Consider the following 144,179-nt stretch of genomic DNA (forward strand, 5'->3'; position numbering starts at 1 on the left):
GAAATTTAGTGGTTTCAGCAAAGTGTAAAGGTGCTGTGAAATGTTATCCAGAAGACAGAGAAGAGGAGGAGAAGGAGGAGGAGGAGGAGAGAAGTCATTGGGTTCATCCTGGCAGAATGCCCGCGATGCAGGAATGAGCTTGTCCGTCTGAGAGGGAACACACAAGCGAATACTGATTAGAAACATTTATCTATGACACATTAAGATCTGTTTAACAGCATGTCTTTGTCCTTTCGGAGCCACGCATTTAAGGACAAGTGGAGAATCGGAACACATTCAATGGCGTGGAGGTTTCCTGGTGTGACTCAGCACCACTGGTCACGTCAAAGACAGGCTCACAGCAGATCGATACATAGTTCTGAGCCATCACCTTTACTCTTCGAGGAAAACATTTGATGGGAGGGTGCCAGAAGCTATCATTCAAAATCAACTCTGTGTCCATGTTTGGCTGTGGTATTGTTAGGTGTTAAGTTTCAGAACTTTGAGCTTAAATGAGAAACGCTGGCTTTGTCATTCTTATCCTTTAATACGACGTGTATGAATAATCGCTGGTGCAGCCCTTTGGCTTTACTGGAGTTGTAGAATAAATAATCTTATCCATTATCTAGCCTCTGCACATCAGCAGAGTGTTTGTGTGTATGAAGCAACATTGTAAAATGCCAGCGAGCTAAGAAGCCATTATATCAAACACAGTTTATAAAGAAGGAACACTGAGTTCTACTCTGTAAAAATGTGACCAAGAGGCAGAAATCAGGCAAACTCTTCGTGTACTGATCAGCCAAAACTTTAAAACCACCTGCCCACTATTGTTTTGCCCCTCGAGCCACGATAGAGGGTGTGTGTGTGTGTGTGTGTGTGTGGAATCCACAACACCTCTGAATGTCCCAGGTCTCTGCAGCAGATCCAGTTATTCTGAGATCTTTATGTGGCACTGCACCAGACAAGCTAGCCTTCACGCCAACTTTAGAATCGGTCCTTGTCTAGACACACGTACGACCCGGCTCACCAGTTGTCCTCTGGACCACCTTTATTAACCACTGCTCACCAGGAAGAAACTAGGGTACTTGCTGTTTTGGTTCTGACTCAGTCACCAAAGCCTCAGAATTTGTCAAAAACAACTAAAATTCTTACATTTTTCTCTCCAAACCATCAACTTCGAGGATGATTAACATGCTTCCTCAGACATCCGTATCATAAGTAACAGACACATCCAGAACAAACAGTGCAGTGCTGCAGACATGAACCGCTGAGAATCCTGGTGTTGTTATGCCACCTACTGGCTGCTAAGGGAATTACTGATGAAATACTGAAATGACAGATCCTGAACATTTCTTTAATATGTTAAAACATTGTTTCCACCAGCTTTTTGAATGTAATCTTTGTCACTAAGGGCATTTATTTTTTTTAAATCATCTGAAAAAAAAAAAAGTCATCTTGTTTTTAAAATGATTTCATGAGCCTCACGGGCTCACCAGGCTGGTACGCAACACATATGAATGAGCACCAACCAAAGTGTTTCAGAGCACAATTATATAGAGAGATAAAAATAACAAATAAACCTTGTGATAAAAACACAGAAGCATAAATGTGATGCAAAAGGCTTCAGGATTTTTGGTGCAGACAATGTTCAGACAGATTCAGCAGCTCAGTCGTGCTTCAGGCCGTTCTGATCAACGCCAGTTTTTGCAGCCGTCTGCCTCTTGAAGCGTCTGAAGAAGCTCGGGAGCCTTGCTATCTTGTGCGGGTTCTTCTTGTACATCACTGCTTTGTCGGTTTCTGCTCTGGAGACGTCTACGTACTCTGCAGCGCTCATTACGTTCTTCTCTATGCTGTTGATCAACTCTCCCTGGTGGAAGAAAAAGTAAATGACACAATGGCGGGGATATAATCATTGCCTGACTGAGGCGGCGTCCTACCTGAATCTCCAGCAGCATGGCGGTGTCAGCGAATATTTCGTGCAGTTCTTTGATGCTCGACTCCAGGCAGATGATGTCCTGGTGACGGGACTCTATTTCACTCAGGGCCTGACTTGAAATCTGAGCGTCAGGGTTGATCTGTCAAAGTGGGACATTTGGTTCTAACCCTCCTCCAGATGGCGCCACTTCACATATGTGAGTGACTCTTTTCTTTCTAGTTAAGATCAGGTTTTAGATGATAAATCCTCTCTTGCTCTGGTGCAGAATATCAAGACGCTAATTGTTTCCAACGCGGGGGGCTCAGTAAAAGAGGATAAATCCCAGACACCACAGATGACACGTCAACAGGCACAGAGTCGCTGGCATGTTGCTAGCTGGCATGTTGCTAACTGGCATGGCAAATTCAACCGGTTCCATCACGGGAGCAGCTCGGTTTGTTTGGCCCATCCCTCTCCACAAACCGAGCTGCTCCCGTGGCGTTGCATTATCAGGCGTCGCACAAACACTTCCTTCATGGATGAATCCTTCTTTTCACTTCTATCCCGCAGCATCACGTCATGATGCTGGTATTCCAATACTTTTGATTAAAAATCTGTATTTTGATTTCATGTCCTTGCATTATGTAAGTCAAACATGTATGAATCTTAAATGTGGCATTCATGTTTGTTCAGCGTGTATTTCTTGAGAACAGAGGTAATAAAAGTCAACCCACATCACATATGAAGATGGCCAGCTTCTCGCACTTCAGCAGCTCCTCCAGCTCTTCATCCGTAATCACTTTATTCACTGCACCAGAAACACACCAGATTATTCAAAACAAAACAGCAGAAATGTCTCCTGAGCACCGAATTACAACTACACACACAACAAATCACGCCTTTGTATTATGCGTCTTTGTGAACGTTTCTAATGAAGAAGGATTTTCCTTTTCAGTGCAGCATCTGTTTGGTTAGGATTTGCATTCAGAAGTTAGAGACTTCAATCAAGAAGCAGCTGATCAGAGAACAGCTGGTCCCCCTAGTCATGAGTTAGCGGCGACTCCTTCCTCGATAAAGAGATTCAGATGAGTTTATTAGGTCGTCTGCACAGAGCGGAAAAGGGTTTTAATTCGTTACGGGCGACTCACCGATCTCCAGCTGTCTCTGGATTTGTGCTTTGCATTTCTCTCTGAAGGAGATCTGAGTCTTATGGTAATCCCTCATGACTTCGGCAAACCAGCGAGTCAGGTGAGAGTGCTGGAGGAAGGTAGCTGACACATCAGATTACTGGGTCAGGAGGGATTATTTGTGCATCAAACGGAATGAAAAGTGCCTCCAGACCTGGTTTTTCTGGATACGCTGGATGACGGAGGACCCTTTGCTCCTGTCTTCTGGAGGTAAATCATCCTGAATGGCTGAAAAAACATACAGGACACATTTAAAGTGGAACGCACAGACAATGTACTGGTAGCTTCCTGGTACTCCGCATGTACTTACTGAGGACCACTTCATATCATTTACAAGGCAAATATCGTGCCATAAACTATACAACCCCGGACATGAGGAAGTATGAGGTACTTTATCTCACCCTCTTGAACAATGACAAATCAAACTTTTCACATTAGAAGCAGATGGGTCACAAACGTCAGGTTAGCAAACACTGGCACATGATGTCAGGACAGTCAGGGCTCTAAACCCGACCTGAGGACCTCGTCTTCTCTCACCTTTTAACTTGGCTCGGACTGAGTTGGCGTCCCTCTTGGTCTCGTTATTCAGCAGCTCCGCCTCCTCTCTATGTCCTGAGAAGAGCATCTCCAGGTCACAAGTTCATATGCGTGTACATGATCAGAGATGCGTGCGACACGGTTCAACACATAGCTGCAGGTTTGCAGGTTGTTTCCGTCGCAGCATGGTGTCGTATTTACATATACTGTGTGTATATCTATCTATCTATCTATCTATCTATCTATCTATCTATATCTATCTCCATTTGTGCAGTCAGAAATGTTCAAATGTCAGTTCAAAACTGCATGAATTATCTGACTTTAATCCACATGGCGTGAACTCATCTCTCTGACTCTCAGAACAAACACAGGTGTGTTTGTCAAAGGCTTTTTTGGTTTTGTTGCCTTGTTTTTCTTGTCAACACTGCAAACCCTGAAGAACCACCAGGCTCTGTCTTTAGTAAAAACCTGTCAATAAAACTCTGATAGTTACTGCTGTTCTGGTTTGGAGAAGAGAGGATGGAAGCGTGTCTTTGCTCCACTTCCTTTGCTTGATGGGAGATTTTTTCAATGAGGCTTCTCACCTCCCCCACCTGAACACACACACATACACACACACACACACATTATAGTGCAGGAAAACCAAACCACAACAAACACAAGCTGTAGCAGAAACTAACCGTTTGGAAAAACTCCTCCATGTTGTCTTTGCTCTTCAGCGCATCTGTCATGTCATCCGTCACTTCCTGTTAACGACCAGAACACTCTTCAAATATCACCTGTTGTGCCATATTAACACCCCCCTGGAGCACCTGCAGCATCTGTAAATAGAGTATCCGTTTACAAGCGCTGCTGCCTCCCTACGGAACCTCACAGACGCTGAATCTCATTCTTGACTCTTCACACTCGCTGTGGTTTTAAAGTCCACCTAAAACTGTTTCCCAGCTTCCCAAACGATGAGAACAGCGAAGGAAATGAGGACACATCCTTTACATCGCTCTTACCGTCGTTATTCGCTGAGAAGCTTCGACTCCTACCTGTCCTGTGGGCTGGGTTCACCCCACCTGTGTACAAGAAAGAGCGCGGGCACGCAGGCGCGCCACCGCCGCCGTTATTGGTCAAACAAAGGACAACGTAAAACACTCGGTTCCCCCTGTGATACTTCCTCTGCTGTTAGAAATGAGCTGCAGCTCCTGGAATGAAGTGACGGTGAGGTCAGTCGACCTGCAATCTCGCTGTAAAGGTGCAGGATCTAGATGGTGTAAAAGTTAAATTTCCCTGTCCACTGAAAGCGAAAACCTACGGAAACCCGTGATGGCCAGAAATACATAGATGTTCGTTTGTTGGCTCGTAACTGCATTTTCCCGGGGTGGGGGGTGGGGGTGAAGAAAAGAGTTGATGGAAATTAAAAGGAAATAAATTCAATTACATGAATCGAAACATGCAGAAATAGCCTTTTCCTTGTTCAAATAGTTTTAGTTTTCTGCAATAATCTTGTGTGTGGATTGTGGGGTGGAGCCTATCCCAGCAGCCTTCAGGTGAGAGGCGGGGTTCACCCTGGACGGGTCACCAGTCCATCACAGGACCAACACATAGAGACAGACAACCATTCACACTCACAGTCACACCTACAGTCAATTTAGAGTATCAATCAGCCTCGTCCTCTCTTGATGTCTTTGGACTGTGGGAGGAAGCTGGAGTACCAGAGAGAACCCACACAGGAACAGGGAGAACATGGAGACTCACACAGAAAGATCCTGTGATGGAGCCCGGAACCTTCTTGCTGTGAGGCCACAGTGCTAACCACTGCACCACCGTGCTGCCTGCTGTCATCACAAAGGGCAAAAAATAGAAATATTTTGAATGAGGGAAGCCTTCAGCCTTCTCAACAATTACTGCTTCGTATCAGCTGGCATAAAAACCACTCACCCTCTGATTAAAAACTGAAACAACTGATTTGTTTTGCAGCACAGAGAAGTCTCACCCCTCTCTGGAGCGGCTAATTTGTATTGCATTGCTGATGTGTCACACATCAGCTGACAAAACAGCTTAAGCTAATTACTGTGATTTAACAAAGGAAACGCTTTTTTAATACAATTAATACAATCACTGGAATCTTTAAAAAATAACAAATGGCTAACCTCAGGGAGTTACTGTGAAAGCATAAACCTGGATTCTGTGTGACGGACAGCAAGTGTGAGAATAACGAAGGTGCAAAGAAAGCTGGATCGTGTTAATGTGTGTGTGTCATTAGTGAGAGGATCCATGTGTGGCACTGACATGTACAGTTGCCCCCTTTTCTCACGACTCTTATCAAGCTGGTGTGATATTCTTCTGCAAGGCTCATCGTGGCAGGGAGGGAATGTTTTGTCACGGACATGAATTTAGAACATTCAGAGAGAATTTAGAGCATTGGGAGATCCATGGATGTTTAAAGATGAATGTGCACAGACAAAAGTCCAAAGCCAACTACAGAACAGAGCTGAAGAGCCGGACATTTCTGTGATTACCATCACCGAGTGTCATAAACATGAAAAAAGCTCGGGATGGAAAAAAAATATTAACAGTGTAATGTCACGCTACTTTTTTTCCTGTAGAACTGCCACACCGTGCCCCAAGTACCATGATAGAATACACCTATAAACTGCTAAATGTCCATCCATCCATTTTCCATACTGCTTATCTGTTAAGGGTTGAGGGGGGAAGGGGGGGGGGGGGTTCTGGACAGAGGCAGGTTCACCCTGGACGGGTCACCAGTCCATCGCAGGGCCACCAGGAGCAATTAGGGGTTCAGTTTCTTAACATGGTCACCAAGAGAAGTGAGAATCGAACCAGCGACCCTTTGGTTGCTACACGGCCACTCTACCTCTGAGCCATGTTGCCCCACAGCTAAATATACGTGTGTGTATATATAAATATATGTATAGATGTGTGTGTATATATGTATATTTATATATCTGTGCGTGCATGTGTATATACAGTATTTGTATGTGTATATATTTTAAAACATAATATTTTCCATGTTAAACAACAGGAGAGGAACCTTCCAGAACTTGTGCAGCTCTTCCAGACACAAAGGAGATGCAGGGTGATGTACCTGCCTGACTGATGTTCTTATAAATCCAGGAGTGAAGGACGAGGCTGGCGGACCCTCCTTAGTCAGCTTAAGTGTTGCATCATTTGCCTGAATGAATCACAGCTGATGCGCCTCCATTTATTATATGCATCATTTATTGAGCTGCAGCTGGTGAGCCAGTGCATCAGTAATGTCTCTCTAGTCAAATGGCTTTCTGTTCTGCCGAAGAGACTGCTGCTGAGAACCTGGTTCTGGAGAACACATTCTGGGTGTGTTGAGAGAACTGGAGGGGACTCGCACGACTGATCTGGGTGGAATCTCAGATGTAAAAAATGAATTTCTGGAGAATTTTAAATATGGCGATATTCTGACTATACAGGAAGTCCAACAGATGTCACGGAGGAAAGTTTCAAAATAAAATCAAATACAGGTGTATTATTGCGTCACACAAATGCTGCTTTGCTTAGTTGTTTTGTGCAGATGAAGCGTTATGTTGCTGTGGACGCGAGTATCGTTGAGTGGCACTAAATTAATACATTATCAATCAATTTGACATCAGTTAGCGTCCATCGGCTCAGCCACGGTCTTTTATTTGAATCCATGGATTTTTGGCGTTTTATGAAATACTCCTGTCTTTCAGAGAGCTTCAGCTTGAGAATCTTCACCAGAGCTGCTCCCGTAGGACAGAACTCATGAGCTTGTAGGTGGTAGGTCATTTCTTGAAATAATTTATTCCATTGTTTAGCACCCCCCAAAGAAAAACAAAAATAAAACTCTGACAGTGGAGACAGAGACCCATTTAATGCTATGTAGCTTAGCATAATGAATGGTAGTTGGTGGGAAGTGTTAGCATCCCTCCATGACTCTCAGCTTCCCAATGCAGCACAGGGAGACGGTATCTATCTGTGTTTGGCTCTGGGGAGGGCAGACAACATTGTATTTCCCCCCAAAATTGGTGTGTTTCTTTAAAGCTTACAAAATTGCATGTCCTTCATTTAGTGGATGGAGTTCTTGGGGCGAATAAACGTCTCTGAAGCAAACTGGCTCTAAGTATCAGTGAGAGCTGCTAGTTTTCTTAATGATGAGCTATGGGAAAACATCAACTGATATGTTTCAAAGTGATCTCAAATGCAGTTAAGAAATAAATTGCTGTAGGAGTCAGATATTTTCAAGGCCCAGTTAAAAGTTACTACAGTGCGCTAAATGATCACTTGCTTGAAAAATTCCCATTGTCCAATGTTGAAATGACAGCTAGCAGCTTTGCCTTCTGCGTTAAATATTGTCTGGAACCCCCCCACACGTGTGTCACACTGACAGGAGGTCTGCCCTTTTTTTGTAAGTCAAATTAAGAGAACACAGAATATATCGTTACAACTGGGTCTTCTATTTTTTACTTACTGTTAAAGCAATGGAGATTCTGTATCCTGCCTCTCTATGCTTTTATTATAATTTATTATTTAGAGACCTGGAATCTCATTTATTTTCAGAGGAAGTGTAACCACTCGGGTAACTGCAAATTGTCTCTCTGCTATTTCCCTTGATGCAGTTCTCAGTTTCTACCACTAGATGTCACTTCAACATTAGAAACAAGACAGAAGAGCTGTGCCATCCATCTCTGGCCTCCAAATATGACCATCAATACCTGAATCAGCACTTCAGAACAAAATCAATCAACTTTGGTTTTGTGGGAGGTCGTTGTTTAATTACACACCTAATTTAACTGACACCAAAAATATTTAGGGGATTTCCACAGATGGGCAGAAGTACATTGCACAGTCTCTGTTGGCAGCAACCCAGCTGTCTTCATGTCTGAGTCAGCAAAAGGAGGCTATACAGTGTTAACACAAGTATGAAATTGATTTGATCAAGAATAACGCTGCATATTCAACAAGAGGAAGCCTGGAATTAAACTGCATGATGAAAAGTGGGTTTTAAACAGTTGGCCACAGTAAACACATCCTCCTGCAATCCCTTGACAGGCACCTGCAGTGCCTTACATGGCTAATTCAGCAGTTTTTGGCTTGCGTCCTGTCCAGGCAACAATGAGCTGCTAATTACTAATTAGTAGTCTATCCAGTCCATACTGAAGCTAAAACAGATGTAGCAGCCAGCTCGTTCTGCCAGCATTCCTGTGCCAGCCTGCCTCTACAACCAAAAACAATACAATTCTGGCGGGCTAACACCAATGGTGTGTAAGATGTGGGAACATCATGTGAGCTATTGTGATCCAGAGGTCGGTCCGTATGTGGTGACAGTCTCTAGTGGTGTCACTGTGACTTGGCTCAGCCAGCAGTGAGATTGTCCGATTTAAATTTGCTGAGAGAGACAATGAAGTTCTCAACAAGAAGAATGAAACCACCATCAAAGGCTTATTTTGTTCTCAAGCATTATAATGATCTTCCAAACATTCCCGCAAAGTATTTGACTATAATGACCGACAATTGCATCAAATATTGCACGAGTAACCACTATCAAACACTAATTGAAACATAAAACTCATGGCATTCACTTGTGAATAGGAGAATACTCTTTCCGTGTTTACTTTTAAAGCACTCAGAGCGCAAACCCTCAGCGCCTGGCAGCTTCATGCTCCCTACATAGTTTGAACATGCCAACTACTCTCCCCTCTGTGAGCATTACTGAGCTCCAGACCCTCATCAGACTGCTAATTAGCTTAGTGAACGCTAGCAGTGAAAGGAAGTAGTTCCGTGTATTTATCTGACAAAATAACAACATCTCATCAATCTGTCCATTTTCTATACCACTTATCCATTATTGGTTGTGTGTGTGTATGTGTGCGCGTGTGTGTGTGTGTGTGTGTGGGGGGGGGGGTGGTGGCGGCTGGAGCCAATCCCAGCAGTCTTCGGGCGTGAGGCGGGGTTCCTCCTGGATGGGTCACCAGTCCATCGCAGCATCTCATAACTATCAAGTTTTTTTTTAAGCAAATGACCACCCTAGTTCTGTCTTAGCAGTCAAACACTACTTTGGAGAACTGTGTAGTTGACTTTTCAGACAGTTTGCTCTTGTGCCCCACTGTTAGCATTCACCGCAGCTAAGCTAACTAGGAGGGCCCTGTGGGGGTCTGGAGCTTTGTTATCAATCCATCTAGGGGTAACTATCAATTTTTCTGTCCCCAAAAATGATGGACAATAAGCATATTTTTTTGTAGTACCACCAAGTAAACAGTTTATTTTGGAGACTATCATTTGTGATGCTGTTGACCTGTGCTGCTAATATTTGAGCGAAGCTAATTCATGTAAAGGGGCTGGACAAAATTTAGGGGAAACCTCTGTGTGTTTTTCCACTGAGAATTTAACCCTTAACCCTGACAGTTGTGATGCCACGATGTACCAGTGGGGCTGTGCAGGCCCACACGTGTCCTTGTTACCAGTTTTCAATGTAAATCAATAATGCATGCTTGCTGGCAGGCTCAGCAGTGCTTAGCAGAGATTCCTCGCCTGGTTCACTCGGGAGCAGGCAGTCAGCCAGCTGGGAAGCAATTCTGTTACATCGCTGATGATGAGTTTCTGTTGAAGCAGCAGCAGGACACCAGCGGGGTAGAGTCAGGATGTTTAATCTATTGATTCAAGTGCACAGACACAAATTGGCTATTTTTTTGTGATAAAGCAACTTTCAAAGTAATGCATTTGAAACTGGAACTTTTTTCCATGCTTGCAACACATCCCTGCATCCATCACGTCACGCGATGAGCAGAGGTGTTCGAACATGAGAATGTCCTCATTAGGGGCCAAGTTGGGGTGATGGGAGAAAAAAAAAAAAAGATCAGCAAGCATCATAAAACTTTATGTTCCAATTCATTTTAAAATTTCAAATAGCTGCTTAAAAATGCTACGATTAAAATACTAATCATCTCCCACAACCCTACATTTCACGCGTCCCTCGTTTGGCGTCGTTTCTGCAGTGCTGTCATGTCAAGAAACAACAAAACAGAAAACACCACCACGGAAAAAATGGGAACTTAGCGAAATTTGACAGTCCAGCAGTAAAATATCAGTGAGTCCATTTTTACCTTAAACCAATGAATTGAATAAGAACCAGTGAATAATGGTGGATTCATTTTGTGTCTGCCACAAAAGGACACTAATTCAGTACTGTTTCCCAGGTCCATCCGCTACACTACGTGTGTATGTGTATACGTGTGTACATGTGTATATGTGTGTACGTGTGTGTATGTGTATACGTGTGTGTATGTGTATACGTGTGTATACTTGTGTACACGTGTGTATGTGTGTACGTGTGTGTATGTGTATACGTGTGTATGTGTGTGTATATGAGTATACGTGTGTATGTGTATACGTGTGTATACTTGTGTACATGTGTATACGTGTATGTGTGTATACGTGTGTGTATGTGTGCATACGTGTGTATACGTGTGTATGTGTGTGTACATGTGTGTACGTGTGTAAAGGCAGTTGTAAAAGTCACTGATCTCTGTAATCAACTGGAGCAGCTCAGCCTCTTCGTTGCATGAACTATGAAGTTGAATTTTCACCAAACTTGGCTGCAACTGTCACACCAGCTACTATTTTTTTCAGCGCAGGTCGATTTTATTCATCCTCATTGTGTGATGACGTGTTCATCCAGGCATTCAAAATGACCACGTACCACGTGACATAGTGCTTTAAGAGGTCGGCCATTTTCATGGGCACTTCACTCACTCACCTCACACCTATTATCCCTCCAACCATCACCCTGACCTGAACCTAAAGACAATTGCATAGCTTAACCCAGTGACAGTGCAAGTAAGACCGTGTGAAACTACAAAGATGATTGTGCAAACACACCTACATCCACACCTCCACTCCTGCAGCTCTCCTATTATTTTTTAAGTGGGACGTTTTATTAAAGTGCCATCAGAGGATATACTGTAAGCAGTGCTTTTGTCCGTGGCAGGAGTTCATTGCACACTGATCATAAGCCATTTAATTAAACAGGGAGTCAACTACATAGGGTTTTACTTTCATGATTAACAGCTGGATAGAATCATAATCTGATATAATCATGTAAGGCTGCTCAGTGGGGAGAGTCCAGCACTAACACTGCCACACTGATTCACAGCCTCCACCGAGCTGCTCGCCATCCACACTTGTCTTCTAGAGGTAAATATAATAAATCAGGGATGTCCAAAGTATTCCAGTGTTGTTTGTGCAAAAAAGAAAAAGAAAAGCTTTTGTCATTTAGGTTTATATTTTATCCATTTTATCTCTTGTCTACTTTTACTTCAGTTATTCCATATTTCCTATAATGACATCCAGCGTCTCTCAGACAAGTCACACATTGACAGCTCAGATACGCATGTCATACCTGTAAACCCTTTACAGCTACACGCATTATGGATGCAGAAATGTTTACATACATACGCACACACATATAAATAAATAAATATATATACATATATATTTATAATCTGTATCCGTGATCTGCTTTCTTTACGAATAAATGATTTCAACGCCAGTAATCATGAAACAAAGCTTGTCTTTTTATTCTCTGCACAGAAAAAAAATCCATCATTTTTCTTGCCAATTTTGCCTAATGATTAATAACTAGCCAATAAGAGAATGCTAAGAAACATTTATTTCTACTCAGTTCACTTCAGTCCAATTAAAATCGTAACTTGAAAACCTTGCGATCTGCCCCATGCTTCTCTCTCTACGATTCCCTTCACGTCCAGTGTCACTAAGATGGCACACACACCAACCCAAACTCTGTGATTACTCTTAACAGGTCCACTCGGGGGGGGGTCCATCAGGGGAGCACAACACTGTTCATTAACTTCTCTGTGCCTCCTCTAATCTAAGGGTGTTTTGTGGACTCAGATGCATTCAAGGCTGGGCACAAAATCACTGACGCCCAAGAAATTAAGCTTGAATAGACACAGGCAGATGTGTACATTCCAAAATGTGATGTCCTTGTTGTAGAGGGATTAAATTTTTTTTTACATTTTAACAGCGACTGCAGTTTAACTCCTAAACCCCTGTGACTCCTTGAGGCTCATCGAGTGGCCTTCTATAGATGAGAGCAACCCACAGGACTCCCTCCCTGGGTCTTCTGATTCCCCCCGTACCTCAAGAGATGAGGTCTGAATATGAAGCGCTGATCTGAATTTAGATCCACCTTGCAGGAAAATAAACCTGTGAGAGCATTTGAGGTTCCTAGCACCAAGTCCTGAAGGCAGTAGTGGACACAATCTGCACTGGGATCAGCCCCTGCAAGCTCCTCTGCCCAGCCAAGAAGACCATGGTTTTCATCAGGGCCTGGGAGAAGCTAACATCAGCTCCACGCCCTCTGGCCTGCTAGCAACGCCATGGTCTTCATTTCCTGCCAAGACCAAGAAAGTGTACTGTGCCTGTGCTGGCAGGTGGGGGTTGAGTAAAAGATTCTAAAATTACAATGTGGCAGAGTTTTAAATTTTTATGAATTAAATATACATGCCCGGTTACAGTATATTAATGTTTAATTGATATCCCAAACAGTTGCCGTGTTCCTTTGACTTACTGTATCTGATTATTGTTAAAATGAAGAATTACAATGTCTAGAATCTGATGCTTTTCCTTTTGTTGTCAGACAAACTAGCTCAAATTATGCCGGAATGAAGATTCGGAAGAGAATTCCTGCATTCATTTATCTCAACAGACAGGCCATTGTGTTGATAGAAATACCTGGAGCCAGACAATGCTCAGGAGGAAGACTTTTCCTTTAAGAGAAATATTTTTCCAGTGTGCACGCTGTCTTGACATCATCTCTCTGCTCTCTCAGAGTTGAGTTAGTGATTTACACCAGTAAGTGTACACATCACTTAAGAAAAGCAATTTGGTTCACTTGAGCTGTGTTTCTGAAAGCAGCTTTTTTCCTGCTTTTTTTCTTTTCCAAAGCCACAAGGCTTCAACTATGGCTTTCAGACCTTTTAGAACCAGCTGCCAGCACTATCCATCCATCCATTTTCTATAACTATACCTTCTATAGGCTTATCCATTAACGGTTGTGCGGGGGTGGGGGGTGGAGTCTATCGCAGCTGACATTTGGGGAGAGGCGGGGTTCACCCTGGACGGGTCACCAGTCCATCACAGGGCCATCAGGAGCAATTAGGGGTTCAGTATCTTGCTCAAGGACACTTGGACATGGTCACCGGAGGAAGTGAGGATCGAACCAGCGACCCTTCAGTTGCTAGACAGCCACTGTACCTCTGAGCCATGCTGCCCCACTGCCATCACTATTTAAAAAAAAAAAAAAAAATCCAGAAGTTCTGAGGGTACATTTTAGTCTCAAAGGGATGAGGAGGCTTCCTCCATCTGATTTCACTGTGAACAGATCTAGTTTTTGATTGAAGGCTTCAAATGACCTGGAGGAATTCTTTAAACCTCACTTTGCTTCCTTCATGCTGATGCTGCTGCTTTGTTTAGCTCACCACAAAGACGCGATAACACAGCAAATGACTGTCAAGAGCCTGATTAACTATTTTGTCACAAAGATGATGTCTGTGTATGTTATTAGTATTTTAGACAGCCTCTAGTTTCATGCCAACAGCTTTGTGAGCTCTAACTCAGGAGTGTGATGGACATTTCGGCGTGATAAATCCCTAGTTGTGCCAGGAGGCTAGAAAAATAAAAATAAAAACAGGAGCAATTAAAAAGATGAGGTGATATCTGCTCACTCTGAGCAACAACACAAGGTTTACATCCATAAATACTCAAACCTACATCCTGTAAACGTATCAAATAAAAGATAATTGTCACTGCATGTGGTAAAACATATACTATGTCTTATTACATTCTTTTGTTGAGAATTGTGCTTCATTTAGTGACTTTTTTTTCTACAATTACAGGTTCATAAAGATGACTTTTATTTAAAATTTGCAGTTGAAGTAAAATCTAATATTTTGTATCATAAATTTCATATTTCAAGCCATTTATAAGCACGCTGTTGATTACATAGTTATCAAATAATCTAGAAAACAACAACTTTTGAATTTTAAGAATCATTTTTATTTCAGTTTTCAATTTTATTCCCCCCAAAATTTAGGCGTAGAGTTTAGATGCTACCCACATTTTTCACCAAGGAGAAAATCCGTGTGAGTCTGAAAGTGTCCATTTATTGAGTGCAGATTCTCCTGATAGAGCAGCTGATGGCGAGGCTGTTTTCAGGTGAGGAGGATGAAAAGATGGTAAGATTTGTCACTTAATTTTCCACACAGGTCTGTATTCAATGTCCTGCCTTCACCTTTTACAGAAACATTAAAAAACAAAACAAACTGATACGATGCACAGTGTGATTGATGATGAATCTCAAATATTCATGACAGTCATTCGAGATACTCATAAAAGAGCAATTATCGATCAACGGGACCGTCATAGATCATCCATGTTAGGGTTCAATAGTTGGACCTGGGTGTAGAAGGCGTTTGCAGAGGTGGAGACCAAATCAGTACCAATCCAGGCTACATGAGGACCTGAAACGATGAGACATGCAGCCCCTGGAAGTCCCTCTGTCGCCTGTTTAAAGAGGGCGCTTTATCAAATATAAAAGCTTTAGAAAAAAGAACAAGGGCCCTTATTATGCAAGGGGTATTTGGTATATTCCCAGGTGGACTGGTACTCAAAAGTTGCATTAGAGCAGAGGTTTTCGAAATGGGAGGCGGGTCTCCCATGGGACAGAGCTCCAGGGGAGGTTGAGTGTATAGAGGGGAAATAATTCCTCATCCACTAAAGTGTGTTTTGGAAAGTTTTGCCCTTGTAAATGCTGCCATTGCCCACTGTCCCTGTCTGCACTCCAACTCAAGACCCTTTACACACAGTTTGAACATGGTCCATTACTATTGAACTTTTTTTGGTCATTAACTGACTGTGGTAGCCACATTGGATCAGAGACTTTTAATAAACCTGAGTAGAGTAATGCAAAGAAGCAGGCTGACTCTTCTGTTTGTGAGTAAATGAGTTTCTTTGCTGTTTTTTTTCTCTCTGGTGTGTCACCTTCAATGGCCCGCGCACGCACATGCACACACATGCACACACACTAGAAAACGGGGTAAACAAACAATCAGTCGTAGAAAGCAGCATGCAGGGCAGTGACTGTTTTTCTGTGGTTACTATCTCATATCTCTGAGTCACCACCAGTGCCGACACCTGCAGGATGATTTCAGCCGATGACGATGGTAATTTTAACACATCCTCCAACCCTCTAGATTTAAAGCAGCATTTTTTAGATTTTGTTCTATTATCATTAGGAGTCATCTGACGCACAATCTCTTGACCTGTAATCGTCTATGTAGTTAAAAACATCCTCTTGAAAATGCAATCAGCAAAAACAAAAACAAAAAAACGAAAGATAGGCATTTAATATCCAGGAATTCTCACTGGAGACACGCTGACCTGTGAAAGAGTGGAAACATTTTCAAACACTCACTAGCACAGATTTCACCTGCTCTTGTTGCCTATGACCACCAGTTACTAATTCATCCATCATTCAAGCTATGCAGTAAGTTTAGATTTTTTAAATGACTGGTTTCATTGAGGGAAATATCAAAGTTTGGGTAAATATAAGGTTAAGAAAATATTTTTAATGTAAAAATTAATACTTAGATTTACTTCATTTTGGCAGCAGCCAACAACTGATTCTTCTCTTTTTCTTTCAAGCTCAGGCTTATTATTCATTTCACCTGCGGCAAAATGAGACAGGCAAAAGAGGACAGAAACACAAAGGGAATTCATTTATGGGAGAAGGGGGATAGAGAGGAGGCTGTTTTCACTGAATCTGCTAAACAACACAGCTGAAAAGACCAATCTCACCTAAATGTATCGCCATGTTCCTCACTGCTCAATGCAGCACGCACACTTTTTGGTGTGCAAATGTGGGGTTTTCTTTTCTTCACCACACGGCCTCTTGATAAATGATACAGACAGGATAGTTTAAGTGAAAATAAATCAAAATAATGCTCATATGTATTCTTTTCATCCATGCCACTGAGAATACATTAAAAAGCCTTACTTTTGTAGAATTTAAAAGGCTGGACCGGTTTGCACACAATTTTGGGCAAGTTTAAGGAGAATTTTTGCTTCCAAAACCTTAGCCTTTAAGGTATTTGGAACAAGTCAATATGTAAACAAGAGAATACTACCATTAATGACTGCTGGTATGTTTAATTGATGAGTAATTCCACTTGTTTAAAAGTACAGGCCATAGCATTGTTCGCTGTAGCTTGTAAACACATTGATTCATATTGGGCCCTTTCACCTGGACTCAATGGCACCAGAAGTGTACGCCCACTTGCCCCTGACAACGTGAGCAGCCCCACTTAATCCCACTATCACCTGCCATTGGCTAACACGACAACAAGCTAAACACCAGCTACCATGAACTGAATGCAGGCTAAGAGAAGCTAAATAAAAGCTAGGACTAGTTTGCCAAAGTTAAACACCATGGAAAACATGCCAAACACCAGCTAGGACAAGCTAAACATTAGCTAGAATAAGCTAACCACTAGTTCGCACAAGCCAAATGCCAACTTGGTAAAGCTAAACATCAGTTGGGACAAACTACCCACAGACTAGAACAAGCTAAACACTGGCTAGGATGAGCTAAATGTCAGCTAGCACACGCTAAACACCGGGTGGGACGAGCTAAATGCCGGCTAGAAAAAGCTAAATGCCGGCTAGCATAAACTAAACCCGAGCTAGGACGAGCTAAACACTGCCTAACCCAATCAAACTCCAGGTGTTCGTCACTTACCTGTCCAGTAGAGAGCAGGCCAACTTGCTCTTCATCCCCAAACCTCTTTTGTCATGCTCAAAATCAGGTGAAACCCAAACAGAGATAGACTCTTGTTCTGGAATCAACTTTCTTGAGTTCTCTCATGTGTGGCTGTGTTTTACTCACTCCCAACCTCACCTCAGCACTGGCACTAATGGGGGTGGAGTGCACACCCATTGACCACCCTGGACCATCCTGGCAAAACCAAGTTCTGTTGAAGTACAGGCTGAAAGCTGTGGCTCTGTAGACAAAGTCGCCACCACACTTGTCTTGAGGCCTTTAAGTGATGACTGAGACAGATTAAATTTGTCTAAGTCTATATTTTGTTTTTGTTTTAAGGAAAATGTTATAGACCCTACCTTTAAATAATCCTTAATTGAGGACAAATATAATTAATCTCACTTCATAGAAAGAGAAATACGACTGCCCTAGACTAATGCCTACTAGGGGCAGAAGAAAATGGATAAAAGATTTTAAATAAATGATGTACCTTTTCCTAAAATAAAATGGCAACTTCTCGCTTGCGGCTTATCACTTTCCAACCCCCTGAAAATACCATCATCCTATTAACCTCGGCTTTACATTCATTTGTGTTTTACAGCAGATTTTCATGCTGATTTCGCTCTTACTCTCAGTGATTTATGTATATAAAAAGTGTCTAAGGGCAAAACATAACTGGAACAAGGGAAATCAAACTATAAAGTAGGCTTTCACTAACTTTTTGAAGCACCCCCCCCCCCCCCCCCAAAAAAAAAGGTGCCAGAGATTTGGAAACCCCCGCTATTTTTTTGAATATTTAAGTTTTTTTTTGTTTAATGGTTTTGTATCTTTTTTTTGTTTGTTTGTTTGTTTCCCTATTCACCATCAGCTATCCTACCGAGAGGACTCCAATGACCTGAAATCAACCTGCGTTTGCAGATTGTCTCCAAACTTGGATGGAGATTTAAAAAGGAAAAAAAAAAAAACAACCTCTGTGAGAGACACAAATTGCTGCAGAGCGTCTGAAAAGGATTTCACCTTTGGAACAACTTCAGGTGAATACAAAATGTGACTGAAGATCAGATTTACTTCACACACTGAACTTTTTCCCCTCTTCAGATATTCTCTCGGCGGTGTGTCACCAGACGCCACATCAACACGTGTTAACCCAGCCATTTGCATCCAAATCCACATCCTTTTTTCTCTGCTGAATTGCTCTCAAAGTTTTCCTTGCAGCAAAGCAGATCACATATCAAACAAAATGGCATGACGTGACCTTTCCAACAATGCTTCTTTCTTGTCTGTGCAATGAAGGGAGAAAAATAATTTTAAATTAGCATTAAATTTCATCAGTGCACAGGGGTTTCTTCTTGTTTTGTTTTTTTGGTCTTTTTTTTTGTTTGTTTAAGTCACTTAGTTCATATTGCATCACAAGCATTATTATCAAAAGAAATAATGAAAATTATCTTTCCTAACCAACTTGTATTATCAGTCACACCATCGTGGTTCAGATATTACCAGATTACAGAAAAACTCAATGAATGTAAAATGTCCACATTTCATAATGAGATATTTGTAATAAGGCCCGTGTACAACAATTCTGCCGATATATGACATAAGTGAACTTTTTAGTTGAATAATATAAGATTTGAAGGAATAAACCTTAACAGAGAAGTGTTTATAGCAGACAAGACAAACAGAACATCAAATATGTGATAAAAAATAAGAATACTAATGAATAAGGAAATGTAAGAATAAACAATGTCAACAAGTAAAGGTAGTGGAATTACCCTCAAACTGGCCCTAGGCACAGGTTTAGCCTAGCTTGTAGCTAATTATGGAGTCTTGTGAGCATATTTTTTTTGGTTATATTGTTATTGACACATAGGCAAAATGTTTTGTCGGTAAAAATTTTAAAATGGTACCCAAAATAGTCCACAAATATCTGCTACATCAGTTTTGTTTTGTTTTTTTGGTTTGTTTTTTAGAATGAAACCAGATGAATATATTAAATTTGAAAAATATTGTTTCATATCAGAATAAACTGATTTCATCCTGTTGGTATTTCATCCCAAAACATGATGCTGACAACCTCTGTACAAGCACAGTAATGAGGCGATAAGGAAAAAGTCTGTTTTTTTTTCTCCTTTATAGTTGTTTTGAATGAGTGCTCACAGGGAATCACTCTGGGAAGATTTAAAACAAAATGATTATAGGATAGAATTTAATAGAATTAAAACTAGTGACACTCGGTTCAGTTGACTTTGGAACAATGTTTAGAGTTTAGTCTGGCTGCTGTTTTGTTCTCTGAGCTCAAATGATTCAGTCAAAGGCATAACCGGGGAAAGGTAGCGTGAATGTGCTTCACAGGAAATTAACCTTGTGGCACAAGAACACACAGATATATAACACTTAAGTGAGGCTTCAAACCTTGATTAACCCTCCATTAACCTGAGTAGTGTTGGAAAGTGTCAGTTTTATGATGCTATATATACTGTCTTGGATAGGAAGAGAGGAGGAGAGAAGGCTGTTCTACATATACAGCAAATACGTTTTAGAGATATTCCTCCAGGGCTGCACGGTGGTGCAGTGGTCAACACTGTCTCCTCACAGCAAGAAGGTTCCAGGTTCAAGTCCTGGCTCCAGCACAGGATCTTTCTGTGTGAGTCTCCATGTTCTCCCTGTTCCTGTGTGGGTTCTCTCTGGTACTCCAGCTTCCTCCCACAGTCCAAAGACATCAAGAGGGACGAGGCTGATTGATACTCTAAATTGACTGTAGGTGTGACTGTGAGTGTGAATGGTTGTCTGTCTCTATGTGTTGGTCCTGTGATGGACTGGTGACCTGTCCAGGGTGAACCCCGCCTCTCACCTGAAGGCTGCTGGGATAGGCTCCACCCCCCCTCAACCCTCAACAGGATAAGTGGTAGAAAATGGATGGATGAATCCTCTAAAATCTAACGTAATGTCACAAATGTGTTTTCTAGATGCAGGAAGATTAAGATGGACTCTTGTTTACTCACTGCCCAAATATGCTTGCAGATGAGGGGTCACACAAGGATGGAGGCCATTATTGAAGCACTGAGGTGAAGGGGGGTCAGTCACTATACTGCAACCACTTAGAATTATACAGTATGTCTGAGCGCGCACGCGCACACACACACACACACACACACACACACACACACACACACACACACACACACACACACACATACACGCCAACCGTATCAGTCAATATGATAGGTCCTGACAAGCATGCCTGTAGCCTCTTAACTCTCCAGCAATCTGCTAATAAGTGGAAATGAGGACTTGATTAGAAAATAGCTCCTCTAAATGTGTGTGACATGCTTGAGATTTTAACAGGGAGAAATCTGGATCCCCATGATGGAAGCAGACAGGTGCACATAGAGCAGCCGGTCCGTGGACCCGGCGCCCTGGCCCATCGAGGAGCAGAGGGCCTCCTCCATCACAGCCTGCTGTCAAAGTCCAGATTATGAAGCTTTTGCTGCTTTCAGCTTTTCTAATATTGGAAATGGCTTTTTTCTCCAGGTTGTGTGATCAATGGCAGGTGTTTGTTTGTGAACAGACGATCACAGAAAAAATAACTGACAGGTTTTGATGAAATTTAGTGGAAAAAAAATCGAATGATACAGTGAGGAAGTGTACGTAAGGAAATATTCTTCATCTACAGTATATATCATTCTATAGCTTTCTTTTTAGCATATTTCTATTGCACTATTTATCTGTATTCTATATTTGTTGTACCTGAATGGGAGCACCTGCAACATGAGAATATAAGTATTTCTCATTCTGACTAAACTGTAAATCCTGAATCCTCGTCTGGGCAATAGATATTACTGGACATGGAGAACTATGAAGTTGCACTATACAATATACTGCATGATGAAATGTACAGTTCTAGTTCAATTTAAACTGGGCTCAGTGGATTCTGTAATCATGCACTTCATGTCTTTTGCCCAAATAGTGTAAGGTAATCAGTGTCATTTTTAAAATTGACATGTGTCGCTACGGTTTATTCCAGAGTAAAACAAATAACAGTAAAGATTAGAAACACAAAGGATTCAGGCTTGTGCAAGTCATTTTCATAAAGAATTTCCAAACCCACTTCAAATATTCATGTACAATATGAAGCAGTAAAATGAAATTAGAACTGGAGTGTCGTAGTCTTCCTGTCTGGTAAAAATCCAATCTAATCTAATCCAGTCCAATCCAATCCGAAGTAGAGGGAGCGTGCTGTGAATGCGTTGAGCTGCACCCAGTTAGCCTGTCCAACCATGAGCATGAATCACTCTTAGCATCGTGACACTTCAAAGGTGGCATCCCTCTCCAGTGTTGTGTTTATGTTCAACTGCTTAATTCAACTGCTCCCCTTTGGAAAGAAGTGGGATTTAAAGGAGAGACCTGAACGCAGCCCCGCACGGACCGCTCGGCCATCCTGAGGATAAGGGCTGAAATATGTGGATCTCGAGGAAGGATAACAGGTCAAGAAGAAACTTATAATGAATTAATCATTCATAAAGGACTACCTCCCTCTCACACAATTCTCTCATTCTGTCTACTCTCTTATTTTTTGTATTATTTCTCTCCATCGGGAATAAAAGAAGAACCTGGACAGTTACGGTCACAGTTCAGTCGAAAAAAGATAAAAAGAAAGAAAAGAAAACAAATTCTGAGAAAATGTGAACACCATCAAGCAGAAATCTACGGTTTAGTTTGATATGGAGGAGGCTCAGCTCGCGCTCTGACTGTCTATTTTCTTAAAAGATAGCTGGGGGCTTCTCAGAATCCAACTTTTAAATAATTGGAGTAAACACACTAAAAAGGTTTACATGTTGTTGTTTTTTTTTCTTGCACTGGCCTGACGTTGAACTCTCTCTTTACCTCACATGGTGCCTGTGTTGGCCAGAGAGCCGATGAGAAATCAATGAGAGGACACACACCTCCCTCCTAATGAACTGAGATGGCTGGTGGAGCGGTAACTAGTGCTCCACGTGTCACGTTATCGTATCATTGTTCTATTCTCATTATATAATACTTCCTGCAGCTTATTAAAATTACAGTCAGCGGGGTGTTCACCATGAACCAAAACCAACAACCTTATGCTGAACAGAAGGTGCAGACTGACTGGGATCACATTGAGTCACACACAGACCTGGAGAGATAAAATACTGATAAAAGAGAAGGTTGGAGTATGATATGCCAAAAAAAAAGAGGGAATAAAAGGAAAAAAAAAGTGGTTTTGGTTCTGACAGAGATAATGTGCCAGAGGCAGAACAGAAACATTCACAATAAAGACAGACCCATTAAGAAACAGGGAGAGATGCTACATAAAAACTGTGCACGCGTGTTCTTCTGTCCTCTTCTGTTCAACCCTGCTCATTAAATGATGAAAGTGGAGTTGAGCCTCCATTAGCAGCAGGAAGGTTTACTGATCTCGGGTTTGGTAATAGAGTTTGGCAGAGGGTATTACAGTGGAAATCAAAAGCATATGTATTTTTTTTTAAATTTAGATAATGATGTTATATTCATCTTTCACAAAAAAGAAAATGTGTACCACTTCAAAAAAATCTCATTTTTTTTCTTTAAAGGAACACATCAACTTTTTGGGGAATGTGCCTATTGTCGGAGGGAGCTGTGACCTCCTGAGGCCAGCTGACCGCCAATTAGCTTAGCACAATGAATGGTAGTGGATGTAAAGTGTTAGCACACTGAACGTCGTCATCAAATACTCGTGTTGTGGGTAATGTTCAAGATGAAATAACTATTCAAAGTGTGAAGATATTGTAATATCAGAATCACACACACAGCTGGAACTACTTTCCTGACCGGGACAAGTGGTTTGATGAAGGACATCAAAAACTGTCAATTCAGCCAATTGAAGAAAATGTTTGCTGACAACTCGAAAAGTGAATGCTGCTATTGATCATGGCTGACGTTTTAAGAGAGAATGAGGAGGACTGCTTGAACCTTATCTATTTGATGATCGAGCTAACACTTCCCATCCACTACCATTCAGTGTGCTAAGCTATCTAGCGGTCAGCTGGCATTTTTGGGTCTTTAGTGCACATGTCGTGGAGAGATGGGTATCCATGTCCTTATGTCTGGCTTTGGTAAGGGTTGGGGGGGGGGGGCTCCAGGTTTTATTCAGTAAAATTGTTAAATGTGTTGTAAACAGTTGGTCCGACTTTACATTACAGCTTGGTAATACAATGGTAATATCTACATTATTATCGTTAATCATGAGTTACTTTCCACCAGTTACCTTTTAACTATGCAATTACGAGGTAATAACATGCTATTATCTTCATTATTTCTAGAAAAATACCTGATTATTACCATTAGTTATGTTAGTTACTTATGTAACTACCTATGTAGTATCAGGATAATCTACTCCACTCCTATACAGTAAGGCACAGCAGAGGTTGGTTTATAGGTCATCCATTAATTATCCCGGGAATCTTAACTTAATTGTTTGGCAACTCAAATACGCGTACACACACACACAGACACACTTACACACACACACCTGCCTGTGGCTTTGAGGGGCACATGTACTGAAGCAGAAAATTGTCAGGAATGCAAGAGGTTTGTTGTGATATAATCTCTGAGATGAAGCAGCGGAGCTTGTCAATCCATATAATCAAACATGACAGCACACACACACACACACACACACACACACACACACACACACACACACACACACACACACACACACACACACACACACATTCAAGCATGCACTTGAACGCATGCTTTCTATCCAGAATAATGCACATGACTTCTTACTGAGTTGAAACAAAGTGAAATAATTTCTTAGTTGTTAGACTTTGGTCTAATCTCTATTCAAAGGCCACTGACTCACGAGAAGTAAAAAGCATGCCATTGTTCTGTTCTCAGCTCAACTGTGAAATTTACCTTAATTAGTTAATTATTGCAGAATTAACTCAAAGTCTCTACACGTGCCTACGGATATACGTAATTATGCAAATGTGTAATTTCCATTTCCCACTGGGCATCTGGAATTTTCCTCTTTTGTATGCTAAAAGGAAATAAACTGGGGGGGGCCAGGTGAGGAGGGGGCAGGTGGTGGGTGGTGGTATATGGAGCATGAAACCAGCGTGACAATATCTTCAACACGACACACACCGAGAACAATAGAGGGTCTCTAAAGGATTAAAACCCGCGGAGATGTCAGAGACCCTGTGTTTACGGATTCCCACTCGGATTGAGGGTGCACAGAGGAGGTGAGGACGGGTGAGCTAGAGGACCCAGGTGAGGAAGATTAGAATGGCACAGATGATGGAGGGAAGAGAACCACGGTTAAAGTAGGCTTGGCACATAAACACACGTACAATAACAGCTGAGGCTTGATGTGTAGCAGAGTGGGGAGAGTGGGGATGCTCAGATACGGGGGCTGGAGACAAGGAGGAACACATTTTATATTTCAGCCCAACAATTACATGGAGGCGACAAAGTAATAACATGAGCACTCACTTCTTTCTTTATTGTCACCAGGAGTTGGGGGATGCTTCATTTTTATTTTCGACTATTTCATTTTTTTTTCAACTATTATTTTTTTTAACAATTATCATTTTACAAACTGTGGTTAAAAGCACGGTCAGCTTCTTTAAGGCCAAACCTCAGGGGTATCAGCTGGACATGGAACCCTGGCCACACCTCTCCGCTAGCCAGGTGTTAGGAGCATACCTGATAATCATGTTGATCCATTTGGATTAAATTTGGTAATATTACAAAACTGAAGTTTAGGAGCAATCGATTTTGGAACTGATATGAATTTGATGAGGTCATATTTCCATGTTGATGGTATGTGCTCCCAGGGTGTTCATGTGAGTTGTTAAATTTCTAAAGTCAGATCTGTATTTAATAATATTAATAATAATAACAATTATAATAAAGAGGAATTTCCCTTAAAGGTACACTAAGCCTTGTTGCATGGTTTCAGCGTGATTTCATTTTGTCACAAATCGTAGGCGTCTCCCCTTGATCTGCTTGCTGCCTGCCCCCTGAATACGCCGTGAAAAAGGCCGGTGTCTGGAGACGACACAGGGCTCACAAACGGCAAACAAACACTGAGTGCACAGGATGTGCACATAAACTTAACGCACCACATTCCAATCACCCAAAAGATGGTTGGGGATGGGGGGAGGTTAGTGTGCGTGCACACATCGGGGAATAAGCAGAGTTGATAGAGTCGTGTCTTAGCTATGACCCGTAAGCCATTTTTCAATGTAATAGTTTGTTATTCCTAGCTTACTCTGTGGGTCCTAGCTAGCACTAGCATCAATTCCAGGAGGAACAAATTGTGTTTGTGTTTGTGTTTGAAAGTGTCTCTTTCACATAAGCTCATGAAATTATTTTCAATATTTCAGCTGTAACTCATAACCTAATATCGTAAAGATATTGTACAAACACTTCGAATATAAATTGACTCACTGAACAGTTGGAGTTTGCTCCCTCATCTTAGCGAAGTTAGCACAGCACAGATCTACTTTCCATGTCAATGCGCGTTCATGACACTTACAGAAACACAGGAGGGGAGGCGAGCTTGCTCTGTTTTTATTTGGTATTTACATGAACCTCAACAGAAGGGAGGTCAGGCAACAACACTTAGTGCACCTTTGACCTGACTAGTCAAGGCAGAAAGCTGCTGACACAGAGCCGCTTGTTAAAGGCAGTTTTTCATCACTACAGTTGCTACACTACACTCTCTCTTAACTAAATTAATTTTAAGAGTGTGTTTTAAGATAACTTTGGCACTATATGAATAAAATTGACTGGATGTGTTTTGAATGTATTTAATCTCTACAAGTGCACTGAGCTGCATTTGATGAAATGAACCACATAACTAAAAGTGGGTTGATTGATAGCTTGTTCATGTGATCTAGGAAATGTTGGACTATATGAGATGAATGTGGTCTTACGTTGTTCAGCCTGCCATCACTTTGAACGAATGAATGAATGAATGAATGAAAGGAGGACTGAAAGGATGAATGAATGGAGTGACTCATCCTGCTTCTGTCTCTCTTTTCAGGCCAAACTGCTCGCACAACTGCTAGTTAGACCATTCATGAAAGCCCTAATCACAAAATGTAAGCTTCAATTCCATTTTAGTCTATTCTGCCAAACTGTCTGCCAAAAAATACTTCTTATATTACCTATTTTGAACTTACGCAATATCTCTTATGATGCCATACATGTGTGAAATTTAAAAAAAAACCTGCATACTATTGGATAAGCCACTAAAATAGCACTAGTATCTGCATGAGAAAGACAAAAGTATAGAGCTGATTTACTCCCAGCCTGAAACCCTGGAAACAGAATAAACTAGGTATTGTGTGTGTGTGTGTGTGTGTGTGTGTGTGTGTGTGTGTGTGTGTGTGTCCTCTCAATATTCTCGAGTGTCACTCCCAAATTTAGCCCTCCCTTCTCCTCAACACTGGTTTGGTCAAGACGCTATCAAACATATCCATTTACATCCACTGTACTTACAGGGAGAGGAGCTGGTGCCTGCGCGACCACTGAGGTGTCATCTTCACAGCCCAGTAATCAATAAGTCAACTGTGCATACCATTACACTTTTAGGAGGCCCCCACCCAGCCTATTGCTCTCTGCAGTGTGTGTCTCCGTGTGTGTCGAGTGTTTGTCCACACACATTTTCCCCTACTCTCTCGTGAGTGCTGAGCTGGGAAGAAAATGGGGTTCTGTTTGCAAATAGTCATTGATTTTTCTTTGTTTTGTTTTGTTTTGTTTTAAAAAGGAAGAAGAAGAAAAGTAGTCAAAGAGGCGGCAACTCCTTCTCATTTCTATTTTTTCTAATAGTGACGCTCAGTTAACTGCTGTTGGCTTCAAACTATGATGCTGAAGAAACTCCTCAAGCGTCGGATGGGGATGATCAGGGATAACTGCAAAATACGCAACCTGATGATGTCTGTAACACAATTGACCAACAAATACAGTATATATTAAATAAAAGTAGCGACTGTAACGTCACCCACTGATTTGGAGTGTCCAGTTTATTCAGTTTATTATTCCTTGATGTCATCTTTGCAGTTTGCCAATGTCATAATAAATAAATTCCAAAGTTTTTTGAGCTTCATTTTATAGAAACACTCAGCTGCTGCAAAAGTCCCATTCTGAAGAAGCAAACATCAGTAATTATGCACAAGTCCAGCAGGTGCCCCGAGGTGATGTCAGAGTTCTAGAATTACTCATTTGAATGTGGATGTCACTGCAATTGATCTGCGCAAACTTTTCCATCTGGAGGCTGAAGGCTGAAGGCTGAAGGCTGAAGGAGGTTTTTGGGTAAACAACCATTGGACTTAATTCCAACTAGAAGTTGGATCCACTTGTCTTGTAAATTGGCTTCATGTGATCTCTGTGCGCTGTCATTATTTTGCTTCTCTATTAGACAGGAGCGCAGCATCTCTGCAGCCAAATGTCTCATTCACACCTTAAATGTTAACAAACTCTCAGTGTTAGCATTTATTTAAACAGCCCCCCCCCCCCCATGAGGTGCCTGCTCTGTCTCACGCAGCAACCTTCAGACCAGACAGCTGTTAGCATGTTCCAGAGGTGCTGCTGCAGATGGCTGCTGTCAGAAAAAGCAAGATTTCAGCACTACTCAGACCTGACAACTCAGAAAACATCTCCTGTTTAACCAATGCAGACTAAAGGATGTAGATACCTGGGTGTGAGGGACCAGACCTTGTCAGATAATCCCAGTATGACAGCAAGTTAGCATGTGTAACTAACATGCTACGTGGAGTAGCCTAGCCTCCACTGTCGGATGTGGTGCTCTGGGCCAGAGGAGAGCTGAGGCGGTGATGTGACATATTAAACACACACCTGTCACACACACAGCGAAGTGTATGCTGGCAACTAGTCAGTGCTTGGTGAAATGATGGGGAAAGTGAAGGAAGCGAAGGTGAGAGAGGTTGTAAACACAAGACTTCTGGGAAATGGAAAACACAGAGGCGCTCCAACAATTGGACCGGTGACTTCGAAGGAGAGAATTAACATTAGACATAAAACTCCTGACACACACAAACACACACACACACACACACACACACACACACACACACACACGCAGGCGCACTCCCAACTTCTGCAAGGTCACCTGCTCAAAATATATTGAGCTGCTTTGCTTTTGCAGGATTCTTTATTGTCCCTTTCGAAATCTCAATCAATACAGTTTGTTTAAATGTCATTCATGGATGGCTGTATGTGCTGGCATTTTCAATGACACACACTGTTTGTACAGTGTGTGACACACACTGTTTGTACAGTGTGCGTGTGTGTGTGTGTATGTGTATGTGTTTGTATTTGTCCTACAGTGGACATGCAGGCGCCCCAGTAATTAACATAATCCCAAATGATGAGTAGATGGGAAGGAGATGGTGACACGTCGTTCAACCCTGGAACAGCATGTCTCATTATCGACTCATTTTGTCAGGAGGGATGCTGTTGGGGCGTTTTAAAAAAGGATGCGCAGAGGAAGAAAAGGAAGTAAACACAGAGATGTCACGTTACGGAGAAAAGACTGCAGACACATGACAACAAAATGTAAGGTGTGGGGAAAATACTGAAACTGAATATCAATATTTCTTTGCCTTGTCTCCTAAAAATAATAGTTCATGAATACAGGAAGCAGGAATAATAGATAAAAACATACTCTTCCAATTGTGGGGAGAAATCACACATTTGTGAACTCTATTCTGTAGGTTCCCCTGCTTTCTTTTTTTTCTTCCTATCAATAACTGTCAGTCTTGTTTTTCCATGCATATCAGAGGAAGTAAAACTGCAGCACGGAATGACAAAAAGGGAGGGTGCTGGGAAAGTTTGCGGTGACCTGCACAGACTGTGAAACACGCTGGAGAATGATCTTGAAGGGAAACAAGAAGAATGTCTCATTACCTCCTCCAAGGCAGCGTGATCTCACAAGATTGTGTAAAAACAACACGCCAATTTTAAGGACAGTTTGTTTCCACCATGAAGAGATGCTGCATGTCCAACAGGGTGAATCATTGCAGAGAACCTCTCGTAAAATGCCAGACATTCCCCTTATTCTCAGTGGAAAATGATACTTAAAATCATACTTAAACCAAACAACTGTATTTTTCCTTTCAACTACTCAAAAGTCAGAGCTCTCAACATTTTTTCCCCTTCCGCATCACTTCTTTATGACTCCTGAATGCAGAAAGAGCCAGTCACATACATTTAGCGTAAAGCTGAACGTGATGCTAACAACAGTTACTGCAACACAACAAAACAAAACTACACAAAACAACCCAAAAAATACAGCTGGATAAAAATGAGGTGGATTATACTGGATGCTGCACTGAGAATTGGTAAACAGACAGTTCTGATTATTTCATTTTCATTATTTCAGTAGTCGTCAGTCACCGTTAGCTTCTAGCTAAATTTATGTGGCTGGCTCTTTCTGCACCTGAGTCACAAAAAAATAAACAGGAGGGGAAAAATGTCTTTGTGAGCTCAATACCTAGTTTTGAGTCTTTTTTGGGTGATATTTTGCTTTAAGGTACAAAAAAAAGATAATCTTTGGGTTAAAATAGAATTAATAACAGCAGAAAATACGCCGATGTTTTGACCAAAAAAAAAAAAAAATCAAAACACTTTTTGTTGCCAGAAATAGGCAGAAAAAAAATAGACATCAAGGTTCTTTATTTGGGGAGATTTCATATAAAATGACCCACCACGTCTATGGAGACTCAGCAATATAAAACATGCGACAGGTGAAAAGCAAATAAAAGTACAGTATCAAGCAAAACCATGTGTGTTACTCATTCACGTTTTTTGTGAGTGATCGGCTGGTCAAGGCTGTGTTTTCTGATCAGTTCATTTAACTGCTGACAGGATTACTTAAAAACTATGAGCCAAGGACAGTTGGAGGTAGATCTATTAAATATAAACAGAAATTACATATTTTCACATTTGGTTTGGCTGATGTCACCTCGAGGGTCCTGTAGTTTGAGACAGGTTGATAGTGGCAGTCTTGTCTGACCCCTTTCCCTGAGTGTCGTCATGAATCAGGGGCCACAATCACAACCTTTTATAGAGTTATTCAAAAAATGAATTCATGTTGAACAACTGCAAACAGAAAACAAGCAGCAAGGTGGATCAGGAGACAAAACTGGATCTGAATCTATAATTGCTCTTGTTGAGACGTTGCTTTATTCACAGACGGGTTCCTCCTCCTGACTGTGTGAGAACGATGGGAGGAGCGGAGCAGGCGGACTGATCCCGGGCAGACTGCACCACCCCCTCACACAGATGGCTGACTTATTTCAACACGCTGATGGAATACAATTTTTTTATTTAGTATCCTGTCATCGTTTTGTTTGCCTGCTCTCTTGCTAACATGAACAGATTGACTGAATGTTAACAGACAGGTTGGAGTTACAACCGAGCTCCTGTGCTCCCATGAGCAGTCAGGAAAGAATAAGAACTGCGACTTCTGAACATTCCCCTCCATGTCACATTCACATGAGGTTTACTAAAGTTTGCAACAGTGGCGCACATGATTTTCCCCCCTTTGGGTGAGGGTTGTAAGGGAGACCATAGGGGAGATTTGACTGGGAGACAGACAGACAGACCTGCAGGGACAGCAACCAGAGGCTGGTGGACTTGAGGAACCGGTGCAGAAATTTCTCTGGTGGTGCCCCCATCGTCCTTGGCCAGTAGCAATAAGTGCCGTTGGTCAAAATGATGATTTGGCCAATATGGAGGTGTTGTTGTCTTGTTGTTTGCCAATGGGCTGAAGGCTGCTTGTATTCCAGGTCCATGTCTTCTCCCATTTGTCCGACTCTTTCTAGTAGACCTGATGTGGAACTTGAGGATGAACTGAGTAGAGGTGTTCAAAGGTCAAGGTCACCGCCATACATTTCCGAACAGCTTGAGAGAATTTCTTTAAGTTTGGCACAAACATCCGCTGGGATTCAAGGATGAATCAAGATTTTGGTGGTCAAAGGTCAAAGTCACCTTCACCTCACACGTATGTGATATTGGTCTCGTTCTCATTAACATGACATCTCTGAATGTCGCAAGCAAATGTTGGCAGTTTGCCAAAAACATCCACCGAGGCTCGAGGATGAATGGAGGAGATTTTGGAGGTCAAAGGTCACTGTCACCTCACATTATCGCAATAAGTCAAGAGACCATATGGGAAATTGCCACTGGGACACAAGGATGAATTCACAGCGACGTCTGACGGGTCAAAGGTCAAGTTCACTGTGACGGTACATTTTGTTGGTGAATACAACCAAAGTTGCATTTGTAGTTTTTTTGTACAGTGGCTTTTGTCAGTCATTAGCATCCCAGGGTTTTGTTTCAGGGGAACTGAAAGTCATCTTAAAAAAACCCATTACATCAATATCTGGTGTTCGTCAGCATGGCGTCATCTGACACTGATTCACGGCTCATATATCAATGGAGCCATAGTTTTGACAGATGAGGGGAAAAAAACCTTCGCTTGTGCTGCATACAAAACAATTCGTCTTTCTCACTTATAACCGGTAAATTAAAGCAGAAAAGAAGAATCACTAACTATTAGACTCTGAATGGAAATCAATGAAGGACCTGAGAGTTACTGGCAGATCCTTTCTGACATTTCCATGAACTCTGATGATACAATAAACAATTCTACAAGTACTTTGACTCAACAATCCCAGCATGTGTTCTACCACGCAGCTACAGCAAGAGAATTATGGGAGTTTGCAGAGCGTAGAACACCCACGCAAATACAGAGCATGTACCTAGAGACCAAACATTATTCCAGCCTTCACGCATCACTGGGTTGCCTTGATGAGTTGGTGTGTGTGTGTGTCACAAATACAGCAAAGTTAACACAATTTGTTGCAGGAATACATATCGCAGTTATGAAAACATCTTTTCTGTTTTTCATCATCAAAAGGATTTCAAATTACCTCTCTCTCTCTCTCACACACACACACACACACACACACACACACACACACAAAAGAAACAAGAATAAAAGAAAAAAATCCCTCTTCTGTCACCACCATGTCCGTCTATGCAGAGGAAGTCCAAGTCACCAACATGAACTCGTGATATACTGTATGTTGCGGATTATGACCTGTACAGGAGTCTTCTGTTCGATCTTGTGCATGCAAACAAGGATGTCAACAATACTGGATTCCGACTTTTAAAAATGGTGTCTGAAAATGTTCTGCAGGGAAAAAGGCTTACCTGAAAAATAGCATCACAAGCTCCCCGCAAGGCCAGGGAGACGTTTACGTTGAATTTTTTTTTTTTTTTGTGCAATAAATAAGCTGCGTAATTGTGTTGGCGCTTCTGTTTTCTGTTGTGATGTTTATCATTTCCCGTTTAGCCACTTGTTTGAAATTCACAAGGCCGGTATTTACTGACTACCGATCACAAGCTAGTGTGAACCACTGAGCTTATTTCAGCCATTTATGTGGAAACCAAATCAAGCCTGAGGCGAAGAACAGAAGTTAAACGATGCCAACTTAGTTCTACGTTTTAGGACTCGTTCCTGCACGTACACGGCTGGCTCCTTGCATTCTGGAGTCATGAAGAAGAAATTCAAGAGAAAAACAAACAAACAAAACAAACCCTCCTCATGACCTCAGGACGGGTACGTGTGAGCATTCCAGAGGAAAAACACACTTTATTGGTGAAGTTTGGATTTAGGAAAAAAAAAGTCAGCATTGCTCGATAAATGGTGCAGTGGTTCGCGCTGTCACCTCACAGCAAGAAGGTTCCGGGTTCCAGTCCCGGCTCCATCACAGGATCTTTCTGTGTGAGTCTCCATGTTCTCCCTGTTCCTGTGTGGGTTCTCTCTGGTACTCCAGCTTCCTCCCACAGTCCAAAGACATCAAGAGGGGACGAGGCTGATTGATACTCTAAATTGACCGTAGGTGTGGCTGTGAGTGTGAATGGTTGTCTGTCTCTATGTGTTGGCCCTGTGATGGACTGGTGACCTGTCCAGGGTGAACCCCGCCTCTCACCTGAAGGCTGCTGGGATAGGCTCCACCCCCCGCAACCCTCAACAGGATAAGTGGAAGAAAATGGATGGATAAAAATTGTAGTGTTCTGAAGCGTATTGGGCAGAATGTGTTGCCAGGGTGATCAAGCAGGAAAAACAATGACACATTTAACTCCAAAGATTAAAAAATAAATCAATTCTACACGTCTCAGGATCCGTCTGTGGCTGACTGGTTGATCACTATCCAGTGGTTGGACACGGTTGATGAAAAACCCTCCTGATGAACAGTAGTAGACTATTTACATCCAGTCATGCATTCCTGATCCAGCCCAGTCTCTCATTCTCCCTGGCAACGCATGACACATTTGTCATATATTAGTAGTTAGGCAGTGTGTGTGACATGAATTATTTTAGTCATTGCAGGTAGCAGGAAATAATGATGTCCTGTGGGAAACTGTATATCACCCCCTTCAATTCATAGTAATAACCAGCCTGCAGGAAAACACATGACCAAACTCCACTGTGAACATGCAGGAGACATTTTTATAGCTGAGCCATGAATCGATCAGGCATGATCAGTCAATCTTCACTCGAGTGAAGGACAACTTCCCTTATGAGTGGAGTTTGAAGCTAGTTTATGTGAGTAACTTTGGAGTATTTTAGAAGTACATTTTCTAGTTATTTCACAGTAAACGCTGCTGTTAGTCACTCCCTTGCTGATATTTATGTTTAGTTTTGGTCGAATGTGTTTGATAAAAGTGTTTGCGGTCATTTTGCTGACTGAGATTCGTGGTGCAGTAGTGGATCCTGCTGAGAGGTGCAGGGAAGCTTTATGACTTTAACGCGCTGCTGGCAGACGCTGCTACGCAATGTGCCAACACATAAAAACACTGAAGGAAGAAGATTTTCCTACCAAAATATCTTACAACACAACATCCTCTCTAAACACGATCGACAAAATGTTACAAATAAGAAGCAAGAAGAGAGAATCGTCTTGAGGCCAACGTCCTCATCCAGGTTGTTTGCAGTTAAATTCTCTTTCAGTTCTTCGGTCTCGCTGGAGATGACATTTCACTCCATCTATCTCTACGTCTGTCCATTTAATGGTGGGTTTGTTCTTTCACTCTGCCTGTTTGACTTCAACTAACACACATCCATGCAAACACCTGCCTGTTGAAGGTCTTTATGGATCCATACAAACTCGAGTTTCCAAGACCCTTATGAGTTCTGTACCACGTGTTGTCATGTCAACTGAGTCCAGGAGGGTTCAAGCTCTGTTGGTGCCGTTGTAATAACTGAGTGTACCTGAGAAAAAGAGCAAATGTTAAAGAGCTCACGGATCAAAGATACCACCCACCACAGCAAAGATGGATCCTTTCATGGCAGAGTGGAAAAATGAGGTTGAGGAAAATGAATATAAAGAAGTGCACCCTTTTATGGACATCAGTCGCCGTGGATATCATATTATATATATATATATATATATATATATATATATATATATACACCTGCTATGCCATTCATGTTTATTTTCCACTTAATACTGTTAATTTGGCTTGTTGATGTTCCTCTTTGATTTTTAAACCATAAACTCCATCACCAAATGTTTCTAAAGATATAAAGAGAACAGGAGAGGCTTTTATTTACAGTATATATGGATATACATATGCAGATATCCATCTACATAGATATCTGTATGTATGGATAGCTACATAGATATCTATATCCATCCGTCCATCCATCTATTAAACCTTGCAGCACCTTTTCTGTCTGGACCTCCTTCACCCAAACCCAAAGAGGACCATAATGTTATTCCGAGTGTTTTGTTGTTAAAATGAGTCACTCTTCATTCTGGAATCGGCGATACAAACGGAGCTGTGCTGAAATGAGCAGAACCAAGCAGTTGATTTATTCAGCAAAAAAAGGGGCTTTGTTTTGATTGTGGACCGGCTTGGTAAGGAATCTGATGATGGATTGTATGAGTCACTTTTGTTAAGTTAAAATGTTCGTAGTTACAAACTTTGAAATCGGTGCCACTCAGGCGGGTCTGTCAGGAATGACCAGGTTTCGGGCCGCCATAAATGTTTGGTTCGGTTCGGTTTAGTACATCTTTAGGTGTGGGAATGGGTGTTTGCAGCCATGGAGACGACTGGTGTGTATAACGTTAGTGACGAGTGTAACGTGCTGTAGCAAAGGTTGACTGTGTGTCTGTGTGTGTATCTCTTGACGGGCATGACACGCTTTTAACTTTGGTCTCTTTAGCTGCTCACAGCTGATTAATATTTGTGGATTAATGTGACGTTCCCTAAGAAACATGGGCAAACTAAGATCCTCTGCCAGCATATCTCCTCAGAAAGCAACTGTGTGTGAGACAGAGAGAGACTGAGGTGATGTACTTTGCATTCATAATGAACATCAGTGGTCATTACAAGAGAACAGACTCTTAAGAACATCAGAGAAGATGAGCGGCTCCCAGTTGGCTCGTAAGCTCCAGACGAGTCTAGAACTCCAAATAATCTCTCCAGACAAATTCACCACACTTAGAATTGTACAGATTTTTCTTTTTTTTAATTTTCTACAAAAATATTTTACATAAGAAAACCCAGCTGAAAATATACACCGTCAACTTGATTTGGCATAACCGAAGAACCCTTCAACTCAAATATATCCATCTAATAGGTAGATATCTCTTTACAGCAAGAATAAATCCAGGAGGCGAGCTGTGACCTTCAGTAGGAGGATGTGCTGATGGCCCAGCTGGTCCAACAGGGTGGCTCTGAGAACTCTGATTATGCCTGAATTTGATACAAAATGACAGTTAAACCAAGAGCAGAGAATGTTTCAGAAGCACAGGTGATCGTGATTGAACCTTGGATCACTCTAACGGCCACTTTTAATTTGCACATAATTGGAAACCGCTTATGTGTAGTGGTGGTGGGGATTTGTGGGATGTGCTGAACAAACCAGTCCCATCCATTGAGACCCCAACTCTCACCTGAAGGATCTGCTGCTGTCTCAGCGCAGACACCTTAGGACACCTCGACGGGATCTTGTGGACTTCATGCCTCGATGCATCAGGGCTGTTCTGGTTCCCAAAGGGGGACCGGCACATGAGTAGGCTGGTGGTTCTAATGTTTTGGTTGATTAATGTTTTTTCATCAATTTTTTTCATCTGGATTGAAATCCGACAGCTCGGGTTTCTTCCCTCATATCAGGTCAGACTTTGGATGGACATTCGCCTCACACACACTTAATATCTCACTGGCAGCACTGCATCATGCCGATAGATTTGTTATCTATTCAATACCAGGAATGAAAAAGGAGTTTGCTGTGCTTGGATAATCTGCACGACTTGTGAACCATTTTCTTTGGAGACAAAAACCTGGAGGTTCATTCAGAATATCCAAATCTCCTTCACCTTCCCTGATCCCAGAGACACAACATTTAAAATGACATTATAAAGATAGACGCGACAATAAGATGCTGTTTGTAAATTTACTGAATGGACAGTAATAAAGCATCCAATCTGATGTCAAAATAACGGGAGTGTGTGCTTGCTGTTGACCTGCGTGCATCCCAGAATGCCCCCCCCTCCCCCTACCTCTCTCACACCCTGCTGCTGTAAGATGCCGCATATGAAGGGAAAGAATCGCTGCTGGTGCTCTGGACGTGCAGCTCTGTCCACGTATCCTGTTCCTGTCAGAAATGAGGCAGTTTGATCAGTCTACAAATGTTATAAAGCACTGTAAAGGGCTATGAGGATGAGCACTTCAGGTGGGAAAAACCCACCAAAGGCCTTGTGAAATAAATAAAAAGGATGCCAAATTTAATATTAAGAAAATCATTTTCAAGTTGATTGTTTAACTGAGTGTCCTTCAGCCCTCCGATCAGCTTGAGAACCTTGTCCAATGTTGTGGCATCATAGCAGTTCAGAGCGGAGGGCCAGCGAGAGCGTCCAGAGGGGTGGCAGCAGCCACACGGGGGACGGGGAGGGGCGGGCGCCCAAAGGCGAGGCAGAGTCAGAGGTGCAGGAACACACCTCGTATCCGTTCTCCGCGTGGTCCGGGTGATGGTGCCCGTTGACTCGTGTCTCAGTGCTTTTGGACTCTGTGTCCGGAGAGTCCGACTGCATCTCCGTGCACAGCAGCCAGTCCTTGGCGATGAGGCGGGGGTATCCTGCCTCCGCCTCCATATCACTACCCGGCACTCGCCAGTACTCCTTCCCCTTGAAGAAATAGGACGAGCCTTCACAGGGAGAGGGAAGAGAGAGGGTTGGTATGAGTATGAGTGTGTGTGTCTGTTGCGTCCCTCTCTCACATAACCACAGCTCCTATGTTAGTGCCCCTATCAGTGTCAGATCATGTCTCTAAGCACATTTTATATGAAAGGTTGACAACTAGTCAAAGGTGAGATTGACAGTTTAGCTCCAAGTACTCACTCGGATCTATTTAACTCAGGGGAAGGTTCTGCCTTAAAAAAAAAACCAAAAACATGCCTGGAGATGAAGACAAACATTCAGCCTGACCTCGTCCTGACGCCAACGCTGTCTATATACAGACAGCATCTGATTTCCTACACGTCGGCCATTTTGGGTCGTTCTATTAACAATCTGTCTGGAGGGCAGTCTCAAAATAATACAGGAGCGCACATTTTATTGCTCACAGTGGCCCTGATTCCTCTTTAGTCTCATTTGGAGAACAGCTACAACATCAAGGGCCTTTAATTTCATGAATCAGTGAACCAGGGTTGAAAATGTTTATGTTTAGTGCTTTCACACGCAGCAGAACACCTTATGAAACAAATAATTGGATTAATATGAAATATGATCAGAAATGTATGTACAGGTTTACATTAGTCATAGGAACTAATTTAATCTGGCTCAGTAGCGGTGTATTTCCCAGTGTGGCGTGCACCTTCTGATTTGAGTCCGCATCAGCTCTTTCTTTGTATTAATGATAAGTTTATCATACCCCAAACCATCTGTGCTCCTTCAGAACTGATTTCAGCTCTAACATACGAGCATGCTGAGCATCTGGTTTATAACACAATGTTCACTCTAATGGATATCAGAGGCAGAGCAGGTTTCGGTGACTTGTTTTTTTAAAGGAATTAGGGAGCTGACACCCACAGAGACCGCCAGTTAGCTTAGCTTAATGAATCAAATTGGAAGGGCTGTGTAGCATAGACCTTTTTCCAAAATGGTCTTTGCCCGTGTGACTAGAGCTTGGAAGATTTGACATGTTCCCTTCATATTCCGGTGTTACGTCTGGCACTCCTTATTGTGACTCAAGTCCTGTCAAAACATGGAAGTGAGAGAAAAGGACTTCAGGAAAAACACATTTGCAGGTGAAACATCCACCCTGACGAGTTTTAAGCAGAAAGTTCTTGGTTTGTGTCTGACACATGAATGGACTTTCAGAGTACCTCTGTAATAGTTTGTGTACTTGCTATTTAGTCGGTTGACTGCGCTCACTTCATGGAAAAAAAAAACACTATCTGGTGAACATCAGTCCTCCTGCTCACCATTGTGTTGTCACTATCAGCTTTTATTTATAGGCATGCTCGCGGCATGACTCTACGGATGTTATTGTCTGTCAGCTGGCTGGAACAAATCCTGCAGACGCTGATGATCTGTGTGGCACCATCATCACATCAAAGTTTAGTTCAGAGAGACGTACAAGGTTGCTTTCTGCAGTGCTCTAGCCAGACTGAAGGGAGTCATTTCTTACACTGGATATTCATCATGTGCAAAAACTATTTAACACATTTTAATCATGCACACTATTCTGAGCTAACAAAAGAGCAACTTGTTCTATTTATAACAGCTTTTTGCCATTAGTTTCTATTTCTATGCACTGGATTTCTAAGTACTAACATATGTAAGCGAGGTGAGGTTTAATAGTCCGATGTTATGAGGAGGAACAGAGGGGAGAACTCAGGGTCCGTACAACAGAGATGGATGGAGAAGCTGCACTTTCTACTATTAAGAGCAATGTGAGATTGCTGGATGAGCTGAGGAATCGATGGGACATCTCCCACTGATGGCTGGCGGTGTTTGAGGGAAGAGGTGGCCAGCCGGCTGCTTTAACTACAACAGGTGGCACCACCACGATCCCGTGAAGGAACATTTCTCCGGCTCCAATGTTAACTAAGATTAGCTGATGTTAGCTGAGGCGCTACGTGCATACTTCCTCCTAAACCTGCAACCCAGCACCTCACATCATGATCTCATTTCCTCTTCCCCTACGGTGTTTACAGCAATTGCAGGCTGACAAAGTCATTTCCCTGTGACGTCAGTAAAGGTTTGAATTAGTAGTTGTTGCTGCTGGCTAAATATTTTCTGTTGTGAAGTTTAAGAACCCACAATTTGTGAAAGGAAGGCTCGTACATGATCCCGAAGGCCACAGTATGTTCCCACTCACACTTAGGAGGGGTGTGGTGAAGGGGAGCAACCTGCAACGTCATCACTAGAACCTACACCCTGGTTCTTTAAAAGGAACCTTGCTGCTTAAATTGGATAAGAGAAACAATTAAAATGCTAAAAACGTAGAGAGAGGGGTCAAATCCAAGTGCTGGCGGTCAGGTCTCTTATTCTCAGAGCCCCACGTTTAGTGCTGTTAAGTGTGTGGAGACCTATTGTACCCCTGAGAACCATCATTGGCACAGTGCTACCTTTATTTTAAAACTAAGTCACAACCTTCCAACAAAACTCTGAAGTATTTTGAAGAAGTGAGGAGTGATCATAACTTCCACAATTTCCCCAAAATTCTGCCCTTTCGAAAAAGGTCCTCACTCCCCACAGATAGAAGTAGAAGAGTCAGAGAAGTCTCCTTATCATCCATCACTATTACTGGAGAGCCAAGCCCATGGGTCAGGATGACACTCTGTCTTTTTTTTCCCATTTATTCTTTCTTTACCTCAGAGACTTTAAAGTTCTACAGCCATCAAAGTTGCTGAACAAATTTCAAGCCCCTTGCCACTGCTGGCAAATAACTTATGAGACAGATCTGACATGGTCTCTGACAACATCTTCATTAAACACATTCAAATGTGAATGACAGACTGTGATTCAGCTCATATTTCAGGTACATGTAAGATTGGATTTGGCTCTTTTTCCCACAATATTGCTTCTCGAAGCAGTTTATTATTTCATCTGAAGTTTGTATTCATGGAGTCAAAGTTTCATTTTTTCAAGAGCCAAACACGAAGCACCTTAATCTGGTTGAACTATTGATTCAAATTGGAAGCAGGTCAATCAAAGCATCGACATGATATTTAAAATGATATACAAGTCAGAAATCCAATATGGCTGCCACAGGCAGACGTTAACCAGTGAGCAGCAGCAGGCGCAGGGGAATACACGAGTCTTTCCTACATTCCTTCATGGTCTCAGTTCAGTCCACACAATTAGAGCAGAGACCCTTAGAATTTAAAACTCTGGACACAAACTTAAATTAAAGTAGGCTATCTTTGTTCACCAGGGATTTAATTTTCCTCTTTTTAATTGACTGTTCCTGGATGTCATACTGATGTACGTTAATATAATCTCTGTCCCCCTTTTTTCCTCTACAACGTTCATTCGCTTTACTTTTACTTCATTTGTGTCTATGATTTCTCCGTCTGAGCCCTTAATCTGATCATCTGCTGTCTTTACATCTCTCATAACGAGGGGTCTCCATATGTCGGGCTCTCAGTTTCTGACCCTTCTCTGTTCTCTATTCTCTATTTTGAGAAACAAACCGAACAGGCGTAGACGCGTCCCCTGTTCCTATCTGTGTATTTATACATGTCACATTATATTCAAGCCTCTGTGGTAATGGTGGCTGGAGGTGAATAGCACATACATTAGTAAACACATCAAAGCACTGAGGACGGACCTCTCAGGACAGAACAAAGACTAACATCTGTCAGGAAGACAGCTTCCTTGGATTCACTTGCTGCTGCTTGGGGGGTTAGGGACATCCCTGCTCTTGTTGAGTAGTTTTTAGAGGTATTTTCAAAATATAAACAGTCCTGGCATCATCTGGGAACAAATACACATATACAGATTAACAGGAAATAATCTGCGTGCTACATTTCTTGAAAACCGGTGTTCCGTCTCTCATCAACGTGCATATTTGATCAAATATTTGAAGCTATGCTTCGAGGTATCAGGCATTGCAGCTGTGACCTTCAGATGCTCCCTATGATTATACTGGATGAGCTCCAAGCTTTGATTGTGTTAAACTGTGTGAATGTTGAGCAGATTGTTGCCAGTAAAATAACAGATAAAAGGTTCAAAAATACTTTGGACACATGAAAAAGCAATTAAATGCAGCTATGGCTCTGCTCTGTAAACTTCATCTATGCCAGATACACTCAGCCTTTATAGGTGAATGAGGTCATGAAGAAAATTATTCAGATGGTTGGTATTGAGTCCATAATTAAGAAAAGAACTACTTATTTCTCCTGCCACTCACCATCAGACCACCTCATGGCATCGTCCAGACCCGGTGGCAGCCCCTTCCAGAGCGTGCTGTCTTTGGGATAGCCCAGGTCCATCTGTCTCAGGTGGTCATCGTAGCGCCAGTAGTGGTTGTCCTTGAAGAAGTAGGTCTTTTCGTTGTGAAGCCAAACGAAGGCTGCGTCAACGCCCTCCAGGGGTAGGCCGAAGTCACTGATTGGACGGGGGTAACCTTCCTCCATGATATTGTCTTTGAAAACCCAGTACTTTAGACCTGAAAAGTGTGAGGAGAGAGGTGAGATCAGATCTACAGACACTACATGTAGGGGATGACATACAAGGAAGGACTAGAGATCTGACAAAAAAAAGGAAACGACAGAACTAAAATAAATATAAGCAGATATGTGCCACGGAAGATTCTCTTTTGGGAAATCTGTTCATTATTTTAATAACCCTCCTGTGCTTGCACATCTTTTCCTTGACACATCTGAGGTCCTTACCAACCGCACACTGAGCAAAAACCACACTGGTATCACCAGTTCCTTTTTCTTTTTTTTCTTATGAAGGATTTATGTGTTCAGAAGAGGAATATAAAAAGTAGGCTGCACCCATTTCAACTTATAACTGCATAATACAGGGATACCAACACCCAATTTCAGGCTCGGTCGCACATTCTTACTGACCATTGGCAAACAAAACTCATGCCAAATAAGAAGAGGGCACGTATATATTTTTGAAAACAAAAAGTGTACAGGCGAAGCAGCTCCTCCCTGTAAAGTCTGACGTGAGACTATTTCCTAATCTAATAAATAAAGTCAAATTTCAAAAGATCATCTGATCGCCATGACGACATCAAACCTGCCGTGTGCTTTGCGGGTGCCTCAAGGAAGTGCAGTGTCGAGTTTGGACTGGGGTCTGAGGTGCTGTATATTTCTCTGGGTGTGCTGAGACATGCACACTTTGATGATGTATTAACGAATGTACTTGTGTATACTGTTCAAGCACGCGACTGGCTAAATGCCCGGGGATACTTAAAACAATCAGGGCATAATTGAAAACTCATCTTGCTGTACATTGAAGGTCCGTTAACGATAATGTGCCTCATGCAGCTGACTGATTAAGAGGACCAGCAAGCAAGTACAGAGTGACATTTAAACTCTGAAAACTGAAAACTTCTGCTTTCGTTACATCAGAGAAGCTTAATAATCACTGAACTGTTATAATTCTCCTTTTTCCATCTTCTCCATCGTGTGCAGCGTGGGTCGTACACCCGGTCAAAACAGGCAATGCGTTCGGTTCAGAAGAACACAACTTCACCTCAATGAAGACACTGATTCATAAGAAATGCAATCTAAAATGTTGAATATTTTAGTTTTTGGTTGACAGCTGTCTGTCTTTGGAAGTCTTTTCTCTAGATTTAATAAAACCTGCAGCATCGTACAGCAGCAGGATTATGCGAGTATCTCCAAAGTGAGAGCATGGCCCATATTTTCACATCCAGCCCAAACGCAGCGGCCTCATTAATGATGTATAATTAGAAATTATACCTGACAGGGAGGACAGGATCGAAGAGCAGACAACATTGTGTACTTTTCCACCACCTCAGACAGGTCAGCCGTCATACAGAGTCAAGGCCTATAAGCTAGAGTTTAATTATTGATTACACAGCGGCCATCCTCAAGTTGAGCTCCGTCATCGCTGTCAGAATATTGTGAATTGAGCGCTCACAGTAAAAGCTGGATCTATTCACTTTTTTCAGCAAGATTTTTCCCATTCAGAGTCTGACAGCTGGCTAGTAGACAGTAGTGACTATTCGCTGAGTGACATTATTTACTCTAGAAATACATCAATTCTAGGGTCAATATTTTTGTATTGATCTTCATCGCTAAACCCAGCCACATAGCAAGAAAGACATTAAGTTTCCGTGAAGATAGTGAGACTCATTTCAGGACAGTACCTTTAAAAAAGACTATTTTATGGTCTCCAGGCCTCTCATAGACGGCGTCCACACTGTCCAGATTGGTTGGAAGGCCCCTCCAAAAGCGATGGATCTGAGCCGGACGCAGAGACACCAAGTGCTTCTCTCGTGTTAGTCGCCAAAAGTACTTTCCTACAAGGACAGAGAAGGATCAGCAACATTCAAGGTTGATGTGTTACAAATCCAAGAATGTCTGTGTTTTTTTGCAATATTTCTACTAAAAAAGAAAAAAAAATTGAAGCAGTTTGTTGACATGTTTGAATTTTACCTGAAGGTAAAAAACCCATGTAGATTCCTGGACTAAGGTTTGAAATAAGAGAGCAACTGGAGAACGCCATGCAAGGTGATTACACTGGTAATAGATGAAGAGCACGAGATGTCCACTAATTGACAGGTGCTAAAAAGTTATAGAGGGAGAAAAGGCTGCTGATGCCATTTGGTTTTTACTGAAAAAGAGAAATATTTGGGTGTCATCTGCGTAATGAAATACATCCAAATCAACTCACTGCCTGGCCTAAGGAAAGCATGAAGCGTCAAGTACATTATTTTTCGAAAAGAAACGCATTTGGAGTGTTTCCTCAGTGTTTCTTTGTCATCATCTTTGCCTTCAGCAGACTGACTCATTCCTTCAAAAAGTGCAACCATCTGGGTGTGAGGACTAGAACTGAAACATCAGGGGACGAGTCAAGTCTTGATGTGTAATTCCTGGTTTACCAAGTTAAATGTTTGCTATCCAGTATGTAATAGGTTGACAAGCACTAGAAGCGATCTCCATCTGAATCAATTCAAATGACTTGAAAAAGCTTAAAATATAAACAGTTACAATAATTGGTAATTAAAATGCTATATTGTGTATCTTATACAATTAGTTTAAAAAAGATCAAACAGGTTAAATGAAGGTTTGTAAAATGTCAGTTCAAGTTCAGCAGACTTCTGCTGCTGAAGGTATGCGAGTGTTTTTCTTGTTTTGTTGTTAGCAGGAGGCTCCAGGGGTCATTCCTCCAGATGAGAGCATAAAAGCCTGATGCAATTTTGGACTGCACTCTCTCAGCAGGGCTCAACCGGCTCAGTCGGGCGTCTGCAACAACCCCTCTCTCCTCATCTGCTCTCACTCCTTCTTTAATTTGCTCTCCCTTCCGACATTTCAGCTCATTTAGCTAATTTCTTTCCATTTTCCCCCCACACAACTCTGTAGCTTTGCTTCTGTCATTCTCCCTTTGTGGTGCTATACCTTTGAAAAAGAAGGCCTCCCCTCGTATCTGGGCCACTGCATCAAAGTAACTGGTGCATCTGTCTGGGGTATCTCTTGCCAGCCTGTGAGAGAAATGAGGAAAAAAAGAAGAGAGAAGATGGTAAAAATAGTCTTATGTAAAACTGGACATTTATTAGCACTTCAAATGAGATCACCGACAATGTGTCTGTATTCTGACGAGGTGATCTATTATACACACTGTTTACAAAAGTGAAGAAAAGTTCATCTGCTACAAAACCCTGATTGAGATGAGATTAGCATTAATACGTTTCAGGATGGGCCTAATTTAAATCCACATTTTTCTTGTCACCCACTGTGACTGGGTGTTGGTGCATGAATGAGTGAAAGCTGGCTAAACAAAAGAGCAGATGCTATCAGGCTGACACGATGAGGTCCCTCAGTGCATTCATCATCAAGGGTTAAGTGATTTAAATCACTGACGTGGCCGGCCTGCCAACGCTGAGGCTGTAAGCATCATAGGGCTGAGTGTGTTAGACCGCCAGGCCGTATTTTATTCAGAGCTCTATTGAGACTACACCCTGCATAGTGGTCAGTGCTGCTGCCTTATCAAGACTAATCCAGCTTCCTCATGTATCGTGACTGCATGGAGTGAGACATGATTAATGGAGCCAGTCAACTGAAGCAAAAGACATGTGTGTGTGTGTGTGTGTGTGTGTGTGTGTATTTAGTGGAACCTGTTTGACCAGTGGACATTCAGAAACATTTTTATCTTTTGTGTTCTTTTTTGGGCAGACCTCTCGGGGGCTACACTAAGGTGAAGGCTAGGTAATTATCCTTGATAATCAGAAAAAATACCGGCTGATAGCTGCTCAACTTGCTTCAGGGAATTCTTTAATTAGACGGGCTGGCTCCCAAGCTCACGATCAGGCTAATACGCCACAGCGGCACCTGGTATTAAGCTCCAAATACCAATTGCGTTACAGTTCATGTGAAGTACTCCTGCATGAATTCACTGCATCACAGCATATGTCAGGCAAAGGGAAGGATATGCTTTTGTAAACCAAAATAATATAAGTTAAATTCTGATGAGTAGACAGCCATTAAAAAGCTGACATCTTTATCCACAGCACAAGTGCAGTTACCCAGAAGTAAATACTATACCAAGTGTGCTGCTCTTGTGGGTCTGTCCAAGTTTCATGGTTCTGTAAACATGCCTAGTAAAAGACTTTATATCAACTTAAAACATGAAAGCCTAGTGTACAATAAAAAAAGGCTTATATGCACGATCACATTTACCAGCTGAAGTCATGAGAGCAGCATTTGTCATAATAAGATGTGCCCTGAGTCGGCTGTAGAGCAAGCATCACCGTTGGACCCAAAAATCGCACTGTGCATTTTTATTGAAACTCCTCTCTGCAAGGTAGGGTCATAGTAAAGGGGATTACAGAGTGAGTGAAGGCTGAAAAACATCCACTTTCATCTGACAAAATTGCCATTTTGGTGATGTAAGGTCACTGCATTTGATCATGGTGAAAAAGTAAGAGAGCTGGAATTTCATCATTTTAAAGCCGCTTTGCCTTTAGTGGGACATTTTGAAGGGCACATGGAAGGAAATCACAGCCATCAAGTTTATAATACACGCTTTTTAGATCAAAGATTATTTTACTGAATGGAGAGATGCATTATTTCCTTTTTAATGCAACAGATACATCAGGTGAAACGACAGCTCTTATCTTGTGTAGGTCCCCTTTAACCATCTCTAGGCCATCCAGGATTGGACTCCACAAGACCTCTGAGGGTCTCCTGTTGTATCAGGCAACCAGATGCTTCTTCAGATTAGAATCAGACAGCAGATCATAGGTGTTGGATGGAGATCCCCCCCCATGGGGTTTGAAAGCAGGTCTTCTCCAGTCCACCCAGACCTGACTCGAGACTTGTTCATTTTTTTGTGCCGTTTGTTATTATGGGTAATTGGGTCGGTTTCTGTCTGGGTCTCCGTCTTCATATCCTCATTATAAACGATCTGGTTCGGGTCTGGTTACTATATTTCAAGGTGTCATGGGGTTCAAGAACTAGTTTTTGAAGAGCCAATACTTTGACTTGATTCCTGAACAATGTTTACATTGAGGGAGGGTGCATCATTCTACCCCACTGTTATCAGGTATCACTGTTGCCATGAAGGGGCGTAGGCTGGTCCTGTGACAATTTTTAGGTGGTGTTGAAATAACATTCCACATATCATTACACTGCTTGTGGTGGCTTGCCTTTTTTTAGAAATGTGCCATTCCCCAGTTGCCTCCACACTCCAGTGAGATGTGCTGTATAACAGATGCACACCTCAAAACTCTGTGGTGGGCAGATGGTGTCAAATAAACCCTCTGAGTTTCTGGCTGGAAATTAAAAAAAAAAAGAAAAAAAAAGTGGCCCATCTTAAAGTTCTATGGGAAGAGAGAGCCCTGCACGAATCAAAATTGAGAAATAAAATCAAGTCTGTCAGTGGGCCTGTGTGTTTGACAGAAACCCAAAGCACAATAAATAGGTACATCAGATTACTCTGGCACTTACAGTAGCGTGGATCTGTTATCAGGAATGTCCAGCAGCACGGGAGGTTCCGACGTCTGAGAGGGGTGGCCCGGTTGATTTGTGTGGGAGACGGATTCTCGGACACCTGGGATGAGGTGACACGGCGACTCAAATTGATATACAAACGTCAAAACATCTTGATCCTTAATCGTTAATTATACCCTCCCCCTCCATGCCCTCCATGCCCTCCTTTCCTTGTGTTATTTGTTATTCTACACTGTGTGTCATTCTGTCTGCAATTTTAATTCAGTTCCTCTAAATTCATATTCCTCCATTCCTCTCACTCCCCTCCATTTGTCATCCCCTTCATGTCCGTCATTCCCTTCTCTCAGATTTCAATTTGCTATATCAGGAAATGGTGAGATGAGGTCACATGCCATAACAACTTCCAATTAATTCCATCCATGTTTTCATTGAATAAATAACCTTGCTCTACAGAGCCCATTTGCTGCTTCCTGTATGATAAGGCTGGGCATCATCAGTCTGACACATCAGTCTTTCTACCACTGTGCTAGCATCATGTTTGTAATGCGCTGGCACAGGTTTTCATTAGTGATAACAGAACACATATACTGTACAAGGATGGACGTGTATGCCCAAGGTTATATGATGCAGACTTAATGCATCCCAGTGTAGAAATAGTGGCTTTAGAAAAGGTGGGTAAAATAATTTCCAGCAATGATCTTCCATAAATGTCATGCAAGCTGTCACTTCAATTTATAAGGTGCACTTCATACTTATGTGACCACTTTGTTTCATTTTTTGACAGCATATCCTCCAGTGCTAATCTTCTGCTGAAATGCCATTTTCGTGCGCTGTGTGTGTGCGTTTTGTGCGTGTGCGTGTGCGTGTGTGTGTACATGTGCTGTGTTTGCGCACGCGCGCACGTGTTCGCGTCTTGTCATGGCCTTTTTTGATGGAAATGCACTCTTAACTTGTTCATACCGTAGAGCTGCCAGACGCGGACCTTGTCTTCATAGGGTAAGTCATATTTCAGAGGGTCTCCAACAGGACCCTGGTAGTATGGTCTCATGATGGACTCCATGGCAGAAGTGTGGACCAGACCGATGGCGTGACCAAACTCGTGCACTGCAACTGCAAACAGGTCCATCCCGTGGGAGTCTGGAAGAGAGATAGTTACATAAATGAAGAGTAGGAGGCCTCAGACCTGAGGTGTAATGTCCATACTGCCTTGCATTTGTGATACTGTGTGAGCCTAGCATGAGCTAGTGTAGTTAGCATTTAGCTCTGAGCTTTATTTTTGACTGCTCTGCCGTTTGGTTGTTTAATTGTATGCAATTTAATATTACTTATCACTACAACCACAAAATTAACTGACATTTCAAAAGTAAACTGGATCCACAAAACAAAAACAAGAAACATTCAAGGCAGGTGCTGAACCAGGTCATGACAGAACAGCTCAAAAACCAGAAGTCTGCACAATGTAGCTTCTTTTCTGGATGCACCTGTAACATTGCATAGAAACGGTATGCAGACTGTAGCTCTTGTTTTTAGTACGATAACCATCTTCAGCACACAGAATCCCCCAAATTCCCGTGTATTTTCACGCTTGCGGCTGCTGTGAGCACCATGGTCCAATCGGCGGAACATATTCTTCAATATGTAGCCAGTCTGAACAAGGCATGGATGATTTTTAGACGATGGCTTTGAGCTTTCTGCATGCTCTGTGTCCTAAATTGACCTGTTCAAGCCGCTGTTCAGGTATTTGATCCTTTTTCCAACTTACCTGCTTACATTGCAAATTAAGATGCATGACGGACAGATCAGGAGGTTTTCAGGGCTGTTAGGAGTGTGGTGTAGTGAGATAGCTATGGGTAATCCTGCCTGAATCCCTGGGTTGCCAATCAAAAGCAGAGTGCGGAAAGACACCTAAAGAGGCTGCAGGCTATTAAAGCACCTTTCCCTCGATGTTCAGCTAAAAAAAGAAATGGAAAAGCCCCCCCAAAAGTCCTTGTCTGGCACTGCAAAGCAAGACAAAACCCAGGGCTTGGAGATTTAGATTTGCACAAATATGGAAAGCTAGCAAGTCGAGCCAAGCTAGCTTAGTGTTCCTTGGTGGCTAGGCTCAAGTCTGCATTTGGTTAACCGTAGCTTGGCCTCAGCTTGGGACACACACACTTGTGTTTACCGTACCTAGCTGGGGTATACAGAAAACAAATGTTGACTCTAATCTGCAGGAGCACATGGCACTGAGAGGAAAGGTGGACAAAAGAAAGAGAGAGAAGAGGGACTGAGAGTAGAGTATGCACCAGGTCATCATGTCTACGGTCCATGTGAGGCTGACAGATTAGAACTAATGCCAGCGGACAATGTGGAAGTGTAGAGAATTGGATGGATGAAGGGAGGGCCAGATAGAGAGAAAGAAGCTTTGTGTAGCTCTACAGACTATCAAATTCTTTTATATTTGGGGGTTGAATCTTTGTTCCCCTGGATTCACCAGTGAGCCATTAAGAAGCTTTTTATCAAGCCAAATGCTCAATACTGAGGGTGGGAATTAAGGCTTCATTCAAGACCCTGAAACGCTTCTTGCTTGCAATTCCTCCAGTCCCGACTCAGAAGAAGCTTTGACCTTCATCAACAATGCTTGTGACTTTAAAAATATATTAGACACTGGACAGCATACAGTTTGACATTGGGTCCAGTCTGTTTATGATCAATGCAGCCAACATATGCAGCTTTCATAACGCAGGACCTTGAGGGGTGACTGATGGAATTTTTTTTTGGCTGACAGAACTTGGGCTGAGGAACAACGGGCTTGATTTTGGAATTGATCAGAGTTATGATGACACCATATCACCTTAGCAGAGCTGAGCAGTCTCGGTATACACTTGTTTTCATCTGAAATAGTTTCATGGGGTTGCAGCAAATGTTTTCTAAAAAATACACAAGAATATGAATGCTGAACTGAAAAGTAAAGTCTGCCAGTATAGACTTGAAACAATATGATGAAACCTCCTACATCCACAGTGACCCATTCATGCTCCTAATACACATCCTAGCTGCGCTTGTTTTTATTCTAACAAGATAAAAGTTTGAGGGGGAAAAAAGTAGTTTGTTTTTCTAACCTCTATGTGTTCAGATAATAAGAATGATAATAGTGAACTTGAACTTCCTGTTTATCGTCGTTTCTTTTCTTTTACATGTACACATCCTCACCGAGATGTAAACAGAGGGGCACACAAAACTGAATGCCATGAAAAATTCACCTGCTTAATGATGCTTTTGTTTGAGTCGGAGTAATTAGTTGTCAGAGGCAGATTGTTGGTGGAGTGATAATTAATAGAAGCAATCTGCTTCCTGTCGAAGCAAAAACACCACTCCCAGACCTCCACTTACTTGATCCCATAGAGATTTCTGCCTCTTACAACTCCTAATGGACGCCAGGAACATCAGGCAAACAGCAGGGATCGACTGGTCCAGTTAACGTGGTGCTTAATATTTCACTATTCAGCATCATCACACACATTAGGAGATGGCCTTAGTGGACCAAGATTTAATGTCCCGCTGAGAACAATGCACTAGGAGATGGCGAGGGGGGGGGAATTAGCGAAGGCAATTACTCAGCAACGGATTTGTCTGATAAGGTTCATTTTCCTGAAAAAAAAATGATTACAAAGCTCTAGAATTCGCTGAAGCACCAATGTTTTACCTTCAGGGCTGACCTGACAAGTTTACATGTTTTCAAGGGATTACCGTGCCGTCACAAAATTTGCCAAGAACAACAATTCATGCATCGGATACCTTTGTGGGAGCCAGGCCGGGACTAACCATCTGCTGTCTTACAAGTGGAACCAAGACGTAGAAACAGTGATTAACAATGCCGTAGAGACGAGCTGATGAGGCAGGGAGAAGGCTGTTGTGAGATAGCAGCGAGGTGAAGCTGGCAGTGACTTAAAGATATTAAGAGTTGTTTAATTAACTGCCGTTGTTCTCCCTCAATGTGTCGGCGGAGCTGTCCATGTGTGGTACCGCCGACTGCACACTCCACAGCCAAACAAAGCTGCATTTTAAAAACAGCAGGTTAGAGGAGAACCACCTGCTCTGGAACACCTTCAGGGAACAGATTAGTAGCAGCGACATTCTAGTTTTTTTCTCCAAAAGATACACAAATATAAGTTTGCTTTTTAGATGATGAAGTCTGCTCCACTGGATGAGAATTTCACCCTTGAGGGGATTCATCACAGCGGAGGGAAGACGTACCCTTGACAACAGGAAATGTCAAAATAAGATATATGATGAGTCAAATAATTCACCCCTATTTTCTCCTGAGCTGAAGGCCACTTTTCTGAAACAGCTACATCCCTCTGAATTATTTATGTCCGGCTTAAAATTAGAGCTTTAAACATCATACAGACAGAGTGTCATCATTTGTGCTTTTATTTCACTATGCCATATTTCTTATGAGCCGCTTTTCATTGACCTCCAGATATAAATTATATTTTGTTTTCACCTGCAAATAAATTCTCAATTTAAGAGTTAGGCTGAGATTTTCTTTGGTGTGTTTTGCTTCATTCTTCATTGTAATTGTCTTTGTTAGAGGGAGCCAATCAACTGTCTGATGGGAACAAACTGTTATGGCAAATAATGAATACAATCATAAAAGACGCCTCTGACCCCTTTATCCTTCACTTCATTACTCCCATTTATGCAGCTGTTGCCCCCCCCCACTCACTCACTCTCTCACACACACACACACACACACACACACACACACACACACACACACACACACACACACACACACACAGGCTGGTTGTTGCTGCTGCCTGATGGGAGGTCTAACTGGAGCAGATTGAGTTGTTGTCCCGTGACATATGGTTCACAGCCTTGATGGCACAAAACAAAAATCTTCTCAACAATCTTTCCAAATGATGTGAGACAATTTCATCTTGGACTTTCAAGAGAAAACAAAGCTTATAAACTCAGTCAGGTTTCTGAGAACACATCCAGAAAATTAAGAATTTTGATTGCTAATTATTTGGAACCTCTGATAAGAATTGACGACGTGTAGTGAACCCCCCCCCCCCCCCCATGGTGTCATGTGTGAAATTACAATTTTCTTAACAGCACCTTATATATCCAGCTGATAAGCCAAGTGTGAGACAGCAACAGGAGAGGTTATCTTCACTCAAATGTCTTCAATCGTGAAAAACATGAAACGGTTCTCATCATCTGTGTTTGAGTTAATAGGGACAGCAGGAGAGCCGGGGTGGACCAGACGATCAGTGTGGTGGATGAGAGTCAAGGCTGGTGTTGGTTGGAGGTGATGAGCTCGCTTGTATCTCAAATTTCAGAGAAACTAAAGGGTAAAAATTTGATATTACTCATGGTGGGAGAGTTTTGATTTCTCCCACATGGATTCTTTTAGCAATCCAGAGTCAGGCAATAGATGATGTGAACATAAATAAACATTCAAAGATTATTCAAGGTTAAAAATATGCCTTAAATGACTCATGCTCACATTCATGGGTTGCGTTAAATGGGACCAAACAGGACAAATATTTACATATTTTATCTGGGCTTGGGTCCGGTCACATCAGCTCTCAGAAGAGAGAGTAAAAACAACCAACCCTTGTTCCTTCCAGAACGACACACCGATGCAACACATCGAACAGTCTTTTTCTGCAGTTGTCTGTTTTACTAGTTTCTCCTTTAATTTTCTGAGTGGGAGAGGTAGAGAGGATTTTCTTGCTTTAAAAAAAAAAAAAAATCACGTAATCTAGCTAAACTTTCCTGATGAAAAATTTTGTCTGACATCCGGAAAGTTTAAAATCCTAAAAACCACGTATGAACATTCATGACATGGAGTGCATTTTGATCTCGTCTTGCTGTGGATCGAACTCCATTCAAGTCAGATTCACCTCAAGCACGATGAAGGGGATCTGTTGGGTGGTGGTGAGAGCGTCATCACACCAACAGCGCTTTAAATCTTTAAAAGACAAAAGTCTCTCTCATCCATAGAACAGACACTCCGGCAGGTCAATTACATCCAGTTGCTGGCATGCATTTTCCTTTTCTATGTGACTGTGTGTGTGTGTGTGTGTGCGCGCGCGTGTGCATTTTAAAGCATCTCCTGACAACCTATATAAAACAATGCCTTTAGATGGTCATGGCACCGCCACAACGAGGTGAACAGACAAGCCGGGTGACAACCAGACTCAGTCAGCCAGGAGTGCACTCATGATGGGAAAAGCATAATTTACTACAAGAGCTGGTTAATCTCATCACACCTTTTAACCCTCTGAGAAGAAATAATTGGACTTATCAAAAACGAATTGTGTCAGTAACAGGCTACCATTTCCTTGAAGCAGGAATACATCAGGACGTGGTTCAATCATTGGATGAGCTACCAGTTTCACTAATATACATAGCAGGGAGGGAATACATCAGCCCTGAAATGCAACATTAATCCTTTTAAAAGATCAATATTACGCTACCAAATAAGAATATGTAAAAAAAAAAAAAAAAAATAATAAATAAATAAAATAAAATAAAAGCCAAACTTTGACCCTCAAAACTTCTGACTGGTGCCCCAGGCTATCAAACATAAAAAGAAAATTGACAAAATAGTTTGTCCTTAGCAGCAGTAGAGAGAGAACCGCGTAGATGAGGGGAAAAACAAAAACAAAAAAAACAACAACTGCAGCTTTCAAGGTAAAAACAGAATATTGGCTGTGGATGAAATGTTATAGTACTTGAGCTGCTGCACTGGTCAAGTTCTTGATGTGCTCACAAAGTTTTCATCATTTAACTTTCGTAAAGTCTCACAAGTCTAAATCTCAGAGGAAAAGCTTCATTTTTTCAACAAAGACAGAGCATATGTATGTTAGCTAGTCGTCTCTTCAACCCCAATTACTCAAACTACTGTAAAAACTTCAATTAAAAGTGCAGCAGCACACATTTCAACGATTACAAGACCAGTTAGACGTGGTTTTCCCAATATAAGACAGCCATCACAATTGATGATGACTGTTGCAGTGGCACAGAGGAAGAAGTACGACCTGAAATTGAAGCTGTCACTGGAGCCACAGTATGTGGGTACAAGATCTCACAGTCTCCAGATCAAAATGAAGACTAAAGAAGACTCCACCACACTGAGTGATGGATTCAGGTCTCTCTCCCTCTCCTTCAGTGGATGAGTGCTGTCCTAGATGTCTCTGCGTGAGAGCACATTAATGATTTGTAATGGTATCTGTTTTTAAACCATTACAAGTATTACTTGAATCAAATTTATCCATCAATAACTTCGGCTGTATTTCCAATCTTTTTGGGGAAATTGTTTTGTGCAAAATGAGCTAAAACCTCACATGAGGAATGTCCAACTCAATGTCTGAGGAAGTCCCTCAGAGGAACACCTCTCAGTTTCACCAATGTCCTTCAAGGGGGTTATCCAGGACGAACAGCACCAGGCTTCTATCTACAGGAAATGGGACAGAGCCATTACCCTCAATGGTCCAAGGACATAAAACTGCACAGAATCACCAGTCAAACTTGATTAAATGGCTGAAACAGTTTGATGGCTTTGCCTTAAAACAAGCTTTTACAGTCCAATATAAACAGTGGTGCCATGAGCTCGTACCACCAGCAAAGTAGTCTGGATTTTGTTTTTTGTGTTCTTGATTTTAGCAAGCCGTGTTTGTACAGCTAAAGCGCATCACATTTTCATAGAAATGAATGTTTCTGACATTGAAGGTCTCTCTAACTGAGCACACACAATGCTCATTAAGGTCATGCCCTCCAGGTAAATCTCTGCATCTCACAGTACAGGGAGTTTGTGTCGGGAGAAATCGAGACGGCTACTTCCGGTTAGCTCTCTCTTAACCTGCACGTGGCTACATAACTTAATTGTCCTGCTTTTCTAAACTTTTAAATCTGATCAGACTAAATGAATCAAAGTGAATGAGTCATTTTCTGGGGGTTGTGTGATGCTCAAAAACAATTTAAACTTTTTTGTTCACAGCCACAACAGAAAGAGTGGAGATGGTGACGGTGGAGCATATGATGACAAATATTCTGCTCTGTGGCTTTAATCTAAGTCCATCTGCACTTCCTGATATCATCTGTATCAACCGGTAGATGGGCGAGGACGGGGCGTGTGTTCTACCTTTTTGAAATGTACATTTCTCTACTCACAACTACTGGAACTTCCTAGAGGGTCTCAGGTATTTCTAGTACAACAGTACAGTTCAACAGCACCAACAATTACAACTTCCAAAATGAAGAAAACACATATTTCACACAAAAATCATCTTGGAGAACATGAGAGCATCCGTTTTGTGAGCTCCTTGCTCACAAATCCCTCTCAACTGTGATCGTGTCAGGTTTTTATCACAAATCAATCTTTTACCCTGGAATGACTCTATTTGGTATGTTTGAGGGGAGAAAGCGGCACTGTTACAAATGGGTATTGACTACAAGTTGTTTTATTGGGTTTCTCCAGGAGGGAAAAGGCTTCAGAGGAGTAGTAATGTCATCCCACGTATGATAAACTTTTGGCAATCCTTCATCTCTCGGCTCCAGTGACTTCAGCAGATGGTAGAGCACACAGCAGCGATCACTCTTGCACTGCTTAGGTATTTTGCAGTTCAATCGGAACAAAGGCAAGAACTTGCCACAAGCAGCACAAAAAAAAATATCAAATGCTCTTTTCCTTAGCAACATGCGACTGCAGTAATGGATGGGAGACTTCAATACCGTCAACACTACAATGATCGCCATCAGTGATAGCAGGGATTGACTCATTTTAAACTATCTGATGCTCTTAACCATTTTTTTGTTGAGAAACACATTCTCTCCTCGAAAAGTCATTTCATCTTTCTCTAAAAAGGTGTGGCCGGTAAAATTCACCTCAACCGACTGAAGATGGAAGATTTCTTTCTTTTATTTGTTTACTTCGCTACAAGAACTTACAATTACAATACACCCTGGCAGGACTTCCTAAAAACAACCAGCTCTAAGGTCTTGGTTTACTTCAGCCTAAGTGCTTGTCAGATGGTCTAACAGCACCCTGAGTCCCGCCGCCTCAACCCGTTTTCCAGCACTGGAATTACAGGGGCAGCGACCGACAAGTTATGTAGCATCCTGAAAAAGACCATTTGCTTCACACAGCAATTGGAAAGATAGAAAATGAATGGATGGATGGAGCAATTGGACAGAACTGGGCAAGTGAGAAAGGAGGGAAGATCTGATGTCCTCTTTTCCAAGCTCTCTTATCTATTGTTGTGAAACAGAATGAAACCCTTTGAGGAATACGCGCGTGCATCATCTCCCTCACTTTTATGAACGCTTGTGTCAAGAACACAGTGACATGCAGGAGACTGATCAGGAAGCTGTGTGATGAAGCCAAGAGGAGGTTAAGATGGCTTGGAAAGGATTTTTTTGTTGTTGTTAGTTTCAAGCAGGTGTAGTCTTTGTTCCCTGTTGGCAAGTCCACAATAAACAAGACTTGGCATCCAGTTCAGACTCTCCAAGTGTATCTTGGCTTGCTGGCCTGCTCTGCACCAGGTATTTTTGCTTTTCCAGGGTTGTTTTCTTTTTATGCCAGCACAACCCTTGTTGGAACTCAAAGGTCTGTGGTGCTTTGCTGTGCCATGTTTGTCAGGTGACATGTTCTTACTTGTTTAGCTTATCCGCCTCTGTCAGTTCAAAATGGCCGATCAAAGGCCTAATCTTGTGAAGACATTTTGAGGTTTTGTTTATCGCCTTAAAATACATCGGTTAAAACTGCAGTTTTAATATTGCAATTTTGAAGATTTTTTTTGTATCTCATATGAGACCATACAGGTCATCTTGGACCATTAATGGCATAACAAAATAAGTGCAAAGCAAGCTGTGGTGATGCAGAAGTCATGTGCCAACAGTGTAGCTCAGCCATAGTGTGACACTGGCTTTTTACTTCCAACGACTGCATTAACAATCCCATCAGTTCTCTGCAGCAATCTACCATGCATGTTCAATGATACAAAGCAGAAAAATAAATTACTGGGCTGCACGTTTTGGACTTAATACCCAATTGTGATTATTTCCATCCATCCATTTCCTACTGCTTATGCTGTTAAGGGTCGTGGGGGGGGGGGGGGGCAGGTCACCAGTCCATCACAGGACCAACACATAGAGACAGACAACCATTCACACTCACAGTCACACCTACAGTCAATTTAGGGTATCAATCAGCCTTGTCCCCTCTTGATGTCTTTGGACTGTGGGAGGAAGCTGGAGTACCAGAGAGAACCCACACAGGAACAGGGAGAACATGGAGACTCACACAGAAAGATCCTGTGATGGAGCCAGGACTTGAACGCAGAACCTTCTTGGTGTGAGGAGACAGTGCTGACCACTGCACCACCGTGCCTCCCCTGCGATCATTTTGATTGTTAATTTTCAATATTGAAGAAATGTTAATTATTCTAATGTTTATTGAAAGCTTTTTAAAATGAATGTGCAACTTTTGTGGGGAGCTGTTTGAACCGAAGATGTCTTCAGTCTGTGGAATGCGATGTGAGGGCAGGACGTCTCTGCAGCACCACAAATATTCAATTCACAGTGGTGCTTTGACACGCAATTTACCTCAAAAAAATACGGCACTCTCCTGCCATTTGCAGTCGAGCATATTGCAATTTAGATTAAATGTTGATTAATTGCACAGCCCTAGTTTCTGCGCTAAAGCGACATACTCTGTTTCATGTGTGGAGTGCAGTGGTCTGGTGATAGAATTTGACTGTGCTGAGGGCACATTTTGATGCTCCCTCCAGGATTTGTAACTTTGCTTCAGCAGTGAACCAGTAGTGAGAAGCAATGTCTCCCTCCTTTCTTGTAAAAAACAAACTTAACTCATGTGGTTTATGAACATCTGGTAGCAGAACACAAGTTTCTTCACATCTGTCAATAGCTTTGAGGAAATGAGAAGGCATGGCAGGAGAAGTGCTAGCGTTGATGGAGCGAGGGCAGGCTACCACAGTGGTGCAGGGGAACAGACGACAAAACTGAAAAATGTGCATGTCATAATTAGAGTTTATCAGTTTGCCAAGGCTGCAAGGGTTATTGCACAATTTAGATTTATAGACAAAAGGATGTCATAAAAAATATACAGTGAAATCTGGCTCACGATGGTCAATCTCAGAGTGTCAACCAAACACTGAATAGCCTGAGCTCTTCAACTGCATCATGTCAGTTTGTTTTTGTATCCAAAAATTAATGGACCAATTCTGTGGGTCTCCATAAATTCCATCCTCAATCAGATATTTTCATCTATATAACAAAGTAACAGTGTGATTTTGTACCTGCTGTTGTGTTGAAAGTTCTAGTAACTTTGCCTAATTATTCTAAACCATCCATCTGTCCATCCTTTTTCTATGTCTCTTATCCTGTAAAGGGTCCGGTGTGGGGGGGGGGGGGGGGCTGGAGCCTATCCAGCAGCCTTCAGGTGAGAGGCAGGGTTCACCCTGGACAGGTCACCAGTCCATCACAGGGCCAACACATAGAGACAGACAACCATTCACACTCACAGTCACACCTACAGTCAATTTAGAGTATCAATCAGCCTCGTCCCCTCTTGATGTCTTTGGACTGTGGGAGGAAGCTGGAGTACCAGAGAGAACCCACACAGGAACAGGGAGAACATGCAGACTCCACACAGAACGATCCTGTGCTGGAATATGGAACCTTCTTGCTGTGAGGTGACAGTGCTAACCACTGCACCACTGTGCTGCCCCTTTATTATGGACCTTTCCAGGAAAAAAAAAGAAAAAAGAATTAAGCAAATACCCTTCAATCGTATTTCCAAGATCAAAAAAGTAACTTGTCTGCCTAGTTACCCCCACAACGGAGGCAACATTTCAGTGCTGTCAGTCCATCTGCCTGTTTTTATTCGATTATACAAAACTATACAGCAGATTATCACCAAATCCATCTCGACAAGAACGGTCTATAATTTGGTCAGTAGCACCTTCTGATGTGCTTCAGATATTCTCTCTGGGTGCACAGACTTCCTCCCACACACCAAAAACATGCCAATTAGGTTAACTAGAGACTTTCACTTGCCTGTAGGTGTGAATCTGAATGGTTGTCTGTCTATTTATGCTGACCATGTGATGGACAGGCTGCCAGTCCATCACATGGTCAGCCTGGACCCCGCCTCTCACCTAATGATCACTGGGATAGGCTCCAGCCCCCCCCCCCCCCCCCCCCCGCAACCCTGATCAGAGTAAGCAGCTGATAGATGGATGACTTCAGACCTTAGTGATGAGTCACTGCAAAGGTGAGTTTTTGATAATGGTGTCAAAATGACGTCAACTTTGATGGCTGATGAGAGTCCCGGCCTGAAGACACCTACAACCACATAAACATAGCGCCATCATGCGGCTACAGAAAGTAAGCTTTATGTAGCAAACGTCAATTGGTTTACATCAAATCGACCCGGTGTTGTCCTCATTCTGCTCCTTCATGACAAAATCAAGATTCCCTCCATTTCCACCAGCTTCTCGCTCTATCAGCAGGGGTGCGAGGGTCTGCTCATGGCTGCTCCAGTTAGAGCACAAAATTGCCAGGAGCCAAAAAGCTCACCTGATTCCAGTTTTATTTGGAATTTTGACTTACTTTGCAAGACACTTTAGCCAATATTTCTGCTGCCATCGGATGTGTCAATCCATCTTTCAAATAGCAGGGAAGGATGGAGGAAGGTCATTGCCATCCAGATGAATGGAAAAATCAAGAAAGCAAGTCAGAGAGACTGAAAATGAATGATTTATGCTGTCGTTCATGTGACCGCTCTCAGATATCCTGAGCCTGACGATGCATTCAGTGTGACGAGATCACTCCATCCGCTCATTTTATCTGGATGAGTGAGCTGATAATGCTCCCCGCCCTTTCCTGCTTGTCATCTCCCTCCCTCATTTTTGTTTTCCTGAAAAAGTACAGCTGGGAGAAAGCTTTATTATAACTGACAAGACATCCGATTTCCTGAAAGTAACCATTTTGTCAAATTTTGAAAAATGCTTCTGCATTGACACCACTAATTTTATTTCGGAGGGATAAATAACCCAGCACACAAAGTTCAGCAGATATAAAACGAGGAAGCTATTGAATGATGCTGTCTGCAGGCGTGAAAAATGTTTTATTGAGTGACTGAATGTATAAAAGACTAAAAGACTGAATCTGTGAATGTGTTGTGAAGCTTTCTGAGCCCCCAAAAAACATCCAAATACTGTGTTTCTTGTCCAGGAATGAAAAATATTTATAATCTAAAACTTTATTTGATTTGCAGAGCTGACAGACTTCCATTTACCGACGCTATCATCTTGTCCTCATTTCAAACTTGCATATCTCGCTCAGCTGGCAATCTCCGGAAAACAATTTGATGAAAGAAGTTTGGCCTGATTAATCAAGATAAAACTGCATAAACAAAAAAAAAATACATTATGTGGCAATGCAGATTTTGGATTCACTGAAAATAATGAGATCGTTTCACCTCGGACTATGAGAGATGATTCAATTTCACTTGCGATGAATAAAAGAAAATAGACCTGCACATTAAAATAGCTACACTTCAAGGAATGAATATTGATCAGTCTGACTTCTTCATGTCATCAGTTTACATCATGTTAAAGCGATAGCCATAACCTTTATCTCCATCTCCTAGCATTGAAAATGATCACAAATGATGGCAATGACTCCTATCGTCAAAGGCTCACCAAAATATATACAGGCATTAGTATTTGTCTATGAAAGAGTTACTCAACCCGACAAGATGAGTCTTGCCCCAACCATTTGGTTCTACATTTTGAATTATTTGTGTTAACAAGAAGTAGCTATCTAAGCTGTCCTCAACCCTGTGAAATGACTTGCTTCCCTACCATTTACCACCTGGATAACATTTGGAAGTCTGTAAAACTAGAATTGATTCTTCACATCCTATAGCTGTCTAGCTAGCTAAGTCTCCGCTGCTCCGTCCGTCACTGAGCTTGTGCAGGATGCATCCTTCAAACAGTTGAATGTTGCCACAAACAAAAATCCACGAATTGTAAAATGCAGAAAGTTTTCAGGTGGAGATGAGCTCAAGGGGTATTGAGAGAAAACAGTATGTCTGTCAAGGATTTGAACGTAAGAAATGTTCATTTATATTCAAATATAACGCATGAGAGCTGAAAATGAATGAGAAAAATGCCTATCATTCTGCCACAGCCTGCAATGACAAAATTGAGCCCGATATATTCAATTAAAATAGTTCAGTCGAAGAGGGACAACATTTCCTTTGCTGTTTATGGATTTTAAGCATTACTTTTATCTGTTTTTGCAAATGAACTCTTCTTTTCTCACCTGGTGATCTGAAGGTCCAGGCCTCATCATCATCAAAGTGTGTATCCCCCGCTGTGAACCTCTCACCGGGGAAGAAAGCATGCGCCACAGTTCCTCCAGGCCCGTCAAAGGGATATCCATCATTGTGGTCGGCCTTAGTGAAGTCGATCTGAATGTCCGCATCGCTTCCCGCCACCTCGTGGAAGTTAAGTGGTGCGATGTCACTCCAGACCTTCAAAGCGTAATACATCAGGGCTCGAACAGTGTCCCTGCCCAGTAAGGCCGAGTCCTTAGGGAAGGTCCTCACTCTGGAGGAAGAAAGCAGAGAGAGAGGCAATGGTTATGTACAAAGTATAAGAAGGAGGTGAGGGACACCAGCAAGTTTTTCGAGATTGGACGCAACAGGAGATGAGGGAGGCCATTGGCGATGAGAGCTCCCTAATGGAGCCCAGAGCCAGGTAAAAATAGAGGACGAGAGATTAGATGGATAAGAGACGAGGATAATAAAAGGAAACAATAAAGAGGAAAGGGTCAGAGAGGTAAAAACTGTGGGAGATGGGAGGAGACAAGAAAGAGCTGAACATTAAGATGGACATAAAAAGGTAAAAGCATGAGAAAGAAGGCGCTTAGCACTCAGGACGGAAAAATGTCAGAGCAAACCGGAGGGTTTGGTTCACAATAGAAGCCAGCAGCAGAGGAGCAGGCCGGAAAGATAGTTCTGACTTACACAGAAACAGAAAGGTCAGCTACACAATGTTTACCACTGGGACTGACCTGCACAAACATTCCACTGTATTTTATGTGACTCAAGAGTTGTTGTTGTTTTTTTTGGTTTTTTTTTTTTTTTATATTTCATGGTTCAATGCTGCCCAGACATGTTGATAATAAGATGAGAATCCACTGTGCAATGAACAGATTATGGCAGCAGCTCACAGAACCCACTCAGCAGATTTTCCTTGTATTTCCTCTTATTTTTAACCTTCCTCACATCTACACCTACTGAAGGAATATGAATAATAATAAAAAAAATGTTCACACATTGTGCCCCCTCCTCCAGATATTTCTCTGTGCGTTTGTCATCCTCCTGTTCACAATAGCCATTTTTATAAAGAGACTCTGAAAAACTGATGTAAAAAGGCCTTTTTTTTATAGCATTGCAAGTCTTACTTGTTGATGTTCATATATATCTTTATCTCTACTGATATCGATCTATATCTTTATCTATAGATAGCTATATATAGATCTATAAATCTAGATCTATGCGTGTGTGTATATATATATATATGATCATGGCGTGATGTATAAACACAGCAACAACGACGTCTTTTAGACAAAAATGGTGTCGTGACTATTTACACTGCCATTTTAGCTTCCCCCCTGGAAATCAAGCATCACTACAAAGGTCACTGCCCAGGCCACCGTTCGTCCTGGGTGAATGCCATGAGCACTGACTTCCACTTGGGTTTGAATCCTGTGTTTGGGTCTCATGTGAAATGCTGTTGTTTTTTTTTTTATTGGCATATATTCCGATTCAGTAAAGTTCAGCCAAAAAAAAACCCAACTTGAAAATAAAGGGAAAGTTAATTGTTTGGGGTAAAACAGAACCTCTCAACGTTAATCACATATTATAAATGTCTTCTGGTAGAAAGCCTTCAAGGCGAACTTCTCCCTTGAGCCTCAGTCTGAGCAGGTGTTTTTCTCCTACCACTCCATACCCTTTTATACAACCGCCATGGAATCACAGCAGCACAATATTCCAGACTTTACAACGACTTTATCTTATTCCCCGTCTTCTGTTTCCTCCTCTCCTCTGTTGATCCTCTTTTACTCCACAAGATCGCTTTGTAACAACAAGTACTCGGTCAATGCTGGACCCAGGATTAACACAATTGAGTGGCATCAAGAGTCCCATCGTGCCACGTCACAAAGCCAACAACCTGTTCGCATTCGGTTAGAATGCCCAAAATGGGCAACTGAATGAATACACTTTCCAAATATCCACAGCAAACAGAAAAGTGTTTCAATATTTGTTTCAATGATAAAGGCAACACATACAAGCAGTGGTGGGAACCTATGAGAAAATATACGAGCTATAACGTAATTAGCTAATAGCTCGATGGAGCGTCAGGTAGCTGATTTTAACACACCGAGACCAAAGAAGGCCGCTTTGAACAGTGTTTTTATAAATAACCTCTTCAGACCTGAGACTTTAAAAAAAACCTTCACACTTGTCATCATTGACCTTATTTAAATGTAACATAAAAAAACAACAACAAAAAAAAAAAACAGTTGCACCTAAAATGACGTGAATGTTGCATCAGGGTCACAATCACCATGGCAACATGACCCTTCCACTGACATCAATAGTGAGAGTCATGGATGGAGGTGAAAGGACCCAGTTTCACAGGTTAGGCACGGAGTGTTTGAGCTGGGAAACTCTCTGGGAAACCAGGAACCTTTAGGCTCCGAGGACATGGAAGTTCTGTAATTCAAACAAACAATCGTTACAAATTCCAATCATGGCCAAATTTCTATCAAACAAATCATTTGTTTGACATTAATTTCTATTAATACACAAAGGATTTGTTGCTGACGGTGACTCATCGCTCCGAATGAATCTTCTCCCTCCAGTATTTGCCCTCCTAGCAGCAGTTAGATCTGTGGTTGTGGTCGCGTAGCCACGCTTCATCAAAGATTCACGAATCCTTCAGAGTGATGATGAGCTCCCACCGCTTTGTACTGCTTTCAAGCCCTCTGAGGTTATCAAAATGATGTCTTTGGAACAGCATGTAAAAATATTGTACAATGTTGGCTAATGTCTTTTCCGTGATGTTTTTCTTTCCCCACGTTAGATGGCGAAGTTTGTCAATTACTGCCAACTGCCACATGGTTGAGACTGGTATTAAAACCTGGTTTAGGACATGAACGATCCAGTGGTATGGATTTTGTTATCACACTGTCACTGATGATTTAGGTGTTAATAGAAATCTAATGTGCACAATTTGTTCTACCTCAAGCCTAAATGTCACATTTGGAGGTATTCCACACATATTTCAACAAGTTAAAAAAAATAGGCCTTTCATGTTTCAATTACAATCAACAACTGCTGAACCCAGAAAAAGCCCTGTTATTATTACTGTCATTGTTACCGATTCATAATTTACAACACAGTATTTGCTGTCTTTTTGAATGGTTTTGATGTATTTGTAGTATTGTACCATTAAAAACTTGTACTGATGAAATGACAGGGTCAGTCAGAAGGACTGCAATATAATTATTTGTAGCTCTGCACCATGTGTTGTACATAATCATTGCACTGACTGTGGATGAAGCTGAATTCTCAGTTCATCGGTGGCCATTGTGATATTGAGTCATATTTGAACGACGGTACAACACAACCAGAGTCTGTGGTGCGGCTCAAGAGGACTGTTGGTTCTCTAATCTCTCAGTCCAGGGAAATTGTGTCGACCCACACAGTTTTATCAGAGGGGTTGAAAGTAAATGCTTAAACTGCACAAATGACTCCCAACGCTTTTACATTTCAATTTAGACTGAAGTGGGTATGTCAGTGTGGAAACTTTGTCATGCGAGAGACTGTATGTTGTAAGTACTTCCAAATGTGTGCAACCTTGGTTTGCGCTGAAGAACTTCAGGTTACAGTGTAAATCTTTTCATTAAATTTATTGGGTGACATCTGCTGTATTTTCCAGTAGAACATGTTGTGCAGATGGAATCTGCAGAGAGGAGAAAAAAAAAAAGGAAGATGAGAATTAAGAGGGGGTGGGTAAAAAGCAGATAATGATGTGAGAGAGACGGAGTTAGACAACATGCCGGAGTGAGCAAACGAAGCACAAAAAGCACACATACACACTCTCCTACTGCAGAAATATTTCTGACAGCTCCCCACGGTTTCATCTTTAACTTTAGTCAAGATCACTTAGTTTGTTCCCCGTTAGGATAGCAAGTTTCAGCGTTTCTCTAGGCTACTACACTCAGAGGGAGCGTCGATCACACAGACATGTCCATCTCCTATCTGATATCTCTTTTGCCTTATCCGCCTACATTCTTCTCATGACAAGTGCTTTATAATAGGTTGTGTTGAGACTTGTGATGGGAAAAGAGAGAGCAAGAGAGAGAGAGACTGCCCCCTTTTGGCCAGTGTGGGAAAAAAGGTCATTTAGAATATAGTGCGACACTGAAGTGCAATTCAAACTAAAATCAGTGTAATCTCAAACTGTTTTCCTTTTTAAAGACAGTCTTTCATGTTCTTGGTCTTTATCTCGACCATCACCACACACAAGTGCAGTTCTTTAAGTATTCTGCATGATGGGTAGATCTCCCATCCGTCCGTCTGTCAGGCTGGCCCTACTTTGCATTTTTTTCACACCAGGAAGAGCCATTTTACGGTGCTGCAGTGGTCAGCGCTGTCTCCTCACAGCAAGAAGGTTCCAGGTTTGAACCCCAGCTCCATCACAGGATCTTTCTGAGTGGAGTCTCCATGTTCTCCCTGTTCCTGTGTGGGTTCTCTCTGGTACTCCAGCTTCCTCCCACAGTCCAAAGACATCAAGAGGGGACGAGGCTGATTGATACTCTAAATTGACCGTAGGTGTGACTGTGAGTGTGAATGGTTGTCTGTCTCTATGTGTTGGTCCTGTGATGGACTGGTGACCCGTCCAGGGTGAACCACGCCTCTCGACAGATGAGGCTCCAGCCCCCCCGCAACCCTTAACAAGATAGGCGGAGATGGATGATAGATAGATAGATGGATACTTTATTAATCTCCAAGGAGAAATTCACATGGATGGATGGATGATGGATGGAAGGATGGATGAACCATTTTAAGAGCCATGATTTCCAACCTCCTTTTTGTTTACATTCATGTTGTCTGGCTTTCAGATGCAGTATAACCTGACTGGAAATAACCTAATTAAGTTTTTAACTTTAAAAGTGAGACAGCCCAGGCTGAGGTCATTTCATGTCTTCAATTGTACTGAATACAAACGGTTTAAATGTTCATTTTGCCTCAGTTGCTTTTTGTGGTGAGGCTTTTATTTTGAAAGCAACTTTATTCTTGGCGTAGTCTTCCTGTGTAGACGGCAGCATTGAAGGCGAAACAGTGCACAGAAAGCACCCTGAGAGAAACATGTTATGTTTGTAACACCTCCTGGAGAGGCATGATTGTTGTTGCTGCTGTGAAGCTGTAATACAAAAATGTGACATTATTATAACGCAGACTTGAATGTTTTGTTAAGCATCAATGCTCCACTCCTGACTGCTAAGAACCGGGACTTTTCTGACGACCTTCTGGAAAAAAAGCACACCGGAGCACCACTCCAAGTTCCTACTCAAAAACTCAAGAGGGATAACCCCCCCCCCCACACACACACACACACACACATTTTTGATGATAGATCAGCAAGATCAGCACCATCAATGAAACCCGGTTAGAAACCTTTTCAACAGAATGATGTTGAACCAGGATCATCATATCATGCTGGTCCACCAGAACTCTTAATGAAGCCATGCTGGTGAATCACTATCATGTGACGGAAGACCAGCAAGGCTATACTGGTCTAACCACCGACACCATCACCAAACCAGCCTAGACCAGTGTGGAAATCATCTGGTTATTTTTAGCAGGGTACAATCTGCTGACCCCACATTGAGCCCTTGTGGCTGTGAACTGAGTGCTGAGCGGTTCGTGTTTCTGAGTGCTCACGACCAATACAGGCTTTGGAGCCAGCAGCTAATCTCAACTTAATTCATTCACTTTAGGCTATTCGTGGAGAGGCCGAGCTGAAAGTCCTGGTGAGCTCAGATGTCTCCTCTAAACATCAGATACACTGCAATTCATTTACTGATGAACTGAAAGCTAAAAGAGACAGATCAGTTTTAGCTTGCCTCACTGCTACTGAGCCATCACATCCTTATGGGGGATTCTGCTTTGATTATGACCAACAAAGACAAACAAGTTCCCTTTTATGTCATCATAAACAAGGGTCCAAAGTAGAGAGCTGTAACCAGAGAACAGCTGTGTGGCTTGTGTTGAATTTATTCTCTTATTAGTGGCATCCTCATATTGAAAGGCCAAATCAAAGTCGACTTGAAACTCTAAGTCAGGTACAGCTCCATTAGCGACATCTTAGTGAGTTATTCAAAGTGGGATGAGCTTTGTGAGGTTTTGAAATGTGAGGGAGTGTTTCCAACATGAACCTCACACATTTGCATTAATACACTCAATTACACTCATTAAACACAAACCTGTATTCCTGGAAATGCTTCCTACATTGAACACACAACATAGCATGTGAGGTGTGTGCAGCAAGAAACGCCCATGCAGACCGTTGTACTTGCTGCACCAAAGATTAGAAAATGATTTAACATACTTTGACATTGGTTGAACAGACAGAGGACTGATTAAGCCTGACTTAATTTTCTCAGCCTCTTTAATTCCTTTGCACAGCTTCCACCTTCATTTGTCAAATGACGAAGAGAAAGCTTGTGTGCAGGTAAATCTGTGTGCGCCAATGCTACATTCGATGATATGGGCATGGCAGTGTTTTGCTCACACACGTTTAACCTGTTTAATTTCCAATTTCAAGACTCTTTTACTTGTGGACTCAGAGTGATGATTCAGATGAAGAGTGGATGAAAGAAAAGATGGAGAGATGAAGACAGACAGTGAGAGAAACAGATGAAAAAATCTCTAAGACTCTTTTGCTGTCCCTTGCTTTCAGCATCTCAGCACGCTCATACCTCCTGTGGCGCTGCTGCTCCACAGAGACATGAGCCGACATCAAAAGTGAAGTTAAAAAGTGCATGCGAGTGTACACACACACACACACACACACACACACACACACACACACACACACACACACACACCTTGCGCTCCTCTTTTCTCTGGAGACATAAGCTGATTAACCTGAAAATTGAAACGTAGTGATTCTCACACGTAGAAGCACATATGTAACAGCACCACTCACACTGGCAAACACACACATCATGTCATTCAGGCTGAGGATGAAAGGCACCAAATTAAAAAGGCTCTGCACAAATATTTCCTCACAAATCTCACGCTGCCTCTGTTCAAATTTATCTTCCTAGACCGACTATAACATTCACCAACTTTGACGGTGATGTGAAATCTGGAGAGGGTGTCATTCTCACGGCTCCACCTTGACGCTCTTGAAGAGCAGCAGGGACATGAATGCTGAAGGCTTCAATAGCCTGGAATTATGTAACATGATGGCAAAACTGCTCTGCGATACACATGCAATGATGGGGGCAGGCCACATCTAAAACACATGTGGGGAACTCAAAGTTCACACTTTCCCCTGAATTGAAGGATTTCAACAACTGATCTGTGACGCTGACGAAGGAGTTCAGCTGCGATGAGATTACACAGCTTGGTGTGTTATAACTTTTACTAATGTAAAACATCTCAACAAATAAGACAAAAATTCTAATTTCTTGCATTAACGTATGTGAACCATAGAATTCCACGAGTAATTGTTTATTAATTGGGAGTGGAAATCACAAAGTCAGCATGTTTACATGCACACATTATTCAAAAAGTGACAATATTCCAACTCTGAAAAAGGTCATGGTAACATCAGAACTGGATTATTGGAATCTGCTGACAATTGGATCAGCACTTTTGGGAATTGCTCATTTTCTGATTGAGACATTTGGGATATGCTGATAGTCGGTTCTAGGAGCGTTCTTGGGACGTGTGTTATGTAATTCCACAATATGCATCGGGAGTCTGTGTTTTTCAGCTCTGCATACCACGGTCTCTCTCTCTCTCTCTCTCTCTCTCTCTCTCTCTCTTGTTTACAGCCAGATGTGTAACTGTGACAACTTAACTTAACGGCTGTACCAAGCAGCTTGCTACCAAGAGACAACTTGTCTAACTTCCCAACATATTTTCTGAGCCTTATTAATCATTAAACATGCCATAAGCAAAGTAAGCAAATAGTAGAATAACACTTATCACATAGTTTTCTCTCAACATTTCTAAAGAGTTTACCCAGCTGAATATTTATTCTTCCAAAGCCATGCTAGCACCTTCGTCAGAGTACTGTCATTTCCAGAATAGGAACAATAACTGGAATAATAGATGAAAATATGATGGATTTTTTCCCCTGTTTTTGCTTACTTCTGTCAGGCCACAAATTAAATCTAGAAATACAAAATATGGTACAGAGGATGAAATGCAAAGCCTCTGCTCATTCACCGACTCAAGATCAAGTACACAGCAAACTCATGACCTTCCCAGTAACCCCTTACCCCAACCTCACCCTAACCCCAAGTCTACAACAGCCACGTAAGCTGATGAGGAGAAGCATTTTCATCCCGACACAGCATACCAGACCCCATTAGTGTGGTAAACAAGATCACACATGTGCACAGGCACTGCTAACCAGAAGCTGTCAATCATATTAACCTAGCGTGCTTACTAAAATGGTGATGATGGTAAATACTAAACATCAGTGTGTCAGCATTGTGACAGTAAGCACATGAGCATGCAAGCGTTTGGACTGATCTCTCAACAGTACGGGATGGCCTCATGGACTAGAACGCATGTAGAATACAGCTCGTTAGCTTCAAAATCTTCTTCCGCTTAAGACCAGTAACTTAGGCATAGATTGTGGGTGCTCCTAATTAGGCACTGAGCCCACGTCTAAGCTGAATACAAGGCGTGTCATTGTACACCTTCAGGGGTGCAGTAACCTCTCAAAGAGCCAAGCTGTTTCTTTGTGTGCAAATAATGATGAAGTTGGTCCACCTGATTAATATTTGACAACACCCACGCATGCAAATACTGCACAGGTTCTAAAGCAACACGAGAGGAAAGCAAGTTAAAAGGAGATTGGTCACCTCTCCTTCCCCAGTAAATGAGATAATTCTTCATTTTGACCCACAGCAGGTGGGTGTGGTGTAAGGTGAATGGCAGAAAATGGTGGAGGTGCCTCAGTAAGGTCAGTACTTGTTCACAAAGAAACTTACCATGAAACACATGTTAATATAAAGACAGCTTGCGTTGGGGTTTGTACTGCTGTCAGTTTTGGTGTGGAAATCTTAACCATCACTGCGACTGAATATGGACCCAAAGTATCAATTACTGGCCTCCTTGAATTACTTTTAATCAGTATAAGCCCTGAAAGTCTAAACCTCCTATACAGGGCACCTGTTCCCTTGGAAACATTAACTGTAGACTGCATGGTGATAATTAGTACTATGATGGACCCCTGCTGCTGAGTTATGACTGTAACTTCACATATTCCAATTACCGTCTGCCTTTAAGTCAAAATGGTGCTGTAATCTTTTCAAATAAACCTCACTGGGTTTGGAGTGCTTGATGATACAGGCAGGTTTCACTAAACAGAGGCTTGAAGCTTTATGGTTTGTTCACACAACAGCAACACACACTGTTAGCATCCAGCTCTGTCCACTCCACACATCTATGATGGATTTCTTTACAGTGCTACATTGCTCATGCCTGCCCACAGCTCATCCACTTCATTGGAAAGATGAGCGTCTAAAGAGATGAATGAGAGCATAAAGTCACTTATGCCAGCTCATGTACTGATTTAGACTATTTTACAACAGGTTCTGTCTTCCTCCTCGTGTCGTATAAATCTTTCTTTCACTTCCCCCCTCCCCGTCTCTCCTCTCTCACCACACCTAAACTATTAGGGAAGCTCACTGCACCTATCTGTTAGCATCGGGCTGCTAATGACTGCCGAGCTGTCTGCTGTGATAATGCGTTTACATTATGAGATAATGAGAGAACAGTTGGCTGTAACACAACTCCATTGTTAGCATCTGATACATGCATACAGCCTGGCGTATCGCAGTACGTGACAGGAAAACTGAAATCAAAAGGATGGAGGTGGTGCAGTTTGGCACTGACACAAAGACTCACATCCATCGATACAAAATCATTTACTTGTTGGGGTTTTTTTTTTGTCCATAAAAAAACCCAACATATTACTTGAATCTAAGTTGCTGCAATGAAAAAGATAGTCAGCCCAGTCACACATCTTTTAAAGCGGCTGCCACTCACCACCTACACTGCACATTTTCAGAGCATAATGACAAAATTGAAGTGTGAGAACAAGCAGACGACAGTGTGAAGCATTAGTCAGACGCACACCGTCTGCTGTGTTGAAGCAAAGTGAATTGGCAACAAGTGGCTGAGTCTTCACTGCAGCCAGCGATCTTTACCTGAAGATGCACACTTTATGCAAACCATGCTAGATCAGTGACTCCTTACCAAGTCACTTTCAGCAGGAGTGCACTCATTTATAATCAGTAACGTTATGAGCACAAATAGCAGGCTTGATTTCTCACTGGGAATGTTGTGCAGTTGCAATGGTACAGTAGAACAGCGACACAATGGTTGCCACAGTGATGACTTCACGCACCGTGAAGGACGCACTTGTGACTTCTCACACAGCTTCATGCACCATATCATTTAAAACATGATTTTACTGTAAACAACATTGTGGACAAACTTTCGAGCCTTAAACATGGACAGCAAGGGTTTCCTGACTCTGTTCGAGCTGCTAACTCCATGAAATGATCCTTTTGTTTTTTATTTGCTCTGCTCAACTAAAAAAAGAAATCACGACAATGTGAAGAAGTGCTGCATGAGTTCTGGAATCTCACTGTCAGACATTTCTATAACCGTGAGATTTTTTTGAGCAGGACTGCACACATTTTGTAAAAGATCATTTTTATTACCGTTTATTTAATTTATTAAACACATTTCAAAATGGTCTGTAATTTGTGTGCGAGCAGACTCATGATAACGTTTATTATATTGCAATCTTGTACACGGTCATCTCAATATAACTTTTCTGAAAACTGTGCGGCAGAATTGTTTTCTCGTTTTCCAAACAGACAATATGATTATTTTCTTGACAAAGCAGCATTTTAATGAATTTGAATAGCAGCTTTTGATCGACGGAAGAAACATCACTACATTCTTTCCACCATTGAAGAAAATTAAAAACGGCTCGTTTTATAAACATCTACCTTGGATTCTGTTATTAAGGCTTTCAAAAAGCATTTCAATGTTGGTAAATTTGTATACAACTATCTCTGTGATATACAAATATCTTTATAATTGGTGCGACAAGACCCCATGATGCTCAAAATGGAATGGAAATCCTAAAATGACCACAATGCACTGGGCTTGTTAGCTTTCAGCACAACTCCTGGGTTGTGTAACATTTAGGCTACATCCAGAGTAGTTTTGATACCAACAACTGCCGACCACATAAAAGTTTCCACACCATAACAAAATTGGATTTATGTCTGTGGTAACACACCTGGAAATGCATTTCTCATGAGCGCTTGAGTGTAAATAAGAAGCAGCTGTCTACTCTGTGCATCTTGCCCGGTGGTCAGTAGAAAATATAAAGTTGGAAAAGAAAAATGACCAGAGGTTTCTTTGCTTGGACTGACAATGAGGTGGAACTGTCACTCAGAGTGGCACGAGTGTAAAATGGCAAAGGGGGCAGGAGCAGACCCGAAGTTGTGTAAACAATCAAATCAACTAGACAGAACTGTGCCAGGAGCATTAGCAATAACTAGAGGAAGCCACGGTGATGGGACAGCAGTACCAACACACATGGATGGGAAGAAATGACAAAAGGCAAACATCATCACACAACATGGGTTTGGAAGACGGTGATAAGAACGACAAGCTTCACTTCAAGATCTGTACTCTGTTGGGATGCTTCTTCTTGAGAATTATGATGACCTGGAGGACTGAGAATATTCACAAACACATCTGTTGGGATGTAATCTGGATGCAGGAAGATGGTGACGGCTTCGCAGACACGCGGGATAATGAAGGAAACGACTTTGACAGGCCAAATGCATCAATGGGGTTTTTTTTGTCCAAGTTGTGTCAATGTGCGGACGCACAAGGTATGTTTTTTGAAATGTTATTAAAATGGATGTAGCCTTATTCATAAAACACAGCTGCTATTGCGCGAACCCTATGCTCAAAATTCACCCTGCCTGCACAAACAAATAATTAAAAGTGATATACTGATGTCGTAAACATGTGACTGTGACATAAACAGTTCATTTCTTTAATCTGACTGATTTGTTGGATCAGCATCACCAATATTTAATATGCCTGTCAGACTGCATCTGACTCATTAACTATTTTGCACATTATCGCCATTCTCTCAGCCGTTATTCATCCATACACTCTAATGAAGCAGAAATAACATGAAATATTGGACGATAAAAATAGTTTTCTGAACCGAGCAGTCAGGGAGTTGCAATGCAATCCACAACTCTTCCTGTCCACTATTCTTCAAATCCGAGTGCTGTGAATACAAATCATGTGGATGGAATCTGTCTGACTTCACAAGGGAGACGTTCTATTGGCTTTCCTGTTCTCTCGGTTCATGCACGGTATTGATGTTCTGCATAAGTACACACACACAAAAGGCTCACACACAGGCTTATGGATGCTCATTGTTGTTGTGAATCAGCACGGACCGACCATATGTTTCACCGCCTCCGTCTTGGCTGTGTCACGCTGCGACTAGGCTGCGGTCTCTCAGACAGTCATGGATGGCCAAATTATTTAATCATGGGAAAGCTACAAAACATCTTTCTCTCCCTCTGTTAAACTAGACATTTGAATTTCACATGAATGAATGACAAGAGTTGGTTAATTTTAAGCTACAGGAGGGTTTTGAGAAGTTTCTCCAGCTTTTACTACAGTTTTACAGAGCTTGTGTTTGTCTTTCCCTCTAGATTTAAAAAAATGTATTCAGGTTACACTAAAATAGGATGCGATGTTTTTTAAGTCATTGTCCTATAAATGCAACAGAACAGCATGGACAACTATCACAACACAATTGTAATCACACACAAGAGGAAGGATGTTGTTGATCACCACAAAGTGGAGCCAGCTTCTGACTAGTAAGAGCACAGCAGGGAGCTTCACACCAGGCTCGCGATCGTTTCAGAGTCTGGTCTAATTTTTCTACGAGCCCAGAGCAAACACATCAAGCATGGAACATCTGGTCAATAATCTAATTAAAATGACTTTCAAAATAAAAAACTGATTAATGGTGGGGCTGGCTGTCTAGATGGTTGTCACTGGTATCTAAACAGAAAGAGACAAGCAGGCAGGCAGGCGGGTGGCAAATACTCTTACACACACGCGTGCACGCACACAAACACGCACACACACGCACACACAATGGAGAAAGACAAATATAGACAGAGAGAGGTGGGTGCGTGTGGAGAGAATGTTGAAAGTGGACGGGTCTAGTGGGCTAACACTTTGCTTCAGCAGTCCACCTTGTGTGCATGTGTGCGTGTGTTCAGAGAAATGCTGAACTTATTCTATCATACACAAGCCTGGCAGAATCATGGAGTATACAATTTAAACATCTGAATTTTAAATTCTGTGACACAGACATTGTAGGGCAATTTCTGGAACACCAAACTAAGACGAGTGTCTGTGGATGTTCCCAATATCCTTCTATGGGCTAATATATACATTATTACCTGTTTGTTTCCATGACATGATGCTGGTGAAACTGCACACGGGATAGGTCCTGGAGCTGACATTATGGTTTGGTGGACATGAAGATGGTCTTTGTCAATATTGACGGGGAACATTCACCTACTCTGGTTCCACCAAGAAACCTTGAACTGTAAGCCATTATCAAGCAAGTAACTTGTCATGCTAAGCTAGGCAGAGTGGAATGCAAACGACACTTGAGAGCAATGACCCGCCTACTAGTTTCTAATCAGATATCAGGGAAAACCTCATTCCCTGTGCACTGCTCATATAGCAACATAGTCCCTATTGAACGGGTCGGCTAACTGGTGCTAAAGGAGCTTCACAGTTTGAACTGAAGGTCTATTGACTGCAACTGTCTTTGAGGAGCTGGGATGTACACAGGTGAGCAGCAACAGCGTTTAGTAGACGTCCCTACCTCCACGACAGGTGTCTCTTCTTCCATTTGTTTGGAGGAATCAGACTTCGTTTCCTGCGGCCAACTGGCATCTCAGCGTCAGACACATCTGGCAAAGAACACCTGGGTGTTTTCATTAGACCCAGCGTGGCTTGATCTGAAGAGCAGAGGAGAGGATTATGAAACAGAGTTTTTTTGTTTGTTTGTTTGTTTTTTAGATGGAGGGCAGTAGTTTCTTCTTTGTCTCTCACAAACAAACACGGCCACATACCCAAGACTCCAGTCTCCTTCAGGCCTCCAAACTTCTGCATGGCTTTGATGGCCTTGGTCAGGGCCTCCTTGGTCTGAAGCTGCCCAGTCACAGGGTCAGGGGGCGGGAGGTAGCCAAACTTGCTCAACCAGTCCTGGATTGGGGGGGGGGGGGGGGGGGGGGCACAGTAGATTCAAGAGTTCAAGAGTCATCCAAGGCATTTCAACCACTCCAAGAACACAAGAGAAGATCTGACACCTGTTCATGTTTGCAGTGTCTGCCTGCATCTATGAATTTCTGTGCATGTAATGCATGTGAGCCTCAACAAATAAACAAAAAATTGCCCCCCCCACACACACACACACACAATAAAGCTGCTTTATTGGCAGTGTAATGCATCTCTGAAGGTAACTTACAATGGTATTTTATGGACTGTGAATGTGCGTCGATAAAAAAGGAAGACAACAGGCAGTTTCTCTTTAATTAGAGAAAATTGCATTGATCGTCTTTCTCAACCACACAGTGGGAGGTTCGTCCAAACTAGTTGGGGCCCTGCTCAAACACAACAATGTAAAGCCGTGACAGATTTATATTTAAGCACAAATAAGGATGTTATTTGTGTGTGCTGCAACAACAGACTATTCTCGGGGCTGTTGCACTTAGAAGGAAATAAAATATTTTGGATTGTGTGCTTTTCTCCTCCAAAGTCAGTTTATCATATTCATGCCAGGTTTGATAAAAAAATGATGCCAAGATGCTGCTGGATTTAAAATGACAGCTTTTTAAAATATTTTTTGTTGTTCAATTTGTGAAATTACAGAAATTTCCATTTTTTGCCTCTCAGCAGTTATCAATTTGTAACTCAGCTCTGCAAGTCCAATCTGCCCAAACTTCATCTGTTTGATAAGCCTGAAGTCATCTATGTGCCAACCTCTAATTTCTTTTTACACCTCGTGATCTTTATGTCTTTCTCCTTTGCTATTAAAGCAGCTGACACACAGGGAATTAGACATTTGAGTCAATCTGGGCAGTTTGCTGACATAAATATTATTGCCATGCCTATGGTGATGCTAATATCGAACTTTAACATGCGGAAGACATCAGATCAAAGAATAACACGGCTGAGCAGGCACGCTAACGAAACAAAAGACTAGAGGCAGTGCATATATATTTCCATTTGTGACCAATGAAGTTGCGACCAATCACAGCACAGCTGAGCGCATTGACTGGTTTTAGAATGAATAAGATGTGATTGATTGATCCATCAGGCCTGCTGTATCTCGGGTGTTGCTCTTTTCCTTTTTCTCCTCTCTTGCCGTTTCTCCCCTGAGGTCTTTTTATTGTCTCGCTTCTCCTTTTCTCTTCCCTTCATCTGTTTCAGCTTCACTAAAGCCTCCTCCTCAGTCCTCATGATCTGACTGTCAATAAGAGATGGCAGATTTTAAATAGGTTTTTGATCAGCGCTCATCAGAGGAGGGGTGACAAAGATCAATAGCCAGGCATTTCATTGGTTCAGACAATGCCGGGAAAATCCGATTAAGTGAATGACTTAACTTTAGTGAGGCTCTCTGCTGGCAGATATCTGCCTCATGTCTTTGCAATCCCTGCAGGGAGTTGGAGGAAAGTTTACAGAGGAAATGAATGGACCCCTAAAACTATCAGAGAGCACACAACTACCACAACTACATCCTGGGAGAGTTTGAGTGCAACATCAGGGCTAAGTGGACGAGGCGTCTATGAATCAGCTGAGAACATGACAAAGTGCCTCTGCACTTTTGCTTACTGAAGGAGTAAATGGAGATGAGGTTTGTTACACTTGGAAATCTCCATCAGCCTGATTGTCATCGTCTTTGCCTAGCCCATGTATATGAATTAGGCTTGACCAAATATAAGGGAGATCTCTCAGCAGGAACCAACACAGTTCACAGCACCACAAATTACAGCCTTCACAATAGGACCAAATCAAGTATATTATACTCCATTCATTAAATTTAGCTGTCTTAACCAATTAGCGGGGGCATGTACCTTATATTTGTAAACGTTTTCTGACCAGAGAGGAAGTGATGTCAGGAGACATCAAGTACAGCTGTAACATAGATAACGACCCCCACATTGCAGGGCTATTGGAGGGCCACAGGTCCAGTTCTCCATGTCGCCTCTGAGTTCGTTGGGTTCTATGGGACACAACTGGCCATGTCAGTGGGTGGGAAGGGGGACGAGGGTCTGTTCTGGTCTGTCAGGGTGTCTGAGGGGAGCTGGGGGGGGGGGTGATCCTCCCTGCTACGTCCTCCTGGTGACTCTTGCTGTCAGCTGACAACTCCGTATGTGAAGGATGAAGCAAGAGGGAGTCTGCAGTTTAAACTCTGTGGCAGTTATCATACCTGAAAATAGAGCGGTTCTGACAAACGGTAGCAGCAGTTACGCCTGTAGCTTAGCTTGTTGGTAGAGTAAACAACTTAGACGAGGCAAAGATGTTAAAAATCTGTCGACATCTGCAGCAAACAAGCATCATAACCTGGTGTCCTCCCCACCACCCCTGAAAAGACCACACCATCAACAAAGCCGAGTCACTCGAGAGCTGAGTCTTAGGAACTGAATGTTCTTTTGTAGAATTATTTCCTTCAGAATAAGGTTTCAGTTTCTATGGCTGGGTATAATTTAAAATTGGTGCCAGACTTCAGTACTCTTGAACAATCCTTTTTTTCATATATTGAAGAATACATCTTAAAAAATTAGACTAGCATGGCCCGTTGTTACAAATGTTTGGTTTCAGTTTTCAGCTCCATGTCATTTTCACACACTGGAAACAGTTTCATAACCTAAAAATACAAACCAATTTAGCAAAGTGTGGTTAATCTTCATTTGCTTGTGTCAACTGTTATGTGTTGTGCACACTAACATTTTTTTTCTAAACATAAAAACAAAATTGAAACTCTGAGATTTCCTCTAATCTTTCGATATTCAACAGTAATGGAGCAATTCAGTGGGAGCAGCTGGGTATCAAGGACCAATATATCCCTGCGTATTTATTTTAAGTATATGTATTGTAAAAGAATGCAGCCTGCTTACAATTAATATCTAAAGTTAGAGGTAATATAAACAAAATCTGGATCCACTTTTCCACTGTTATTTGAAATCAAATAATTTTGTTGCTTCCACAACCACAAATCCTGGGATCTCATCAACGGTACACAGATGTGTGTGCACAGAAAAAGAAGAGGGTGTTGAGTTGGTAGTCTCAGTGATGGATTAGTCTTTGCTGTCTGTAAAACCAAACTCCACTCACTTCATCAAACTTTTTTGTGGAGCCAGCTACTAATTTAAACTCTGATGTTGTAGGGGGAAAAAGCTGAACTGAGCTAAATGATATACAGGGATGTCACTGCGAGGGCGTACTTTGAAGAGACTGTGCACAAGTCTTCGATTTTCAAATAGAGAAAGCCCCCCCCCCAAAAAAAAGAAAATCAAAGATTACAGGATAAGAGGAACAATCAACTCAGCCACATTTACTGTAAAGCTGCAACATCCACTCTCTCCCAGACAAAAGGAAAGACCGCAAGACAAATGAAGACTGTTAGAGAAAAGGAGGAAAAATAGAAAAGTTTAAATAATTCACATGCATTTCAGATTTAAAAAGGTACCCAAAATAATGGCTCTTTTCTCCTGGGATCTTCATCTTTGAAATAAAAGACAAAAGAAATACACAAAAAGAGCTGCAAAGCTGTATATAAAACTCTCCCTTCTCCACATCTCTGATTAAGTAGAACGTGAAACAGCGGATATAACTGACGGATTTTAAAATTACCCTACTTGTCAAATCTGTCTTAGCGGACAGACAGATGTACCACAACTCGTCTCACACTACTGAATTACCAAACTGCATTAAGAGATTTTCTTGGATTGTGTTTTGCATGGAAGAACAGTGTGTTATATTTGTGTGTCAGGGTTTTGGAACCAAAGAACATCAAGCAGAGTTCACATCAGAGAGGTCAGTCATCGCCTCAAAGGACAATAAGTATAAAGCTTTAGGTTTTTTTTTTCCGTTCTCTGAAGTCTATCCAGAAACTGATACTGGTGTGTGAGGGTAGAATATCTGCAGAGCCAGGCAGGGGGATAGAACTGCCTTCAAATGTAATGCCCTTTTTGGAATTATTCGTGTTTCAATGCAATTTCCAGTTTTTCAAGTTATGTAGTTTTGATGGAAATTGACGTCCAAGACTTGACAAAAAAGAACATGACCGTTCTGAAATGTCTGCATTCAATTCACACTGACGTGATTACAGAGCTAGGATCAGCAGAAACAACTGTAGTTCAGCTTTTTTCTAGGATCAGCATGCTACGTTAAAACAAAAGAAATCAAAGGGCAGTAATCCTGAAATAGAAATGACTTGGCACGATGAACTGGCACATTCAAGTAGCCTTCTCACGGAGCTGCAGAACAGAAGCAAGTTCCACAAACAAAACAAAACTGTTTTCCCTGTGATGAACGAGGACCAGGCTCAGCTGCAGTCCAGCATCTTCAATGACTTCGGCGAGGCAGATGCTGCCTCACGTGGGGGAGCTTGACCCCGTGTTCTAACACAACCCAGGGGTCTCTTACAACCTAGCCTATGGCAGCTCAGATAATCCTCCCAGTCCTGGTATTTGATCGCTTTAGTCTTGATTCACATGTTCAAGTCTTCCCAAATTAAAAACAACAACAATGCCACTTCAACAGCTTTTTTTCTGCGACCATTACTCCTTCGTGAAATGTCCATGGTGAGATTTGACCAGTCTGTTTTATAGCAACACAATAACCCTAATATCATGACTATATTTTGTTAAACACTTTTAGAAGATGTAAAACAATGTCTCAGGACAGTTGTTAACACAAGGGGCTGCAGTGACAGACACCGAAAACGCATTGACATCCGTCTTGTGCGCGTACCTGCTGTCTACATGAAGTGCAGGTCTGAGTTTCAAGTTTGGGGTCTGAGGGTGAAAGTGCTCATCAAGTACGTTCAACTGCCTAGTTTAGAGGAAATCAGTGCATTCAGGCAATCTAATGAAAAAAAGCCATCTCATGAAACTGGAGGAAAGTCAAATCTGCATATTGGGAAATTGGTTTTCTGACAATGAAATGACAGGATTGATAGCACTCTCACATCTGTGCTCTGAGCATCTACAACTGGCACCAATCTCACTTAGCTTAGCATAAATACTAGAAATAGCTCACCAGTGGTAGAGAAGCTGTTAAAAATCCAGCTCCAAACACAGTGGAGATCCATAATTGTGTCATATCTATTTGGTTCGAATCTTGCAATGTGTCAAAATGACTCTTAAATCCAATTGTTTTATTTCTTGATCGGTTTATCAGGCCTTAATGTATATCTCAAGTCCCCCAGTGCCTTCCTGTCAGCAGGATGAAACAAATACGTTCAAGTCAACTCTTGTATTTCATGTCGACTTGGTGGAGGAGTGCACTGCAGAGATAACCCATCCAGTTACAACAGGGTTCGAAGCAAACTCAATTAAAACATAATCATAAAGAAGTTGTGCAGCTTAGATTCCAAAGACGAACCATTTTCTCGCATGTTTGTATATTGTTTGAGTCAGATTTGTGAGCATCATCAGATAAACACAGGTGAGGAAGAGATTCTACTCTGACACGACTCTTATTCATTTTAACATGAGATTCGGATCAGAACAGCACTGTGACACATGAGGGATTACAATTTTACTCCTTTTGCAGCTCGACAAGACGCCTCTCATTAACAAGTGAGCGCACGCACACAAACTCATGTACTGACCGGAGCTCCTGCATACAGATAACAAACACATTGAAATATTTATTTACACCACACAAACCATAATTCAGCAGGGACACCACACACACTGCACAAAGATATTGTGCTTTTCATTTTCTCACACATGCAAACATAATTGAGGCGTGGAGTGGAGCATTAAAGGCTCCGACTTATTTCAAGTCTGTGCAACAGTATCTGGATGTGAAGGATAATTTATATCTGTAATCCTGAACCCAGGTCTTGGTAATCCTTTAATACAGAAAGGGTTAGCGTAGACAAGAAGCTTTAAATCCGTAAAAAATATTCAGAGTCAAAGAAAGACAGTGGCAGCAAGGCCTATAAATAGTTCAAGCAAAGCATTTAGAATTGAGATCATGTATGCCAACGTCTTTTGGCACCTCATTAGAGTTCATGGCATTTAGGCTATGCTATGGTATCTATAATATAATAACAGCATACACTATGGTATGTATTTATAGTATAATATGGCGTGTGTGATATTAAAGATGCATTGCTGTTAAACATAAATTACCCATGCCGATGCCTATTAAATCATCTCTTTCATTGCTTGTTTATGAATATGAATATGGAGCTGAAGCTCAGAGACTGTGATGATGTCCATGTGCAATGGAGCTGCTCGCTCAAGCCAGCGAAACAAAAAATAAGACCAAAAAAAACAAAAAAAACAGATTTGATTTCGAAAACCAAGCTTCATGCGTGTGAGACATTGATTAATGTAGGTGCCGATTTGAAGCGGTGCTGAATTGCAGATGCATCAGTTATCAGTGTAGCATTTGAAATGGTAGACGGAGAGGCAGCGTGTGTGTGGGTGAAGGGGTTTGAAGAAGAAAAGGACACTGAGCAATGGGATTTGGCAGCAAAAACATTTGTCTCTTTGATTAAACGTGTTTTGATCATTTTTACTAATATGTGATTTGTTGAAAAGGGTCTGCAAGCATACGAGCAGCTCTGTGTGGCAGCACCACTATCATGGTGCAGTAGCTATGTTTGGAGCTAAATGCTATGCCATAGGAAACGTTAAGCAGATAACAGGGCTTTAAAGTGAAAATGGCTGTTTTCACAGGCATTTGGGGAGAGAAATCAGTGCCTACTCCATCGTCAACCCCTTATCCGGCTTAGGGTTGCGTGGGGCTGGAGCCTTGCTACCGCCGTGATGAGCTGGAGGCGACCCAACCTGTCATCAGCTGTACCTAGGAAAGGTCCCCGGTCCATCGCAGGGCTCACATATAGAGACAAACTTAAAGAGCATGTTTTTGGCATGTGGAGGAACCCCGAGTACCCAGACAGCCCACGCAGACAACATGCAAACTTGTGATTTCATGATTCATGGATTTGAATCTTGAACCTCTGAGGGGACCGTGGGAGCCACTGTATCACTGTGCCACCCAGGAAGGGTTAGCAGAAGTCTTTATCACTAGGTGTTCTCGCTAAGGTGCAGAACACTTGATTTGTCTTGGTGCCTTTTTGGCAGTTTGTGGTGTACATGATTCATGAACTTGCTTGTGTATAATCAACATGTACCTGACTTAACTTTGCCGTCTTCTTGGCCAGGTCACTTTTGCAAGAGAGATTTTTTTTCAATCTCAACTGTCTTTTTTCCTTTTTAATTAAATACGCATCTCAATACCGACCACACAGTGGAAGAGCTAGGATTGGGATTTAAATTCAGTGCACACCAAAACAACAAAAACTACATATCAACATGGAGGGAGCAGAGATAAATGCTGTGTTGAGATGTGTGTCAAGTTTGGAAAATCTGACTAAGGCTCCTGGAAGTATTCGTCTGTGAACACCATGTGATTTTGTGACCCGTCCAATAACTATCCTTTGGTACCTTTGTTAGTCCTGAGCCTTTAATGAACCACTGACACGGACATACAGTTCACTGTTCACTGTATGTAGTTCTGTAACTGTGGGATCACCACAGCAACGCTTCTCCGAAGCTGAATGCGTTTTGCCCTCATGCATGTGACCTTTTCTGTCTCACAATATCTCCCTGTTTAGCCCTGATGCACAGCTGCTGAGTCCCTTCATGCTCACCCTCACTGACAGGAAATGACTCACTGAGCGACATTTAACCTTGCAACCCTGAGGGGTCAGGAAGTCACTCGGTCCATTATGGTGTTTACATTAATCCTTGCTACCTCTACGATGAGGTTGGATCTGTAGCTGACCTTCTGGACTTTTCAAAGGTTATGAAGCTGCACTAGAATAGACAAGAAGTTTGACAGGGCAGGGAAGTGAGAGCTGAAAGTTTCTAAATGCCATCATTTGTCTTCATTAAATCGCTGCCAATTAAAGTGAAGCGTTCCGTTGCCCACTTGGTGCTTTTTACCTGACAACAAAAACATGTATCTTTTGTTTTTGCTCATTGAAGCATTGTAACACACTATTTCCTGTAACCACTTCTCTGCATCATTAATTCCAAGGCTCAGTGAATCATTGTGCCAAAAAAAACAACACAGGAAGACAGACAGACAGAGACAGAGAGAGAGAGACACAGAGACAGAAGCCTTTGAAAACAATAAGAGATATCATCGCAACAACAACAACTTTGTTCTCTGATTATGTTTGCAAAGGTCAACATGCTGAAAAGTTAGGTCCCGTTAGGTAGGTTAGCTCCCAATCAACAGTGGGTTTCTGTCGGGACATAAGTGGTATAAATATCAGGGTTCATGCACATTTTTAGCTATACAATTCTTTCCATGGCTGTTCCACACCAGCGAAGAAGTTTTCTAGAACCTATGACAAGCTTGGATTCAGCATAAACATGTACTCTAGTCACTCAATAGATTTCCCACTGAACCACATTTATATATTCAGGTATTGGTGAAACAAATTTGTACGACTCTTGCAAAACGTTCAAACAGCTCAGTTATTTCTCAAGAACTTTTTAAAGGTCTCCACATTGCTACTTTCAAATTACACGATTTTTCTAGGTATACACACACACACACACACACGTACTAGAATATATGACTTTATATTCTTATAGTTTCACAATTTCCATAATGATAAATATTTAGAACTACATATCAGAAGGAATATTACACAAAAAATGATGTTTCTGCATAAAAAGCCATGGCAACTGCATCCTTTGTAGATATTTTTGAAAAAGGTAATGAAATAAACACAATAAATAGATCAGGTGCAAATGTCTCACGTAGCATCTGCAGTGTCTGCAAGGCTACTTTATCATTCACAGCTTCCTTTATGAGATACAGAGTGATGGCGTAAAGGATCACACAGGAGGGGGGGGGGGGTAATGTGGAAGAAGAAGAAGAAATGGAAGCTTCCTTGATGCTGCTTGACTGAGACGCTCCTGCGTCTCTCACCTATCTAGAGCATTAACGCAATTTACCCAACACATGAAGGATTCTGTCTCATTTCTGCCAAGATATCGGATCAAAGAGTGAGAGTGTGTGGGGGTGGGGGGTTGAGCAGTTTGAATGGCATGTTTAATCAAAAAGAAAATTGAACTTTGATTGTCATGATTTCAAAGAACAAGAGTCAATCGATGGCTTTAAAGTTATGTGCACCCCCCCCCCCCCCACACCACACACACACACACAAACCCACCTTTCCTTTGACTGCTTAAAACCGCACAAAACCCCTTTCACCTTCCCTGGATTCTTCTGTTCTCAGGATTGACACAATTCACAATCAATCTGATATCTGGATTCGTAATTGGACAGATAATTATCATATAAATCTTGATTTCATCTCAGATACTCTAAGAAATGTTACAATTTCAGAAATGCAGTAAAATGAAGTACTGAGAGTCTCGTATTAACGAGTCAATAAATGTCCCAGCAAAGAAGCACCACCACCATATTTTTTTTTTTATTTTTGTTTTAATGAACCTTAAATTTGCATTCAAGTCAACTGACAAACTCACAGGGATTAAAGATGTGAAGAGAAGATCAGAGACCAGTTTTGAAAAGACCGTTCTTAAAAATGAAAAACACTACAGCCATAAGATATTAAGCCATGACAGAGTTCTCAAGCATTGTCTTGAATTTCCAGAGCAAGAGAAGCAACATGTGCGTCTCAGCCTCTGGGCTTCATCTTCTTCACCTCAAAGTAGAAGCAATCACGGATCAAAGGAAATACACAATTAACAATTCAGAGGAGCACAATCTGAAAAGTAAATTGTTAAAAACATACTCCTGCCAAGTAATTCCAGCCCACAGTTGAGCCCTGAGTGGACTCGTTACAGGATAAAAGGATGCGCGTCAGCCTGGTGTCCCTTCTTCATCTGCTTCAATTCAACAAAACAAAGAGAACGTGAACATCCCCCAAAGAAATTGACTCTGCATTTTCGAGATGATGTTTACTCATCAATCTTGTTGAGTGTTTATTCATAAAGGTCTGAGTCGATATTCCGCATTTGATATATTCCTTCCTTGTTTTCATGTTATTCCACTGAGGGACGTCTCCAGAAGCAGCCCACATTAGTTCAACAGCCAGAGGACTTTGGCAGCAACAGACTCGCGCTTGTTGATGTTTAAAGATCAATCCCCTTTAACAGTTATTGTAATTCTTTCGCACCATGTTCAAGTACTTAACCCACACATGTAAATGCAAAATTAAGTTTAAGGTTAATGTTTTAATGAATACAGACTAGGAATGTCACACCAAACCAGAACCGGAACATGGGAACCACTATTTATTGGTTCCATGGGGAAACAAAAGTTGGATCAGGTAGGGATGCAAGATTGTGATTTTTTTCAGCTGACACCAATATCCAATAATGACCTGCTCCTCATGGCTGAAACCGATAATTCACATTTTTGGAATGTAAAAACACAGATAAATTGCACTTTATGCACACATTAAAGGATAAGAAAAGCTAACAAGTAGGAAGCAAAGTAGGGTGTGAATAATATTCTGTTGCTCTGATACAAACTGCACCGAGGCTTTCCTGCACCACGAATACAGAGTGATGATTTGTGCATCAATGACGATTTTAGTCAGTAAAATGCAACCCATCCATCCACCCATTTTCTATTGCGCTTATCCTGTTAAGGGGGTGGAGCCTATCCCAGCAGCTTTTGAGTGAGAGGTGGGATTCACCCTGAACAGGTCACCAGTCCACCACAGGACCAACACATAGAGACAGACAACCATTCACACTCACAGTCACACCTACAGTCAATTTAGAGTATCAATCAGCCTCGTCCCTCTTGATGTCTTTGGACTGTGGGAGGAAGCTGGAGTACCAGAGAGAACCCACACAGGCACAGGGAGAACATGGAGACTCCACACCTGTGCCAGATACCAATACCTGCACTGGAGCCAGCACTCGCACCCAGAACCTTCTTGTTGTGAGGCGACAGTGCTTGCCACTGCACCACCACACCACCCAAAATGCAAACCACATAAAAAAAAAAAAAGTATTTTTGTCAGAACTAAGTCTCCAAATGTTGATCCTCACTGTCGATCACATGATTAATGATGAATGCTCCTGATGAAGAAAATCCAACAAATCCAGATAGCTGCGCACGTCTTCAATAGCGCACTTGGGGAAAATCAGAAGAAACTCAAACAACGTTATGGCACCGCATGGACTGTCATCCACATGGCCTCAAATTATCCAGCCTCATTACTGAGCACTACGTGTGCATGTCATGTATTTTATAGTGACTTGATCAACAACGGTTACGGCACAAGGGAGCACCGCTGCTGACGCTGGAGAGATCTGGGACAAAGCAGTTGAACATGTAGGAGTCAGAGAGAAGATGATGCTATAACATTCGATAACAAGAGACCACTAGACAACAGCCCCAAATAGAACATGTCAACATTTTGAAATATTTCTGGTGACCTTTGAGTTCTAAACAGCTCAGCATCAGCTTTTAAACCGGGCTCTCTCTACATAAAAACATATTTCATCTAAAATATTCAACCCTCTCAGTCGCAGTCCATTTAACTTCTGTTTTGCCTGACAAAGACGACGTTAGGAGACCTTAAATTCAATCAAAGATAAATTACAATTCCTCCTCAGATTGTGCTCAATGAACTGGAAAGACTGACAAAGATGGAGAAAGTGAAAAAGCACATCAGTCCAATCCCAGCCCACTACTTTGGAAGCCATGGCTTCCAAAGTAGTGGGGTTTAGGACCCGGAGGGGTCATGAGAAACAAATAAAACCCAAACAAAACAAATTTAAAAACACAGAAAAATGATCAAAAAAGGCCTTCCTTATTTAAATTTGGCTGTGTTTCAATAGGCTTGTAAGTGTGTGCTTCAACCATCTCTAGGGGTGTGTTAATGTGTGTGTGTGTGTGTGTGTGTGTGCGTGTGCTTGTGGGGGGGGGGGGGTCTTGAGTCTCTGGCAAATTTATTTTGGCAGTCCTGAGCTGATTAGTTTCAGAGCTCCTGTAAATAGCACGCACACACACACACACACACACACACAACATACTCCACACTGCTGAAGCAGTCAATCACTCTGCTTCAGGAGGTGTTTGACTCTGATGCAGAGACGCCGTGTGTATAATGGGACGCGAGACTGACTTCCTGAAAGGACAACACATTCTGGCACCCTTCTCTGTTCAGTCTGAGGTGTGAATGTCATTTCTTGGACACTTGGGAAGAAAATCTATCCTAATATATGTATGTGAATGTATGTGAGAGTTTGAAAACAGGGATTAAAATGTGACTATGGGTGAACCGTTTAATCCCTGGTTTAGGAACAGCTGGTTGTGAAGCATTGAAGGGGGATTAGTGATGTTTTTCTTCTCTTTTCAAAGGAGCAGCGTGGCTCAAGAGTAGCCATTTAGTAAGTAACTGAACCACCACTTGCTTCTGATGAGCCCTCTGAAATCTTACGTGATGGCCTCTGCCATCGGTGTGTATGAACGTGTGAGAGCAAGGTAGCACTTTAAAGGGCTTTGAGCACCTGTGGAGGAACCACTTGGCCTAATTATAATTACTTGTGACGAACCATTAATTATTTGACATAATTGCAATAAATGATTAAAAAAAAATAAAATGCAGTCATTATCTACTCAAACTCACACTGTTGGAAGGTCGGCAGTGGGCAATGGAAGGTTCTTTTAGTCGACAAAAATATTCTGCAGTTTAACAAGAAACGCTGTTGCGAAGCTGATGAATCTTGACCAACTTTTAAAACTGCGCCGTGTGACGTCTGGGAGCTGCGGGCTACGGTGGAGTTGGATTTTTTTCCAAAATGACCCAGCATGTCAGAGCCTCTGGACACTTTGATTACAGTATCGAGGCAACTGATGTTTTGTTTTGTTTTTTTAAATATATTTTCTTAAAATCAGCCTCCAGTCACCAAAACTGTTTGGAAGTTTATTTCTTTTGCTGCAGCAGTGTTTGGTGGACTAAAATGTGACCTTCCATCAGCATGAGGGTGAGTAGCAACTGATAAAGGATCCCTCTCAGATCCTTTTCTGCCTCTGATACAATCTCACGTCTGATGTAAAAGTAGATCTAATAAAAGCAAACTCTAGTAATGCACTTTTAGGACTGAAGAATATACAAGAGTAGGAATATGAAAAACATATTGAACACAGAGAATTACGACTGTATTACTGTGTTTACGATAGAACTTTTCATATTGGAAAGAATATTAACTTCATTACTCTCATTTTTATTAAAAAAAAAGATTTTATGCTGTGTATGATGTGATTTTGTAGGTAGAGCTGCACCAAACAAAGTCAGTGGAGAATATGCAGTCACCATGTCTCTGCAGTACCATAATATTTCAAATTGATTTAATTTTAACGAATTATCAATTTAAAATGGGGTTCTCTCAAAATATGAAAATTGCACTAGGCAAAAAAAAAAAAAAAAAAGCAATAATTTGCTATTAAAATTGATTAATTTTGCAGCCCTCAGCAGTGTGGTTACGGGTAGAGAGGGCACTTATAAATTCAGTTCAAACATTCATTTTTCCATGAGTTAAGTCAATTAATTTTGACTAATTTCATATAGCAAACTACTTTAACTCCTGAAGTTTTTTTTTTTTAAACCTGTACTGTAATTCAACCCCCTCTGACCAGCCTGGCACACTCTCCCCATCATCCCAGCTGGTGTGAAGGCATGCCCAGGGACTGCATTGGTCAGGGAGCCACCATCACACACTTGACCTTTGTGTAGATTACGGACAAAAGGCCAGGCGGTGATCAGTGCTGACACAACCACGATATCCTAGAGAAATCTTTGGAAGCCTTGCCTGAGGGAGACTACCCTTGGCCATACAAAACCCATGTCTTCACTTCAGAACTATGCACCTGAAAGAGAATACACTCTCTCCCGCAAAGATGTTAAAACATAAATCGAAGAACACACAAAAAGGTGAGAGTAATAACATTGACTTTGCTTGCCGCAAGTTTAGATAGCTTTGACGCGTTATCGGGTTACATGGAAGTATGTGAGAGGAAAGAATGTTTTCTTTTGCATGTTAAGAATTTGGCACATTTTGTTTTCATATTATATATATATATATATATATATATATATATATATATATATATATATATATATATTCTGAGTAGTGGGGCAAGATGTCCAAAATACACATTTAGGTATTTATTTTGCCACAGACACCCTGCACAAGTCTGCCTCCGTGGATTGCCATGGCATTGAGGTTTAAACCATGGTCTACAATAATTAAAAAGATAAAAAGCAAAAATGACCTATGAATGCTATATAGGCTGATTTATAAGTGCGTTCTCTACCCCTTTAAAAATCGAAGTACTATTGAATTGTAATTCTTGTAGAACTGCAATCCAAATCAAACCGAACATTGCGATGGTGTCAAATCTGGATAGGCCATTCTAGCCCAAACCTGGTCCTCTGAATAGGGTGCAAATGTTACTGATTGCAGGGTAATCGTAAAATCATGTAGGGCTCATCTTCTTGCTTGATAATTGACAATTATTGGTCATTTGTTATGCCAGGGACTGCCTGTTGTTCATTTATTCATAGAAACATTTTTGCCAAACGAAATTCTGGTCCACCTCCACGACCACGTCTTCACATCCAAATATGTCTGCATTTCTTTACGGATGAGTGTGGAAGTGTGCAAAAAGTACAAGGCTATACAGTACGCATCCAAAAGAGAAAAGTATGCTGTGGTGGATCCAACAGACAGAAGCCATTGTGCACACACAAGAAAACCAACACTCCTTTAGCTCTGTAAAATCCACGAATACACAACTTCTCATTTGTAAAAATCAGAACTCTCTGGTCATTGGACGGATGTTGATGCGAGGAAGTTCAGAAGGGACATAATGGGAATCTGAAGATGATTACGGAGATGATGAGAATTTAGGATAAACAGACGAAGCCAAACAGAACACACCCGAGTTGATCTTATTCTACCACGCTGAAGTTAATTAAGGCAGTGGTGATGCGACATGATAGAGCCTCACTGATTAAATTAAACCTGGTCAGAGTCATTCGACAGTGAGTACAAAAAGGAAGGCGCGTCTCCTTAACTATCCGTCGCTTAGTGGAAGCACATGATCAAATTAGTTCTACTCTCCAGACACAAATTTTAGCCTCAGTAACTTCAGTAATCTTAGCTATCACATCAAACTCTTCTTTTGGGCAACTGTTGTAAAAAAAAAAAAGAAAAAAATATGAATTTAAAGATGTAGTCCATTTAAGTAATGATGTTTAAATAACTGATCGTGTTTTACACAGTGATGCATGGATTATTCAAGTGCGAATCACAAGACAGCTTCCAATCTCTTATGTTTCCCACCGCGACAGAGTAGACTCGTATAAAACACTGAAGGCACGTGTGTCCATAAATGAAAATACTTGTGTGTAGAGTGGAATCAATAAACTAAGAAGTTTAACCATTACCTTGTGCCCCACCACACTTCAGGCAATATTTAAAAAGTGTTTTTTTTTTCTTCTGGAAGTAAAATTAATAAGTGGGTTTGGGAGTTCTTTATCTCTCAATGATTAATCTCAAAGATGATGGCAAGGAAAGGTCATCTGCCTTTTCATTATTGACTTCCTGTCAAACCAAAATCAACATCACATGAAGATTTTTTTTAATCTCCGTTACCTTTAAGAATATAGAAAACACGGATCAATAACTAGACACCAAGGACTGCATACAACACATTATTTCTATTACTGGGTACACAATAACGATAACAAGAGATCCAATATTCCCAGATATTGGAGGTAATATCCATCTGTGAATCTGCTGGTTCATAAAGACAGCCATGAAAATCGCTTCCACGTGTGGTCACTTTGAGCCTCCCCATGCATGTAGACAGCGTTGCTCTGGCGTGAGCTGAGGAATCCTGGCAACTGTTCCAGGCTACACATGCAAAAATACACACATGAACAGGCGCACATGTAAACACAGTGCTCTGGAAGTGCTCTGGGTTATTTTTGAAATGGCAAAACCCAACACCAACTCTCTATTGTTGACATTAACTCTACTGCTGGGTTAAGCCTGTCGTCTAGACACACACAAAATGAATAAAAAGTTTGAATCTAGATTAAAAGGATTAATAAAGTTATTTGAATTGAAAATTATTTTATTAAACATCACACATACACGGAGGTATTTTTTACCTGGACAAACCCTATAAAACATTGATCCCATTCCCATTGACAGAAGACTGTGTTGCCTTTATGTTTGTATTCCATTTTTTGTTTTTCTCATGTGTATCACAGCGGACGTCATAAAAGCAGACAATGCACTGGAAAACAGAGTAAACAAACGAGAAGAAAGCAGCACGGAGCGCGGTGCTGCTGTTTCTGTTATTTCATAACTTCAGATTGTTTTCCAAACTCAGCGCTGACTGAACAATGTTATCAATGATGTTGAACTTGTGGCTGAGATGACAAAAGGTTACCAACGTTCCTGGTGGAAATGACAAACTTTAATTGCCTTTATGGTATTTATTCATTTTTAAATATACATATACTAGTGAAGCCCTGACCGCTACTTGTACATGGGTGATGGTAAATAACAGCACTGTACTTTGTGTTCACGTCAATGCTGATCTGAGTCTTTTGACTCGGGAGTTACACCTGTTCTCATTGCAGACCTGAGCCAGATGCAAGCAGGATCTTTGGCCTGTGGGAAAAGGACTTCAGAGGCTCATTAAACTTGCATGATAGGAAATAGACTCTGGACACAAGAGAGTGAACCTAATTGACAGTGAAGGCTGATGAAGATGTATAGTTTATCTCTCCCACCCACTTAATCTGTATTGGTCCTTTTCACTTGGACCTTCAGAGAAATGGGATTATGAACACATAACAGTTCTGAGGCTGACTCCACAGATGAGCAATCATCCTCATCCATTCCATTTTGTTTTTGTTCATCATCCACTCCACTGTGACTTGTTAAGAAATGACAGATACTAATGAGAGACAAACAATCAGATCAGTGCGATAGGCATCCCTCTCTGTCTGACACACACACACACACACACACACACACACACACACACACCCCCATGTAAACACACATACACCAGAAGAAAATGACTCGCTCACGCACAAACCACATTTATTCTAATTCTGCCAATTTCTGCAAGCAATTTGAGAGTAGCTCTGTTGTTGCTTTCAGTTTCCTTGATCGTGCTATTAAAGCAGTTTATTGGCAGTTCAGTTGGCAGAGCTATAGATTATTTTAGGCGTCAGCATGCACGCCAGCACACCACCAGAAACCACTGTAATTACAAGATCTGGTCGGTCCTTTGAACAGCTATAGCAACCAAAACTTTGATCTGGTCAAAGACAAGACGAAGGGGTGGGCCTCCTCGGGTTAAAACAGAACTGTCCACATGGAGTTGATTTGAGGTTTTCTATATGGGAGCTCTGGAGTGAGCCAGTGAGTAATGAAGTCAGCATAAGCCAATGGAAAAGCTATCGCACAGCGCTTTGTTGGGTAAAACTACTCATTCACTCACCTCACAATATTAAAGCCATCATGACCGTAAAATGGAAGAAAAATAACCAACTGCTCTCTTGTGAATGCAAAAATGCATTTCAGGATTCTCTTGAAATTAAAGTGAAGAAAGTCTGCAAAGCGGCGTTGTTCAAACAGCCAAGAAAGATTTATTCTTTTGTCTTCTAACTGGTAACACATAATCACATTTCCCTATAAACCACCAGGTCAGTACATCAGGAGCAGGAACCTGTAACCTGTGCAATGTAACCACTAAGCTTCAACTATATAAGCTTCACATTCACCTGCTGTTCCCATTGATCTGAAATGGCAAATGATGCAGCTGCCACGCGTTAGTTGGTCATGCGACAACAGCAGCCAATAAAGCGTCAGGTGCTTGCTGAACTGTCCTCTAAAGATTTTATAAACCCTGCAAACCTCCTGAGAAACCTGCAAGTGCCTCAGAGAAGCTGCAATGACTTGAGCGTAGTGACAGAGTGCGCTGGGCTTCAGCGGATCTGCCTCTTCCTGAGAAAGCTGCGACTTTCCATCCAGCATGCTCAACCGTCACTCATCAATGTCAGTCAATGCACTGTGATAAAAATCTATCTTACTGCGAGTTAAAAACGGCAGGTTTGTCCTCAATATCTGGCCTGAGACAAAGTATGAGGTGACGCAGCTCAATTGAAGTGGGACAGTGGAGCTTAAATTATCCTAAACTGCCCTGAATAATGTCACACTAATACAGAAACACAAATTAACAAGCGATTTATGGGCTTTTATTAGCTTTAGTCAGGCCACATCTGATGAGGGCACTATTGAAGAACACGTCTCAGAGGTAGAACGCCCAAAAAGTTCTGATTGAATTATGCTGAAACAGTCGATACGAACTGATCATTCATGTTTGCCCCTTTTTGGTGAAATGCACTTTATTTCTCAATTCCGTCTGGCTGACAACCTCTGCATCCAGTTTTCCCTTTGAGCCCCCTCTCTTCCTTGGTCTCTGGGTTTGATCAGAAGACCCACGACGCGCTGGCAGAAGAATCGTCCTATTAAGAGGAAGAAAACTGAAGGCGTGTGAGAGACTGGGGGGACAGAATCTGACACTAATGAAATATACACTCCTGAAAGGCAAAGAAAAGGCTAATGAGGGCCAGTAGTACTGCGTGGTGCCAGGGAGACTCATGTCACGAGATCTCAGTATTATGAGGTCTGGAGGGAATGTGAAGGGGCGAGTGGTGGAGTCACCAGTCCCAAGACCACCAGGCTTTTATTTTTGATTTCCCTTCAACTCAGTGGGCACAGAACCAGATGGTGCTCTCATAGAGGAAATTACAAAGCAGAATTGGAAGCAGACTGGCGGGGAACAGTTTTCCCATCTGACATGTGCCTCACCCTCATTTGGTTTTATTTCTTACAACACACAAAATGAATCAATTAAATTTTCCCCATTGTGATAGATTAAATACAACTCAGATATTCTTCTAGGTCTGTTTCTAGAAGATTAAAAAGGCAATTATGGTACATTTTCTCCACTGCTGATCCAATCACATCTATCCTCCAGCAGCCGCTAAGGCATGTACAGTAGCACTCTTGAAGGTAAATTGTTGCCCAAGGAACTCTGTTATTCTGTAGTACAAAAGCAGCAATCAAAAACATCAGGACTAAATTAATAGAATGAAACCCAAAATAAGAGGAGTGCAGATTACATTTTAGCTTCTCCTTAAAAGCTGGAATTACAAATTGGTGCTCTGCTGTGATATATTGGACTTGAAGCTTGAAAGTGGATGCCTCAGAGCTGTGCTTAAGTTTGTGGTTCAGTTAATTACAGCCAGAGTACAGTAGTTACAAAGAGAGACGGATAGATTCAGTGCACAAACTCCACTAAAAGCCGAGAGATGCAGCACAATGGCTCTGGAGTGTAATGGGACCGGGGAGCAGCAGAGCTGGAGGACACGCTTCTGTGGCTAGGTAGTTGTTTTGTGGACCAACTCCCAAATGGATAGCAGTTTTGAACACAACTGGGCTGCAATGGAGGAACCCACTTAAAAGCACAACAGAAAAAGATCCACCTGCTCTTAACAGCTGAGTGCAATTCTATCAAGGCGGTAGAAGGCTTATTTTAAAGTCAATCAGCCGGTCACAGGGGAGGACGGGGACTCATCTGTCCTCCACTGTCTGTCCAGCTCCCTTGGTTATCCTGTAAACCAACAATCCGAAGAAAAAAAAAATCTGTCAGCCTTTGTTGAACCAGTGAGCTGATGTCCAATCCCATTTACCGCAGGGATCAGACACAGCTGCTCCACATTTGGATAAAAACACACATTTACACACAAGGGAAAGACGTTTTACCTAATGTTTTTCCGTGCATCATCAGAGATAAATTATATATCCAACATTGCAGCGGACACGCTTTAAATATTAAGCCAAAATTGGAGGCCTATGACTTTCTGTGTTTGGCGATTAAAAGAAGTTTAGTCCATAGCCTGCACTGTTTTGTCAATCAGATTGTGTTTTATATGCCATTTGTCAGTATTACGCAAAAACTACCAAGCAAAAGTCGTGGTGGGGAAAAGGCCCTTATGTCTGGTACAGATGTGTATCAGTGGGCAGATACACGAACAGAAAGTCTTCAGGTGTTCTCAGAATGTTAAGTTTTGTTCAACTTGTCATTACGACCACTTTTTTTTTTGACACATTTGGCAAATTCATCTTCTTTCAGACCATGTAACTCTTAAGCGCAAAGACAAATTTAGCTCCATGAGCCTCACAGTGACAAGAGTAAACTCCAACTGTGACCCCCCCAGGTGTGATCAGAATCTTCAGGAGGAAAACTGTATTCTGAGCAAAACCAGATATGAAACACCGAGGCCAGAGCGGGTAAAGACTTTTGGTAAAAAAGCCAGAGCTGAAGAGGTGTGGCCCCCATTGATTCAAATCTGCTGATCAGACTCCTTCACTGATGTCTGTGGCGTTGACCGAACACTTGACATACCAGACAATTTAACTTCTATTTTAACTTCTGTTATTATTTACACATGTTGTTTCATCAAGTCTGTCTCTGAGGTAGAGTCGGGAGCTGGAGACTGATGTCTACTGCTAATGTATAACATTGTATGCTCAAACATACATACAGTATGTCGTTGGTCAGGATGTGTTGATGTTCCTAAAAATAAAACTGGCACTGGCCATTCTTCGCTTGTTTCTCCAGAAATATTACACTGACTTTTGCAGGGCATCAAATTCAGTTCATGACATGAGTGACAAAGCCAGATGGAGAGCAGCTCAGCAAACAAGGACTGGATTAAGTGGAGTAAAAAAAAAAAAAAAGCTACATTGTTGCTGAAGTGCTGGAAGAAATGACGACAGCGTGTGAAGATCATGAGGTTTGGTGAACAGACGAAGAGATGGGGAAGCCTTTTCAGAACCACAAACAACAGCAGGCCTTAGCCATTAATTATTATACATTGAGGGGCTTTTTTTAATCAGTTTAGTTTTACAAAACAGGAAAAAGAAGCCCTGCAAGAGGTTAACACTAGGTGTCAGGAGCAAGGCTTCTCAACCTTATCACTAGCACCTCAGAGCTGTTAATGATGTACATATACTCACAATTGTAGTACTCTCGTTCCAATAACGTGATGTTCCCCATCTGTAGCGACACAAATGTTACACTTCCTCCGGCCTAAAATGTATGGTGGGTGTTCAGATTTATGGTTCAGAAGTGATATGGACTTGCATGAGCATACATAGGTTTTTCAGTTAGTTGTCAGATAGATCACATGACCTTTCTGGAGAAAAAGGGGGCTGGTATCAGCTGGAAATGGCTGATGCCCTGAGTCTGAGTAACATAATTACCTGTCAGAATTTATACTAAATCTAAAAAAAAAAAAAAAAAAAAAGACAATGAATGAAATGATAAATCAAAGATTTCCCAGTAATGTGGAAAGTCTGCTAGTGCTGCTATTCTAGCAGAGAATGATGATTCAGCTCTCTGCAGCTTAAAGCTCATTGTTTTGGTTTGTATGTTCACAAAAACAGGATCTCATACAAAACACTTGTGATGGAGAACTGAAGTAGAACATTGGCTGATGAGGAGAACTGAGCATGTAACAAGCAACAGCCCCAGATAGCTGTGGAGGAGTAACACAGTAGGACAACCACTGAATGTGTGGTGAGAAATTGATGCCCACATTGCTCTGTTTCTGCTGGAGTGTGAGCTCACACTCCCAGAGCTTGATAAGCTGCTATCAAGGCAGCTTTACAGATTCTCTGATCAGATGCCAAATCATCCGCATCAATCCCGAACGCAACATGTTCAGCGTAAAAGCTAACCTTTTTAAGTGTAAGAAATAGTAACAACCCTACAAAAGGAGTATGTCACCCCTGAAATTTTTTCTTTTCATAAAAATTGGACTACCTATGCAGTAAAAAAGGTTGAAATGTTCTGTCTTACTACGCTTGGGTCAACTAGAGAGATTTAAACACACAGAGCTGATTGGTTCTCGAGTGAATTTTAAGCAAATTGTTTAAAGAAGCAAATGCGCGTTTAGTCTGGTTCCATCGACTGGTTCAGGGCAAATAAATTAGGGTGTATGATGTCATTCGCGGATGGCAGTACAGGCAAAGTTATTCATGGCTGCAATAGAGAAGAGCAAGTTCTAATCTACCTGAGAAGTCGGTAGGGTTTACCTTCATTGGACGAGTTGTAATTGTTCTCTTCTGGTGTCAACTAGTTGATAAAGTTCTAGAGAGATTCTATGAAGACGACAGTGATGGAAACAGTAGCCGACTCACGCGTTAATGACTCGCTACCACTGAGCTAATTAAAAAAAAAAAAACGCATTTCCTTCTCATATTTACTCGTTCAAAAAAGGCAAAAAAAAAAAACACGTTAAAAAAAAGCAAAAACATATATACGTACATGAAAAACAAAAATGAATTCTGCTTACTGTTCACCACGCCTTGCCATATTTGCGGCGATGTCAGGTACGTTGCATGTCAAGTTCTGCACTCTCTATTGCAGGAACAAACATACATTGTGTCCCCAATCACATACTTCCACACTACATACTTAAAATTTCGAGTATACCCAACTCAAAATGGAAAAAAAGTATAGCTAGTATGCTAAAATTAAGTCTGCAAAAGTACCTGGATGATGTACTCAAATCAGTCAAGATTTTGAATATGCGACTGTGGACCCTCGCCACACTCATTTTAAAATCGATAAAAATGGCGGCAGACAGCTGTGGCGAGAGTCGGTCGACACTGACTTGTACAGAGTCATCTTTACATTAAATAACGGACACAAGTTTAAAATTCTGTGTGGTCACAGGTTTGAAAAATAAAATGACTTGTCACCAAAATGTTTTGCTAAATAGATCACACAAATAGACTTTTGACCTGTGCATCTTCAGCCAACAGGAGGACATCGCGTTGTCAGTGCCGATTGTGGCGTCACAATGCGCGATGGGCGTTCATTTTGCTGTTTTACTGCTTCAAAAATCGACAAACAAGCGCAGGCAAAAGGTGGCAGTAATTAGCTGATGCTGATGCGGTGCTAGCCAGTCACACGTAGGCGTGGAAGAAGACGTTAGCGCGTTTTCATTTCCGGTGAGTGCACCGTGCGGCAGTATGCGATTTGGGACGGCACTGCACCCTCGAAACTGCGCGATTGGGTATATAGTATGCTTAGTATACTCAATTTGAATATTTTAGGTATGCAGTATGGAAGTATGCGATTTGGGACACACTCATAGCCTGAACTTTGAGAGTGGTGGAGTGGAGTTACAGTAACATATACTACAGAGTCTTTGTTTACAAAAATTAATGATCATGGAACCACCAGGTGCAAATTCATATCCAGCTAAATAAACCCACAGAGGAATACTGGGAGGATTACCATAGAAACCAGGCTGCTAAATTCAGCAGTAAAGCAGATACTGATGCCAGCGATGAGTATTTTTCTCGAACGGAGTCGAGGAAACTTGTAACAGATAATTAACACCTTTGCCGCTGGCAACAGCAGAAACCAGCAGGAGTTTTGCATCTCTGTTGGTCATGGCTGCATGTGGTAAGAGTGTGATCAATATTTCAGTTGACCATTTCTGTATATACACAATTATACACAAAGTCATAATAAACCTTTAGTCCTGTGTTACTGAAGATGAAAACCACTGGCTGCAGCCACTGGAGGTTCGATCGAGCCCTTTAAACCAACGCACTGTGGCTGTTTTATCGGTGAAACAGTGACAACTTTCCCACTCTTATGATAAAGCTGATCAAGACAATAATCTGAAATAATTGCTGCCATGTAAACAGGCATGTTGGCAGGAGTAAGCAATAATCAGATTAAAACCTGTAGGATTCGAGTCTCATGATTGAAGTGTATTTTCGACACATACACCTTAATCACACCTACCTCTACCTGAGAGTTTGAGCATTTTTGCAGCATGTACTTCAGTCAAACTGCAATATGGCACACGGTCTAGCTTCAAGTGAATGTTGCACACTTGGCTCCAAGCAGTTTTCTATGTTTTTGAAAAAAAAAAGTTCCATAACCATCATGATGGCATAAATGTCTCCAGTCAAATTCAGGAAATGAACACTGACCTAGAATGTAGAGATGTAATCAGGGCATGAATCTGCAGACAGGAGCTGGACTTACAGTAGATCTGTAGCATGCAAACAGATGTATGACTGGATGATGCCATCAGGAGGTCATGTAGGCACCTTCATCCAAATACTGTCAAAGTCAGGTTATTGCTTCCATGTCAAGGTAGCAACCAGTGCCATTTCACTCAGATGACTGTGACCAAGATCACGACTCGTGTTAGTTTTAGTCGCATTTGCTGTCTGGCAGACGGGCTGTTCTGGTTTGGAGCTCATCCGATGGGGTTGGATTTCAGAGGGTACAAAAGTACAAACTGCAGCTGGCAAAAGTTAAACACGATTCATCTGCTATTCAAATTTTGAAGATTTAAAGAGGGTTGAAAACTATGTTTCCCGTTAAATGATGTTCGGTCTTCATGATGGCGATCACTTACGTGACCAGTACGGATGGTCAAACTCAGGCTGCGTGTCCTGGTGTGTCCCCTCACCTTGTTGCCGTATTATCATACCTAAACCCCCATGAAATTTTGCTCAGTGCCTCTCTCTGTGTACTCTGGTCCTACACATTGCTATGTGAATATCCTCAAAAAAACATTTGAAATGAAGGACAAATCCTCTGTGCAGCTAAGCGCATCGAAGACTAAGGAGATGAATGGTTGTCTCCAGGCAGTGCACGCACGCGAACACACACACACACACACACACACACACACACACACTCTCAAGAGGAGGTGGTCCAGCAATAGAGATACCTGTAGCAAAAGAGCCAAAATGAGATTCATCATCCACAAGCTTGAAGAAAGATTGCAGCTGGGAAACTAAAAGACACAGATGTTGAATGAGCAGCAACATGATATAAACGCATCAGTGGTTTGAGGGAAGAATTTGTAGTTAGGAGACAAATGCAGCAGTGTTGAATTTGTAGATAATACAAATACAAACTGCAAAGAACGAGAAATGCAATTTTTCTATCTAAAAAGGTAATTAGGACATTGTCTAGTATCCCTCAGCACGTCGGAGGTGGGCTTCATAAGAAGCGCTGACATTTTTTTTTTTTTACCTTTGCTGGAAATCTATTGAAATAACTTGATACGAAGCTCAGAGACAGAGCAACACCAGTGGGCCTGATCCGAGGAGGTGAGAAACTTTTCGGTCGCAGACCTCGGCCATCCACCGAGGGTGACGGGGGGTTTGGAGAGAAATCAGACTGCTGACTGAATCAAGTAAACCAGGCTTTTCCAAGTCAAATCAATTTATTCAAAGAGCACCGAATCACAACAAAATGTATCTCATCACACTTTCAACAAGAGTACGTCTAAAACTTTCTCTACATCCATTTTGTTTAAAGAGACCTGACAATTCCCCATAAGTTAGCTCTTATGCAACTGCAGCAAACTACTGTCTGTGAATTGCATGCTGCCATCTGCCTCGACCACTTGGAGTGAAAGAGAGCCAGAAAGATACTGAGAGAGAAAAATAGAGAGAAAATGGTAAATGGACTCGTGGACTCAATTTTATATCGTGCTTTTCTACCTCAGCGGTACTCAAAGCGCTTTACAGTGTCATCTCATTCACACACACACACACACTCACACACTGATGGTGGAGGCTGCCATGCAAGGCGCCAACCTACTCATCAGGAGCAATTATGGTCACCGCGGTCGGGGATCGAACCAGCGACCCTTTGGTTGCTAGACGGCCACTCTACCCCTGAGCCATGCCGCCCACACAAAGAAAAGGCCATATACAAAGACAGAGACAGGCAGAGGATGAGTTGGAGACAAGGAAGAGAGAGACAGACGGAGGATGAGTAGATTACTACACAACCACCAACAGTGACAGTAGCTAATGTGGCTAACAATATTGATACCTACCGCACTTTAGCGTAAGGAGCCTGAACATATCAGTATCAATACAGTAAGAATACTGATACTAGTACAAGTACACAGACGGCATAACTTAAGTACATATAAACATGTCCCTTCTGGTTATTTTCTTTACTACATTATTTCCACTTTTTGGGAATTGTGAGCATGCAGTGCTGAGTGCTCCAAATGTAGCAATGATATAAAGTTTGCTCTAGTGCCACCTAGTCCACTCGGGAAGATATATTTTCACCACAATGTGCACATCTGTCTGCCCCTTCATGCAAAAGCCAAACATTGTCCAGTTCCACCACCCTCCCTCCCTCCCTCCCTACGGAACACCCAGGGTTGCAAGTACCTGTGCATCACTGCTTGTAGCTTTATAAAGGGCCCCAGTGAGACAGGACACTGGGGCCTGGAAGTTTGCCTGGTCGGAGGTTGGAGCTCCCTGGTTTCACCTGCTTCTTAAACACAAAATCTAAGGCTGAATGTGACTGGATCTGGATCTCCATCAGATATGAGGCTCAGATCAGCAATGACTCACTGAACCATGTTGACATGCAGGATGTTGCCTGCCAGACTTACTGAAAACCTAATAATTCGACCTGTTAATATAATGAACCCTGCAGGATCTGGTCCACCCTACTTGAAATCCATCCATTATTTTGACTGAGGACATCCTGACTCCAGGTCCTGTCGTGATACTCCAAAGGCATGGTGATAGAGAGAGGAAATAGCCGGGCTACAATGTCTTGGCTATGTCTTTTTAATTCATCCCAGGATATATATGAGCCTTCTATGTCAGCACGCTGAGGAAGGAGTCGATATCCCACCAAGACACACGCATTTACATTTATTTATTGCAGGCCATTGGGGGGCAATTTCCTCTCACATCGCACCCGAGCTGCTACGAGCGGTTGAAATTCAGTTTAAGTAGAGCAGCGTTTAACTCAGAAGTAGCCAAACTGCAACCCAAGGAGTCCGCTGGTGGTGTAAGTGAGGCAAACGACACTTGGACAAGAGTTAGGAGGACATGAAAACTGCACATGAAAACTTACCACCCCCATGTCCAGCTGCTCGGTGGTGGCAGACGGAGCCGCTCCAGTCAGAGGTAAAAGCCCCAATATCGGCATGAAGAGAAGCATCTCCGGAGATATAATCCTCGTCCACTTGTGAAGAACCGGAACAAACATCCTGCCCTATGACAGGCTGCTCCCGCTGGGCTCAGACACCGACCCCGGCAGCCGCATCCACGGGGTTAACACACGCCGGCTCTCCCGTAGAAGGAAAAAACGTGTCCGAAGAAAAGTCCACTACCTCACTGTTGAGCGCAAACACGTAAAACACATGAAAACCGGCGGTGGAGAAAACGTGTCTGGGTTTAGAAGTTTGTGCTCCTGGAAATGGCGTTCAGAGCAAACACCTGAGTGTGTTCTTCTGGGTGTCAAGTCCATCAGAGGTACAGATATATCCCTGCAGCTAGGCGCGCGAGCTCCCACCACCCCCCCTGTCTGTTTTAGTGCAGTCGGGAGCTCTGCTAATGAAAGCAGCTGCGCGCGGCTTTTGTCCCGAGCAGCAGGGACCGCGCGCGCGTTGACGCACGCACTTCAGAGAGAGAGCGAGAGAGAGAGAGAGAGAGAGAGAGAGAGAGAGAGGACGCGTCCGTGCGTGTGTGTGTGTGTGCGTGTGTGTGTTTTACGGTCTATTTGAGACTCTCGGGTTAAGACCGAGCGGAGCGCAATATTATGTCCGTGTTGCTCGGTTCTGGAGGATGAAAGAGAGATAATGTGAGTGTTAAGTGGGTATGACATGCCTCGCGGAGTGAATCGCGGTTGATCTCGCTGCCAACGTTTTATTTTAGCTTTATCACAACCAGGGGAGAAAGACATATTTTAGAAATATTCATGCAGTGTCAGAGTGGTATGAAGACTTGAAGGGCTGGTGGAAATAGGTTGTAAATTGTCTTTACATGCTGGTTTAATCTCAATTAGATATTAAAATTTCATCAGTCTGCAAATGTAAGTCCATAATTATAGGATATTTAAACTCAACAACTCTGGAGGTAAATTTCCCATTCAATTACTCCTTTGACATTTTAGAAAATAGTAATTTAAAGAGATTTACAGCAGAAACCCAGACAACCAGAAACCATAAAATATTTTTATTTGAGATAAAACATGAGAGGAAAATCCAGAATAAAGGAAAGGTTCAAGACCGTTTTCCTGATTAGAAACTAAACACCCAGTGAGACATTGCAGATAATATTTCCCACCCAATATCAGCTAACGAATATATCAACTTGATTTAGGCCAATTAAAGTTTTTAGGTTGGATTTTTTTAATCCATTACTGCCTCAAAGTTGGGAACAATTTTGCTGATCTATTGCAATAAAAGAAAAAAATACTCAAAAGCTATTTGACCACTAGACTAGTGCTGTAAGCAAAATACCTGTTGAAGTTCTTTCTTAAAAATATACCAACTTTTTACAAAATGAGTTTATTGGCCATCGCTGTCGGAGCCAGTCTGGCAGATTGAAGTCCTTCTCTCCTCTTATGTGCATTATGGAGCTCCAGACCCGTTGCAAATTATATTCCTGACCCAGCTTTGTTCAAAACAACAGATACTTCCCCGAAAAGTTCCTTTAAATAACCAATTTACTTGGCTGGATATAATTGGATGTCCCAAGACTAAAATGCAGCAATCTTGAGAGCTCAAAATGTCCAGAGACCTCAAATTTATGTCAAATACAGTTGACATTTCTGGTGTTTTCATTGTGTGTGATGATAAACATTAACATAAGCTTTGTGAGCAAAAATCATTGTGGCAATAATTGCAACAGCTAATCAGCTTATCAGTTATGGACATAAAAAATATTGTTTCAGTAAAAAAAAAGAAAGAAGTGGAAGTAGGAATACTACAAATGATGCTATAATGAAATATGCAGATTTTCAATGAAAAGGGGTCTATAGTGAGCCTCCAACGAGTTAAATAACACCCAATTAAATATACATATCAGCAGAAGCTAGGTCACAGAGGAAGAGACTGCATACGTCTCTGAGATGCAAAGATGCTTTATTTTGTATCCCTCATTACACTTCTATTTTTCACCACATTTGAGAATACATCAGAGGAAAGTACAAACAATTTGCTTGGCTGCAGAGATAATTATTACATGAAACAGAGGCATCAGCCCACTCCCTTCTTCATCTAAGATGAGAAATGTGCAATAATGTATTTATTTATGTGTTGCATAACATTTAAATCCTGCTGTTAATGAAGAAACATACTGTAATGACTCATCCAAGCTGGAGCATATGGACTGAATGTTTGGTTGATAGGCATATAAAGAAAACAATTTAAACACATTCAAATGACATAACAGACAGTTCTGAGCAAGCGATCTGATTGGCCAAGGAGACATTTTGCTCAAACAGGGAAACAGAACACTCAGATTTAAAAAAAAAAAAGTTAAGTGGGTTAAGTTGGATGCACGTTTTTATTTTGTCTGTGGTAAAACTGCTATCAACTTATATCTAATGTTTTTGAAATGTGATTAAACTGATTTCGGGGTTGTGCAGGTTGTACAAAACAAAGTTGCACACAGGCTGAAAAAAACCCAACCGATTCTCTATTGTATCATTTCTACTCGGCACCCCGTTCACAACAAGAGTGAACTATTCTTCTTTTGAGAGTAATATATCCTAGATGTTCCCTTGTATGAGCTACATTAGCTGAGCTTCTGTCACAGACACAGCGGTTTAACGTAAAAATGCGTGTGAAGTGGCTAAATCAGTCCATGGAAACGTAACTTTAGTCAGCAGATGTCTTAGTAGCCATTCCAGTGAGCCAGGATGGGAAAGATCCATTAGCTCATGGTAATGGACAAGGAAATGTTTTTGTTGCTCGGTCGTAGCAAACTTGCTGGAGTAGGTTTCACTACACTGAGACACGGATGCAGTTAAGTCCCCAATCAGAATGTTGCCTTTCTGCGGACAGACAAACTCATGCTTTGAGGGCATCTCCACCGCTATCTGTGCACGAGTGTGAATGAGCGAGAATGTTGTAAAGCACTTTGCTGTTAAGGTAGAAAACCATTACATCAGTGCTGTCTGTGTAGCTTTCATAAGAAAATCTGATGCTTTCAGATTGATACTTGCATTTGTAGTGAGTGGCATTCAGGGTTTGTTTACGTCGCAGCAGTGATTCTTTTCTCTTTCGGTGCCCTGTCTCTACTGGACTGGACTTTTACCAGTTCAGTTCCAGTCATACTTACTTCCAGGGAAATAGACATAAGACTCACAAAATGTCACGTATTTATTTTTTGAATTTTGGTTGCAAACTTCCCCACATTACACTCCCACAATTTGTTATTACATTTCATTTTGTTGCATAATTGAAGGTGTGCTCTAGTGGTATTTTTGTCGCAGTCAAGAACGAGGGTTCATCAACATCACTAAAACGAACCCTCTCGAGTAAAATTGCCAAAATCTAAACTGAATGGCTATCTCTTGTTTTGACATTTTTCTGCTTTATTTGCAATTATAACAGTCATTCCATCTCCGATCCAGTAGAGAAACTTGCCCGGCGGCTCCTCGACATTCTGCTGTCTCAGTGCTGAAGGCTGAAAACGTCACTGCTTCCAGTCAGACCAACCAGACTGGTTGTAGCCACATTATGATAATTGTGGTATCTGAATGTTGTATCTCGCAGCATATCTGGAGGCAATAAGAAGCCTCAGTCATTCCTTTTTATAATAGCAGCTAGTTAAAACATACTATTTTCATCTCAGTGTGTTCTGCGCAGTTTACCTGATGTGAAATCATCTATTTGGCAGAGAAATTTGGTTCTGTTACTCTGTTGTGGATGTGTGGACGTGGACTAAATTGAAGGAGTTTGCTGAAGTTTTTTTGTTGTGTGTGTGTGTGTGTGTGTGGGGGGGGTTGTGTGTGTGGGTGTGTATGTGTGTTGGGGGGGGGGGCTAGAGAGTCAGCACCAGATTAATAAGGAGCTTTTATTTAAGCTTGTAATCATGCAAAGTGACTCAAGTGAAACCCCAGATCAAATGTTGATTCAGTGATCAAAACATAAAACAGGTCAAATCTGCATCGTCATCCACTACACGTGCCTGTTTAAAATTCACTTTGACAAGATGTTCAAACATTCACAGGCCTAAACACACACAGTACCAGAAGACAAGGTGCAAAGAACATTCATTAATGTTAATGAATATATTAGGCGTTCATTAAGACGCTAGCAGATGTCAAACAACGTCATCACGATCAAACAACTCCCCACTAAGACACGTGACAGCATTCTCATCCCACCCGTCTGAATGCCATGATGTGATGGTGCAGAAAACAGCTGACAGTATTGACTCTTCTCCAGATTTTTAACCTCAGTGATGCAAGTGCTTCAGTCAGTGTGACACACACACACACACACACACACACACACACACACACACACACACACACACACACACACACACACACAAAACAGGTGTCTCTATATGGAGATTTGCACCCTCTGATGGCAGATTGTGCAGGGCGAAGAGAAAAAAAATCCCGGTGTTCAAAGCAAACTCACAGAAAAGACTATTTACCATATTGACTTGATTTTTTGGACCTGTAGCTTTTGTTTTTCATGAATATTCAAGATTGTAACTTTAAAGTTCAAAAACTTAGGAAAATCATAACAGGTTCATATTGAAAGTTACTTGAATCAAAGTAAAAACTCTCTCGGGGGTGTGCTCTTTTTTCCATAACTTAAACATTTAGACAAGTTATCAACATAGAGTATGCAAAGAAATGCTTTAATTTGCAGCAATAGCTCTATAATTACCTATATAGATGGAGTATCCTACTTAATGAAGTCAATATTACAACATAAACATCGTAATTCAGCACTTTATTAATATACTTTTTTGTTATTCTGTGCCGGTACCATCACTCCGTTCAGCACCAGTGTGGTGAAGCGGGGATGAGTCTTAGAAACTGTTCTTTTTCTTTCTCTTAATATTCTGAAAGGTTCTGGCATTTATACAAGTACTTCATGTGTTCCTCCAGGGACTTTAGAGTGTTGTTAACTGTCTTTAGCCTCCTAGTGTGCATGAACTTCACTGTAATTGTCCCAAATAACATTTACTTTGTTAGGAGGACTTATCAGTATCACCCTGGACAGTAAATCCATTAAGATAACGGATTTGTTGTAAGTAATCAATCACGTGTGTGTGTGTGTGTGTGTGTGTGTGTGTGTGTGTGTGTGTGCGTGTGTGTGTGTGTGAGTGTGTGTATTTTTACATACTTGTATCTCAGCTGGTTGAATGCGTCTCGTTTTACCTCCACATCTGTCTCTTCTCCCTCCTTCCAGGTCCAATTTGACTGTCACAGACTCTCAGACTTTGATGTGCGAGCAAGTCCACGAAGCTCAAATCCACAGTGGAAACACACAAGGGCAGACTTGTTAAGGCCTCCATACACACTTTCTTTGACTAGAAATTTGCTTGAGGATGCAATCCATAATTCATGTGATTGTGTCTTTTAAGATGGGAATGTCAGAAAGAGCTCAAAGGTGCGAAAAATAAATAAACATTAAAAAAAGACAAAGCTGGCAAGTCCTGCGTATAGATGTGGACATGAGCAATTTGACAGCATTTTATTATTTAATTTTTGTTTTTTATGTTTGTTTTTACCATGCTAGGGTTGTATAGAGCCACCGTGAGTTGGATATCAGTGGAAAGTCTCCACTGTCCAATCATATTTTGCACTCAAACTCAAAACAGGATGAATAAGAAGAATCAACTAAAATTCCACAAGTGAAAATTCTAATATGGCCAGTATAATGGAATATGAAGGTAAACCCCATCAGCCTTAGCTGTTGTCATGTTTTATGCTAATTCAAAAATGTGTGCAACACGCTAACAGGACCAGAATTCCAACATTAGCTCATGCTACTGTTTGAATCCATTGGTTGCCAATCTCACTGTTGATGATATTCTTATATAATATTAAATCAAAAAGTAGGTTATGACATATCCATTTTGAAGTGTTTATTTGTCCAATACCAGTTTTCCATAAGCATTAAATACTTTCCAGCCACCTCCAGTTACCTTCTAACTGTTTCAAGTTGTGTCGCTGTTGATATCTTTGACTTTTAACATGAAGCTGCTAAGTTTATGCTGTAGCTAATTTTGAATTGAGGGGCCATTTGTTGTGAGGCGATAAACACAACAGGATAATGAAATTAATAAATCAACACAGCTTCATTTGAAACGTAGCTGGCATGAGCAAGATTAGCTAACTAGCTAAAGTTAACGAGGTAAGGAGCCAGCGTCTGGACTCTACCCCTGCGCACTGGTACCTTGCCATACCTTATTGTTGATATTGCTCTTTTGAATGTCACTCGTTTTTCTGAAAATAAGTGACAGATTAACTGAAAATATGTATCATTACCCCGAGACAGCACCTCTCTATATCAGTGTTAGATTAGAGTGCATTTAATTTGTAGAAATTTATGAGATGTATGTGCACTCTAGGTTCTGTAGGAGTTCGGCCATGTTGTCAAAGACAGTTGAAGATACTGAACACAAAAGAAGTTACATCACTTTGTTTGGCAAAAGAAGCAAGCATCCCTTGTATCTTTGTTAATCTGCCTCATCCTCCGTGCTTCTCAGTGTTTGACAGTATTCACTGAATACATGAATAGATTGTATCATGTCAGTAGTCGTTGTCTCATTTGAGAATTAAATGAGTTGATTTAAATACGTAATTTCAATATTTTTTTGATAAAACACATTTTAATTAAATGTTGATACCCTATAATTAAGAGTTCAAATTGAAGTTTTGATTAGACTGTGATTTTTGTAGCCTGTTAGATTGTTCTGTTCTACTTAGTGATTTGATGATGATTAATGGGGCATATGGGCTGGGGCAAAAATCTGGTTTCTGTCACTCTGTGACCTCAATCTGGTTATGAAAAATAGCCCAATAAGTGTCTCTTTATACGATTCATTCCTTGAAAAAAAAAAACTTCATCCACTTCAATTTCAAAAAATATGCTCAAGTTGTATGACGCAGCGACACCGAGGCTCTACACGTGCAAGAAATAAAACTTTAGTACAAACAAATGAGTACTTCAATGCAAAACAACAACAGAAATAGCTTCATAGTTTTGATAAAATTTAACGTTACATTTTTACAAGAGAGCTTAAATCATGTGGTCAAGAATAGTGAGGTTTCCGCCCTTTAAGTTATCACCAAATCAATCAAATTACTTCTTCTAATTGGATTTATTTCACTAAAATAAATTATTCATCACAAGTTACACATGAAATAAGAACAAGGGAGGTTTCTGTTCTACCACAATGACAGTCATGTTTAATTCATAGCTCTCCCTCCAACTGCTTGTTTTCACACAAGATGGAATACACTCTCGTCTCCCAGTGTTTTGTGCTGAGAGGTTCTGTGCGTGTAAAATGCATATTGATCTCGAGATGCATGTGTGATTAGTAGCAACATTACGATTAGAGCCTTGATTAAATCTGTAGTCACTAACAGCCGAGGGAAGGATAATGAAATCTGATATCCCGTAAAAGAGGGCTCCATGCAGACAAGCAACATTACCGGTATAACAGAGATGAATGTCTGGAGGTTCAACAGAAATAGGACAGTGAGGTGAGAGAGGCCAAGAGGTGGTGTGCGCCAAAGATACGCACTTCTCCTTCATCCATGTTAATCAGATGGAGTGGGATCCAGATGGGTCCTCCTGCCCAGAGGCTCTGTGACGGTTGTGTCCCACACTGCGAGCGTTCTCTTGTGCTGTGCCTGCGGGTCTTCAACACCTGCCTTTGATTAAATCTGTAACTTCTCAGCCTCCATATCCTCACATAATTAAAAAGAAAACAACAACTCCTGCCTGTTCTGACCACGGGTCATCACAGCCTTCTGTGTGTGATATTAGCGTGTACACTTGTAGGCTGCAGGTGCAGCAGGGTATTATTCAAATCTTGTGTACAGTAAAGCCACTCACAACGATATCCAACTGCAGAAATGCCTGTACTTTTTAACTCTTAACTGTTATCTTTCGCCATTTGTTTTTTTTTTCTACTTAACCTACAGTAACTGACTTTAAACATCGTGTTGATACTTCATGAACTGGTGAGCTGTAAGTACACAGGTGCACGACTCTACTGAGGTGAACTTAGAGACAGATTTCCTGCTCGTTCCATGTCCAAACATCAAAATTGGCCAAAGTTTGCAACAGTAACACTGTTCAACAAAAACACAGATCGCCAATTCTGAGATGGAACTTGTCAACCCACTCGGAGGAGGACATGTCATTTCCAGTAATCTGCCGCAAAACATAGTAGATTCACCCTTAGCCCGTCTCAAACACTCCACCCAGTTTGGTGAAATTTTCTCTCAAGTAATCCTGCAAACAAATATTATCACTGATCACATTATGTTCCTGGTGGAGGTAAAAAAATCAATAATATACATATGTTTGTGGAACGTGCGCTCACGCTTTCTGTTCACAGTGTTGACTCACTGCAAGTGAGCGCAGTTGTTGCAGTTTTGATTCATAGTTATAAATGACCAACTCGTAGTGACAAAACAGAATCAAATACCTGCAGCGAGTGAACGCACCATCCCAGCCTACCTCGCATAGATTTATTGCTATGCATTCAATCAATCAGACTCTATTTCTACAGCACTTTTCATACAAATACAATGTAACAAAAAGTGCTTCACAGACTAGTGCGTGCACACACACACACACACACACGCGCGCGCGCACACAGAGAAGTTGTAGCTTTTAAGATAAGATTACTCATTGAACTGAACCGAGGGATGCTATCTTTGGTCAGAAAACATGGGTGGTAGAACAGAACATGATATTAAAGGGGAAAAATCAGTCAAACAGGAACAATAGAAAGGAAATTAATGAATAGATAAGAGCATAAGGTAATAAATAAATATTACAATGAACTTTGGTGCCCTCAGGTCTTCAGGCAGGCAGTTCCACAAATGTGGACCATAGTAAGAAAATGATACCTCGCCTTAGGCTTTTGTTCTAACTTTGGGGATAATTAAAAGGCCACTGCTGGTGGACACGAGGGTCCTGGAGGGTCTGTAAGTTAAACACAAATCTGGTGAATAGCTTGAAGTAAGACTCTTCACCAATAAAAGCATCTTTAAATCAATTCTGAAGCAGACGGGAAGCCAATAATACAATACATTAATGTCAATGTGCTACAGATTCAAGTGCTGCAGGTATACAGTGAGGTTAGTTGAAAGCTGTGGACGCAGGTGCCAGCATGGGTGCTTTGAGCATAGGATTCATACTCGCGGGGTGAGAGCATCACATGATGAGCCGGGATTGTTGTTATTTGACTGTGTGAGATGCTTTACTTCCAACAAGTGAGTGTCTGATATCATTGCGCCTACCTGTTGCCCATATAACAGCACCCCCCACTCTCTCTCTCTCACTCTCTCTCTCTCTCCAAATATGTGGGTGTAGGGTGGTGACTTGGCCTCATTTCTCCAATGTTAATAAGTGTCAGCCCAGGAAAGGGCTTGCCGACTCTCCCACAGTTCTGCTGTGCTGTGACCTTGACAGATAATAAAGAGCTGCACCACAGGGGATGTAGCCAAGTAATGCATCATGGAACTAATGTTCTAATCATTGTTCTGTCCTGCTTTTTCTCTTCATTCCACTTTTCATCCAACAGTTTCTTATTAGCAACTCATCAAACTCATGACACTTGGAAGGTAGCCCCCAAAAGAATGCTGTAGATTTCCTTCAAGCATCAGTTTCTCCCCAAATATCACCCTCTAGATATTTCACTTCTCAACGTGTATCACCTTCCCAAGTGAAAACAAACAAGCACAGGACACAGGAAGCATCAGCGCTCAGTGTTACTCTCCTAGGGTTATATTGTCATGGTTACCTCATAACTCCCAGTGATGTTACAAATGTCTATCACAACTAAGAGTTCTTATCCTAGTTTGATGTAATGAACCACTGACCAATCATCAGCTACCTGTCAGGCTCTTTAGTTATCATGTGGGAAACACTTGTTCTCGCACAAAGGAACCTTCGAATATCAAGAGATTTTGTTTCAAGTAGGAATTTTAATTTGCAAGACACAGTTTTTACTTAATTTCTCAGAGAAAGAAAAGAACATTGATTCAAAAACATGTATATTTTATGCCTGTGGTTAAAAAAAAAAAGGATACAAAAAAAACCCTTTTGTCTTCAAGTTCTTTTGATTGTGCGCAAGGGCTGAGAAAATCTCCCGTCGTTAAATGTGAGGAGAACATTTTGAATGTTCCCATGAATTTGATAAATGAAACCTTAAAATAATATTGTCAACTTTCAAGGCAAAGTATGAAAAGCAATTGCTGACACAGCTTTGTCAGTGCTGTACATAATTCAGCAGGAAGACGCACAGTTTCCATTACTTCTTGTCCGTTAAAGTAAATCTAGAACCACAGTCACGCATTGGGCTGTGACATTGAAAGTATAATGGAAAGCAATATGTACTATTGCTATGCAAGACCTTTATTCTAGACTTATAGAAAACTGTCCTGGTAATACTTTCTGACAACTTTATGATGTATGGCTTTGGCCCAAATTCCTCCCTATTATGTTGACACTTTTAGACCATGGAGTCATGGTGGGGAGTACAATTATAGGGGGTTAAGGCAACCAAATAAATATAAAACATATTTGTGGCTATCCAACTGACTCCCACAGCACAGCTGAGTCCTCTCCACACTCCAGGCTGTGCAGCATTTATTAAAAGACCTGGACTTCTGCCAACTGGTTCTGATATTATATTGTTTCGTTCCTGGCCATTTTCAATAAAACTTTGACAGAGTGAATAAAATTATAATAATATCTACAGTAAAATAATAATCAGTGGACATTTTAAGTTTTCTCAATGTGACACCTCTTTCAAGGCTCCTCTGAAATAAGGATATTTCACCAGGGACGTTTATCCACCCCCGGCTACATATATTTAGCCTAAAGCTCAAGCAGATCAATGACTAACAACAGAAAAGCGATTTAAAATTTTCATTTACCAAACCCTCAAATGCATCATCCATTATAGCTATTATCTGTGTTGATTGCTAGGACGCACTTACCATTTTTTCAAAATAGCCGGACATAAACTCACAGCCCGGAGGAGATGGAAGAATGTCACATCCACAAGTCAGGGTTAGGCTAGAATATGTAACTTTTCAGATTTCTCAAATCACCAAGAAGTCATGCAGTGTAAAAAAAAAAAAGAAAAAAGAAAAAAAAAGTTATTTTTCATCTCTTTTCAACCGATATTTCATTCTGGTACCACTGAGCATTGACTTGCAATTCCCAGTAATCCTAAACCTTAAAATCTGTAAATCTAAAGCGAGTTGGAAAAGATCATTATGAGTCAAACCATAAAGAATATGCTGTACATGAACCATGATGAGTAAATATGTTAATGCTTGTTTATACTGGAGGGCATTCAAAGATCAGAAAGTTTGCCTAATGCAAGATTTTTCTCCCTTTATGTTTTGTGTACATAGTTGTTGTTTTTTTAAAAAGTTGTATGTTTTATGTGTATTTGTCTGGGTTGCCTGTGCATCAGATACGTTATAAATAAAAAGCTCTTTCAAAAGTAGCATCACATTGTTGATGAAGTTACTCGATGCTCATAATCTGCCTAAGACCATCCTTATATGGAGGATTAGTCTTTGTCAGTTGGGAGTTCATTCTTGTCTTAATCTCCTTTAAAACCGTGCACAGCCAGTCGGTCCCAGTTATTGTTCAAGTTGCTGACCAAGTCATTACATATCTCAGTTTAGGAATAACTTTCGGCTTCTTTTGTTGTGGTTCTAGAACCAAACACAATAGGCTTGGCCCAAAATTTGAGTGAAAGTCTGTCATCATTAAGCGGCTGGCTGATGATAGAGAGCTCGCTGGCGAGTTTTGCCTGGAGGCGTCTCAGCTCCCTCTGAGGAACCAGAACGCCTGAATAAGCATGTAGAAACAGCTTCTATGCACACTTCTTATATCAGTGATATAAAACCAAAAAAACAAAAACCAAAAAACCCACAAAAACACCAAGACCGGTGAGACGCTAATCTCCAGTCTTTGATCTGACGGATAGAACAAAGTCCAAATGCAGGTGCATCCTTTTGTCTGTTTTCTTCTTTATTTGAACAAGTTCTTCGTTTTTCCTGCCAGTGTTGATTATATGGCCTGTAGGTACAGCAATGTTTCCACAAAGCCAAGCCAGAGGGCACCCACCTGTTGAAAACAATCGAAACCTTGGGCTTCACTCAATAATGCAATTGTCTAATGCTTCCAAGACATGTTGTTATTGTTATTAATATTTCTTTCCATCATCAACCAGAAAAACAAGCACAAAGCTATACGCAGTTATATAGGTTAGTCACGTTATTCAGAGGCTGTTGAAATTAAGAACGTGCAAATTGTAGAGCCGATGCAAAGCACAGACATCCAGAGTTTCACGGCCGTCTCCGGGACTCAGGGACTGTCAAGCTTTATTTTTACACCATAAATGACGTTATCAGATCAGGATATCTCTTTGTCCAAACTGTACTTTGGTGTGTTGGAAGCAACTTGGATTGAAATTTTTGATTTGACAGTAGTTTTGGCTGGTTGGAGAGTGGTTACCAGCAGTAGAATGTCATGTGACCAGCGTGTCACTGACCCTCACAGTGAGCCTGGGAGCAAAAGGACATGTGTCTTTCATGTATGTAATGGAGAAACCATCACCCTGCTGGACCAGGTCCAAAAAACGATGTAGAAAAACCCAGAATCCAGCACAGGTGAGATCTACCTTTCTCTATAAATACTTTTACTAACACCCTTGAATTATCTTTAAGTTACAGTCCTTGAATTTATATTTTGGGCTTAAAGAAAGTTCAAAACAAATAAAGGTTGAGGTACAAATACAACAAGTAAGTTTCCTCTTGAGTGTTCATAGCCTTTGTAATGCAATCGGGGCAGCGGTTTTAAAAATAGCTCACACGTAAAGAGCTGAGGTCATCAGATGACGTGGCTACAGGCCCTGGAGCTTGTCAGTCTTTTTATGACCAAAAACTCAGAATGTTCAAAGACAAATAATTGCTCTCTTATTTCCCACATATATGCAGCGGAAGCATGATATTACCTGCGCCTTCATGAGTAAACACGACTAATATGAAAGGCTGCTTTAGTCATGACTCACGCTGGCACTGTCTGCAGACTGAGATTTTAGACCTATCAACCGCTGGAGTCGAGCATGAACAATTTATGCATATATTTAGGTTTAAATATCATGAAGTGGAATGACAATGTCTCAGTTTTAGCAGTGTGTTTTTCTACTTCGAGAACGTAGTTGTTTTTGTTCTCGTGTTATGCGTGTACTTCAAGGCGTTAAGATAAATAATCTGCTCTCTTTGCTCTTGTTGAGTGTATAAACCATATTCATGTCTCTCATCTGTCTCACCGCATGACCCTAAAGGTTTATTTCCTCTGAACATCTGCACTTTTATTTTCTGTTCATATTTCTTTCAACAACACTTTTTTTTTGCTCCTTTTCCTTTGGTATAATAAAGTAAGTAGAGTAAAATGTTGATTAAACTTAAAGCTGTTGCTTCTCTGGATGACCAGTATAGTGCTGCGGCCTATTGTGTTGCCTCCCAACACAGGGGCCGCTTTTTTCTTCTTCTTCTTCCTCTTCTTCTTCATCTTCTTCAGTGGTGTTTTATGGCCCGTGTGATAAAGGAAGCAAGCCTTGTATTAGACAGAGGATACACCTCAGAGAACTATTTTTATTTTTCTTAAATCCAGCAAGTCTGATCCCAGAAAATAAAAAAAGAAAGAAACGGAAATAATGATGACATAATAGGTCCCCTTTAAACTTGTTCCAGATTATTTATTCGTAGGATCCTTGTTGAGATGGGGGTTGCTCAGCTTTTGAGCTTTGAAAATATTCCATTTCCCCCTTTGATTTATCTGTTAAATTAACATTAATGGAATCATCAGAGTGGAAGTAAACAAACTTCACAGCATTTCCCCCGCAGCTGTAGAGGACTCAGCTCAGTCCACAGCTCCTCTCCCATTTATTCGCCAGATTTTATAAAGAACTACTTCCTTTAGACCCTTTTAGAGAGCAAGCATTGATCAGCCATTAACTCTGTAGTTCCTGTGTGTGTGTGTGTGTGTGTGTGTGTGTGTGAGTGTGTGTTTATTTTTGCATAAAATTAATAAACATAAGATTTCAATCAAAGCAAGAGATCATTCTGCATGAAATGAACAATTCGGACAGAGTGATCTAATACTGCAGATAGAAGCTTTTGATTGTCAGTTTTGTAATAAAGATTAAAATTCTGATCATTTGTATCATGTTAGTACTGAGTGTACTAACAGCATTACATCACGAATTGTCCCACAGCTGGGATAAATATTTAATAATACACTATTTATTGCAAATGTTTTGCATTTGTTGCTTGATAAATTATTAAGATTTTGTCTGTTCTGTCATAAGGATTATTTGGGGGGGGGGGGGGGGGGCTGAAGCCGACCAAATCAATTTTTGTCAATTTCTTCTTCTTCCTCCTGCCTTTTTCTTTGCTTCTTTTAAACTTTTTGTAGTATAAAAACTTTTTTTTTAAATGTTCTTGTTTTACTGTTCGGGCTTGTAGCCATTTTATCTCCGCTCAGAAGTCTCCAGGGCACTAGGACCTGTCGGAGCTCAAAAGTGGGTGGGCACTACATAACAGGAGGAAAAAAAAGTATTTTAAACCGGAAACATCCATCCATCCATTGTCTTCCGCTTATTCCTACATTAAGGGTCATGGGGGGGGGGGGGGGGGGGGCTGGAACCTATCCTAGCGTCTATGGGCGAGAGGTTGGGTTCACCCTGGACAGGTCACAAGTCCATCTCAGGACCAGCACATAGAGACAGACAACCATTCACACTCACAGTCACACCTACAGTCAATTTAGAGTATCAATCAGCCTCGTCCCCTCTTGATGTCTTTGGACTGTGGGAGGAAGCTGGAGTACCAGAGAGAACCCACACAGGAACAGGGAGAACATGGAGACTCACACAGAAAGATCCTGTGATGGAGCCGGGGCTCAAACCTGGAACCTTCTTGCTGTGAGGCAACAGTGCTGACCACTGCACCACCGTGCTGCCTAAAACGGAAACAAAATACCAAAAAATTAAAAGTTCTCTCGTTCATGTGAATGGGAATCGGTAGGGTTTGTGAGTTTTGGCTGTGGGGGCTGCAAAGTTGAACCAGGGTTCAACCAGCTGTCGGAGAAACGCAACTTTAGCAATCATGCAAAGGCTGAAATACAGCAGGTATTACAGTTAATAATCAATGTGATCAATTTGAACAGATATTCTTTGTTGTGGAAAATATGGTTTTATCACGTTACATCTCAAAGCACTCGTATTGGAAGGTTGCAGTTCAAAGGTTTTAAATATTTATCCTGAACAAAACAAATAGCAAGGCCTGATGCCTCTGAATGCAAAACAGCTGATAAGATGGATACAATTTAAAGTGGCAGACAATGACACATACTTCAACTGTCCCTGACCCTCCGGCATGCAGTTTATTGTTACAGCCGCCTCGACGTTCGTCAGTTTAACTCAAAGCAGGGCCGAGCTTCGATTGCAACAATAAGGCTTTTCTTTGTTTTTGTTCTAGTAACAGCAAGTCCAGCCAGCCTTTCTCAATAAAGGTGCATTTGTATTGAGAGGTTACCATGTCAAGTATTGATCCCACCGCCAATTCTCTCTGTTCCATCTGCCTACAGTGCCAGCAGATGATCCCTTGATCTGGTTCGGGATTCAACATTTTCCATGTCAAACACAAATGAGCATTTCCTCTCTTCCTCCTCGTCTGATCTCTGACTGGAAAAACATCACGGATGGCAACTTCTCTTCTGCATCACCTCATAAACATTTCATTTTTTTACCCCATATTGGTCCTTTGTATATTTCTTTTTTGTGAATTTGACATTATCCTCCTGTGCCAATAAACTGGCTATAATTCCAATTTGCAGGAATTGTCACTAGAAATCAACTTGCTTGAATGCACCAGCTGCAATTAGATCATTATTCACCTGGGCTGTTCACCTTCTCCTTTTTATAGCCCCATTGTTAATTCCATTTCTAGCCATAATTTAGTTATTAGTGCCAGTCCTTGCTCAGCATTCACTGTCAACAATCAGAGCTGCTTCACTAAATGAAACCTCTGGCACGCAGTCATGTTAGTGTGATTCAGAGTCTTAATAAGGTGCTGGCTCCTCTTCTGATTTATTCAAAATACATCACAGTCGTATAATGATGATATCACTGACAATGAGGGTTGCTAAATATGCTGTAAAGAAAAGTACTCATAAACATATTAGGATTATTTTCTGTGCGGGCACGGGATACATTTGCAAAGGTTTGTATGTTATATACAGAATATTAGCTTCGTTTTCTCCTTCTGGCAACCAAAGTGTTGGTTATTTCAACTCAAAGCAAACACAAAATTAAGGTAAAATTAGTGTTTACTCTCGCTTCCTCCTCAGCACATGAGGGAAATATTTTTGATGTTGTTTCAAAGTTTCTACAAGGAAAATTGTTGCCTTGGAGCCTTCTACAGTTAGCCAGCAAGAACAGCTGGATTATAATTTTAGAAATGATGAAATGGTGTGGAATACATGATGCACAGGTCTCTCCAGAAGAGAGAATATTTTTGTGAACATAACCAAAAAAAAGAAAAAAAAAGAATTCCACTTACTCAAAAAATGTATTTAGCAAAACAAACGAGTATCAAATTGTTGTGGGAGATAGGGTTGAAGTTGCTGTGTGAACAATTTAAGTTAGAAATACTATCCAGAGGCACTCAGGGTTGGAAGTGGTGAATCACATTTGGCTGCATCATGATGGACCACAGGAACCAATGACCCTGAGGAAGGTACACACAAGGTCAGGCGTTGGGATCACTCCCCTGACTGCCTGCAGTCTGCACCTAATTCTGTGTTAACACGGTGAGCTGGCTGGCAGACATTGTCCCCTTTTTTGCAATCAGGCTCACTGCTCATGTTGTTCTGTGTGGATGGCCAACAGAAACAAGTGTTGCCAAAGACCAAAAGTGACTTGGCCTGATGTTACATGTGATCCAGTATGTTCCATCATTTACAGTACATGTTCCTCCAGTAGATGCACAGATGTGCTTAGGTTTGCGAAAACCTCTTGAATGCCCGGAAGGCATTTCTTCATATTTGGCACAAACCTTCACAGAGACAAAAGAACAAAGTAGAAACATTGTTGGTGAGAGGTCTAGCTAACTGTCACCTTAGATGAACACAATATCCGCCCCATCCTTGCAATATCGGTATCCTTCGAGTCCCGGCTCCAGCACAGGATCTTTCTGTGTGAGTCTCCATGTTCTCCCTGTTCCTGTGTGGGTTCTCTCTGGTACTCCAGCTTCCTCCCACAGTCCAAAGACATCAAGAGAGGACGAGGCTGATTGATTCTCTAAATTGACTGTAGGTGTGACTGTGAGTGTGAATGGTTGTCTGTCTCTATGTGTTGGTCCTGTGATGGACTGGTGACCTGTCCAGGGTGAACCCTGCCTCTCACCTGAAGACCCCCCCTGCCACCCTTAACAGGATAAGAGGTAGAAAATGGATGGATGGATGGATGGATGGATTGTGAGCCCGATACTAACCTCCTAAAAGGGCCTTTTGTCAGGTCTTTTTCTGGCCACCATCCATCTGTCTATCCACCAGGGTTGAGCCTTCCAGGAGCTTATTTCTTCAGATGTTATAGCCATCAGGGTCATTGTGGCACACCAACCTCTCAGCCACTATCAGGTCAATACTCAGAGGAAGGCTCTTATTATATTCACAGAATATTTTCAAGCTTACAAACTAAACATCCGACCAAGAAAACCACTCAGCTGCAGTTCATAATCGGCACCTTCCTGTCATTCTGCGTCAGTTATGTCAAACAATGTCACGGTAAGTTTAAAACGAGCGCTTACATGGCACAGTACATAATATTCATACATACTGGAAAGTCATTTTTGACTCTTACTTGCATATAAAGAGCTAAAATGAGAATTATCTAACCTACTTTAGATATCCTCTATTCCTCAGGATTTTGTAATAATGCCATCAAAGTTTAAATTTTGTTAGATTGCTCAGTTGGACTGCTAAGCATGACAGATGAAATAAAAAGAAAGATAAAAGAAAGACAGGAAAAAAGAGAACTTCAGTCTTTAAGTGAAACACGCTCTCAGAATTAATGTTGACTGAGATTAGCCCTGATTTGTAGATGAATACATGTGCAAACATATCACAGATGCAGTACTGTGTGAGTGCGTGTGTGTGAGTGCGTGTGTGTGTGCGCGCGCGAGCGTGGCTGACACCCTCTCATGGTTAGCCAGTAACAAAATGATGCAAAGCTTTTAGGAGAGGAGGGACTCTGTTGCTGTTTACTGATGAAGAAATGCTGATTGAGACACTTGATTTATTCATGCTAGACAGCCAGGAGGATGTTGGAATGAAGAACTCCTTCCACACTAACAGCCCCTTAAGGACGATGCTCAACACACACATGCACACACACGCACGCACGCACGCACACACACACAAATTGTTGATGCTGACAATTAAACAGAGTGCTTTGATTTAGTGATTATGGATGTGCTGCAGTCTTTACCACGTGGACATTTTGACTTGAACACTCCCGCCATTTAGCAATTTTCTGAGAGGCAAATGACCTGAGAGCTGTATTCCATAAACATTAAGGAGAACACATGCAAATGGTTTCATGATAATTATAGTATATTAATACACACAAGAGTTTCACAATGTTAAATTTTGAATGTTGTAGTAACGTGAGATCGTGGGATTTCTTTTTTTCACTGCTTCAGGTTTTTCTGACTTTGGTAAATTTCTGGAATCTTTTTGGGGTTTTTTTTGCGTAACAGTGAGTATCTTTCCCCCAAAAATTGTACAAACAACGCCACACAATAAATAATCTGAAAAATCCTCAAATTAGCACAAAATATCTCACAATAATGAATATTTACGTCAATTAATATGCCATCGTAAATAGAAGTACAAGCCCTTGTGTCAAAGTATTTGACCGTTATTTCCAAAGTAGCAGTATATCAAGCAGTTTCTGATGGAATCTGTGGCAATGGTTTTAATGATAGTGATTAAAAATACACAAGGTTTCATTTTTTTCCTGTTTGACACATGTAAGTTTTACAGTATAAGGTACAAAAATTCAACAAAAACCACTATAATCCATTTTGATCAATGTGACATCAGCTGTTGCCAGGGTAGAGTGCGCCAAAGCATTTGCAGTTTTTTAATAGGACAGACAAATAAATGACTTTCATGAGTGCACGAGTGATTGGATGATGTGATGGTTGGGTGAACTTCAGTTCTCATCAGCCACATGACTAAATGATTTGGTTCAAACCTGAGTCCCAAAGCGAGAGAGAGAGAGAGAGAAGCTGATCCATAGCCAACAACGTTTCCAGCTAGAGATGCGCAAAGTAGCGTTCATCGGGGGGAATTTTGTCCAAAGTGTATCCAGAGTGTGTCGCGGTAACATCGGTGAAGCCGATGACAATAAACACTGATAGCATAGCACCATCCACCAGGCAGAGGGAGCACTAAAGCCCCCCGTAGCTGCTGAGGCAGTCGTCCGTAAGATGTCTTCACATTCATCTCATCAGCACATTCAAACCTCACGACAGTAACCGCAGAAATTTGGAAGGGAAGAAATACAGTGTTTGAGAGTCAACCACATATTCGACACATTTCAAACACAACAACAACAAAAAAAACCTTTTGATACATTTTGTCTTGCACTTTGGTCTCACACCTCAGCATGGCCACAGACTAACTTATCCTGCTCCACCTGACATCTACAGTATGTTACAGTTAGTAAGAAGGTGAAATCACCAGCTGTGAAGCAGCTTGAAGACAGTGGATTGAGAGACTTGATCAGAGCTCCGTGATCAGGAGGCAGCGCAAGCCAGACTAAAGTCAGTGGAGCCAAGGCCAGATAGACGAGGATAAAAGCTGCCAAATTTCTCTGAACCTCTGGGCTAAAGAGTAACATGACTTAATTCCATGAAGAAGGTACAGAACTAAAGATGGCTTCTGTGTCATAAGTCTATTTTTGGTTTTAGCCGGATTCTTAAATATACCTTGATGCCAACTACTTGCTTTCTTTTCTCCTCTTATGTTTGTACCTCTTCTCCAAACCATAGCACCGCTCACATTGGGAGGATCGTCATCCCCTCGTGTGAGCGTGAAGTTGGCATCATCCCACGTTAGATGGAGATAAATGTTAAAAGCCCTAATGTGCGCTAAAGCAAACTCCAAATAATCCCTTCAGACTGAGAGGACAGAGACAGTGGACTCCAGCACAGTTGCACTACAGTTGTAGCTTGATAAGGTTATTTAACTGGATGACAGTTGTTGTATGCATAGTGGAGAGGAGCAGATTTATTCCATGAGGTATGTTCACCTGTAGAACTCCAGGTGGCGATATACCATTCTACAGCTTCTATGTGAAACACTTGAATCCTCCTGGCAATGCAGTGTTTAATTTTGTGCTCAACTCTTGCTGCCAGGAGCTCTCTGCAACCCAGATTTGCACTCATCTCGTCGTAAACTGGACGCTGGTGGGCTGGTTGCTTGCAATGAAAGGCTGTTTTACTTGTGAGAATTGTTATATTTACACGGTTGCACAAATTAAGTGTCATCAAACGTTACAGCCCTGACCCGCTGCAGGAAATACAGCATAGTACTGTAAGTCCACTTTAAAAGCGAGGAAAATGGAGCACAAGCTGATCGCTGCCGTTTGTGGCTACTTCTTGACTTTGACAACTAATATTGAACATTAAAATGGAGATTTTTGGGATGATTTACCCACCTGCTCTGCTGATGTGGGACAGAATACCCTAGGCACTGTGTCATGCTAAATTGCTATGCTAACAGATTACCTCACCATTTGCCCATCCTTGTGTGAGCCAGCAGTGGGTGCTGCTGGTCCCACTGAGGTGAGGTTTGTATGCCTGTACTGGTTAAACACCTGCACGGACACCTGTGCTGGTGCTGGGACTGACAGCCAGGAGGCTGTGATGTCACTGCAGGGGTTAAACATCTGATCCATCGTCTGACAACAAATCCTCCCATATTTCTCAACTCCTGCACTGTGGCTCCCAATATATTTATACTTGTTTCTTCAGTTAGCTAAACAGAAGAGTCATTTTGCTTGTTGTAGACATCCGCATGAACTCCAAGCTACCCCGTCCATGAGGAAATGTATATTTGTTCCCTCAGTACCTCATCAAAGATCACCAAACACCAAGAAAGATGAAGCATCTATTGAATGGCGATGACTCGTTTTCTCTTCAGCCAATTCAAGATGAGGCTGATGAACCCTGTAAGATGATGAGTGGTGGAAGCGTCGGCATCACATCTATTATTCAGAAAAGCATGTGTGAGCAGCTGTTTCCAGGCTCATTAGTCGGCGATCACACCAAGACTGATGATGCGATGATTGATGTGATCTCATCCTTACATGCTTTCAGTGGGGATCAAAGCAGTTTGCATTAGCCAGAGGGGATGTAACAAGACAGAGAAGTGATGATTAAAAATACAGACAATTATATTTTATTTACAAGACGAAGCTGCTAAAAGACAAACTGAAGCAGTGGCTGCGGTCACTGCTGCTGGTGCTTGTATTCCTTTGAGTGCTGTGTGTAGGGATGTGAAGCCCAGCTACTTCACCCACCAACTGGTGATTCCCATAATGCTCCGCCTTGTCACTCACTGGGATCTAATTAAGGAAGTGGTATGGCGGGGTCACACAGTTCATTCTCAGACCACACAAATCACTTTTCTTTTTAGCTGCAGAATCATCACAGCAACTGCTCAGCAAAAAGGACAGATTCCCCTGGCTATATTGTGTGTGTTTGTGTGTACGTATGTGCGGGCATGCACGCGTGTGCGCATTTTCGTTCAGTTTTATCGTGTGTTTCTGTTGAGTGCTCCCCCGTACGTCTGCATTCACAGAGCATGGCGCCTCAGTTTGTTCTTGTTGGTGCACATTTGGGCATGTTAGTGGGCTTCGTTCTGCTCCGTTGCACACAGCCGGGCCCATTAACTAGATTAATTTGGAAGAATGGATGAAGATGGAAGGGTCGGCAATGGATGACGGGGCAGCTGGGAGGTAAAGAATTAAATGAATGAAAGAGAAGGACCGTAAGATAAAAGTGAAGGGAGGGAGACTTGATAGGCATTGTGGGAAGGTTGTGCGCAGCCTCGGCAAGTTGAAGAAGAAGGTCTGGGTCAATTGAAAAGTGTGAATGTTGATGGATCCTCTTTCATACTCCTTTCTTGTACATCCAGTAGACAAAGAGGTCACATGATTAGCATGTCATGTTCATGATATCTGGGAGGAATAATGTTCTGAGCAGGTTTCTTACTGTTTCTCTAATGTACTATAATTAATAAATCACTGGCTTCTGCAGGAGCACTTGTGTTTAATGGATCAGCGACATGGATGAATTGGATGAAGTCAGGTTGTATATTAGGCTCTCCTGCTATGTGTTTGTGTGGTCTCCTCTGCCTGCTTAGAAAATCTGATCATGGCTACAGCAATCACGGATGTTGGAGGAAAACCTTGAGCCATAAAACATCTAGAAAGACACATCTGTAAATTTTCCTGTCCACCCAGCTGTTACAGCAAAGTCTGATCGTCTTTGTTGAGCAGGTTCAGTTCAGGGTTAATGAAAATGGAGGTATTTTATGGCTGCTGAGGTTGTTGCGTCTGCACCCAGTCGTTATTCTGGAGATGGTTGGTTTGTTTCTGTTTGAGCTTAGAGCATCTGTGCGTGTGTGTGTGTGTGTGTGTGTGTGTGTGTGTGTGTGTGTGTGAGAGAGAGAGAGAGAGAGAGAGAAAGAAAGAAAGAAAGAAAGAGGCTATAATAAATCACCCCTCTTGCCAATGTTTCAGAACAGATCTGTTCTGAAAAAAAATAATCATGATTTAGAGGAGTGTTTGATTAGTGCTGACAATGTTAAATCACTCACTTTAGTCAGGGAGGTGTCTGTTTCTCACCTCTCTAGCTGTAGGCCATCAGCTGTGGTGGATATGTGAATGATGGTGTTGATGACATCTGCACAAACACACTGACAAGTGTCGAGAAACTCCAGCATATTGATGCATGACAGGTCATCAGTTAAGACGATCACCTTAAGGAGAGTGTTAGAGGAAGAGGAGGAAGAGGACAGCGGATGGTTAAAAGGCAAGGTTTCTTTATTTATTTTTGCCACAAAAAAAAAAATCTATCAGCCTGTAGTGCCTGTTTCTCGCTTTGCGATGCCCACACGCTGTTACTGTTGAGTCTATATTGAACTTATCTCTGCCAGGCCAAATCCTGCCAAACTCAAGATGGAAAAGAAAAGGAATTTTTCTCTACATTTAAAAAAAATCTGTCCCAAAAGTAAATGGATTTTTGGCCCAAGCCACATCCTCTAAGTTCGGGAAAAATCAATCAGCCTCACAGTTTTTGCAAAACCCGGCTAACAGATTTTCAAAAGAAATAAATAGCAATTAATTTCCAAATACATTTAAAAGAAAGCATATTAAAACCTTTAAATTTCTCTGCACTGCTCATCCCAAGTAATCCAAGTGTTCCGAAGTCTTGACATGCCAAATTGTTTTGAAAACATCATCGCCACGGTGGGATTGGTGAGGTTTGATAATTACAAGGAGTCAGCAAATTAGCAACAATGCTAAGCTCGTCAAAAGAAAGGGAAGAGAAATAAAAGATTAGGGATAAATACAAAAGTACACAAGTAAAAAGACATAATTGGTACACATTAAATATACAATACTATAATGTAAGCAGAATTGCCTTGGATCTGCATTCTTCTACTAGCCAGCAGGGGGCGACTATGGTCACACAGTGTAATGATGTCCTTGAGAAAAGAACCCAACTTCTAACTTGATTGACATTGTCCTCATGAGTTTGTGATGTTAACCACAAATTTCAAGTACTCCATACGGTACAATTATTACATTGTGCATGAGGGTTCCATCCAAAGCAAATAAAGAAGCTCAGAATAAGGACTTGGCTAAACCTTCTGTGGTTGCTATTCATGAGTTGCAGAAATTCAATATTGAAATCGCCTTTACCCTGACCTCTAGACTCCAAAATGGAGTCCACTCTTGCTCCACTTTATAAAACGTCAATGACTGCTTCCTAATTCCTGACTGCAAACAGTGTTTCAGAGAAGAAAAAAGAGATTTCAATAAATTCAATGCTCGAGAATTTCACAGCTTTTAATGTGCCTTTAAAATCAGTTGTGAACAAGTAGCTTGTGTATTAAGTTAAGATCAAAAGAATGGGCATGTGTCCTTGGTGTGGTTTGGGTGTAGTGTAACGTTAGCTCTGTACTTCTTGTACGTGAACTAACCCATCAAAAGCCATAAAAGTGGTGTTCTTTGGGAAGAACTTCATATGTGTAAGTGTCCAGTCTATGGCACTTAAGATGGAACAATTTTTCCATATACCTTTTTAATTAACTACCAATTAAATCCTTGAAAACACAGAGGGGGTCAGTGTCATGGTGCTGTTATAGCACAGAGACAACATTGTAATGTACGCAACACCAACGGCAACGCCAATGCCAATGCCAACGCCAACGCCAACGCCAACGCCAACATTTAACTTGACTACGTCCATATTGTCGTTTGTTTACCTCTCAGTGTTCCGGTGCACGTTTATGTGGAATGATGACGTTGTCAGCGCGATGACGTACGAGAGAGAAAAACAGGCACGCAGCCCTCACAGCAGGAGTTTAGACCCGGGTCTTCTGGAAGCTTGAATGCGCCTTAATGCCGAACAAACACGGGTCCAAAACCCCCCATTGACACATGTTTTTCAGTGTGAAAAGGGTATTATTCAGGTCAGAATTTGTCAGTTGCCAGATCTGTTTTTGTCAAAGTTATACTGTTACCACTGAGGGAAACCCAGCAGGCCATCATGCCTGCCACTCAACATGAAGCTCAGACAGGTTACGACCTCACTCTGTGGTGATTGCGGAGGGACTGACATGTAGAAAGAGCAGCCAGGAGACCGCTGCTACTCAGACAAAGAGGGGTGAACAATGAGGAGGCAATGTTATGAAGGCAGAGATTTAAAGAGACATGGCTGGTGTCTCACTGATGTCCTCTGGCAGCAAAGAGAAAGGAAGTGGAATCCTACAAGCTTATTGAATAAGAGCCCCTCAAACTGACACTGTCTTCTCTAAGTTAAACAAAGGTGTGCATTTTTTTTTTTAAATAGTCAAAAAGTAATGTTTGCAAAAACTTTAATGTCAGGTAGATTTTTACTGTTCTTCATGCAAATAAAGCAAGTTCCCTTGAGGGGGTCCATCCATCCATCCATTGTCTTCTGCTTATTCCTACTAAGGGTCGTGGGGGGGGGGGGGTGGAGCCTATCCCAGTGTATACGGGTGAGAGGCGGGTTTCACCCTGGACAGGTCACAAGTCCATCCCAGGACCAACACATAGAGACGAACAACCATTCACACTCACAGTCACACCTACAGTCAATTTAGAGTATCAATCAGCCTCGTCCTCTCTTGATGTCTTTGGACTGTGGGAGGAAGCTGGAGTACCAGAGAGAACCCACACAGGAACAGGGAGAACATGGAGACTCACACAGAAAGATCCTGTGATGGAGCCGGGGCTCAAACCCATAACCTTCTTGCTGTGAGGCGACAGTTCTGACCACTGCACCATCCTTTAGGGGGTAATAAAGTCGAATCAAACCCACTTGTTATGTGCTCTAATCCGTCATGGCAGGATGTTGAGTAGAGGTGTGCAGAGCGCAAATTTGTCTGAAGAAAAGAGTCAAATTCTCTGCAAGGTAGCACCAAATATATCCCATTCAGAGACGTCTGACTGAAATACAACACAGATCCAAGAGCCTCGGGCCTGGTGGCCCATCATCAGGCATTCATCATCACTCATTAGAGATCTTACAGTGGAGCTGTTTGCATTTCTCATGGCACAGATACTCAGGGGCCTCTGCTTAGACTGCTTCGTCTGGGTTTTTGGGGGATGGATGTGAAGGAGTTGATATTTTAATTCATGGACCTCAAAGAAGCAGGAGTCTTTGTCAGTAGCCTGGTTTCCATCGTAATGTAAAGAAAATCTTTCACAGTTTGCAAAGAAAAAAAGAAATGTGAATAAGGTGCATCACCATCAAGTGGTTGGAACGAATAAACTGTGGTAGTTTTGTCAAAAGATGGAGCTACGTAAAGTGTAGATTATGTACCCTGCAATAAAACAGAGAAGAAGTTGAGGTTACACACCAAAAACTTAACAAGCAGTTGCCCTGGCAACGCATACATCTTTGTGCATTTTTTTTCATGGATGAGACAAAGGAATATTCTGGTCCCTTTGTCTGTCCATATAAATCAATTGTTGTTGTTTCCAGCCATGTTGCTATGAAGAACCAAAAAGACACCGTTAGCAGGAACAGGCTTCACATGAGTTCAGTCTGTCTCCATATTTGAGGATTCTGTCTTTTTCGTCCTCAATCCCATCCCATGTGAGGGTTGTTGGGGGGGGGTTAATGATTTCTTTATTCGAATGTTTGAGTTTCCATCCCCCTTTTCCTATGCGATACTTCAAACTATGCATAAAAACAGGATGATGTGATGGAAACCCTGCTTGTGAGAACAGACGAAGAGACTAGGAGGAATAAAAGGGGGGCGCCATCACCACTGCTTGTCCACCGACCCAAGCAGAAAGTCCAGTGTCCCCCCTGTGTCCTGTCACAGTCCGACTGGCTGATTGACATTCCTGAATGCACCATGAAACCTCCAGCTGGGACCTTGAAGGGAAAAACTCTCTCCTAAATAAACATACAGTCCAACAGCTGCTTCGACTGAGAGAAATACTGGGTCTATCTATATGACACAGTCCCGGTGTGCACAGTGATTTCCACTTTTCCAGACAGTTGCTGTTGATCTGCATGCACTGTTTTCTCCAGTGATATACTCATTACCACAAAAAAAACTGTAAAAGAGTTGCAGCAGAATAATATGAAAGGGAAATATAGAAATTGGAGGTAAAAGTGTGAAGATGGATGGTGAGAAATGGATGTAGAAGCATTTTTGCTGCTTTTCTCCACAAAGATAAGCAAGGATGCACTGGAAGGCTCTCAGCTGTTTTTTCTTAAGTGCAGCTTACTGTAGAAAATAATGAGAAAAACAGGTTTAAACTGCTAAGTGTCAATTATAAGTGGCACGTTTTACTAGGCTGGCCTCATTCAAGAAAGAGTTTGTTGTTTAAGCATTTAGAAAATGGCAATAAATAAATATATCAAGATCACTCTTTTGCCTTGCTCTTTAGTTGGATTTCTATTGGCTGCCCGTGGAAAATGTTGAAGACAAATCCACATTACGCGACTGTATTCATGGGATGTCGCTTGCTGCCTTGAATCCCTGATAACAAGCTATCTCTGTTTTTGTCACCAAAAAGGAAGAAAAGGAAAGGAACCCAGATGAAAGTATGTCGTGAGGCACTGTTAACAAGCCTAACATTTCCTGTTGTGATGGACGACCCCCTTCCACACCAGTCAACCCTTGTAACCACAGAGTTAACGCATCATGAAACATAATATGTATAGGCAGGGCTGACATGATCATTTTAGCTGGAGTTAATTTTGGGTCCATGCACTCCCCTCCCATCTTCCTTGTTCTTGAAATATTTTATCATCTGATGAAGATTTAGTGCGTCATATTATCATACATATGACTATCCCTCACGCTCAAGCCCTCGCCAGATGAGTTCACACAAAGCTTATTAATCTCGCGGCTGCCAGGTCAATCGCTCTGCGTTCCAGTTGGCGTTAGTGAATGTGGTGGCATTCCCCCGCATCAAGGAGGAGGCTGCATGGGCAGAGCTACAGTATAGCTGCTTCCGGTTAGCCGTCTGCTAACTTGAATGTGGATAAATGATTTAATCATGCAGCAATTATGGAATTCCAAACACTATCTGACCTAATGGATCAAACTCTGCTGAGTGTGTGTGTGTGTGTGTGTGTGTGTGTGTGTGTGTGTGTGTGTGTGTGTGTGAGACGCTCAAAACAATTTATCCACTGTTTTACAGCCCCAAGAGTAAGAGCAGGGTAGACCACAGCTGGGACGAGTATTTCTAGTTAGTCCTCTGCTAACTCCGCTAGTAGATCAAAACTGTGACAGTCCATTTGTTGGGGTTGTGTGACCCTAAACGCAATTTAGACTCTGTTTTTACAGCCAAAAGTGTAATGGCATGAGTTAATTTTGTCATTAGACAACTCACTTCAAAGTTAGCTTATCATCGTGAGGATGTATGCAAAACAGAATGAAAGCTAAAGTGAAGCGTGAGTCCCGGCTCGAGCGTAACTCAGATTGTTGCGATGGATCATTAACATCCCTTTAAAAAAAAAGAAAAAGCCAACACTGTCGCACCACAGAGGAAAAGCGCGGGCTTGTTGCAGCACTGTAATTACTGAAGTCACTTAAAACCATGTGACCGTTTTAGACTTGGAAGACAAATTTTAGGGGAAATTTTAGCAAGATATTATTTAAACTTACGAGAGAGAGAGAGAGAGAGAGTTCAACCATATGGTTGTGTGCAACTAACCATTAAAATCAGGCTAAAGGGTGAAAGGAAGTGTGTTCAAAGGCTGTATAAATAAATCTTGATTTATTTATTTTTTATAGCTTTTGGGGGTTTTTTGTTTTATGTTCAATTCTAAGTGGCATTTAAGAGTTTCCCATCTGGTGCAAATGTCTTTCATTATGTTTTTGAAAAGTTAACTTTCCTTTTTCTCTTTATGACATCTGGAATATTCTCCAAAAGAGCGGAAACATTCTCACAGGCTTAAGAGGAATATAAGAGTGATGCATGTATGATGCTGTTGACTAATTGTGAGAAAACATCAACTTGATTCTACTAAACTTATCTATTCCTCCGTGGTAGTGGACAAATAAATATTGGGGAGGGAAAAAAAAAAAAGCCTCACTCTGCTGTGCTTTATCAAAGCCAACACAGCTGTAGAGGCAGATAAAAGGCACAAATAATCAAATAAAACTCACAAATACACAGGGTTGGCCTGGAGACAGATGGATTTTTGACCCATGTGTCATACCATATCAAGGCAAGACACTCACAGATGGAAGTAAGGAGTGCCAAAAATGTTGGCCTTTTGTGATCTCACACACTTTGGGATTATTGGAGAATTGCGGTCCAAAAACAGCCAGACATCTTTTATCAAGCAGGCTTTGATTTTCTCTCACCAGAGGAGAATGGTGTGGAGATATCTAGCCTCCTTTGTGCCACTACAAATTACCCACCAGCGACTATATGAGAGCAAAATATAGGAACTGGCAAACGGATCAGTGTACTCGCCTCCAAAGATATTATCCTCGTTTGCCTTTTCCCTCACGGTTTTAAGCCTCCATTTATCTATTCAGATGGCAGGAATATTGCTAAAAAAGAAGGCTCATCCCATCATCGACAGCAAAATGATAAGTTTCTGTGTATTTGCAACGGTGAGTGGAAGTTGGAACATGTTATATTTATTTAAAGTAACAGTTATTGGCATTGCTATTTTCAAAGCATCAAATTGATTCAATATGAGCAATTATGCAGTTTATTTCCGCATCCTTCTATTGTACTTTTTTAACGCTTTTTTAATCTTAATTTGGAATATACATGAATATCTGAATTGATGGGTTAAGAAGGAAATTAACAAACTCAAAATGTCACGCCATACCAGACTGTCACCTGTCCGATGCGATTGTTTCCTCCTCCTTCTCCTACTCAGCACTGACACTCGAGGCATTACTATGACCATCACATCTTCATCATGTGAAATCAAAACATGGAATAAAAAGTTAAAATGCAATCAGAATGGGCCTATTTATCTTTGTTGTCATCTGAAATGAATCGATGAACAGAAATGTCAATCATGGAGAGGAAATACCAAGCAACTTCCCACATCCCTACATCTCAGTAACAAAGAGCAAACAAGGATTATAATGATGACGATGATGATGATGACGATGATGATGATGACGACGATGATGATACTGACAGCATAGTGTTCAGGTTCAGTCGTTTTGGCCTCATATTCAATATTTGTAATTTTCGTTTTTAGATCTAGAGGTCCAGAAAAGGGCAAGAACAACAGGTGAACCTGAGGGGATCGAATCCTTTGACCCGCTGAACCTAGAACAGCGGCCCAGAATGACGGGCCGCTATATAATATATGAAATAACATCTGAGTCTGTTTGAGCAATAACAAGTATGCATACTTATTGTATTTTTTTGTGGATTATGGTGTAACATGTCCAAGAACAATGCACAGATGTTGGTCACCATTAATATATAACTGAGCTTAGAGTGTTAACTTATGTATTTCCACAGAAAAATGAGGTTCAACCTATGTCAATAATTAATGGACAGATTTATTCTTTGATTTGTTTTTTTTTTACATAATTACTACGTCTTGGAAATAATGCATATGCAAGAAGGAACACATTGAAATGATGAAGAACCACACAAGGCACCAACTGTTTCATGGCCAGTTGTGGACAAAACATGAAGGTGAGAGAAGCCAGCTTGTGAGTTTGGGTTACTGGTTCAATTCCCAGGAAGTGAAGAAGCAGTGTTTGTGCTATCCTCATTACCACCACTGTGGTGCCCTTGCGCAAGACCTTTAATCCCAATTTGCTCTGTGGCCCAGGAGCTGTGGGATGGGGGTGTTCCTGCAGTAATAGACAACATCATTCTCAGTGAACAAACCCTGAACAAAGAAATATTGCAGTTCATAACGTTGAGACAAATAAAAAGAAAAGGGTGATGAACTGGAAACTTAGTGGCAACCACACCAGCAGCTGCTGTGGAGGGGAGCTGGGCTGCAGAGAATCATGTTCCTCGGTAACAGAGAGGTCAGTAAAGAAGGTGATAACTAGGCTGTGATATGAAGTTCAGAAGCAGAGAGTTCGTCCTCCTACTTGATGTATTCATTTCTTTCCAGCGTTCCCAAGCTTATTAATTTAGCAGGAAGGAAATAGTGCGAAAAGCCCTCCTGTGTCTAACCTCTCATGATAAATATTACACTGGAATAGCAATTGGGTTAGTATGTTTACACTGAATAATTCATAAGTGTCAGTGTTGCAAAGCAAAACATCCACCCTACATGTATGTATATATATATATATATATATATATATATATATATATATATATATATATATATATATATATATACTGTATGTGTATATATGTATATATATTGTATGTGTATATTTATATATATATATATATATACTGTGTGTGTGTGTGTGTGTGTGTACGTCACAGCTGCAAAAAACAAAAAACATGCATAGAACAGCAAGACAGCTACACCAAAGTGACCAAAGTCAGTCACTTACAGGCTGGAAATAATGTTTGACTTATTTGTCCTCAGCAGACATCAAACAGTACAGAGAGCACTCCTTAAAGATGCCAGACCTCATTTATTGTTCTGATATTGTGAAAAAAGCAATACTGTTTTTGTCTAGTTGGCTTTGCATGTTTCAAACTTGCTAAAATTGTTAGATGGAATGCATAAATGCAGCACAGTGGTGCAGTGGTCAGCACTGTGGCCTCACAGCAAGAAGGTTCCGGGTTCGAGTCCTGGCTCCATCACAGGATCTTTCTGTGTGGAGTCTGCATGTTCTCCCTGTTCCTGTGTGGGTTCTCTCTGGTACTCCAGCTTCCTCCCACAGTCCAAAGACATCAAGAGGGGACGAGGCTGATTGATACTCTAAATTGACCGTAGGTGTGACTGTGAGTGTGAATGGTTGTCTGTCTCTATGTGTTGGTCCTGAGATGGACTGGTGACCTGTCCCGGGTGAACTTCACCTCTCACCTGAAGGCCGCTGGAATAGTCTCCAGCTCCCCCCCCCCCCCCCCCCCCCCCCAGGAATAAGCAGAAGAAAATGGATGGATGGATGAATGGATGGATGGAATGCATAAGCCAGAGTGTAGGGGGTCATCTGTGCTGAAACTTATTTTCTGAGGGCTTCAAAATCTGCAGTGTCGCCCCAAAATAAATGCTCACAGAGCACTGGTAAGGTGAAGAGGCCAGTGGCCATGATGACGAGGGCTTCCATCCTAAGAAACCGTCGTAGAAGGATGTGAATATGGTAATATTGATCTTACTGATGGCAGTTGATTTCGTTCCTCAGTGTCCTTCTTGATGTCTGCCCTACAGGCCTGGAGCTGTTCTGCTTCTACCCTTCCAACAGCACGTGACACTGCAGTGACATGTGGCATCCCACAGGTGTCACTTCTCGGGCCCATCTGGTTTTAATCTACTTGTAGTCTGACTTACTATCAGACATCACAACATCAAGGTTGACTTCAATGCTGGCGACACAACCTGTCTCCAAAATCTTCACCCTAAACACCAGCTTGCATCAGCTCCTGAGTAACAACTGACTCCACATCAGGATCCAGCATGTATCTTTTTGGGCACAAATTTAATATAAAACAATTCAGAAAATTCAATAATCCCTCCTTAACTGTGACATTTAAATAAGGTTAAATAAGTCATTGTGCCTGTGCAATAAAAGAAGAGAAGCAGTAAATTCCAAATGCTGTAATAGTTGCTCAGGATCCCCACCCCCACCATGTACATCTCTCGTGCACCTGCAGCATTGTAATCACCATTGTCAGCTTGCTATGCCACACCATTCTTGGTATGAAGGTTTATACACCTCAGGCATGTGGTGCTGAAGACGTTAATTATTTTTCTCCTGTTGTCCAGTCTCCATTTGCTTTTTTTTTCTCTTTGTGGGGTGTGTTTTTTTGTGTCATGATTTTTATGGCGATAAAACAGGGTACATTTTTCCTTTTGTTTTGGGAAACACAAACACATCACCTTTGAATAACAAATTCCTTTTTCTGTACGGTCCTAATTTTCTTCTTTGTCAGAGTCTACCCACCACTATCCTGTACATGAGATACACTGATGACACAGCCTTCCTCCCACTGCTCAATGCCAACAATGCCTGTTATCATTCCATTCCCATTTCAGCACATGGTGCAACAATAACTTTGTCTGCCTTGCTCATTAGCCTCCCAGAGCCCTGTTCCATCTCACCATCACAGGAGATAATTCTCTTCCTGGTAGCACATTGTACAACAACACCAGCTTTAATCAGCATACCATGGATAAATGTTGTCAAGCCATCTGTAAAACACCTGTCTGTGTATTCTTTTGTGGAATTGTCGCAACAGTTCTTCTATATGGTGTCTTTTGCTCAAACTCACCAATAAGAATACATTTTTTAAGATAAAGCAAAATCATTGGTAACTGTGGAATTCAGATCAAAATGCACATGAGTTGTAGTCGCAATGTAGTTATTTTTTTAGGATTATTTTATCCTAAAATTAAAACTCATCCAACTTATCCAAGTTTTGTATTGCATGAACAATGAAAGAGGCCACCCACTCTACAAATAATTTACCTCTAACTATATGCAAAGGTGTATTCCAGCAGCCATACGAGCGTAACCCTGTCATCCATGCATGACCCCTTAGTGGCTCTGTAAATCCTCTAGCTGTATAATGTTGTATGTTTTGCTTATTTATGTGTATCTGTCTGTCTATCTAGCTATCCTTCTGTCTGTCCGTCCGTCTGTCTGTCTATCTGTTCTGTTTTTCTTTGCAGCAGGGCTGTACCATCTGCCAAATGATCCTTTTCCAAAACAAAGCTTATTGCATCTTATCTGACCTCAATGGGACAAACCCATTTATCTGGACTTGCATGATATCGACCCAGAACTCTCGGGCCCACAAGCTGGACCAAAAAGGTTTTTAGTAGACAACAGCAAAACAAAAAAAAAAACCTGGAGAGTGTGCTTCTGGTGGTGTATATACAGTATATATACAGTATATAGATATCTATCTATCTATATATCTATAGATAGATAGATAGATATACCGTATATATAAACCTAGACAATTCACGTATACATTTAATGCAGTTCATCCTCTTAATTGTAGGGTGAATGCTGCATATTTAGAGACTTCTGTGTGCTGTTTGGCCACTGAAAATGGCAATAACTTATCGTACCTACTCACTTTTAGCTTCTTCGCTGTCAAAAAAAAATGAACACTAACTTTTTGGGAAGTTCGACAATCCTCCACAGATTCATACAAGATAGATCCCCTTTTACCCTCTGTGCTGCATTAGGGAGCAGAGACCAGCAGACTGCTTGTTAGCTTAGCATAATGAATGCTACTGGGGAGAACTGGAAGCGCAATACAAATACACTTATGGATCTCGGTTTATTATTCCTTTTAAGTCAGCCGTGACCTTTTTCGTCTGCAAAAAAACATGAAACCACAGCAACAAAACAAAGGACCAAACTGTTGGATCCCTACTTCTATTCTGAACTCTGGGATTTCCAACAATATATTTTGAAATAATGCAAAATGTACAGAGAAGCTTATTAATCCAATTTTCTTGTCTGAGTTAACTATAAAAGGCTACACATATTTTCGCCTTTCTTGTGGTCCACCCTACATTTCTTTTCATTTCAATACTATATGGAGAATGTATGTTATGCTAAATACATTCAGCAGCATTAACTGTCTTGGGGCAGTAACAAGCATTAATTTCCTTTCAATCCATATCTCCAGTGCAATAACTATGAGAGCCTGTGTAAAATAAATCTGTCATGAACGTAATCAAGATGAAATTGATGAAACTGATCCTTCACCTATTCAAATGCAAACCAAAAGACAAGGTTGTGACTGGCATTTCATCATTTTTGATGGTTTGCAAGAGGAGGTGCGTGTTTGTGATAATGCGGGAACATGAAATGATGGATGTGAAGCCAGCAGCTGAGATGTAGAGGAAGAAACGTCTGTCTATTCATGGGAAACTAGTGAGGTGTTCAAGAGAAAGACAGCTGGGGAGAGAGAAATTAATGCAACAAAAACAACTGTTAATCAAGGTTTACAAAAAAAAAGCCCTCTGGCAACTTGACAATTAAATAACGCTTTAAACCACCAGTGGATGACTTCTGAAATGGGGTGGGGGGGGGGGGTGGATCCAGCTATGGATGGCAGAATAAGCAAGTGAACGGTGTTATGCAGTATTGCCAACTTAGCGACTTTGCCGCTGTATTTAGCGAGTTTTCAGGCCCCTCTAGCGACTAATTTTCAAAAAAAGCGACTGGCGACAAATCTAGTGACTTTTTGTGGTGTCATTGGAGACTTTTGGAGACTCTGACATTAAAGCACATACCACCTACTCTTCTCAACAAGGAGCGTGTGCTGCCGTGAGCCTCTCCCCCGTCCCACAGCACTCACAGGCGGCCAAGCCCTCGCGCGTCACAGCAGTCCCTCCCAGCTGCAGTCACAGGAGACGTGTGGCCTCCTCCGCATCCAGACTGCGAATGAACCGCGCATGCGCGAAGCCGCCGCTGGTTGATTTTCTTTTTCATTTAGATTTAGATTGCACAAACTGTTTAAAATGTTATAGTTAAAAAGTTAATGTTTTACTGTTATTTGTTGTTGTTTAAAACCAAACAAAATTTTTAAAAACTTAAAAAAAAACAAAAACAACCAACAACAACAAAAAAACACTCAGTAACTCTGCCAAATTGTCTCAATTGGGTCAATTTTGCTGGTCCCAAGCCCGGATGAAGGAGATGGGTTGGTACTGTGACATAAAAAAAAAAAAGAATCGACAGAAGAAAGTTCATTTGTACGTCTAAACATATTTGGGTTGTTTTTTTACCCATTTTTTTTGTCTCTCCCACGACATTGTTCCTCTCCCTTACAGCGTCCATTACAATTTGGCCAATTATGCAAACAAGGCGATGACGTCATTTAGCGACTTCTAGCAACTTTTAGGACAGCCAATAGCTACTTTTCTTACTGAGGAGTTGGCAACACTGGTGTTATGTCAAACTGCTTTCAATCTCAGCCTAGTCTTCATAGAGTACTTCGTCTGAAATAAAACTTGGTTAAACATGCATCCTGTCCTTTCATCAGGGTTCTAGACCAAAATGGTGTCAGTTCCTTCCACTCTTGCCTCACAAGCAGTGGAAACACGACGCAAACCTGAACTCAGGATACAGAGAGGATCTCTTGAAAGGATTTGATACAAGTGATCGGCAATGCAGGAGACAAATCTCCTATTATGTAATCAGCACTGCTATTTTTCTGTCATCTGTCACCATCTTAATGTTGCCCTGGATGGATCTTACTCACATGATACCTATAAGTCAACCACCATTAGCTTCAAGCTAAATTATGTGGTGGGCTCATTCTGTATTCTGACTTTTCGGTAACAAAGAAGAGATGTAGGAGAGTAACAAACAAATACCTTTGTGAGCTCAAGTCACATATTTGTGCATACTTGAAACGCAAACACTTGATTTAAGTAGAGGACACGTCATGAATAAGCAGGAAGAAATTTTGCACATATTAACAACTCAATGTTTCGCAGCCTTTATGTATTAGATGAATCGAGCGTTAGCGTTAGTTCTGTCAGGCCGTGGTAGTCAAGCACTATTGGCTTTCCGTCTATCAATCAAACTGATCAATCAGCTGATCTACAGCTGCCCCGCATCAGCTGAGCAAATCCCTTGCTTCTGATTGGCCCCTCTCAACTTAAATGTCACCCGGCCTCAACTCCCGTTCTGCTAGCTCTGGCTATGCCGCTCTGCCCACTGTCATCGCTGCTATCCACTGCTGCCTGTTATCTGCTGCTGCTATCTGCTGCTGCCATCTGCTGCTATCTGCTGCAGCCTGCTGCTGCTGCTGCTGCTATCTACTACAGCCTGCTGCTGCTGCTGCCATCTGCTGCTATCTGCTGCAGCCTGCTGCTGCTGCTGCCATCTGCTGCTATCCGCTGCAGCCTGCTGCTGCTATCCGCTGCTATCCGCTGCTATCTGCTGCAGCCTGCTGCTGCTGCTGCCATCTGCTGCTATCCGCTGCAGCCTGCTGCTGCTATCCGCTGCTATCTACTGCAGCCTGCTGCTGCTGCTGCCATCTGCTGCTATCTACTGAAGCCTGCTGCTGCTGCTGCCATCTGCTGCTATCTACTGCAGCCTGCTGCTGCTATCCGCTGCTATCCGCTGCAGCCTGCTGCAGCCTGCTGCTGCTGCTGCAGCCTGCTGCTGCTGCTGCAGCCTGCTGCTATCTACTGCAGCCTGCTGCTGCTGCCATCTGCTGCTATCTACTGCAGCCTTCTGCTGCTGCCATCTGCTGCTATCTACTGCAGCCTGCTGCTGCTGCTATCTGCTGCTGCAGCCTGCTGCTGCTATCTGCTGCTGCTGCTATCTGCTGCTATCTGCTGCTGCTGCTGCTATTTGCTGTACAGTTGCTCCTGCTCGCAACTTGCTACCCTCCACCTCCCCAGCTCCACCTTGTCGTGTATACATGGCATAGTTCATTCCATGTCATGTTGCTGCTCTGTTCACGGGGGTATGTTTGCTCTTCCAGTCTTAAACTGGGAGAACCTTCCCTCACGCTGCTGGTCCCCTGTTTCATGGTGCTCATGAAAAATCATCAGGGGACTCCTCTGAACAGAGCCATACTGCCAATTTGTACTATAATAAACAAATCAAGCTCATTATCATCTCTTGTGTTTCTTGACGTGAATGGACCTAACAGAACTGGATTTCCTGCTGTCCATCAATATCACTTGACAAGGATGACCTCAAGGCGGAGAGCTTTTTACTCCATCAGGTATGAAACCACACCTCTGAATTCTTCAGCTCTGGAAGAATATGACTGTTATTAATCTGCTAGATTCTTCAGATTAAATAAGAGAAAACCTGTATGCAAAAATGAGTGAAATAAGGCCGAAGGCTGACGCATGGGCTCAGGTTCTTGGTTTGAGCCACTCTGCTCCAATTTATATGGCAGCTTCCACCAATGTGTGTGTCCATGATGCAAGACTGTAAAACGCTTTGAGTAGAAATGGCCCCATTATAAAAACAGTCCATTTTCCATTTATAATTTCAGCCCTTGAAATGTGCAATAATTACAAAGGATCCAGGTAATGTTCAGTGACAATGTTGAGTGTCATATTTTGGGAAGAGCATGTTGTGACATCCATGGGTCAGCCTCCTCTTCTGCAAACCAACAAGTTGCTTCTGTTTTTAGGGGATTTAAAAGCTTTTTTCAATGCATACCAAAACTGAATTATGGAGGCGGTGGTGGAAGCTGTCAAAATAATTTTCTACAGCCAGATTGCAGGAACAATAGGTACAATGAGTTGTAGAGAAGGGTATATTTTGCAAAGGCGATGGGATGAATCGCAGAAATAACAGTGTTGGTTTGTAAATATACAATATCTTTCTGCTGGTCATGGTAGCAATATGGTGTGACAGCTGAGGGGACCACTTCTGGAAGATCTGCTTTAAAAAAACAACAACAACAAGAACAGCAGAATAAATCCAAACATTCTTCCATACATGGAACATAAGTCAATGCAGGAAACTAAACTTTTTCTTCCTCAAGTGAAGAACAGCCCTTGAAGCTGCATAAAGAAAAACAGATCAGTGTGGATCAGTTGATTAGGCAGCGTGGCATTTAACGAACGCACGGCAAACTACTCTGGAATTAACAGTGTGGGCGGCTGCAGAAGTGATAATGTGTCAGATGGGTAGATAATATGTGTTGTCCTGGGAAGTCGTTTTCCCTTCAGTGACCCTGCCTCCCTTTTGCCCTCCCCTGTTGTTGCATGTTTGTTTATACTGTATGTGGCATGAGTAAGTGGACTAGAACCGAAAAACACATTATCTCTACGAACAGATTCTTCATGTAAATACAGAATCTGTAGGCAAGCTGGGAGAAAATGCCGGGACAGTGGAGCTTCTGCCGTCTGTTTTCCATTAAAGTAGCTTTGTCTAATCATGTTTGAGAAGCCTCGGCTGCCTCCATGTAAACAGTCCATGTGGAGGGCAAAAGGCCTCAAATCTTATCGGTCACTTTGTGGAGGTAAGACTATGAATAAGACCTTGGACACTTTATTTTTAGATTTACAGTTTAGGAGACTGTACCGTGCTGGAAGGTTAAAACTTACAACAGTTCCAACAATAGTTTTACATACAAGTTCCAATATCTGCTGACTAACACCAAGGCGGTTCAATTTCCTGAGGAAGGAGAGCCAGTGTGAGCGTCTCCTCAAATGTATCTGTGTTTTCAGAGAAGCTCAATCAGGAATCTGTGCCTAAGTATTTCAAGTTTTCGACAGTTTCATTATGTCGGCCATCAAATGAAACTGTCTGCTTTCAGGTCTTGTTTTGGGCAGGTAACGTGTTCTTTCTTCTTATCCTCGATTTGTTGTTGACTCGTTTGACGCCATGTTTGAAAGGTCGCCGTAATGTAACTGAGGCCATGTCGTAACTTGAAGAATCTAAAGCGGTCTCCGGTGACCGTGGAGTCATTTGTTAAAAGAGGAATTAACACGCTTAGCACCTTTGTGGTGACGCAGACTCTCCTTGGGCAGCAGGAAAGAAAGTGCCTGATGCAATGAACTAATCTGGAATGGATGTGGAAATCAGATCTGAGATTGCAGTTAAATTACAGTTCAGCGCAGGGCAGGTGGGTCAGGTGCGAAACCAAATATCCAGTATTAATTGATGGATTACAGGTGGGGGATAAAACGTAGAAAATCTGATAGGTGAATGAACATTTTATTAAGCAATATTTTTAATCAGGCCTGAGCTGCATGTAACACTCTTGCACCTCTGCAGGTGTCAGGTTGCGCACATGGAAGCAGCGAAAATATGGGAGACAATTTTGTAAAAGGAGAATTCAAAAGCAAAACGGGGAAGTATATAAAAGTCGAATTCTCAATGAGAGCTGTTACTATAAAGTAATTTCAGGTGCCAAATGCTAAATGCGCTTCCTCTGGACGGCACAGCTTCATCGGTCAGGTCAGGTTCGTGATGACGTGTTTTTTGTTTTGCTCCTAAATGAACGTAAGAAGAGTGCCGTCCTCCGTTGGAGCTAAAAAGATTAATTCCAGTGGAATGTCAAAGCCTCACACCACTGCCCCTTGGTCTCCTCTACGTTGGTTCACCCTACTAACCACCACCGTAACCATCCACCTTTGGCTTTACTGCAAACTGATGTTTCTCGAACCACCCAGATATCAGGTCTGCATTTGGGTCTACATTTCCTCCCTCTGAGAGTCAGCACCTCACAATCAGAGGGCCTTCAAAACTGTGGATAGTTTGTCGGATGTCTGTCTGCCTCATCAGAGAGGACGAGGAAGTCAGAGGTCCAGAGTACAGCCACTGCTCCTGCATGTCAAAAAGAGCCGGTGCTGAGTTGGGGGTGGGGTGGTGGGGGTAGGGGGGCCCTGCATCTGCTTGTAGGACGCCTACTGGGACCCTCCCGTTGGAGGTGTTCCAGGCACATCCAACTGGTAAGAGACCCTGGGGCTGATTCAGAACATGCTGGAGAGATTATATAGCTCATCTGGCTTGAGAATGCCTCAGGATACCCCAGGAGGATCTGGAAGCATTGCTAGGGAGAGTCGATGTCAAACCGCCGCCACCGCTACAGCCTTGGATACACAGCAAAGAGTGGAATGGAGGAAATGGAAAGCTGCTTTCATGTGGATACTGGCAATTTAATCAGAGTTGAGTT

General features: G+C 41.7%; 2 protein-coding genes across 12 annotated transcripts; both read right to left on the reverse strand.

Annotated features, from left to right (window-relative positions):
• Positions 1-987: 987 nt before the first annotated feature.
• On the reverse strand, positions 988-17,585 carry LOC147244157 (syntaxin-2-like). Of its 8 annotated transcripts, none has more exons than XM_086186878.1 (10): positions 5,048-5,155; positions 4,623-4,682; positions 4,299-4,364; positions 4,112-4,211; positions 3,619-3,693; positions 3,236-3,309; positions 3,043-3,151; positions 2,629-2,702; positions 1,917-2,054; positions 995-1,846 (listed from the first exon to the last, which is right to left on the reverse strand). In XM_086186878.1, the coding sequence occupies exons 3-10, from the start codon at positions 4,347-4,349 to the stop codon at positions 1,646-1,648; spliced, it is 822 nt and encodes a 273-aa protein (XP_086043004.1). In that variant the 5' UTR covers positions 4,350-4,364; positions 4,623-4,682; positions 5,048-5,155; the 3' UTR covers positions 995-1,645. The 8 variants fall into 8 exon arrangements, with proteins under 8 accessions (XP_086043007.1, XP_086043008.1, XP_086043006.1 ...); XM_086186876.1 differs by having other exon boundaries at positions 4,299-4,439; XM_086186881.1 differs by lacking the exon at positions 5,048-5,155 and having other exon boundaries at positions 988-1,846; positions 1,917-2,036; positions 4,299-4,439; positions 4,623-4,960.
• An 18,491-nt stretch (positions 17,586-36,076) lies between these two features.
• Positions 36,077-103,919, reverse strand: LOC147244158 (matrix metalloproteinase-17-like). 4 transcript variants are annotated; one of them, XR_015110441.1, is made up of 13 exons: positions 103,459-103,919; positions 76,239-76,371; positions 75,989-76,124; positions 62,022-62,308; positions 48,633-48,809; positions 47,670-47,772; positions 45,123-45,205; positions 43,871-44,023; positions 41,930-42,187; positions 37,510-37,715; positions 37,072-37,166; positions 36,466-36,555; positions 36,077-36,265 (listed from the first exon to the last, which is right to left on the reverse strand). XR_015110441.1 is itself a non-coding variant. In XM_086187842.1 (12 exons), the coding sequence occupies exons 1-11, from the start codon at positions 103,591-103,593 to the stop codon at positions 37,077-37,079; spliced, it is 1,761 nt and encodes a 586-aa protein (XP_086043968.1). In that variant the 5' UTR covers positions 103,594-103,919; the 3' UTR covers positions 36,077-36,265; positions 37,072-37,076. The 4 variants fall into 4 exon arrangements, 3 of the variants coding, with proteins under 3 accessions (XP_086043968.1, XP_086043967.1, XP_086043966.1); XM_086187842.1 differs by lacking the exon at positions 36,466-36,555; XM_086187841.1 differs by having other exon boundaries at positions 36,077-36,555.
• Between the last annotated feature and the right edge of the window lie 40,260 nt (positions 103,920-144,179).

The sequence above is a fragment of the Aulostomus chinensis genome, chromosome 19 (assembly GCF_037954235.1).
Source record: "Aulostomus chinensis isolate RoL2024-O1b breed Wild chromosome 19, RoL_Achi_v1.0, whole genome shotgun sequence".
Taxonomy (NCBI): Eukaryota; Metazoa; Chordata; class Actinopteri; order Syngnathiformes; family Aulostomidae; genus Aulostomus; species Aulostomus chinensis.

Bases quoted from the DNA above. Each gene is read 5' to 3' on its own strand.
- LOC147244157 (XM_086186880.1), bottom strand. From the start codon at position 4,349: ATGACAGATGCGCTGAAGAGCAAAGACAACATGGAGGAGTTTTTCCAA. The intron at 2,055-2,628 runs GTGGGTTGACTT...CCACTTTGACAG, and splicing joins TGGCCATCTTCATATGTGAT to ATCAACCCTGACGCTCAGAT. The intron at 1,847-1,916 runs GTAGGACGCCGC...TTCTTCCACCAG, and splicing joins CCATGCTGCTGGAGATTCAG to GGAGAGTTGATCAACAGCAT.
- LOC147244158 (XM_086187840.1), bottom strand. From the start codon at position 103,593: ATGTTTGTTCCGGTTCTTCACAAGTGGACGAGGATTATATCTCCGGAG. The intron at 45,206-47,669 runs GTAAGTGCCAGA...TTTCTCTCACAG, and splicing joins GATAACAGATCCACGCTACT to GCTGGCAAGAGATACCCCAG. The intron at 37,716-41,929 runs GTGAGTGGCAGG...CTCCCTGTGAAG, and splicing joins TGCCATGAGGTGGTCTGATG to GCTCGTCCTATTTCTTCAAG.